At 42.9% G+C, this 144,179-nt stretch overlaps 2 protein-coding genes, 1 long non-coding RNA gene and 2 pseudogenes across 3 annotated transcripts in view; 4 read left to right on the top strand and 1 right to left on the bottom strand.

Moving 5' to 3' along the window:
- The window catches only part of Mtif3 (mitochondrial translational initiation factor 3), a 14,563-nt gene extending 1,635 nt beyond the window's left edge, over positions 1–12,928 (top strand). Inside the window, 4 exon segments of the mRNA XM_021236325.2 lie at positions 8,850–9,310; positions 11,625–11,782; positions 12,679–12,794; positions 12,796–12,928. Of these exon segments, the coding sequence (XP_021091984.2) occupies positions 8,850–9,310; positions 11,625–11,782; positions 12,679–12,794; positions 12,796–12,844 (784 nt within the window). The 3' untranslated portion in view covers positions 12,845–12,928.
- Gtf3a (general transcription factor IIIA) lies at positions 12,876–22,084 on the bottom strand. Its single transcript, XM_004854914.4, has 9 exons — positions 21,677–22,084; positions 20,100–20,200; positions 17,961–18,057; positions 17,490–17,578; positions 16,345–16,418; positions 15,105–15,185; positions 14,346–14,575; positions 13,353–13,412; positions 12,876–13,132 (listed from the first exon to the last, which is right to left on the bottom strand). Exons 1-9 carry the CDS (start codon positions 22,082–22,084, stop codon positions 12,920–12,922), a joined length of 1,353 nt encoding a protein of 450 aa, XP_004854971.2. The 3' UTR covers positions 12,876–12,919.
- Positions 22,085–27,595: 5,511 nt separating this feature from the next.
- Positions 27,596–47,497, top strand: LOC147821745 (uncharacterized). The gene is made up of 3 exons (XR_015446597.1): positions 27,596–27,810; positions 43,875–46,359; positions 47,315–47,497. It is a non-coding gene; the product is annotated as an uncharacterized LOC147821745 (long non-coding RNA).
- Positions 47,498–57,682: 10,185 nt separating this feature from the next.
- LOC110343936 (cholinephosphotransferase 1-like) lies at positions 57,683–63,293 on the top strand (annotated as a pseudogene).
- Positions 63,294–69,075: 5,782 nt separating this feature from the next.
- Positions 69,076–143,816, top strand: LOC101702103 (GPI ethanolamine phosphate transferase 3, catalytic subunit-like; annotated as a pseudogene).
- Positions 143,817–144,179: the final 363 nt, after the last annotated feature.

Genomic DNA, 144,179 nt, shown 5'->3' with positions numbered 1-144,179 from the left:
ATCTTTCATAAATCCTTTGGGAGATAGAAGAGAGAATTCTTAGGGTGATAGGAATTGGCAAAATTAATTTCACAAATACTTAGTTCACTAGAATCTGTGTAACCTTGATCCATCCTTCCTGGAATGAATAGAACCAATATGAGCAAGTATATATCAGCTATATGGCAAAGAAGAGCAATAAATAAATAATAGAAGTTATTTTCATCTCTTAAGTCTGCATAGTTTCAAAAAGGTTGCAAGCAGTTTAACCTGTAACAGGATGGGACTCTACACCTCCTCATCCCTTATGATTAAATATACTAACTCACATGTTTAAATTATGTTCCAAGAACTTTCCTTACAAATAGATAATTAGTATCTCATAAGGAATATAAGGTAATGTATCATAAGTGAAATGCAACTATGGGGCAGTAATCTTTTAATCACTTTTTTTAGGTATGGGAATGTTCATGGTGACTTTAATTTTTAAGAACCAAAAATGGAAAAACCCATATGTTTGTTAATGGGAAAGTAGATTTTAAAACTGCAGTATATTCTTATATCATGAGATTTCTCAGAAATAAAAAGGAACCAGCCACATGTTTATTAATAGGAAGCTAGATTTTAAAACTGCAGTATATTCTTATATTGGGATAGTTCTAAAATAAAAAGGAACTAACTAATGATACAACAGGGATGAATCTTGAAAACATGCTGAGATGCTTTACAACAGAGTCACATACTGATTAATTCCATTTATATGAATTCTTAGACTACAGTGGAAAAAATCACAATTGTGGCTGCCTTAGTTCGGGGATGGAAATTGACTTGGAAGAGGTGTGAGGGGATTTCTGAGTATGCTGATCATGTACATGTTGAAAGATACTTTGGTTACAAAGGTGTACATACTTGTCAAAACTAGTCAGCCAAATGACCTTAAGATTTGTACATCGCATCATAAGTTTTACCTAAAAAAAAAAATTTTTAAATAAGTATTGAACTCTAATTAATGTTATATATGCTGAAGTATTTGAGGATGAAATATACTGATGTGTGCAGCTTACCTTGAAATGAACAAAACTTAAAGGACTGGAAAGAGGAACAAATAGATGACTAGATGAAGCATGTTAATTGTGGAATGTCGGTAATAGGTATTGGGTTTTTTTGTTATAGTCTTTCAACTTTTCTATATGTTTTAACATTTTCATAATAAACCATTGGGGGAAATAATCCCCTAATCCTTTAGACAACTGAAGACTAATATGAAAATATAAACAACACAACCATAAACTCACCTGAAATACACAGATACCACATTTCCCTGAAAATACGACCTAATCGGAAAGTAAGTCTTAGCATGATTTTTTTCTAGATAAGCCCAAAAGTAAGCCCTGGTTAAGATGATCAGCCAGACAGACACCTTTAGTGCATCTATTGCAATGCATGATGGACATATTGAATTATAAAATAATACTATATAATTTTAAATAAGTAATTTATTGACATTAATATTTTAAATGATAATATAAATTATAATTAAGTACTTATAAATACCCAAGCAGGCACCTTTGGAAAGAGATAAATGCCTTATGGAAACAGAAGAATTTGACGCTTAACTACTAAATGATCAATTGGAGTACAGACACAATACACAAATAATGTGTGTGCTTGATAAACAGACTTGGCTGTGTCTAATACACATCTTCAAAATTCAGTACATTGTATGTTGTATCAGACGTACTTAATGCATTCATATGAGATAAAGAAACATTTTCTGAATTTCAGTGCCTGCAATTTTTCATCACTTTTGTGTGGACCATGATTCTTGATTGTCATCATTTTGGGGGGAGGGGGTGGGTAATGGGGATCAAAATCAGGACCTCGCGCTTGCCAGGCAGGCACTGTGCCACTGAGCTACATCCCCGGCCCTGATTGTCATCATTTTTGTTGCCACTCCTGCCTCGTAAGTTTTTAACACTTGATTTAATGGAAATTTTGTGAACCCAGCCTGCAAGAAGTCATGACTTGCGTGAAGAATTCATGGGATAAAATCACTGACACTGTGTTGCCAATGCATAATAAGCAGGCTACATGGACAGGAAGTCCTCTAAAGAGACATCATTTTCATCATTTCTCACTTTATGGCCTAATATTTCAATTTCTTACTAAATGTATGTATCAGACATTAAAATTACTTTGTATCATGTGCCTTTGTAATAACAGTTCACTTTTTTGTACATCCTTCTAGGAGTTAGTGTAGATGATGCCTAAGACACATCCTTATTCCTCTTCTTGGAGTTTCTCACTGATCTAATTTGAAGTAAATAAGGAAAAATGAAAAGATATTATGTGTTGGGCCGGGGATGTAGCTCATTGGCACAGCACCTGCCTGGCAAGCATGAGGCCCTGAGTTCAATTTCTGGTACCAAAAAAAAAAAAAAGATAATACATGTTTCTTCAGTGTGGAGTCAGCTACTGAATTTAAAGCAGACCCACAGCACGCAGCATGATTTCAATAAAGTCTGAGTAATCATCAGATCAGAAATGGACATCATACTATAAAAAAATGCTTTGTAAGTAATTGACTTTGAGATACTTGGCTTTTAGACTATTATGGCCATCTCAGTTTAGTCATGATTGTTCTACATAAGCATCTTTATTTTTATTTAGACAACTGGTCTATCCATCCTACTATTGATCTGATCGAGGGATCAAAGATGATTTATGACTTACTATTTCATGTCAACCTTCGAAAGTAACTATTTTCAAACATGCCAAGTAAACCTCCCCTTGCACCCACTTATGTGTTATTGTTCATTCTCTAAAATGTCTTGCTTTTTCCTATCCTACTGGTCCTTCACAGGAGAGGAGAGAGGAAATGTGTGTGCTGAAAGCATCCCCAGATGATGTCGACAGGCCTCTGGTTTCTGAGAAACATTGCTTTAATATTGACATGTTAACTTTTAACTGTTAATTAGCAAACATGAATGAGTTCTGCTTCAGATTAGTCACTAATCTGAAGTGCCACTAAGGTGGCAAGTCACTTTTAGGCCTTGGTGAAAATTAGATAGAAAAATAAAGGCAATATACGTGACAAAAAATTCAGAATTTTAAGTTTTTGAAGTCCTGGTTTATAAGTCACTTAGACATAGGCTTGAAACTAACGAAGGGAATGTATTTTTTTAAGATGCATAAAACCACAATGCATTCTATTAAATTACAGTGAAATACAGAACTTAGGACTCAGTTAAACATATTGACTTGGCTGGTGAACTTTTTTCTCCTTCTGGGTTGTTGATTCATTGAAAAAAGAATTTTAATTAGAAAAAGTTTAAACATACAAAAAGTTAAAAGACTAATAACTCAACACCCTATAACCAGATTCAGTCAGTGTTGCCATAATTGCACTATCTTTGTATTTCCTGCTGAACCATTTCAAAATGATAGATACTGCTGAGTGTGGTGACCCCAGCCTATAATCCCAGGGCTCAGAAGGCTGAGGCAGGAAGATTGCCATGAGTCTGAGGCCAGCCTGAACTACATAGTGAGACCTTGTCTCCAAAAAAAAATTTTTTAAAAAGGCTAAGTGACAGATGTCATGATATTAAGTATTTCAGCATTTATTTCCTAAAATTTTAATTTTCACATTAAAAAATTAACAGCACTTCTCTAACAGTATCTAATACTTCATCCATATTCACATTTTCCTCCTGCATCCCTAACATGTCTTTTCAACTGTTTTTTTGTTTGTTTGTTTTTCAGTACGGGGATCAAACTCAGGACCTTGCACTTGCAAGGCAGGTGCAGTGACACTGAACTAAATCCCCAGCCCCTTCAACTGCTTTTTTTAAAAAAAACACATTGCATTTTATAATTATGTCTCTCAGTCTTTTTATTTAAGTATAGCCTGACCTTTCTTTCTTATTCGCAGTTATGTTGCCCTTTTTTAAGACCCCAAGACAGTTGTCTTGTCCTCATAGTCTAGACTTGTGAGATGGTGTCCTCTAATTTATTCCTCTCCAAATCTGGCCTGGTACCCCGGGAAATAGAAAGTGAGATCTACAAAAGTGGTGATGGCCAGCTGTCTCCTTGGCAGAGGATCTTTTTATCTTTTCAATCTGGAACTAGTCTGTAGGTGACCCTTTGACAGCAGCGTTCTACCTATTGATTTCTTTTTGCATCTTTATTGCCTGAACAGTGATTTCATGGTGGGGGCAGAATGGTGATTTTCTAATTACATTTCTTCTTCATTTATTAGCTGCCTTTCTCCTCTAAAGAAGAGCTTTTCCTCATCAATAGGGGATGAGTACATTTCTTCTTAGAAAGTTATGATAAGTGCTCGCTTCTTAGTTAATTATCAGTTTACCAGTTTTCAGAGTAAGGGATCAGGGTGTATTTGTCCTGTGCAGTTGTGGCAAATTATCATTCTCCTAGGTTTTTGCATATTCAGTGTGTTGAAATGAATTAGTCTTTTGTCCATAACATTTAAATTATACTACATTTGGCCAGTGGGAGTCCCTTCATGCTGCCAAGCTATAAATCAAATATCAATGCACAAAATTATAATACTGTCAGGGAACTCTGAAAACTAAATATCTGATAATAGAAAGAAAAGGTTCTTAATTGAGATAATGCTGTTGTAATTATTGAGAACATAAAAGAGCCCCTCTTAGAGATATATACTGAAGAATTTCATGATGACCTAGGTTTTACTTTGCAATAGGTAATGGATGGTGGTGGGGTGGAGATGCAGTGAGTTTGGGCATGTGCTGTTTATCACGCTAGCCTTTCTGTGCACGTTTGAAGTCCTTCCTAGTAAAATTCTGAAGTTATAAATTTATGTGATTTGCAATTCAAATCTAACATTACAAGTTTTTTCTTAACTTTGTATTTATATTTTTAGGTACAAAGACCTGTTTCCAAGAAACATGTTTTCAGCTTTGCTTATTCAAAGCCAATATTAAGCTGGCCTTAAAGCTTAATTATAGTGTACTGCTTTGTCTACTGTAGAAGTTAAAATATATTAAAAGCTATTTTGAATCTAAAGTTAAATTTAAATAATGGTAAAGGACTTTGACAAAGCTTAGCTTGAGTATTTCTCTACTCTTTTCCTTTACTCCTCATTTTAGAAAGTATTTTCAGAACTTTAAAAAAATCCTACATCTTTTTTCTTAAATAGTCCATTAAAAGTATAAAAATTATACATGTGAAAAATAGTGATAATTAGAAAGACTAGGGAAAATTACTTTGTCTTTTATATCAAATAACCAGGGTTGTTTTTTTTGTTTGTTTGTTTGTTTGTTTGTTTGGTACTGGGGATTGAACTTGGGTCCTTAGCTTGCGAGGCAGGCGGTGGAACCACTGAGCTAAATCCCCGGCCCAAACCAGGGTTTTCATAAATTTCTTTTTCATCTTTTTCATGTGTCCATTTTTTTTTTCCTTAAATAATGTTTGGGAAAATAGCCTACATTTTGAAATATTTTCTATTTTAATATGTTGATAATTTGTTGAATAGGACACAGTGGCTTTCATCCATGAAGCTAGGAGGGGAAAAGATACTTAACATTTAAATAATTGTATTAGGAATATAATTTTACATGTGACAACTTCTGTGTCCTTGTTGCTTTTGGATACTTTGGGAAGAAGCAAGACTGTGATTTTGATGTGAAATTTGCCGGGTGTATAAATTCTTTACAGTCCTAGCACCTAGCAGTCTGGTACTCAGAGAATAGGGAAATGTGGGGTTTGAGCTGCTACTATTTTGGTGATGATAAATGAGAAAACGGTCTTCGAGCACTTGAGATTTTTGCACTTTTTTTGGTTTGGGGCTGCTGTGTTTGGACCTTCATGTTCATGCTCCAGAGGTCCCTGGTCCCCACTCGATGGTACTGGGAGGTGAGGAAGGCGTAAGAGGCGGGGCCTACTGGGGCTCCGTGGTCATTGAGGGGAGCCCTAAAGGAGTGGTGGAACCCATCTCTTCCTGGCTCTGCTCTGCCATGTGCCCCCTCCATAATACACTACCTTACCCCAGAAGCAAAAGCAGTGTGCCAGAAGATCAGCAGATCATGGACTGAAACCTTCAAATAAAACTATGAACCGAAATAAACCTTTTTTTAAATTTTGGAGACAAGGTCTCACTATGTAGGTCAGGCTAGCCTCAAACTCACAGTGATCCTCCTGCCTCAGCCTCTGGAGTGCTAGGATTACAGGCCTGCACCACCACATCCAGCCTCAAAATAAATCTTAAAACTAACCGTGGTGGCACACGTATGTAATCCCAGCAATCACAGGATTGCTGTGAGTTCGAGGCCAGCCTGGGTTACATAGTTCAAGGCCAGCCTGAACTAATAAATAGCAAGACCCTATCTCAAAAAAACAATAATAGTGGTAATAATAATAAACCTTTATGTCTATTCTCTCAGGTTTTTGTTAACAGTGATAGAAAGCTGACAAACAGGCTTCCTCCATCAACAAATATCTTACTATGTATTCAATAGGAAGTATCTCAGCTCTTTAAAATCCGGTTCACTCCCATGTTGGAGCAGCTACAGCTGGAGTCCCCAACCAGGCAATACTCTGAATTACCTTATTTCATTCACTGTGAAAAAACATCTGGCCACAGAACCCCAGGAAAGCCATTGTCATGAAAAATAGCCAGGTACACACCTGTGATCCCAGCAGTCTGTGAGGCTGAGGCAGGAGGGTTGAAAGTTTGGGCCCAGCCTGGGCAATTTAGTGATGACTTATTGAGACACTGTCTCAAAAATTTTTTAAAAGGGGAGGGGGTGGGGATATAGCTCTGTGTGAAGGCCCTGGATTCAATCCCTAGTGCCACAAAAACATTTTAAAGAATAATGAAAAAAAAAGCAAAAGAAATGTACAGAGTGTAGCTTGCTGGTGTGTGTACGCTAATGGGAAGGGCACATCAGAAGGCACAGGGTCAGGGGCTGGCAGGCACCACCATGCCTCCATAGCTGTGTCCTAGGCCTGTATGTCACTCAACAAGGACGTGCAGAGCCAGGTGCTCAGGTCTCGTGTTGGGAACCACAGCTGTGAACAGAAGGGACAAATCCATTTTCTCATGAAACTTGTGTTCCAGTGAGGGAGGATTATGAGTGTATGTGCAAGTAAGTGTATAATATGACAGTGATAAATGCAGTGGAGTTTTTTTAAAAGGGCAGATAGTAGACGTAAAAATGAGGGAGTGTGAGAGGTCAGGAAAGCCTTCACCACATGGGTCACGTGAGCAGAGACCTAAAGTGAATGAACCACATAGTTAAAGCAACACATTTTTTTCCCCCTATTGGTTCTGGGGATCAAACTGAGGGCCTCTAGCATGCACTGTACACCCATCCTTACACACATTTTGAAAGGATCACTGTGCACTACGTGGTGACCAGTTCCAGGGGCCAAGGCAGGAGCAGGGAGACCAGTAGGACGCTTCCTGTGATCCAGGTGCAGTTTGATGATGGTTTCTGAGCAAGACTCAGCAGTGGTGATGGGGAGATTTGGGTCCTGGATTTACTCTCCAGGCTGAACAGTAGGGCTTGCTGGAGAGCTGCTGACAGAAGAGTCAGGGTGTGTCTGTTGTCTTTGGACTGAGCAACCAGCAGGGTGTGTTGCCATTCTGAAGTCAAGAATTGCATTTTGGAAGTGTTGACTTGGTGACCGCTACTCATCTAAGTGGAGGTGTTGATTAGGCAGTTGACTCTACAAGTTTAGGAGACAGTGGGAACTGGAGCTCTAAATGTGAATGTCAAGTGCTATCAAGCTGGCTAAGGAGGGAAGTGAGAATGTGCATATCCATCACTTTCTGTTCAGTTTGCCATATTGTTTTCATATCACTCATCAACATGAGTGAGTAACAGTAGGGCAGTGGATTGTACAGCCCAGTGAGATCATTACCCCGGCAAGAAGGAATTTCCAGTTTTAAACACCGAGGGTGAATCCCACGCAGGCAGCCCAGGGACTAGCCTTTGAGAAGTGCCACTTAAGCCACCTCCTCCCATCCTCTGTCAGTTTCACAAGTTACCCCTCTAGGTGATTTCTGATTCTTGGATGTTTCTCAGCCTGTCCTAGATAAGATGAATGGGTCGTCTCCTTCAGCCTGTATTTCTAGGCTTTACAATATGTGTGAATGGAAAGAGAAACACGGTATGATAGAGAAGCAATTAAAACCTCTAAGTATCATTTTGAAGTGTTTAAAATTCAATCTTGTACTCTAAAGTAGTATCATAACAGCCTAATACTTAGTTAACATTTGCTAGTAACGCTTGCCTCGTCTGGTTAATGATATTTGTTGATTCTGAGGTTGGTACCTTGATTTATGTCAGGGTATTCCCTTCTGGCAGCCACTGTTCTAGGGACAGCTTCCTCCTTGGAGAGTTATCCTTCTGGTCATAGTGCTCTCATCTTTTACATACCATCACATGTGCCAATGAATTATTCACAGTTAATCACATCGGAGGCTTAGGAATTGGTATATGTGAATCAACAGGCACTTTTTGTATTGCATCCTCATACATAGCCCTCAGGATGACCTTTGCTCTTAGAGTTAGTACTACAAGATCCAGGGGGAAAACAGTCAAATGAGACAGTAAGTATAGGAGAAAAAAAAAGTGGAAAACCAAAACACTGCAAAGCTGGTTCATTCTAATAAGCTTCTTTACTAGGGACAGTAACACCATGCTTTAGTCTGGCCAGGGTTGTCCAGTAGTCTGCCTTCCTGTAAATGGTGTAAATTCCATGTCCTGAGAGGAGTAATTCTGCAATATCTGCAGGTGACAACCTCATGTGTACCCTGCCTTATACTTAGCCAGCCATGGGAATAAATGATTGAATCTTAACAAACTTTCTTATTACTGTCTTAGGATGGCTGCTCTTCTTCTAAAGAAATTAATGCTGCAAACCATAAAGACTGAAAATAAGGGTATTAGAAGATGTTTTGGTAAATACATGGTTCAAAAGACAGTGCCAGCACCATTGTCCCTGGCTGCTTCTGCCCCAAGGCTGACCTCTTTACTTCATGCAAAGTGTTTTAGTGCTGTTGAAGACACCCAGGATGGCAGGAAGAAGAAACCAAATGATAGGACTTTGACTAACACTGGAAGGAAAATCCATGCTCGAATTATTCGAGTCTTTGACGAGAAGGGCAGTGATTTGGGAAACATGCACCGGGCAGATGTGATTCGACTCATGGATGAGCGAGACCTGAGGCTGGTGCAGAGGAGCACCAGTGTGGAGCCCCCAGAGTACCAGCTCATGACGGGCATGCAGATCCACCAGGAGCGCCTAAAACTCAGGGAGCAGGAAAAGGCCAAACCCAAAGCTGGTGGGTATTTTGCTGTCAGCTCCCTGATCCTTTAGTATTACAAACAAGTCATGTAAGTTCCCATGTGTTCCAAGGTTCTTGAACAATGGGAGACTAGAAACTGGAAAACTCAAAATATTCATGGCTTCCTCAGTGTTCCCAGTGTGTTTCCTTCCTTATCCCTTGCTTATTTCCATTCATTTTCTTCATTTGTCTTGATAGTTTCCATTGTCTCTTCAGTTTAACTTGTGTAAAATGAGAAACAAGACAAACCAAAATGATACCAACTCTTCTTCCCTGGTCCTGTGGTGGTGTATCCAGATGTCATGGCAAGCAGAATAGCTGATGGGTGGAATGAAGTAAGATTCAGAAGAGGTGGTTTCAAGTTTCTCAGGGCACTGGAGATCTCAGAGCTGCATCCCCAGTCCTTTATTTTTCTTGTTAAATTGTCCAGGCTGTGCCTCCACCTTCGGTCTTCTGGCCTGAGCCTCCCAGAGTGCTGGAATTATACCCTGGAGGGATTTATAGAGCACCTCTCATGCCCAGGTATTTTGTTACAATGGCTCATTTGCATATTTGGCCGGTCACCTACCTGGGCACTGGTCCGTGAATCCTTGGGGAAGCCATGAATGGATATTAAGTGAAGTTGTCAGTTTCTCATGGCTCCTAAAAAGTGCTGATCATTATAGAAGATTGCTCAGTGGGAAGTGCTGGGACAGGAATCAGGAGACTGGTCCTCACACAGCTGTCATGAAGTTGTATACCTTGAGAAAAGGCACATGATTTGGCTTAGTTTTTGTTTTTTGTGGTACTCGGGATTGAAGCCACAACCTTCACACTGAGCTACATTCTGAGCCCTTTTGTTTTTTTATTTTGAGGCAGAGTCTTGCTGAGTTACCCAGGCTGGGCTCAAAATTGCAATCCTCCTGCCTCAGCCTCCTGGAGGGTGAGATTACAGGTGAGTACCACCAAGGCCAGCTCTTTGGTAATGCCACATACAACAAGGATATTGACAAAAAACAAATATTCAGAAGAGACCAACTAGCTGGGATTAAGGACATCAAACTATGTCACATGTTAAAAAAAAGGGGGACAGACTGGAGAAGTTTGGAGGGCTAATGTGTTGAAAGAATTACTTTGTTCTGATGAGGCTTCAGGACCTACTGATAAGAGCTATGGTAAAGCAAAGCGGTGTTAAAAACTTTTTGCCAGGCATGGTGGCGAGCATCCATAATCCTAGCACTCTGGTAGGCTGAAGCAGGAAAATGGCAAGTTTAAACCCAACCTGGGCAACTTAGTGAGACTGTCTCAAAAAATAAAAACGGCTGGGGATGTAGCTCAGTGTGAAAGCTCTGGATTCAATCCCAGGTACTACCACCAAAAAAAAGGAAAAAAAAAGCCACACACAAAAAAACCTTTTGATTTGGAAATTTAAAAGTATATAGAAGAAAGGTAATATGTAAACACTACCCTCATCCAAAATGACACGTGTTAACATGGTTGAACTTTAAGATCGATAAAATATTAGAGAAAGGATGAAGTCCCTTCCAGTCCTCTCTGCTGTCCCAACCTGCCTTCCCAGCAGTCCCGGCTCACTCTCATGGATTGTGTAGGTCCCATCCCGTCAATGTTGTTAAACTGCCAACACAGATACGTTCATAAACAGTATAGATTGTGTGTAAAAAGATATAAATGGCACACCATTGTTTCAAGATCTATCCATTATACATATAATAGCTGTAGCTAATTTACTGTAATTACCATGTGACATCTCATCCTAAGACTGTATCAAATTTGTTAACCCATTTTCACGACATTGGGCTTGTTCCCAGTTTTTCATTATCATGAATGCTTGTGCATCCTCTAGGTTCTGTGAACCAAATGAGTCGAGTTGCTCTCATCAGCAGTGTGAAAATCTCCTCCTGTACATTCTCACCCACCCTTGGTACTGTCCCACTGATTTTTTTCATGCTAATGATGGGAAACCATTGCTTATTGTTTTAATGTATTTCCTTCAGCTACTCAAGCTTTTTTCCTGAGTTGCCTATTCATGTTCCTTTACTTTTCTTGGATGATTTTTCTTCTTGATTTACAGTTCTCTGTTGTGTACGATGCGAAAACCCTCTTGAACTTTACCCTGGCTTGGCAGGTAAAAAATACCCTTGCTTGGTACTTAACTGACTCTCTCACATTTACAAAAGCAGTTACTGGGTTCTGACACTGAAAGTGAGAGGACCATCAAGGCCCCTGTGCAACCAGAGATGTTCTGAGGTGGGGAATCCAGTCTCAAAGGAGACACCCACGTAGTCCTAGCACCAAATCTGTCTCTAACCAGGACCAACCGTGACAAAGGAACTGACCTTTTCTTCAAATATTGGACAACATGACTTGAACACAAAGAGTAAACAGATTCAGCTTTGGATTGAGAAAAAATACCAGGTTCAAATTACCATAAAGAAGGGGAAAAATGCAGATGAGCCAGAAAATAAAACAGTAAGTAAAACCAAGCCTGAGCACCTGCTTTTTGGTTTTCTGATGCAAAACTACAACAGTAGGAAATCTGGAAAAATTAAAGACAAAGAAAAATGACTTGTAACTGTACTACCCAGGAATGATAAATCACTTCTCAATTTAGTTTTCAAAATGAAGCATACTGTATCAAGGTGCTTCCACTATGGCATATCCTGTTGTATGAAAACACTGACAATGTAAAAGCTATATCCTATTGTACAAATTGTAGAATATCTAACCTTATGAAGAGGAAAACTGAAAACTTCAGATTCATCTTTTAGGCTGTCTCAGGTGTTTATGAGCAGCAGGCTGTTGAACTGTCTGCTAGAGGATGTCAGTTTACAATTCCAGAAGTTCTCTGGCTATGTGTTCTGCTTCTAAGTTGGGTGACTTTATCACCCACCCACCACAGCCAGAAGTGCAATGGTCTTCAACCCTGGCTGTGTTAAGACTCATTCAGGCCTAGAGCACAGCCCAGCTGATTAGGAATTTCTGGAGCCTAAGGTGTCTGTTTTCTTTTTTTTAATCACCTCAAGTGATTCTGCATCAGCATCAGCATTGGGAATTGCACTGAACTGTTTTCAGGATAAAGAAGATACTTTGCCAATACCCCAACCTAGTGCCTGGTACTTGTTTGGGGGAGAGGGCAGTCTAGGGTCAAACACAGCTCCTCACTGCTGTGACAGAGGGCACACTCAAGTTTAGATGGGTTACTGTACAGACTTCAGTCACTTTACCAGACATGTGACTTGATCAGCCTGTCACTTAAATCAGCAGCAATTCCTGGATGCTGTTTTTTGTCCATGTTTGAGCACTGACAACAGAAAGTATCAGAGACACTGATATTTAGTTAATCTTTGACTGTTTCCCTTTTTTAGGAGGAAATATTTCATGAAATACTTCAAACAATGCCTGGAGTAGCCACCTTCTTATCCAGACCACAGGCTGTTAAAGGAGGAAGAGCTTTAATGTGCGTTCTTCGTCATCTGAACAAGAAAGAGAAGGAATATGCAGACTCTCAAATCCAGAAAACAGACACTTTGAACAAAAAAAATGGAAATGGCAGGGAATCAGATGTGGTGCATTCATGATTTTAATAAAGAAAAACAGGCTTCTGAGCTATACTAAGCTCACTGTTCTGTAGTCCTTCTCCAAGGCCAGGTGATGCCTAGCAGAGGGCGAGTGTTTCAACTGCAGAAAGCACCCATCTTCCGCGCAGCTCTCCAACTCCCCATCTGTAGGCAAAGCTGAGTCCTGCTCTTGTTTCTTTTTGGGAGGGATATATCCACTGAGGCGCGAGGCCAAACTCCGTTTTCCACAGGATGGTTTTACCTTTGGAAATAAGGAAGGCAGACAGCCACACTTTAAAATCAAATTTATCTGGATTTTTACAATAGTTGTACATTCTGACAAGGAAACACTCCTTTACAGAGAGCTACTCTTCGACAGAGGGCAGATTCAGGGTAAAGCAGGTGAGCCTATTCCAGACTGCACCAGGCTTTAAACAGCTGAGGTTTTAACATGAAAGCTGGACTAAGCAGTTTCAACTTACTTTGAGCTTTATTTTCTTCTTGTCAGGATCGTGCACAATGGCATGCCTAGTGAGACTTTGCTAGGTGAAAGTAAAGAAAAATACTGTATGTTAAAAACCCCAACACGGGTGTCTATTAACATGCAACCTCCATGAGTTACAGACTGTCAGCCTTCCTTCTGTTAAGTGCTCCTACCCCTCTCTGACCCCAGAACCTAGGAAAGAATTCTTAACTCTTGGACCTAGCAGCTTTCAGTGCCTCCTCCAGGGACCTGTGTTAGGAATTTATACCACCCCAACCACTAGCAGCCGCTTAGTTCTAGCCTAAGGGAAAGGCCTGTTGTAAATGAGCTCTTCCAAGCTGAAGAGGGTGCTTTTAACTGAACCGATCAAAACAGTATTCCTGAACACAGTGGGAAACCTGCCTGGTGTCCCCACTGACTTTGCTGACAAGTACGGCCATCAGCTCCAGGTGTTTCCTATCCTGAGTGAGCTTCACTCAGTTCTCTCTCCAGTCCCTGACAATTCACAGCAAGAACCCATGGAACACCAAGAAGAGAGCCTGCCAAATGCACAGGCCCCTCCACTGCATGTCACCTTCTCCCCTGACCCTGTGAACTGTGCTGAGACCTAGGCCGGAGCCCCTGAATGTCTAGGCCAAATCTCCCAAATGCTCATTCTCCCAGGTCTAAAAGGACGCCCACAGTACCGGCACACCCTCCGAGTAACAAGTGTAGATATCAAAGCCACTGGCCCTACCACCCAGCACTTGTTAAAACAAGAGTTCTGGGCCCACCCAGGGCAGGGCTTCTGACCCAGTAGAGCCTGCGTATCTGCATTTCTAGTGGCTCAGGGTACACTTTAAGAACCACTGGTCCCAGCAGGCCTGTAGGCTGCAGGCATGAGTGAAGAAGCACCCCAGCTGCAGGAAGAATGAGAGACACGCATTGGCCCTGCTCATATAGGAAGCCCCCTGGAGCAGCAGGACTGCATGGGGCAGGTGGGGGCACTTACTTTCATGGCAAACGTTTTGCCACAGCCAGCATGTTCACATACAAATGGGCGCTGTTCCTCATGGAAAGAGAGAATATGGCTCTGGAGATTGAACACAGTTGTGTAGGTTCGACCACAGCCTTCTCTTGGACATCGACACACAGCCCTTTCTGAAGCATGAGTTTTCATGTGCTGCTTAAGGTAATCTTTGCGCTTAAATGTTTTCTGGCATACTTCACACATTATTTCCTCTGGGGAAGCAGACAGACAGATTTAACCCACTATCCAAGTTATTACCACACAGGAAAAATTCAGTGTGTAACAGACTCAATGTCCAAAGCCTTACGACTAGATACACATCAGAAATTTCTGAGGCAACTTTGGCCCTCGTTTTCACTGGGGGTTTGCCAAAGTTCTCCTAAGTTCTTAAATCACTCCCAAACTCTGGCTGTTGAGTTCAAGGAGGAGAGCTTCTCAGTGTGACAACGGAGAACATGAAGTAACTGTTCACAGAGTGTCCTTCCTTGTCCCCCAGTACAGGCACCATTTGCCGGGATTCCCAGAGCATCACTGCTCCCAGAACTCCTAAAGTCTTCCTGCGCTAAGATGCATGCCCGCATGAGCTCAGGCTGGGCCCCACTCTGCTCACCTGTCAGCCGTGGGAAAACAGAAAATGGAAACCCCTTACTTCACCACACTCATTAACTATTTCACTCTGAAAGAGCTACCTCAATTCTGCAGCGGAAAATACTTATACCATGCCTTTCATGCCTGCCTTACCTTTATGGGTTTCTCTCATGTGTTTCAGAAGTTCTGTCCATGTTTTGGCCACAAAAGAACATCCCTTTTGACATATATAGCCTGTTTGAAAAAAAACCCAAAAAACTATTGGTGCATTGCCTGTTCTAGAGTCAACACTGACCATTAATTAGAATGGAATCTTATATGTCTACATAATCTTTGTCCTGTCTCCCAGTAATATTCTGTTCTGTGGGACTCAAGAGGTGAGAATAAGCTAAGAAAGGTTTATGTGATGTGAAACCACATAACTGTCCAGCAAGGTACTTCATGTCAGGGTTTTACCCTAGCAGGCGGGAAGGATGGTGTGTGGCCTGTGGACTCCAGCTGCTTTAAGCCCACCTTCCCCTAGTCTATGTCCCTTTTCCATGCCTGCTGAGGCCTGCCTCTTTCTTCCCTCAGCAAAAGGGTTCCCTGGCCTCTTTTCCCTCAGCAGAGCAACACCAAACCTCAGAATTTACAGCGCCCACTCCTTGGCCACCTCTAGCCTGCATCCAGTTTCATACAGCAGAAAAGGAGTGGGGTATAGGCATTGAAGAAAATAAATCCGCAGACCCCAGAGAAAAATACTGACCAGAAAGGACACTGTAAAGCACCAGAATTGGATTATGTAACTGCCAGGCCGAGTTCCACCCACACTAAACAAACAAATGTGGCTGCCTGGCACTCTTCCTCACTAATCTCTTGTTAAAAATTAAAAATCCTACATTCTAGGACCAGGGACATTGGTGTAGAGATAATAAAATCACCTATGGAAACAAACAATAGATACAAGAGTTGATGGAATCAAGTGTTTTTTGTTATGATACAGTGCCATGTGTCTGAACACTACAAATTATCCAAGCCTTTCGAATGGCCCTTTGGAAAAGAACGGCACAGGTATGAACAGAAGAGGTTAAAGACAACATAAGGCAAAGCCTTGGCAGAAGCACAGACCAATCCTAAGGTAAAGCACAACCAGACACGGGGCCTGAACAGTGTGGCCCTGTGTCTGCACAGCAGTGACAACTGGAAGGACAGACATCCGCACTGCTTCTCTGGACTCGAGAACAAGGCTGAGTGAGCAAACCAGCATCCTTCTTGCCTGTCCCCCAGTATGGCCATGGAATACGCTAGAAAGCACCAAAGCGTCAAAGAAATGCATACAATCGATCAATCGAATTAAACACACCCTATTGTCAGTGTTTTTCAACATGAGATGCACAAGGCCATCCATACTTACCCTTGTGGACCTTCCCATGTCGCTTCAGGCTGCTGGGTGAGGCAAAGTGCTTCCCACATCCTTCCTGGCTACACCTGGGTTAGCAACACATGAAATATTAGCTGGTTCACTTCAGAAAGCTCCACTTAGGGTAAATGGTACTTTCTCCTGATTCTCTTATCAAAATTTTGCTTCTTTCCACAATAAAATCAGCCATAGAAATACAAGATTTAAAAGGTAGGGGCCGGGGATTTAGCTCAGTGGTTCTGCCGCCTGCCTTGTAAGCGCAAGGTCCTGAGTTCGATCCCTGGTATGCCCCCCCAAAATAAATAAATAAGGTAGGCCTAATCACAGGTGAAAATGAAGTTATCTGACCAGCCCTGAGGTTTGAGAAAGAAGGCACTTTACTTTTTTTGCTTATGTGACCAAATTAAACACTGTTTTCATCTTTATACCCTAATAATTACTCTGCTTTCATTGTTACACAAACACTTTAGGAAGTTGTCCACTTGGCATAGGAAACCCGGGGCATTCTGAGCTGTCTCTTGCGTCTCTAACAATGCTGTACAAGGGCTGTGTGATTGAAGAACCACCCCAGCAGAGGCTGGAGCTTCAGGTGAGCAGCAAAAAGCAGCTGCCACTCAGTGCTAAAGCCATCAGAGCACAAAGATAATCTGCAGACCTGCAGGCCAGGACAGCACTGTCACTGCAGTGAATGGAAGGAGAGGGCAGCCTCTGCAAGCCAAGTGCTCTTCACACTCTATTCCAAGGTGTCCAGCCACCCTTGCATGTCCTAAGTCCTTTTCTGACTGCAGGCTGAGCCTGGTTAATTCTGTTAGGTTCTACCGAAGAGTAACTCATCTTTATACTGGCATTTCAGATAACTGAACAGGCTCTACTTGACAGTCGTTCTTCAGCCTTCCCTTTAAGCTTTACCACAACTGTAATAACCTCACAAATTATTCTGAAACATGTTAAGTATTTCTTTTACAGAAACAAAATCAAAATTTAACTTTTCAAACGCCATACAAATGGGCAAAGACAATACACACTATTTGCAGAAGAGGGGAGGTTGGGAAAAGGCTTCAGAACACTTGCACCACCCTCTGTGTCTCGGTCTTCATCACACCAAGCGTTTCAGAACATTAGCCATGCACAGCACCCACCTGAACGGTGGCTCCCTGGTATGCTGGCACTGGTGGATTTTCAGCTGCTGGTGTTTCTTAAAGGCTTTCTTGCAACCTTCAAAACTGCACTGTTTAGTAAAGGTTTATTAGTCTTGAGAAAAAACAAAAATCAACAGTTCATAACAGTTCTCAAGATAAAACTATTTTGGAGATTATGCAGTTGCCACTTTCACCCTTACAGTTACACTAAAATTCTATGTTAGGTCAAGAAGCTTTAAAGATTAATGACATTTCAAAAAGCAAAAAGGTTTGCGTGGGGATAGTTGCCCAATGATATACTTTAATGCACACAAGGTTTGTGAATTAAAACTTTTATAATTAGGAGAGCCAGTGCCAGACTAAATTTAGATGTCTGACAGACAAAGTTGGGATGATGAAAATTTTAGAAATATAAGCAATAAGTGTAAAAAAAATTCATAAAATTTAACCACGTAAAGTCATCATACTTACTACATATTGTTTTTGCTGATTTTCATGTTTGCGTTCAAAATGTTTCTTCAGGTTTGATTTGGTATTGAATTTTTGATCACAGCCATTAGCTGTACAACTGTAAGAAATTGTATAAATCAAAATTAACAAACCAAGGAAAGAAAAGTTTTAAGATGTATTTATCTTCCTACTTTATAAATGCTACTTATTCCAAAGAATAGTAGAAAATAGTCTTCAGTAAATTCCAAAATGTTGTGCTGGGGTTTAGCTCAGGTGAAGAACATGTGCTTAGCATTCATAGCCTTGGGTTTGATTTCCAGCAACACCAAAAAAGAAAGAGACTGAGAGAGAAAAATCCCAAGGTGCTAATTAAGCCATACCATGCAGGGCTCTCAACTTCATATGACCATCAAGTAACACGATGCTTTTTCACCTCTGAAGGCCTCTACTAAACCTCAAATCATGCTTAAGTCTAATTAGTCTCAATGCAGAATTTGATAACCTTAATTTTGCATGAAATTAATTTTGCATAAATTGCCTTTAAAAAAAAGAGACCTCAGAAAACCTGGTTTCCTCAACATTAGAGGCAAACGTATTTGGAGCAGACACTGGCATGAGCCCAGGCCACTCATTTTGGCATCTACTCTTTAAACTGTCTACAACGGAGGCACACCTCTTGCCCTTCCCTCCTCCTTGCCAGGTAGAATGCCAATATGACAGGTGGGGCCCTAGGAGGCACGTAGGACCATGAGATTGATGCTCCAAGATGCTAAGGGCAGAGAGACCACTTAGAAGAAGCCCAGGTCCATGAAGACCCTAAATGCCCCTCTGCACTTCCATATTCAGTCACATAGGACAAAAAGAGCCTACCTTGTTCAAGCCATTTGTTCTATGTTTCCTGTCATTCTTGGCCCTAAATGTCACAATAGCTATCTAACTGAACACGATTTTGGGAACCAAACAGCAGGGGCTGCAGCAGGAAGGACCCTGGCACACTTGGGGTGAGGGAGAAGTGTTTGTTAGTTCAGCATAGCTGGGCTATAGTTTCTTTTTACTAAGAGACAGGGTCTCACTGTGTTGCCCAGACAGGCCTTTAACTCCTGGGCTCAAGTATGCTCTTGCCTCAGCCCCTTCAATAGCCAGGACTATAGGCACTGCCATCATGCCTTGCTTGGACCACAATGTCATGTTCTAGAGTCAAGCTGATGGGGCAAATAAGCAAAAAGGGCCAATTTGCACAAGCCATTTATATGATGCACTAGGGACCTGGAGTTCATATAAACAGAGCTTAAAACCACTGGTTTTAAGGAAAGCCATTTGGGGTGACTTAGGAGAGGGCCAATCTGGGGCACAAAAAGACACTTCAAGCACTGAATGAGTACTGAGGATCTGCAGCAGAACAGCTGCAGGGCAGGTGTGGGTCCAGAAGTAAAAGACCTTATGATGTCTGTGCTGCAGGGGATTAGAAAGATGGAGAGGAAGCCACCTTATTTTCCTGTGGGTCACCAGAGACAGTGGTATCACCTACCCTGCCAAGAACAGGAGGGCAGAAGACCAAAGAGAGAGGTGATCTCAGTCTGTACTACGAGCAAACATTTTTGCTCAAGGGAAATTAAAGAAGCCCCAGAGATAGCCAAGTAGCACTGGCCAATGAGCCAGCAACCTGGAGCTAAAGAGAGGGAGGCCTGGGCACAGCAAGGGGGAAGGGACCATGCTCGGTGTTCCCACAACAGTGGTCCTCACCTTTCCATCTTGTCCTGTGCACACGGACCCAGCCCCATGCTTACACCTCCTACTGCAGCAGCTTATAATGACCAGATTGTCCATAAGGCCCAAGGATTTTCCAAAGAACTGTTTTCCATCTAATGTGCTTCCAAACTGTGTTTTTTCCAGCTTGATTTCTCATTTACTAAATATTTTAAAGGGGGATGAAAGGACACAAACCCCAGAGAAGTTGAAATTAACTCATTCCTGAATTTATTCACAAACGCAGCACTAAAGCCCTCCTCTCTTCCTCAGGCAAACACTATTCTCCTCTTACATATGAACGTGAATGCAGCTTCACATTCCTGACCTTGTGAGTTAACCATCATTCATCTCACCGGGTCTATGTGCCACACACAACCCATTTCAAAGGCCTAAACCCACTTCTCTACTCACACAAATGGCTTTTCTCCAGTGTGAATCAGGATGTGGCGACTCAGATGGTAGTCTCTCACAAAGGCCTTGCCACAGCCTTCATAGTCACAAGCGAAGGGCCTCTGGAAGAAGGGAAAGAAAAGAGCATGTCAATCCTGCCCTAGTTAACAACTCTGGATATTAATTAAAAGCCTAAAATATCTACAGCTACAGACTTCCTCTCTAGAGATGGTGTCCATTCCGCAAGTACAGTGACACCTGCCACACCAAGGCAAGACCCAGTTTTCCTGCATCAAGTTTTACAGCAGAAATGCCACAACCTCTCACGAAGTCACACATCAGATTTTGGTCTATGGATAGCATCTGAAATAAGCAGGTGGCCTTCCCCGATGGCTTTCCACAGCATTGCTAACCTGCCTCTAACCCAGCACCAGGGATCCCCAGCAACCCACTCTTCCACATCACTGCCATTAGCACACCCCATCTGCACAGATCCCCATCTGCACAGATCTCCACCTGCACAGATCTCCACCTGCAAGATTTCGCCATGTAAAGTCAGCCGAGGGCAGGGAAGCAGAAGGCTCTGTTTCACCCTTGTCAAGCCCAGTGTTTGCACTAAAAGAATGCCAGGGTCAGCTACAGGAAAATGTGTCATACCTGAAAATGCTGACAGGCGCTACAGAAAAGCAAGGAAAACAGCTCACAGCCCTAATTGCAACCACAATCTGGGGGTGGGGGAGAGCTCCATTCTGAACCTAACCAGCTTTGGGTATCTGTGGAAAGGGCACCACCATAACATTGAGAAAGGAGGTACCAGGACATCAATCGGACCACTACCAGCAAAGCTGGTGGCCAGGAAGACATATGAGCTGCACTACTGGTGGCAGGGCCACAGAACCTTGTTGTGCTCCAGTCACCAAGCAGGCTCAGTAACTGTCAAACCCGAGAGATTTAGGACAACAAAATGACTTTAAGTGTCCCAATATGCATGAAGAGGCAGTGCCAACATCCAAAAGACAGCAAGCAGGTCTAAAAAGCAAGCTGTATTTTGGACATACAGGCAACAAAGAAACCAGAATTTGGGGGGCTGTGCAGGGGGTGGAATGGGCAAGAGGAAGAAAAGGGAAGCAGAACATAAAGGCTTTCCAATGAGGCCAGTGGCTGGGTGAGATTGCTGAAAGCAAGATGGGGAGCATAAAGCACTGGGCAGAGGAGGAACCAGGGGAAGGGGCTGCTTGCACAGCTCTGTCCGGTACATAGAAAGTTATCCTCGGTTAGTGTAGTGCTTGATAGTGATGAGCTTTGCATCGGCGCACGTGCACGTGTTCACGGATTATTGGGAGGTACTGACCCTCTGAAACTCAAGACCAAAGTATGGGAAAGGGTTGCTTGGAGAGCCTTGAACCTACAGCAAAGACATCGCGGTCCCAGCACGAAGCTCCTAGAACTTCCGGTCCACTTCCTCAGTTCCTTCCCTAACCTAAGCCCAGGATGCTGCCCACGCTGCGAACGCGGCTACGCAGGAGCTCGGGCACAGCCACCCGGCGGCCCCAGGCTCACATCCGGGCGGGCGCCACGCCCCGCGGCGGCCTCGTTACCTCCCCTGTGTGCTTGCACAGGTGCGCATCGAGCTTCCAGGCCTTGCTGTAATTGGCGCTGCAATCGGGGAAGGAGCAGATGAACCTTCTAGGGAGTGATGGGAGCGGCGGGGGCGGGGCTGGATTCTCGCCAGCGGCAACGAACGCTTCTGCGATGGTCAGGGAGGACACCGCCTCTTCGACCGAGCCTGGTGGCTCCAGGGCGGCCGCAGGCCAGGGGCGCAGCCTCGTGCAGAAACACAAACCCCGACCCGGCGTGCTATTGCTTCCAAGCACGCTACACGCGACGCTCGGCACTTCCGGGAATGCGATCTCGCTAGTGGTGTCCCCTCCCCGTTCCCTAGGAGGGTGCCGCGCATGCTCTGAAAGGCTCCGCGGGGCGGGGGAAGGGGGGACTGGGCTGCGCATGCGCCGGGAAACTGGCTGCCTGTGCTTCTGAGTCTGGAACTAAGGACTTCCTGGTAGGACAAGTTCCGAAACACTGCTTCATTGTGAACTGTTTCCCATCCACCGCTGTCCTCTAGGAAATGCTAACCTTGCATAATTTAAACGAGCCAGTTAGTCACATCTTTGCCCGCTTGGATTCGTTTCCTTGCATCTAATCTACATCATTAGGCTGCAAGCCCCTTAAGAGTGAATCCTAATTGTGAGCCCATTAGAGTCACGTGGAGATTTTTGCAAATTGCCAAGTCTATAGCGTAAGTGGACCAATTAAACTACGTGGCAGGGAAGAGTAGAAACAGGCATCATCATGATTTAATAAAATTCCCCAGATGGTTCTAGTGTGCAGGAAGTCATGGGAACCGCGCTGCCCTAAGGCTTCGCAGCTCAAAGTGGTCTGTGGATCAGACGCATCTTTAGAGAGAGTCAGGACTCTCCAGCCTACCTGAATCAGAGATTTACAGGTGATTGGATGCATAGGAAGTTCGGAGAAACACTGTTGAGAGGCTTGAATGAGTATGGGTAGCTGGTTTATGAGGATCACATGTTTCTAGGGTTCTCTGAGTAACAGTAACACAGCGGACCGCCTGATGTTCCACCAGGTATTTTTCGCATCATGCCAAATCACTAGGCTGGTGACACCCTGACTGATGAACAGGTCTCTGCGTTATCACCTGGGAGCATCTGAAAATGATGGTCATGGAGTTGCCACCCACACCATTGAAATGAGTCTCTAACTGGGGATGGAAAACATTTGAGAGTATCCCGATTCTTCTTCTTCTCTTCCCTACTGGCTTCTGCACCTGTCCTGTTTATTCTCTCTCTCAACAGGCTTTCCTGCCCTCAAACCCTCTTGCCTGTGTTTGCCAGTACCTTCTCCCTAAAACATCTGAGACTTTATCAGTATGAGTTTGCAAGACTGGTATTTGCAAAGTATTTTTATTCCTCAGAGCTATTATTCCTGCAGTGTAGGCGACAGTGCCCTCACGTAGGAAATGGGAGTACAGTCCTCAGGCTTTCTCTATGCCTGGATCAAGTCCTGCATCTTCTAGATAAGCCTCACCTCACCACTGCAGCCACCTTTTTGCCTTTTGTGGGCCTTTCTATAGCACTGAGTAGATGGTCCTCAAGTGTGCCGGACTGTCTTTTAACTAGTCAGACTTGTAATTTCCTCTTTCCCTGATATTGATTTAATCTTCATCAGGGCAGGGACTGGAAGATTTTAATCCTCCATGGCAAGGTGATGTGAACACATGAAGGGCTGACCTTGCTGTTTGTTAGTTGAGTGAACATAATCATGAATATATTGTGTGAAATTTAAAAAATTTGTATGTACATATCCTCATCGAGGTGTGTAAAGCACAAAATCCCACTTAAGCTGATCCACGTGAGTAGGGATTTAGTGGAAAGATGCAAGCGGATCTCACCGAACCCACTGCAGAAAGCCCAAGGATACGAGAGTTGTGTGCACGCAGTCTGTTTCTCACTCTGTCGTTACCGCTGTCTGTTGCCTTTCCTGGGCTTCGCTTCTCCTTTGCTCCCCAGGCCTCATGTCCTGTGTGTATGTGTGTGTGTCCTGCTGGCTCTCTGTCCCCTTGTTCCCTTTCCCTCCACTCTTGCTCCCCCCACCTCCCCTGATCCAGGTTGCAGGCTCTTCCAGCCCCAGGCTCCTTCTCACCTCCGCCTGTCTTTCCACTCTTTTCTTTTGAGGCTGAATTTCTTGGCCTGTGGTGGGTTTTCCCAGGGCTTTGGCTTCACCAAAGTAGCCCAGAACCCACATAACCTGGTTTCTCCACGGTCTGTGGCTAATGACCCCTGAAAGTGTTTTGGCTCAGCTGGGATCCAAGCTCTTCCTCAGGTCTGCCTTCAGCCTGGTGGGAATAAAACTGTAGATCATGAGGGCCAAGCCCCAAAGTTATAATAACTATAACACACCTGTTTCAGCTAGTACATTTCATTTACTAGCCACATTTTGCTGTGTGACTTTATTTCTCTCATAAAATTAGGGGCTGGAGATCTTTCCTCACCCCTTGACTCTATGCCAAGCTTCTTGACTGCTTTGGTCATCCAGGATGGAAGCATTAGTGAGTAGATTCCAAACCTAGACCTTCCTGTGCCTCTGCCATTGCCACAAGGATGGCATTTCTACAGGTAGATGAAATATAAGGAGCAAAACAGAGCCATCTCACCTGAGTCCAGCATGGATCATCCAATCTGCAGATCTGACAATAAATGATCATAAGCCACTGAGTTAGAGGGTGATTTGTTACATGGCAATTTTGTAGCAATGACTGATACACCCTCATTGCTGGTACCAACAAACATGCTGAAATCTGTATCATCTTTCAAACAAACAAATCCCTTTTTATGTTTCTGTGATTTCCTGACTCACTGATCACACTCCTTCCCTTCACACCCATATTAACTGGGAAGCCTAATCTATGCTTTTCTTCCTCTTCACCTATTCATATTCTCATAGAAATTTAACACAAATGTAGCAGTAATAGGTCAGAGGACCTCTTTAGATCTATTACTCAGGTTCAACAACCATCATCTTTTGTCCTTCTGGTTTCATCTAACTGCCTGAATTCCCAATCTAACACCCATAGCATTTCCAAAGCTGCTTACTTCTTCTCACCTCTCTCCTGCAGGGTCTTCTTGTTTCTGTGAGCAGCGCTGCCATCCACCAGGTGACTCACCATGGCTTCTTCCCTCCCTCATCCTTTGCATTTACTGACTATTCCATCACTTTTGATTTTACTTCCTCGTTGTCAGTTACATCCAAGGAAGACCTTGGTGGACCTCTCGTTCCCTTTGTCTCTGTGATTCCATCAGGAAAGGAGTGTTTGGGGTGATCCAATCAGTCCACCCTCCAACCCTGCGGAGAGAATTCTTCTCAGAGGCTGCTCTTCCCCCAAACTGCTCCAGATGTCTTCAGATGTCCATAGTCCATCAGGTCTTAGCCTTTCTAACACCATCTCTAAGGCTGTGAGTTTATTATAAGTGTAGCTTTTTGGAAGCCAGATCAGCCTCTTCTCTCAGCAACCGCCAACCAATAGCTTTGGGAGAATTCACTTCAGAAAGAAGTTGCATAGAATGGAAAGCTGAGATCCCTTCTAGTGCTCACATTCTGTGCTTCTTTGATGGGAAAGAGGAGATGGTGGGGCACTGGCTGAACTAGATAAACATGTCTGTCAAGATAAACATGATACTTCCAGGTCTGACTTCCTTGCTTCTGTGATAAGGAAGAAGATCGTAATAATTTGGGGGAGCCAGAGCTTGACAAGATAAATCTGGTACCAAAGAAGAAGAGAGTCATAATAGGACTGAAGGGAGAGTCTTGGAATAGGAAGGCACACTGCAGACACCATTGTCATCAGCCGAGTAGGAAGTCTAGGTTGACCATGGAACTAGAAAGGAGGGAGCAAGTAAAAGTCATTTGAGTACTTAGGCAAAATGGCAGCTCAGTAATGGTGCTGCTCAGAAGCATGGGCTTTGGAGTTTGGCAGATCTCACTTTGAATTCTGCTCCACCGCTTACCGTTTGACCTTGAGCCAGCTACTTCATCCCTCTGAAGTTCATGTTTTCTATACAGTGGAGATAATATCTGTGCTACACAGTTGTGAGAATTACATGAGATATTTAATTCATGTGGGGTGCTTGATGTAAGACCCAGCACATAGTAAATAATTTTTAAACAGCCTTTTTTGTGTGTGTGCATTGGATTATACAAGTTTGAGGCTTCTATCTTAGTAGCACAGTCTCTACCTTATCTTCCTTGAACTGCTTAGCTTGTACATTTTAGTGAAACAAGCTACCATGTTAGTGAGAAGCATTGAAATCGCCCTCTGCTAGTAGCCAATTAGGAGTTGAGGCCTCAGCCAGCAGCCCTTGAGGTACTGGATCCTCCCAATACCATAAAAGCCTAGAATTGATCCTACCCCTTTCAGACCTTTGAGACCCTAAACCTGGCTGACTTCTTCACTGCAGCCTGGGAGAGATTCTGAAGCAGAGAACCCAGCTAAACTGAGCCAAGATTCCTGACCTATAGAAACTGGGAAATAATAATTGTGTGATGGTTTAAGCCACTAAATTTGGGAGAAATTTGTTATGCAGCATAACTGATATGGACAGATTTTTTTTTTACTCCACAAAATAACAGAATAACCTGGTGGTTCTGAACTCACACAAAGGAGAGAGCATTTCAATGGGAGAATTCTGGTAGGAATATGGAGGAGGGGGCTCTGACACAATCTGTCCATTTTACAACTTTCTAAGCAAATATCAGATACACAGTGTGACAAGAATGAATGTAGTTATGGTGATAACTGGACAAAGATCTCTCGACTGTGAACTGTCTAGAAAATCTTCCATGTGTGATCTCATTTCTCACAGTTTCAGTCTTATCTTACAATATTAACTTTTCTCAGATCGGTCTGGCACAGCCAAAGTAGGTAGTGAGGGCCACTGTCCCTGAGGGTCAGCAAGGAACAGGGACATTACCCCTAAATACACTTTAACTTAAAGAAGCAGAACAACATACTGTGTCTTCTTTTATGGGCCACAAAGAGCCCCATATGTGGCAGAAAGAGCTTTGGATTGACCCCAGTTGCCACCAACTACTTGAGTGTGGCTTTGAGTGACTTCCCACTCTGCCTTGCCTCCTCTACGTGACCGAAGAGACCCTGCCTTGAATCTCCCAGAGTTGTTACAAGCATCACATACTGTCTTGGCAAGTTACTAACCTCTCTCCCTCCGTTTCCTCATCAGTCAGTGGAGGAGAACAGTACTCACAGGATATGAGGATTAATCAACACAGGTAAAGCACAGAGCAAACTGCATAGCTGAGGGGAATACTGAGGAAATTTTAGCTCTCAGCACTGTCATTACTGTGATTTACATGAACACCTTTGTAATCATGAAATGCTACTTGTCAGTAAACTGTGACTGGTGAGTGATAGCTTCTCAAGTATTGAGCCAGATAAAATGTTAACAGAATGGATGGTTATGATTACATTGCCCAAGGTCAGCTCAAAGTAACCTGGAAAACAGTGGTTCGGAAAGTTTCCTCCACTGTGCCTCTGGATTGAGGGAAGGCGGCTTGCACCCCTTCCCCAGCCACATTCTTGCCACGTCCCCATCTCTCGGAAACTAATTGTCTAATTGCCCAGTTAGGACACCACGCCCAAGCTGTCACTTGTGCTTTTGACCTTGCTCCCAGCAGTGCTCTGTCAGCAGATTCCTTACCCTCTCTTGGCATCCGTTCTCTCAATGTTCCCCATAACCTCCCTAGGACATTTGCTTATCAGAAATCATCTGGTGGACAGTGTAGTCACGAGGTCCCATTTAGTCTTCTTACTTGTCAGCTCATCACGTGATTCCCGCCTGGCTTCTCTAATTATCCCTTCTCTCTTGGTCAGATCATCACATTTTCCTGCAGCTGTAATTGCCTGGGCAGGGTACAGCCACAGGCCTGTGCTTAATCACTCCCATCCACTTCAAATCCATTTTAGTCTGCAGTTGCAGCCAGATTCTATCTGGTGAGCAAGGCTTAATTGCCCTCTGATTACTCACAGGGTCAGGCGCTTCAGTGTGCACAGATTTTCTACCCACAGTGCATGTAAGATTTTTGTGTTTGCTAATTTCCTCTGATAGCTTTCTCTACTGAGCCACCAGAAATGCCCCTGACAGAGGTGAGTGTGCACCTTTAGCGAGTCTGTGCCCCTTTCTGGGTGGTGTCTTGGCTTACTTTTGGGGGTGGGGCCCCGTCCATCCCTCTGCACCTCTGCTGGTGCCATTTGGATCTAGTCTACTGTGGTTGCAAATGACTGCAGGTACAGGCAGCACCTGGACTCTCCTTCTCCTGTCCTTTCTCCACGCTGATGCTAAGGGTCGGGGTAGTCAGGGATTTCAGTGACATCCCACCACCCTTAGAATAAAGTCTCCAGTCCTTTCTAATAAACTGACCAGGCCTCAGTGGACTTGGCATTACCTCCTGGCTTGATTCCTCACCACTTGCTATTTGTGAACTGAGCTCTCTTCACTGATCACACCTGCCTGTCTCTTGCTTCCTTCTGACCATCCTGTGTACAGTTGACTCTCTGTATGTGAGGCTTCTGCATGTGTGAATTCATCCAAGTCTGGATTGAAAACAATTTGGAAAAAAAATATGTCTGTACTGAACAGGTTCAGAATTTTTTCTTAACCGTTCTCTAAACAATGCCGTATATCAACTATTTGTATAACACATATAGGTACTAAGTATTATAAGTAACCTAGAAATGGTTTAACTTGTAGGTTGTATGCAAATGCTATGTCATTTTTTATAAGGGACTTGCTTACCCTTGGATTTTGGTATCCCCAGAGTCCTGGAACCAGTCCCTTAGAGATACCAAGGGACTACTCTTAATCTCTTTGATTCTGTCCCTCACTACTTTTTGCCCCCGCTCTCCCTCAACCTTTGCAGATACCTGCTCATTTGTCATGTGGCAGCTCAGGGTCAGCACCTCCAAAGATCTTGCCAGGGCCCCTCCTGGTGGCCAGCTGGCTGGCTGTGCTCCATACCGCAGACAACTCCACTTCCCTCCTTGTGCTCTTAGTGCACTTCATTACATATGTTTGTTTAATGAGTCTTCTCTGGCAACATGCAAACTCTGCAGAGCTGCCTCCATGTATCTTACTCACCTGTGTAACCCCAGCACCCAGTCAGGACCTCCCATACAGCACTTAAGTATCTCTTAACTGAATCAATAAATTTCCCACCAGTGCTGTGAAGCAGGAGCAGCAGTGGAGGTTTTTAGGGCATTTCCCTTGGCCAAACACGTATTGGTGCTGGCAACATTTCATATGAAACCTTCATGTTTGGCTTGAACAAGAGCTAATTATTGCTTTCTAGCATGCTGATGGTGTTTTCATTTATTTGTTTATTTATTTTCTCTGCTCTACCTGGCCAGTGCCTCAAGGTCTTTTTTCTGAGCTTGGAGTTTATGCTTTTATTTCCTCTGCTCTGTAGTCATGGCTGTGACTTCCTTTGGACTCATTGGGGTGTATGAACAGTGACCACAAGCTCGTCCAGCCATTCACAAGTCCCACCATACTTTAGTCCAGACACAGAAGTCGCACATCTCTGCAGAAGCCCCTCTTCTCTCTTACTTACGGTTAATGCCAGGTTTTTCTTCCTGCTCAAGAAAAACCCGGCATAGCTCTATACTCTTGTTGGTGAAAAACACCAAGCAGGGCCTGTTGCTTAGCCTTTTATAAATACAGTAGTTGCTGAATGATTGGGCCAATTAATGGGGGTGGGGAATGGAGGAAAGATAAAACTGGCAACTGAATATAGAGATGCTGTACCTGGGAATGCTGTGGTCATGAAGTTCTAATTTTGTTGTTGTTGTTTTGATACTGGGGATCCAGCAGGCGCCGGAACCACTGAACTAAATCCCTGGTCCCCGTTGCTTTTTGAGACAGGGTGTTGCTATGTAGTTCCGGCTAGTCTTGAATTCACTGTGTAGCCCAAGATGGGCTCAAACTCATGGTGATCTTCCTGCCTCAGCTTCCTGAGTTCTGGGATTATAGGTGTGCATCACCATGCCTGGCATGAAGTCCTAAATTCTGCAGGTACAAGTCATCTCTAGGATTCCCTTGAGAGAAGGAAGATGATAGGGCAGGAACGTTTTCAAATTGGGCCTTCTAGTGAAGACAGAGAAGCCTGGGCTCCTAGCCCAGATTACCAGATCCTAGAGGCCTCTAGCTCCTGTGGAGACAGATTTTGAACTTGAAGGAGGTGCTTTCTGTCCCTCTTGGAATTTTCAAACCATTGGCCTCGTTTTACTCCGAAGTCCATATTGAAGGGATTCCCAACCTCTGGGCTGATCTGACCAGAAGAGAAAAGTACAGAGCGCTTTTTGTCCAATCCTTTCTTGCAGGCCTTGGCCGGCCCCCAAGCCTAGAACCATCTCCCTCAGGCAGAAGATGGTGTGGTGAGAAGAGGTGTGAGAAGGATCTCTGTGCTCCTGGGGACACCTGGGCCCTATTTGAGCACTTGGAAGGTGCATCCTAGGAGAACCCTGTTCTCAGCAATAGAATGACTGACACAAACTTGCTGCAGAATCTCAACAGGCCTTGTATTGATATTCATTTACCTGTGAAGAAGAGACACTCGCTGGACCCAGAGGTTCATCTTCTAAAAGTAGAGGTTTGAGCAGATGCAGGAACAGTTGCTGGCTGTCCTGACTGTGCCCATTCCTCCTCTCAGGGAGAAAAGGAATCTAAAAAGAGAAAGGCTTTCATCTGTTTGCAGTAGGAATGGAATGGAACGAGTAGCTCTACTCGGCTTTTCCCTTTCTAGGTCTTCTGGTGTCCTTTTCCCCAGTGGAGATGGAGTTAAAGACCCTGGTTTATATAGATATTTCTTCTGGCAAATGTAGATTAAAAATTCTCCCACCACACACTGAAAGCTCTTCCTCACCCAAACCTATACATCGCTGTAATTAGGGGCCCATCCCCAGAGTTGCCTCCTTGGAAAATATCTACACGCATAAACCAAAAATGTTGCATGCAATTTCATGGATTCTGGCCTGTGGTTAAGAATTCCTGTTCCAGAGGTAAGTATAAATGGATTTTTTTCAAAAGTAATATTTTGGGCAGCTGAGAAGGGAACAAGCACGTTGGAATTTAAGAATTTTCTGTTCTTCTTTGTTGTCATATCGGGAGGGGCCAGAACTGGGGATCAAACCCAGGCCCTTCATACTGAGCTACACTCCCAACCCTTTTTAAAAAAAGATTTTTTTTTTTCTTGAGACAGGGTCTTGCTAAATTTGCTATGTTGCTCAGCCTGGGTTTGATTTTAGAGTCCTCCTGCCTCAGGCTCCCTGAATGCTGGGATTACAGGCATGTACCACCACTGGGCTTGTTGTCACAATCCGAAGTCCTGGAGCAAAGTGACTGTTTCCAGCCCAGTTTATCTCCAGCTCCATGACCTCCTTCAGCATCTCAAGAGGGAAGAGTGGCCCAGGAAAGGTGCACTGTCATCTCTAAGAACATCTTTTCCTGTGGGCTGGCTGGTGACCATAAATCGTGTGCATGAGCATGTGGCTTACTCACTGATTGCTTCACCTCCCGCAGAAACTTACCTCAGTGATGGAAGATATCAATGACAGTGGGGTGAACCAGCACATACAGCTGTCCCTGGATATCCAAGAGGGGGTGGTTGAAGTGCTGCCTTGGATACCAAAATCCACAGATACTCAAGCCCCTTGGAATGGCACAGTATTTGCATAGAACCTACAGACACCCTCCTTCATACTTGAAGTCATAGACCTAATGACCATGTACTTGCATATGTGACATTGTCAGCCCAGCCACACCAGGCATGTAGTGCCTTTGCAGGACTCAGGGGAGGGGTGCACTGGGGAGTTCGGGAGAGAGACTGAGGGCCTGTGAAGTGTGGGAACTACAGCAGGTGTCATTCCATTCACGTGTATTCAGTTATGGGGCTTGGTGTGCCACATGTTCAGATTTAGCTTTTTTGGAACTTTTTAGATGTTTTTTCTAGTATTTTTGATCATTGGTTGGTTGAATTCATGGATGCTGAAGCCCTGGATGTGGAGGGCCACCTGTACGGGCCACAGTAGGTCCTTTCTGCAATTTATGTGTCATACTATACCAGTTCCAAGGTGACACTCAGGAGGATGTAAAGGCACTGAGAAAGTGTGACCAGTGACATCTGAGTGATCAAAAGTGTTGCTGGGCATGGTGGTGCACGCCTGTAATCCCCTACACTCCGAGGCTGAGGCAGGAGCATTGCTCTGAGTCTGAGGCCAGCCTGGACTACATGGCAAGACCCTGTCTCAAAAAACCAAAACAAAAAAAGTGTTTCAAAAACATGATCACTTCTTGTTTACAGCAGGGTTCTTGAAGAAAAACTTTGTGGGACCTTTAACCATGTCAACATAACCATTTTATTAAGCTGCTATTTGGCTTATTTTGCCTAAATAAATAAGAGCATGTAAATCTAGGAGGAAATTTAGAGCCAAATCCTTTGGAGCAGATTAAAGGATGGAGTTTTTCTTTTGCAAAGTTATTTTTGAGCAAAAAAGAATCTTCTGTAGCTGGTTGTACTTGCAAAGAAAGCATCCCTTGAATAGTATATTGTACTAAAATTGACTTTGCTTAAGCACTATTGTTTTCACTAGGAAAAAAATTGTATGTAGGATAGGTTTCTTGGGTGTAGCCTACTCATACCTGTAAGCACCACATGGAAGAAACAGCTGTCTAGATGGAGTGATTTCGGAGATTCAGAGAACTCCACCCCGAAGTGTTGCTCTACTTCCAGCCTGAAGGTACTCAGGGTAATTGAGTACCTGGGCAGATACATATCAGCACCGCCTATGTCAGCACCTGCAGCCACAGACCTGGGGAGGCTGCAATCATTGCTCACCACACTGCATGGACAAATCTGGAAAGAATCTGACCAGAGATGTATTTGGAGAATACTGAATGTATATTTAGAACCTGTAGGTATTTAGTGGTCACTACCCTGATCATCTCAGGTCCTTTTACATTTCTGAGGACCATCATCACACTTCCCTGGAGGAAAACCCCACAGGAGCAGGAGCCTGTCCACCTGTGCACAGGCGTGGAAAGCTGCTGGGGCCATGGAAGGGCAAAGCAGGCAACCTTGCCTGCAGCAGATCCTGGCTGTGCTTCCTGCTCCCTCACCACTTTCCCTGGGAGCACTTCTTAACAAGCCACTTGTACCCCAATCCTGGCTCAGACAAGGCTTCTGGGGAACCTGGGATTGAGTCATTTTATGAGGCGTGTTATGAAAAACAACAAGCCTCAGACTTCCTCCAACTTCTCCAGAAACAACCGTGTTATATTCCACTGAGCTCCCCACTCCTGTGTTGCATGGTGTCTAAATAACATCCCTATGGTGCTGCTTCCTGAGGTTTTAGTTTTAGGCATTTTCTATTGGTTTTCCTCTATGAAATATGAAGATTAAACCCCCACCTCAGCTCCATTGTCTGCCTCCAAAATAACACTAGGTTGCTGTTACACAGAATTTATTACATGCCAAGCATTGTTCTAGGCATGATACATGCATTAATTCATTAATACTCCCCCAAGCCCTATTTAATAGGTTCTGTTATGATTTACAAGTGAAGAAATTGAGTTGCAGAGCAGTTAGGCACATGACCCAGTCACAAGCTGGTAAGTGATGGATATGGGTTGGATGTGGACAATCCAAATTCACAGTCTCTGCTCATGCTTGCTGAGTTACTCTGCTGGGATTATGCCCTCATCTCAGTAGGGTCGGTCTTCAGTACTTATACTAATATGATGATATTGATCTTTTAATTGATCCACAGGGTAGACTGGTATTTCTTTCCATCTTGCAAAACTCTCTCAGAATAAAAATGTGTCTAGTTTTTTTTAATATGGTCTTTTGCATTTTATGGAATTAGTGCTAGTTCAGCTTATCTGAATCTCTGATCAGTAGGCTCAAGTTCATCATATAAATGATCAGCTTTGATTTCTTGGAGACGTTTCTCCCAGAGTATTTCTATTTGAATCTTCCAGTGCCTGCTACAGAGAGTGCATCCCAGGCTCTCCTTTCTTGCCTCCCCTGTATTCTCTCCTCTCTATTCCTATCACCTGGATCTCACATCTTCCTCCTTTTTGTTTTTTCTGTCTTGGTGGAGCACTGTGTGTGTGTGTGTGTGTGTGTGTGTGTGTGTGTATGATGTGTGTACACTTGTGCATGTGCAGTGTACCTAGGGATCTCACTGCTTTTTTTTTTTTTGGTACCAGGGATCAAACTTGGGTCCTTATGCTTGTGAGGCAGACAGTGGAACCATTGAGCTAAATCCCCAGCCCCTTACTGCTTCTTAAATGACTCAATCACTTTCTCTATTTGTGGCACCTCCACTTTCCTAGAGGCAAAACTCAATCAGTGCTGGAGTTAAATTCCCTGGAACTGGGTCTGATCGCCACACTCCTTTTGGCTGTGTGGACTTGGGCAAGTTTTTTAGCTTTTCTGTACCTGTTTCCCCATCTATGAAATGAGAATAACAACAGTACCAAGTTATCATGATGAGTAAATGATACACATGCAACAGCTCACGTTGAGCTTCTTACTAAAGATGATGGCTGAACAAGAATATTCTGCTTCCTTCTGAAGCTCCAAGTAAGTGACATAAGGACCTTTTAAAAAATCTTGTTATCCAGGCAGGATAAAGACAAAGAAACAAAGAAGAGACAGGATTGTAGCAGTAAAACTGTTGATGCTAGAAAACTTGGATGATACATTGTGGCAATACGGATGGAACTTGAGGATGTCCTGACAAGTAGAATTAGCCAGGCACAGAAAGACAGGTATTGCTTGATCTCATTCATATGTAAAAGCTAAAAACATTAGTCTCATGGAAGTAGAGAAAAGAACAGTGGTATTAGAAGCTGGAAAGGATGACAGGGAGAAGGGAGAGTGGGAAGTTCCATAATCGAACCAAAATACATTCAGGTAGAATAAGTTCTACTGCTGTACAGCACAGTAGGGTGACTGTGGTCTACAAAAATTAGTTATACATTTCAGAATAACTAGAGAAGAGCCCAGAGGTTTCCAACCCATAGAAAGGATAAAAGTTTGAGGAGATCAAAGTAGAAATTGCCCTTATTTGATCATTAAACATTGAATACATGTACCAAACTGTCACACTGCATTCCATAAATGTGTAAAAATATGATATGTCCATTTAAAAAAACTGATAGCACCTGGTACTGGCTGGGAATGGCAGATGAAGGGATGTACTAACTTATTCCTAACCAAAAGCAAGGTTTGAATGATACAGGTTTGGGAAAATTGGAAAATGGATTATCTAAATATAAATGGCCAAAAGGAATATGTTGCATATTAAAATTATATGAAACTTGAGTATCATTCTGGGTAGGGAATAATTCTAGGCAGTGTGCCCCAAATGGAGGCCAACTCAGTCTTGAGTGGACACTGGGTCAGCAAGTGGTTTTCTGGGAACTCCTGTGGTTACTGCAGCCCATGATAAAGCACAGTCAGAATCTGCAAGTACAGTCACATGGGTGGCTCTAAGCCCTGGGGAGACAGCCGTGAACAAAGCCTGTCAGATGCCTGCCAAAGGAGCAGAATCCAGACCTTGTTTTAACCTTAGATGAAAGGCAGGCAAGGGCACAGGGTGCTTGGGGAAGGGAGTAGGCAGGATAGGGTTTTGCTGAGTAAGGATGAGAAGCTGAAGTCACTGGTTGGAATCCACCGTCCTCTTTTGGTGACGTCACTGCCCAGAGCTTGTGTTTTTTTACAAACATAAATTTGCCCTGTAGCCTTTTCGGAGAAGAACCATACAGAGCCATCTTGTGGTGAGAAAAAACCACACAGATTCCGACCTGAATACTTCGTTGGATTCATCTGACATTGGCAGGTGTAAATAGATCTGCGTGCTGTTATATTCTTGATTCTTTCCATATGGTCAGGCAGTATTTTAAAGTGATCAGCAAATGTTGATGGCAATCTATACTTGTCCCACTAACACATTTACCACAGGTAATTAAGTTAACTACCTGATAAAAATGTAATTGGATGCTGTAATGCTAGCTATTGTCTGAAAAGACTTTGACTGACAGTTACTTGTGTAGGCTTCTTAGTTATCTTTATAGGCACAGAGTCAAATCCAAATTTGATCATTATTTGTGATTGGATTAAAGTAAACGGCCAAATTGGGTAATCATGATCTGGGAAGATTTTATTATTTGCCTCAATGATAGGGTTTGGATTTTTATATTGTTAGAACATAATAAGAAATTAGTCTGATTGCTCACTGATGCTGCCAAATGCTGTGCAGCAGTCACTCCCTCCATGTCAAGAATGAACCTAATTCATCTGCGACGATTCCAGGAGGCCACAGAATATCAGTCTGTGTGCTGCAGGTCCTGTTGCCTCTCCTGGAAGTGTCCATCATTTTTCACAAGCCTTTTATTGCATTGCAAACAGAATTAACACATGCTGGGCTCCATGAGACCATGGAGAACATGCCTACCAGATTCTGGGAACAGACATTCAGGGGGTGAATTGCAAAGCAGCTGCTGCCTGAACACCAGTGTCCCCTGCAGGTCCAGGGCTGTTAAAATCGGCTTGAACAGTGAAAAGATTTGCCAGGTTTCATCAGCTATGACTGGTGATGTGAGTTTGTGCCTTTCCTACATGCAAACTCCAACCCTGAAATAAGCAGTCTCCTGTATAAACTCCATGGACGTATGCACCTTGAGCACTTGTTATAGAAGATGCTATTCAAAAGTGGGACAACTTAAGGTTTTCCTTACTCTCTGCCTAGCAGGTGTGTCCACTGATTTCAGCAACTTCCCAGCAGCTTTCACAAGGTTGGGAGAAAAAAGCCTTGCCGAGGCCGTGTCCCTGACACCAAGTCTCAAGACCGGAAGCAATGGAACCTTAAAGGTTCAGTGTGGTGTTGACATTTCCAGGCACAAAATAACAGCCTCAAACCCATGGCTTTGGCCATGCACTTTGATTTGGCTAAAACAGAATTCAGACCAGTTTTTAAAATTAATCTTTCCCATGTCCAGAGGACAGATTGGAATGTGTTTCCTTCTCCACACCTGCTCAGCCCCCACCCCAGCAGCAATCTGATCTTTGCCCAGCAGACACAGAGGCGCCTTCCCAGCCTCAGCCTGGAGCCCACAGGGGCCTCTGAGCCTGCTGACTTCCTGTAGGCTGCGCTGACCTGCCCATGTGTTAGCTCCTGGCAATGCCTGTCCCATCCTGGTTTCACGTTTGCCATGTCACACCTGCACTTTCCCAGTGAGACGAGAAGTGCCGTGGTTGCAGGCGTAGCTCAAGTTACAGGACCTACATGCTCACTGCGGGCCTGCCCTGTGCCAGAGAACAGATAATGGACCAACACATCACATTCTACATGTAGAATCTGTGAATGATCGCAGGTCACCCAGGAGTTTGGGGGTCAGAGGCAGAAATGAGACCATGATCTTTGATGATGTGAGTGGTACGCATGCTCAGATACCACATTTGCTGATGGGTACGGGCTCTAGGAAGTCTATGTGCTCTGACATCTTAGAAATTCAACAGTTCTCACAAAATATGCAGCATCTGTCCCAGTGGGGGGCTTGGCTAAGGTGGCCTTTGGCTTTGAATGGCTCTCTCCTGCTGCTGGCTACACCCTGTGATGCTCACCTCAGTGCACGTAGCACCGGCAGCAGGAGGAAGTCAAGGAGCCCGTTTGTGCTGCCAATTTCAAATTACCCCTTGCAAATACAGTTCCCTTTATAGAGCAAACAGGATCACCCAGTTCACTTACAGAGCAAGAAAGAACTTTATCCATCATTAATGTTTTACTACCTTTCTCAAAAAGCGTCACCTTTAACCCCTAGATCAACTCTTAAACCAAGGCTAAGGAGCGAGAGCTCCCAGGTCAGTTCCGGGTGCTGGTGCTGTCCCCGTGCCAATGCTGTTTCCATCTGGAGAAACAAACAGATAGATAAGCTCTTTAAAGCACATGATGAAGCAGACCCACAATCTCCAAAGCAGAGATAGCCAGCCACTTGGCCCTCATTTAGGATGACATATGGCTGTCTGCCCAAGCGCCACCTGGCCGGGGACCAAGCTGGGCCCCTGTAGCCTGGGCAGTAAAAGAAGCTCTTCCTTCCATGGCTTGGAGAACAGTGGGCCAGCAGGTAGATCAAACTAACTAAAAATCTAGTGGTCGGAGCCAGGAATTTAGCTCAGTGATGCCGCATCTGCCTCGAAAACGCAAGGTCCTGAGTTCAACCCCTGGTACTGGAAAAACAATTCAGTGGTCAACTGAGTCCCAGCAGAAACTGACCAAATGATGCCTTGAAGGACATGGTGCTTCCACAGATACACCAGGCTGACTGCTAGGAACTACCAAGAAAGATCCTAGGATTGCACTGACTAAAATTTTAGTCAAACATGGTAATGGCTAGAAATGGCCTTGGAGAAGCCAAGCCAGGAGGACAGTGGAGACCTCAGTAATGTGGTAGCAGTCTCAAAAGCCTCTACCACCTACCCTGACACCCAGCCCACCTCCAGCTAAGCAGGGAATTATCTCATGTGTAAATGACAGGCCTCTCTAACACTTTCATTTTTATAGATGACTAATGCCTAATTATTTGTGACCTAAGAAGTGAATCATTAGGAGCCAGTACAATTTATTATTCCTGCACTAGAATTAGCACAGGACTAGAATTTACTGAAGGTTTGACTTCGGATCCTTTCCAAAAGCCTGGCTGCCTCTGTGGCCAACAATGTGGCGTGGTTGGAATCCCTGTAATGTGGAGGAAGAATGTTTTATTATCAGTGATGTCTTGAGTTGGTTGCACTTTACAACTACTGTTCTTCTTGTTTTTAAGCTTAACTTGCTGTCGGTTTCATGTCTCTATTCACAACGTAGTTTGTCACAGGTGTTTCGGTTAGTGTGCAGTGGTGTGTTTTGGCATCAGTCTACACTGTTCGAGTGAGTACTCCTTAGCTCATAAAAGGATGCAGTTCACATATGAACCATCCATGCCTCTATTACCAAATCAGACATGTGCATAATTATGGCACACGTATGTGAGGAGCTTCCTTTCTATGCTACATGGAAACTGACAGAAGTAGGTAAGCCATGAGGTTTTTGGCTTGTCAAAGTGGGATGCTGTCTAAAAAGTTTTGCAAGCCACCATTCTAAAAGTCTAGAAATACATTGCACCAATGTATGCAGTGGTGCGGTAGTAGATATTTAGTAACCAGCCCTCAAGTGTAAAAATGTGAGTGTATAAGAGTAAGAAAAAAAGAGACAAAAATGAAGTGACTTCAGTCACTACTCAGCAAAGTGAGTGACTTTTTTTTGCTTAATCAGATGTTTTAAAAAACTTGAAGAACATGTTTTTAATTATTCACATTTTGACAACTGTACACATCACATACTTAAGTTTAACTAGCATTATTAGAATATTCCCTCATTTTTGTAAGTCTAAGCAATCAATAAAGCAGTTTGTCTTGATTGGTGGTATTTGACAATTTCTCTGCTATAAACACCCATATTGCAATCTTGGCCAATTTTAATCTACTGGCATGACATCATGAATGTGGAGTTTGGGAAAGATGACCAATAACTTACTTAAATTGTATTGCCATTTAAATTAAATGTATTACATACAACAGCCTGAGTAACTGCAACAACATAGATCATAGTAAAATGTAGTAAAAAAAAAAAAAAAGAGGAAGTGATTAGCTTTCAGTATTATTAACTTTGGTTTTATAATATTTATTTAATTATAGCATTATATGACTTGATTGTAAATAATGGTCATGTTTAATAACTGACTGAAGGTTCTAGAAGATTCCTGAAGATTCTTGCCAGCCAGTACTCACTGGTACACCAGTAAGCGGGACTAATTGTTCTTTGCTTCCTGTTTCAGATGCCCTCAGTTTATAATCTGGCCAGGATCTAAGCAGGGGCGCAACCTCTCTTGAGTCAGCCCCTCCCTTTGTCAGAGTCACTGCCCTGCTCCCCCCTCCAAAACAGAGCTTTGCGCATTCTGTCTGCCCTAGACAGGCCAGGGCAGGTCTGCACTTCTGCCAGTGCCGGAAGCCCAGCCCCACCATAAAGAGGAAGTGCTAGAAGCAGTTTGAGAATTAGGAAGAGAGTGCCAGCCAGTAACTAAAGCTAGTGAGGCCATAAAAATCTGCCCCAGGTTATGTCCTGGGAAACAAGGTGCTGCCTTTAAACGTGTGTCATTTTCTCTCCCTGAGAAACGTAACTGCAAACTTTAATTGTAGGCAGGTCATAAAACTCAAATTCCAGTATCAAAGGGCATTTATTTCCAAGGACATGTATATATGACTTATACAGTTTGTAATACTTCACCAATGACTAGAAAGTTCCTTCCCCCCCCCCCCCCGTGAATAACTATATTAGTCCTTTTGTTGGTCAAGTGTGGATTTTTAGATTTTTAAGGGGTTTTTTTCCCCCATGATACCAGATTCCTGATGATAACAGGTCTTTGTGTCTTTCAAAAAGGATCTGTTTGTTTAAAGATATAGCAGAAATGCTTCCTACACCTCCCACTTCTGCTTTGTTGGTCACAGGAACTGGGGTCCCAGAGGTGAGTGAGTTCTGTCCGCTCACCCTTCACTGGGGAAGGTTATAGGCCTGGTCCCCCTCCCGTCTCCTGCCACATTGTGCTGCTCCAGTGAAGAAACATCACAGACTTTGAAACTGTTCTCTTCTCAGAAGAGCTCTCAATAGCTGTCTCCTTGAGAGAAAAAGTGATTTTAAAAAGTTACTGATTTGGAAGCCACCTTGGAGTTTTGAATCCTAAAATCTGGCCTAAGATAACTACAGGAAACATATATTTAAGTACACATCTTCTGTTCGTGGCAGATATTTAAGAATAGTTGAATAACAATAAGAAACTGTCAATTCTACTTGACCTAAGAACCCTAAACTGCAACTTCCTTTCCATGAGTCAAGGGAAGTGGCCACCTTGAGATGCAACAAACTGGTCTCCAAAAGGGACCTGGAGAAGTGAGAATGCAGATGGCATTTGCTAAAATGACACTGTCACCTGGAGTTCGAATGACTCTAATCTGAATAGCATTTGTGTTCATGCAAATAGACTCTTCTTTGTGCCCAGATGGTGCATCAACCTAACAGCTTTAAGGACAAGATCTTTTGACCAGGAATGGATTTTGGCATTTGAAGGAGGAAGAATTTCTCCCTGAGTTTCACTGGTGAATTTCAAATGTCCTCTCCATGTAAACCTCACTCTCAACTTGGTTCACATTGGGAATGACTAGGATACGGCAAATGACTATAGTGCCTGATTTTGCAATTTGCCTACATCTCACACTCTCCCACGGATTCATCTGGGATCTGCTCCCTCTGGACCCCCATCGCTGTGTATTTTATGGCTATCCTAACAAAGCGGTTGCTTCTCTCCTGTCTCTGGGGAGGTTGTGAGCCCAGTAAGACAAGGCTTGTGAACATACTTTATCTGGAACGTTCTGCTTTAGTTCTTGCTTCAATTTCTCTTAGCCCCAGCCCAGGTGGGAAAAAGTTCTACAACCAGCCAGGAATATGAAACTGGTTGTTTCAACCAGAGACTCATCTGTTATCTTATGCAGGTACCTAGTGTTGGACAACAATCAGCAGGTTTGTCTTAACTATGGACTTTAGCTCAGTGATCTCCTAAATAAAGACCTGTAGGGTTTTTCACCATCCTGATCCAATATGTAAAATACTTGTCATTAGCATCAAAATCTTTATTAAGGGCCCGGGGATTTAGCTCAGTGGTTCTGGCGCCTGCCTTGCAAGCACAAGGTCCCGAGTTTGATCCCTGGCACCAAAAAAAAAAAATCTTTATTAAGATCTTTGGGTAAGGATAGTGAGAGATGATCCCTTCCTGGAATGGTCTTGAGTAAAATGATGGGCTCAGTCACAGACTTTTGGTGAGACCAGCTATGTGTCTAGAAGAATATCATTCATTCAACAAGTTATTGGCTAAATAATGCCTAATCCAAAGGTGAAAACAATCCTCTGAATGTCTGCTCAAAAGAATTAGATAAATGACAAAAATAGTTAAAATAAAATTCTTATTTAAATAGTTTCCTCTAACCAGGTGCTGTGGTACATGCCGGTAACGCTACATATTCAGGAGGCTGAGGCAGGAGAACTGAGTTCTTTAACCTGAGCAACATAACAGTTCTTGTCTATAAATAAATAAAAAATGTTTAATAGCAAAACATTTACTGGTACATTTTAGGCATACCTAATGCCAACACGCATCATAAGGGATCTGCACCTGTACGTGGTACCTCCCACCTCTTTTTTCCCCTTCTCCCTTTCCCTCAAGCCCTCTCCCCTCCCTATATACAAAAGCTTTGTTTCTATTTTTTTCTATTTTTGATTTTTTTCTTGTCCCTTCCTTTCTCCCTCCCTCCTCCCTTATCCCCCTCCCCATAAATCAATAAAATTTTTTAAAAACACAAAGTAGTCTTATCCATATTTTGATCAGATTTCATGTCTGAAGATGAAATTATGTGTTGTGTCAACAAGAGCCTAAATTAAAAGCTCAGGGGAAAACTTTTAATAGAAACTGGAAATTTCTCTAACTTTTGCCCAAACCAGAAAATCTAGGATTTTCGAATGAAAACATTTCCAAGGACATCAGTAATAGCCATAGCTAAGTGTGATTTGATTCCAGCTGATGGGTTCCTATTTTCAAAGATAATCACTCTGATTACTAGGCCCAGCACACAAAAATTCAATAAGGATGTTGATGCTAATGACAAGTGTTTTACATATTTGGACCAGTATGGTGAAAAAACTTATAGGTCTTTATCAGGCAGGAGATCACTGAGCTAAAGTCCAAAGGAAAACAATTCGTTTCAGTGAGTTTACAAGATGCACTGTAAGGGTCTCACGTTGTCTGTGTCTGTGGGTATATACTAGGCCTTGTGCTTAGTACGATCTCATATACTTGAACTTTATAAAAAAATTAGTAAGGAAGTGTGTTATCCCCAGGTAATAGATGAACAAATGAGCATGTGAAAGTTTTTAAAATGTTGAATTAATATAGAAGAAATAATTACCAAAAGTTACATAATTGTGTGGTTGAGCTGGAATCATGGCCCAAGTCTCTAGGCTCCCTGTTCACTGAACTGTCTTTTCTGCCACCTATAGAAGCTTGGGCAACTCCCAAGTGGGCCCTAAGAACCTCCACAGGCTGGCAGGGGCGGGAAAGAAACATGGCCCTGTAACTGTCCCTTCTGTCATATCCTTTGTCGGAATCCTGGGATTCGGAGTCCAGGAGCATTGTAAGATTTGACTTGAGAGGGTAGGTGGATTCCTCTAACTCTTTGATAAGGGAACTTTACAAAAGATTGGTTCTTTTTAGAAATGACATTGCTAATTGTAGATGGAGAATTTTACTACTCTGATGGTTTAGGATCATTTGCAAATATTTACATACACATGTAACTAATAAGGAGGGGAGAGAAGGAAGGGAGCGAGAAGAGGAGAGAGAAGAGAGAGGAAGAAATGCTTTGTGAAGTGAGGAGGAGCAACAGGGAACAAAGTGAGAAAATAAATAGCATTTACTGGTTTCCAGACATTGGAGGGGTACCGCAGGGGCACCAACTCTTTTATACTTTCAAAATACACATTAATTCTCTCTAATATATTTTATGTTAATCATCACCAAATGAGATGATACTGGCAAAGTTCTTATAACAGTAAATTTTAACTCAAATTTTAACACAATATTAACTAACATTAACAACTACAGCTAGCATCAATAATTGCAACTACTACTAAAAGTAGTAGTCATGATTCCATTGGGTGTCTGTGATTGGCACTTTCTGTTATGGGCCCGTGCCTGGACTATAAATGGTACAAGGACTTTAACTGTCTTGGCCTTCATAATGCTTACAGTCTCCTGGAGAGACATGATTTGAGCAGAGAGGCATGGAAGGAGACAGTAGCGCCTGGCGGGCAAGATCCATCGGGTGGATCTCTTCCCGGTCCCAGGTGCAGCAAGGTCACAGTAGTGACTTGAAATCAACCACAGTGGAAATGTTTATACTGTAGGAATGGCCAACACCACAGATGAAGGCTAATTTTTCCCGTAAAAGTCTGCTTGTTGACATTGACCATTACTTTCAGAGGTGAGAAAATGTTTGAACTTGTCTTTGTAGGTGGAGAATGATTACTCAGATGTTTGGGACTCATCTGCTCAGGTACTCCATCCTCTTTGCCATTTTTCTGTCCATCTTGGAACGCTTCTCACCTCCTGGCTCTGAAGAAGCAAATAAACCATAGAGGCCAATCTTTCCAGTGACCAGCACTCCCTTTCCCATCCCTGCCAAGTCCAAGCTAAAGTGTCCATCTCTAATCCTGCCTGCTGGCATCAAATCAAATGAATAAAAGTGGTAATGGACTGTTCTGAGGTCTGACTAAAAAAAAAAAAAAAAAAAAGCTGATACAAGTCCAGCATTGTGGGCAGGAAAATTTTCCCTATGCTGGATATTTTCCTGTTCAACATAAGTTATCAAAATTAATAAAATCATAATGGTCCTTCAGGGTAACTGGATGTATTGTTTTCCAGTAAAAGAAAAAGACTGGGAGTCTATACTCCGTTAATTTCATTTTCTTCTTGCTATAATTGTATAAACTGCCTTTAAAACAATTATTGAACATTTAAGGAGTTATAGAAAGACATTCATTATCCAAATAAGACACTACTGCTTTTTGTAAGTACATGCAAAGTCTTGCATATAAATACAAGGACAGGATGCCACAGTTATAGCCATGAAATGTTTATCATATATCCTTTGACCGAGGATTTTGAGCCAGCTGGAGTGTCTGGTAAGATTACTAAAATGTTCTCGGTAACTCCCTACATTTGACTTTGGCACCTTTTTAAAAGTCAAAAGAGGCATTTGCAAGGAGCCATAAAAAGCCATTACATAAGCAGAACAATTGCGGCTTCTTAGCATCTGGGGAAGGCAACACATCTGTCTTCTGTCTATTTCTTCCCTGAATGTCTCCCTGAATCAACTTTTATGGGGCTGGAGGAGGCAGCAGGGTGTTGTAAATATCCCATTCTACTTGAATCCGAGAGTTAATAATGCCCCCTGCGACTATAAACACAAGATGCTGCATTCAGGGGAGAGGTGCATGCAAGGAAGCAGAGATCTTTGTGACAGTGGTCTCAGGGTGGGCCACAGGCCAGCTAATCACATTACCGTGAGAGCCAAGAGGTGGCTGCAGACAGTGAAATAAAGAGGAAGGGAAAGCAAAACTAATCGCATTGAAAGGAAACCTCCGATGGACACTGCCTGTACACAGCTTCTTAAAATCTCTGTTTTTCCAGGACTGCATCACCTGGGCAGCCTCCAGGTCCTGGGGCATTTTTCAGAGTTTCATCTACTCCTTCCAAATGCTGGAGCCACCTGAGTGCAAACAGACTTACTCTTAAAAAAAAAAAGACATCACTCCTCTCCCACAAAGACCCTCCTGCAAATGCTGTTTTCCTTCATGATGCTACTTTCAGTTAGCTATTCCTTAACTTTCTCAGAGCGATCTATTCCTGCAAAGACTTCAGGGAAAGTCCCACCTCGAGTGTATTCTGCAACTTTGAGGAAGAAATTGGAACGAAATCTGAGGAAATTCACTAGATGGGCAGTTTTCAAAGAGGTTCAAAGATTGTTGGAGAACCAGAGGATCCCCACAGTTCTTCTTTTCCTAACTGGGCATCATTCCAACCCAGACAACCTAGTCCCACTAACGTAAGGAGGTGTGAAAACCCAGCTGTTAAAGAGACTGACAAACTAGAAAGCAAAGACATTAAAAGAGATTTGCAAAATTAAAAAGCAATGCTACTCTTTACCATTTTGTTGTTTTGGAAAACATTTTTTAATAAAAATGTGTGTGAACATATAAAGGATTTATTAGCATTTTAAGTGAATTAATAAATATTTTTCAATTCCTCCATTTTGTTTCTAAGATGGCAAATACAAGTAGATGAAACCAAAACAAAAGTTCTTTAGAGGTCTCATTAACTTTTAGGAGAGTAAAGAATTGCTGAAAACAAAATGTTTCCAAACAGCTCCTTTAGAAAGATGTGAAAACGTCCCATTGTAAACATTATTAATTGCTCTAGGCCAGTGGTGGTGAACCTATGGCACGTGTCCCATAGCGGGCATGCAGAGCCCTCTCTGTTGGCACGTGACCCGAATTGCTCCAGCATCGCCTCAGTAATCGAGCGTAGGATAACAGCACAAAAGCAGCCAAATGCAGACTTTTACCTTTCAATAAAAAGCTGTTTGTATCATTGAAAGTTTTTCTCTTAGGACTAAAGTTGTTAATGTATGAATTGTTTTTTCTAAACTAAAACCTCAGTATTCAGGTTTAATTGCAGTGTTGGCACTTTGTGATAAGTAAGTGGGTTTGGGGTTGCAATTTGGGCACTTGTCTCTGAAAGGTTCACTGTCACTGCTCTAGACCTTAATTTTGAAGACCAGGGACTGATTTGCACCTTTGGACAATGATAAGAATCTTCCTCACACTGCTCATCAGACCTTCTAAGGCCGAATTCTTAAATTAGTCTTTGATCAAAGAGACATGATATTCCAAGAATGAACTGAAATCCAGTGAGTCCAAAAAGGGCAAGTAGTCAAGGTAAGTCATTTACCTTACAGAAAGGCCCTTTTCTCGGTAGCCACTTCCTACCGGCCTCGGCCCCTCCTGAACCCCCCACCCCCAATTACTAGTCTGTTCTCCATATCTAGAGTGTGGTCACTTCAGGAATATTATGTGAGCGCAGTCCTGTGGCATGCAGCCTTTTGGGATTAGCTTCTTTCACTCAGCGTCAGTCACTGGAGGCTCATCCTAATTGTTGCATGTATCAGCAGCTTATTCTTCTTTATTCCTGAGTAGTATTCCATGGTCCACAGTCTCAGAAAAATCAAGATATGTTAAGTACATGTCCCTATTCCCTAAGATGAATGTAAATATTGCAAATATATACTAATAAAAATTTTTTAAGAAAAAAAAGAAGTACCATATTTTCCCACGTTATGCTGATTGCAGTTTTCTGCCATTACCCATGAAGCTGCTGTAAACATTCATCTGGTGTTTTTATGTGAACATAAGTCTATTAATATTCAAGAGTGTGGCTTCTAGGTCATACAGCAACTGGAGTTTAGCTTTTTAAGAAACTGCCAGGATGTTTTCCATAGCGGTTCTACTACCTCACATTTCCACTAGCAATGTATGAGTGACCCGGTTTCTCTGCTTCCCCACTAACAACAAATGTTTTTCTATTTTAGGTAATTTTTGTATAAGATATGAGAATCAGTTTCTTTTTCTTCCCCTGATGGTGTCCAATTGATCTAATACTGTTTTGTTTTTTAATTGTGGTGCTGAGGATCAAACTCAGACCTTAGTACCTGCTAGGCTTATGCTCAGCCATGAGCTACGTCCTTCCACTCAAACACCTTTAAAAAAAATAGGGATCCTTCTTTCATTGAATGGCATTGTACCTTTTTCCAAATCCTATTGAGCATATTTGTATGTGTCTATTCCTGGGTTCTCTATTTTGTTCTATTAATCTAGGTGTTTATTCCTCCACCAGTACAACGGTCCCCCTTACCTGTGGGTGCTGTGCTCCAAGACCCCTCATGGATGCCTGAAACGGAGTGAACCTCTGTATATGCTGTGTTTTTCCTATATGTACATACATACACGCCTATGATAAACTTGAATTTATAAAATAGGCACAGTAAGAAAATAACAATATTAATGCAAAAACAACACTTGTGACAATATATTATAATAAAAGTCATTTAAAATGTCAATTAAATTGTTTGTTTCTGGAATTTTCCATTTAATATTTTCAGACCACAGTTGGCTTTGAGTAATTGAATCTGCAAAAAGTGAAACCAAAGGAAAGGGCCAACTACTATATACCATAAGCTCGCGATTACTGTAGCTGAAGAGTAAGTCAAATCAGGTAGACTGCAACAGATGACGTTTTGAATATTGTCTACTTAAACTCGGTGCCTAGTCTTGATTTATGGTTGGTATATTAATTGAAGCATCTGCATTTTCTTGTCATTTTGCTTATTATCACAGTTCCCATTTTTTATTGCAGTTCACACTTTCCACCTGGTTATGCCACTCGACTTTATGCAGATTCTTTCCACTATGCGCACCAGTTTCCCTGCCCATCAAAGGGGAGCAAGCAGCTTGCTTGGTGAAGTCTGTGCAGACCTTGCGGCCTGTGAGCCTGCCTGCAGTGCCGCCTGGAGCAGCTAGCAGGGCACCAGGCAGGTGATAAAGTGCAACCGCTTCCAGAGTCATTCTGCCACTTATGCTGGTCATGTGTGGAGTTGTCTCTTGTATTTCTGTACCTTGTTCCCATTTCTCAGACTCACCACAGATACATGATAAGCAAATCTTTTGTAAGGATAGATGTTGCAGAGGCTAGATGCTGTGTTAATAAATGTAAAATCTAGGAATGCACCCCAAATGAGTTTTCAACCAGCTGAAAGCTGGAGTAATCTGATTCTTGAAAGGGCTCTCTTACCTGCCTGGAACAGGGCAAAGATGTGGTTCCTGCAATACCAGTGATGTCATTTTACCTCATTACTGAGGAGCATCCCCTCCGCCTGGCCTCAATACATGTGCCCAACTATAAAAGGGGAATTTTATTTTATTTTATTTTGTGCTAGGCAAGTACTCTACCATTGAGCCACATCCCCAGCCCAGAAATTTTATTCTAAGTACAAAAAAAGGCATTGTGGTGGAGAGGGTGGTGGGTATGCTTTTTATTTTTAACCATCTCAGTCTCTCCCCATGGGTAATATTATTTTCTTCATTTTATGCTTTCCTTTTACAAGTAATTTCTTAGCCTGGATACACAGATGTATATTTCCAAACTGGTAATTCAGCAAAAAGCACTGCCATGAGCACATTTAGATATTTTGCTTCCCTGACCTCTCATTTCTCTAATCTTTTATGTAAGCGTGAGCTATGTGGCTCAGCAGTTGGGTAACTTTACAGACAATTATGTCCACAGTGGCTGCTTTACAAGTGATATATTTTCATTTATGGGCAATATAAGGGAAAATATGCTTCTCATAATTTTTTAAAAGTGCTTTATTAACTTTTAAAATTGTAATCTTTTATATTGGAAAATATAGAACATGTTCAGAAAAATTCATATAAACAAGTGTTCAGTTCAATCAATAATTTGCATTACGTACCTGTGCAGTTAACAACCAGGCCAATAATTAGGACATTTCCAGGCCCCAGATGTTTTTGTTTTCCATTTCCATTCAGTCCCCCACGCCACCACAGCCACTATCCTGTCCCGTGATGATAATGTCCATCACAGCTAACTAAAGCAGTCAATAATTCCTATTTTCCCCTGTGACTACTGTAGCTTTATTTTAACATCTCTGTATACATCCTTCAGCAACACAGTTTCTAAATAATATATATGTATGTATTCTTTTGCTTTTTTCACCAACATTGCTTTTGTAATACTCATTTGTGTTACTGGTTGTACCCATGGTTTACTCATCTTAATTGCTGTGTGATTAGCCAAGACATCAATATTCAACAATGGATGGATCCATGTAGCTGCTAATGAACATTTGCATAGTTTCCACTATTTGGCTGTTGTGAACAATCTTGTTAACATGCTTTTGTACTTGGGTTCAGATGTACATGAGCACACATTTCCATGAAGTCTATCTCAAGAACTGGATTTCTGGGTCATAACATCTATATTTTTGCCTTCAGTCAATACAGAGGGTTTTTTTTTTTTTCAAAATTACTGTTATCCATTAATATTTAACAGGGAATACATTGGCCCTGTGTTGAATTTAAAAGAAATCAAAGGGTATGTATTTGTTTCCCTTCTTCCCTAATCCCAGCTACCCAGTTCCATCTGTATTCCCCCCCCCACACACACACACAATCTCTTATGGCTCGGGCCTGGTTAGTACTTGGATAGGGGGAGACACAATCTCTTACATTTTTAAAAGGCCTGGGGAAGTGCTAACTTCTGATAAGCAAAGACTTCAACCTCCCAGTCCCCGAACTGTGAAATCAATAGAGGGTATCAAGCTGCAGGATGGAGTGTAAGTTTTAAACATTGAACAAAATTCACCTAAGTGCTACAGTATGGAAAGGGCAAAGTAAGAGATCTGTTCTCTACAACCTATAATACTTATTTCTAGAACAAAAACAAAAACAAAAAACCCACATTGCTTAAATAGAAAAGAAACTCCATAAAAATGCCATTTGTGATATCTTAATTATTTAGTCCTTTGAAACACTTGAGAAATTTCAGGAATTAACAGAAGCAAACACTAAGCAAGGTGCTAGGTTAACAGTTATAGTATAAAAAATTTAAACCCAGTTTTTTAGGAACTTACCTGGCTTATAAATCTGAGCACACCTATATTGGACCTTAAATCCTATGAAACGATATAGCTCAGTTCCAGGTAAATGTTTAATGGAGAAAATTATCTGCAGATTCCTCTGGGCCCAAGCCAAGTTAGTGCTCAGAGCCACTACAAGTATTATTCTTTCTGCTCCACCCTTTCTGACTACCAATGGTATGCAAAGCATCCCCTCCTTGCTCAATCTGATAGGAAAAGCCTTATGTTGATCCATATTTGAAGATCTTAAGAACTTGAATCCCTTTCCTCTTGTTTAAATGTTTTATTACGGGAAATTTTAAACATATTCAAAATAAGTAGAATGATGACATGAGTCTCAGGTGCCCACTTACAGCTTCAATAATGGTCCATTTAGGCCCAATCCTGTGTTATCAATATCTTCCTCCTCAGCTCCCCACCCCCGGGATTATTTGGAAGCCAATGTAAATCATGATTTAGTCTGTGACCGCTTCACTGTATGTCTTATAGAACACACAAAATGATGCATCCTTAATTCCATCAAATACACGGTCAGTATGGACTGACTTTGATAAAACCCTTTTTAAAAATAATTCTTGTTTTTGTTCGTTTGAATGAAGCTCCAAATGAAATCCAAGATCCATATATTGCAATAGGGCAAATCCTTCTGAAAATATTTAGTGTAGAGATTTTTTTTTTGGTACCGGGGATCAAACTCAGGACCTTGTGCTTGTGAGACAGGCAGTGGCCCCACTGGGCTACATCCCTGGCCCTAGTATAGAGATTTTTACACAACCAAGAGAAAAGAACACAACAGGGAGAAGGAATAGTCTTACCACATATTAGAAGGTATTATAAAGCTTCTAGAATTAAAGCAGTTTAATACTGGCTCAAGAACAGACCAGACAGAAGAGTGGAATAAAAATTCATGAATGGGGCTGGGGATTTAGCTCAGTGGTTCCGGCACCTGCCTCAAAAGCGTAAGGTCTCAAGTTTGATCCCCGGTACCAAAAGAAAAAAAAAAAAATCCATGAATGTCCCAATTGCATGGGTGAACTTAGTAAAGTGTAAAGAAGACATCTCAAGTCTATTAGCCAGAAATGGGGACACTCCCCATGTTTCAAAACCAGAAGTGATAAGGGATTGATATATCTGCTTATATAAAACAACAGCAAGATACTTTTTACATGGCATTAAAGTGTAAGAAGACAAAAGACGATTAAGGGAAAATGTTTTCACTCATATCATAGAAGGTTTTACTACCTTTGGGGAAACAGGTGAGAAATTAGAACAATGCTCACAGGAAATGAACAGCAATTAGCTCTTAATTCTGTTAGAAGCTTCCCAACCCCATTCATATGGAGAGAAACCCAAAGCAAAATCACACCGAGATGCTTTCTGTTTGGAACACTGAGTAAAAATCCAATACTCTGAGAACCTCCAATGCAGGTAGGGCTGTGAGCAATCGGACTTTTCATGGAGTTATGACGGGAGGGGAATCAGGCAGTGTCTAGAAAAATCATATATGTGTTTACCCTTAGACTCTGTAATTTCCCTTCTATATAGATCTATCCTGAAGGTACACTGGCCAAAAGATGAAAAATATATGCATTGCATGTAATAGTAAAAATGTTAAAATGATCCAAATGCTCATCAGTAGGGGACTGGTTGAATAAAAGAGCTGTCATGCAGCACAGCTGTGCAAATGAACGTGGAGGGTTTCTCTGCACTAATAAGGAGGGCTCTCTAGAATGGACTGTTACTGCAAGAGCAAGTGGAGAAAAGGGTTTACTAGATGCCACTGCTTACTTAAGAAAACAAGGGGACACTCTAAAAGCATAAATTTTATGGTAAGAAAATTATATCTCAATCAAGCTCTCATAAGGTATCTATAAGCATTTAAAATGGAAGAACAAGTCATATTTTTTTTTCTGGTACCAGGGATTGAACTCAGGTTGTTGTGCTTGTGAGGCAGGCACAGCACTACTGAGCTAAATCCCTGGCCCACAAATCATTTTTAAAATGCTTACTACTAGAAGGAGGGAGAAAATGAGCTGAGGGATACAAATATTAAAGGTGGATTTTTTTCCAAATATCAAGTTTTTGAACACGCGCACGTGTGTGTGTGTGTGTGTGTGTGTGTTTGCTGAGCATCAAACCCAGGGCCTCACCGTAACAGACAAGTGCTCAAGTGCTCTCCCACTGAGCCACACTGCCAGCTCTGAGCCAAGCTCTACAGGGTTTATTTTGAAGCTAGAAAATGTTTTACAAAATTGTAAGATTTTTTTTTAATTGCTTAAAAACTGGATGGAAGGGGAACCTCATAGAGTAAATAACACTCCGAGGACTCAGATTATCATTTAGCATCTCCTCACTAAAAATTTCACCAGAAATCTTTGGAGAAATGGTCCATTGCCAGTCTAGGACAGAAAATGTACTATATTTCTCATAGCAGGAAGCCTGTTTCATTGGCCAAAGAAAGGACAAGTTAGACATTTTTATTAAAGATGAAAACTACAACGGATTAAACCAGATCACATATGTTTGAGTCCCGAGTCCACAGTAATCCCAGTACTTCCACAGCAGTAACAGCTCATCCGGTGTCTCTGGATGATGTTAAGGATCTGAATCTATTCATTTTTAAACCGGCATATCAAGGGAGAGAATAAAGAACATGTCCCTCATTTTCTATGTGGTCTTGACCTCAGGGAAACCAGAATTGATAAGGAAAGTTTTGTTTTATAGCATCCCAGGGAATAGATGGAGAAGGAATTAAAGATTCAGATTATCACCCTTTGGCAATCCCCCCAAAATTAATAGACCTAGACAATGACCTCAGTGTCAAGAAACTATACACAGAGAAAGACAGGCAATAAGCAATGAAAGTGAAATAGGAAGCAATCTCTTGTGTGCCCACACAAGCACCTACCTAGTCAAGCTCTGGATCTGAAAATACAAGAGACAGGAGACATTGCGAGAAGATACCCTAAGAATTCCATCAGTAAAACTCAGCTTTTAGGAAACTAAAAGAGAAATAACTCCATTTCCAAAAAGAGTTGGGAAGAACTTATAGATGAAAAGATACTCAAGACCAATCCACTGTATAGACCTAATGGGGCTGCTAATTCAAACAAGAAAATTTTAAAAATTAAGAGGTGATCAGAGAAATATGAACATGGCTTGGATATTTGAAGCATACTGAAGAATTATTGTTCAGTTTTTAGAAGAGATAATACTGTGGTCCTATTTATTTAGAACCTTTGTCATTTAGGAATATTGCTGAAATATTTACAATGATAAGGTATCTGGGATTCGCTTCAAAATAATCTGGGTGGGAGCAAGGTGGATATAAGAGATGATGAAACAAACTTAGTCCCTGAGCTGAAAGCTGCGGAAGGTGGGAATGGGTCCATGGGTCTCAGTACACTATTAGAGTATTGCTTAAGACTGTTCTAGTCTCTCAGGACTCCAGCAAGGTGGACAGTGGTAAGAGCTCTGTGGAAGTGGAGTTTGGAGGGAATGTCAGGATGGTCCCAGCACTTCTTCTTGGAGTGGAAACAGGAGGTTCTCTGGGTCCCCAGGACCACGCCTAGGGCTTAGCACAGTGGGAACCATATGCAGATACATGCATGTTGAATCAAGGGCTGACCAGGCAGTGTGAGGTGTTGGGGGTGTGGAGAATGGGAAGGCAGGAAGGGAGAGCATCTTCCCAGAGGAGATAACAGATCTCTAAGTAACTGGATAGCAATCTCAACTCTGCTGCTGAGAAGACTCATTTAGATACCGAAGCAGATTATAGGTCCGGCAGATAGGTCAAACCTGCCTAGGGGCCAGGGATTTAGCTCAGTGGTTTCGTCACCTGCTGCTCAAGCTCAAGGACCTGAGTTTGATCCCCGGAACCAAAAAAAACAACAACAAAACCTGCCTGAAGAATAAAGATGAACCCAAAAGCTCCGAGTTTTGCTTTTACCTGCTAGAAACTGCACTTTCTTTCTCTCTCTGCTCCCCACCCTCCTCCCTCTAACTCTTCTCCTCCCCGTTTCTCCTTCCCTTTCCCATCCTCTCTTCTCCGCTTCCCTCTTCCTCTTCTCTCCCTCTTTCATCTCTCTCTCTGCTTTCTTCCCTCCCTCCTCCCCTCCCATCCCCCCTTTTCCCTTTATTTGTCCACCCCCCAACACACACACACACACACACACACACTCACACCCCTGCTTCAGAGGCGCCCCCAGGAATGTCCCTCCTGGACCTCAGGCCTGTGTGCAGGAAGGGTTCTGTTTGAACTCTGGCACCTATGTAGCCTCTCTCTGCAACTCTGCCTTTTTCTCGCTGTGATTTTGTTTCTCCTTTGAAGACTTTACTGACGACTCAAAATGGAGAGACACAAACGTGACTCTTCTGCCCACAAGTCCGCACAGGATTTAACGAAGGTCCCGTCTCAGCTCTAGCATCTGCGAATTCTTCTCAGGAGACTGTAGCTCTATCTCCAATGAGCCCAGTGCACACAGGCTCCTTTCCTTTCTATCCTTTTTCTTTCCTCACTTTCCCTTAGGAGGAAACTAGAATGTGCACATTACAAATCTCCAGGAAAGCAGACAGCAGAGTTGCTCTGAAGTGCTTCAAAGAATGTAAGTGCCAGACCATGGCTCTGGGTGCCCCAGACCCTGTCCTTCTGTGGCCTCCCTTGTCTCCCATGTGGCCATATGACCAGCAGGGAGCAAGTCAGGCTGGAAGGGGCACAAAATAAGTGGGAAATGGTGCCCAGTGCTCCTCTGTCTTCACACTCTCCCCCAGCTCCTTAGAGGCGCTCATCCTGGTGCAACCAGTAGAGAAGACAGCTAACCAGCTCCACATGACTTAGAACCTAATATGGACCCAGCCAATCATGGTGCAAAGTTTCAGCAAAATGAAAAAAGAAGCCTGTAAACATACCCAGCCTCCTTCAAGCTCCCCAGGTCCCCCCCCGCAGTGCTACTGTTCCCCCACCTGCTTCCAGAACTATGAGGCACAGCTAACCTGCAGACTGCTGAGCCCTCACTGCAACAAACACCACCAAACTGTGGCTTAGGGACAAGGCATGGGAGGTCATGTGACATCCCCAGATCACACAGCTAGAAAGTGGCTGTGCCGGGACATGACCCCTCTGCGTGTTCCACAATTGGTACTCCTAATCTTCTGCTCCTCCTATGACTGGTTTAGGGCTTTCACTATGCTGTCCAAACCCCATTCCCCACTTCCCAGTCTTGCTGTGAGTGGTCTTCTTCTTCCCCAGCAGGGCTCTTCCCAGGCTGGCTCCCATTGTCCACATCCAGGGCACAGAGCTCTTAGAGCACCCAATCTCGTCTTACCCACCCAGCCCTTCCTCCCCTCACAGTGTTCCTGCACCTTGCCTGGCCTTCCAGACCTCTAGCTCTCCAAATCCCCACTGTAGTTCTCTGCTTATTATAGCACTTGACGCAATCCTGTTACATGTCTGATCAAGCCCGGGTGTGTGTCCGTGATGTTTAAAGTGCACTGACCTGAGGGGCTGGGCTGGCTCTGCTGACTCAGTTCCCAGGGAGCTGAGTGATGCAGGCTCTGTAGGTGTAGGAAGGGTCCGATTCCAGAAGGACCCAGGCAAAGTTTCTTTGTTTTTTTTCTTTTTTTGGTTTTGGTTTTGAACCAGGGATTGAACTCAGGACCTTGCGCTTGTGAGGCAGGTGTGGCGCCACTGAGCTACATCCCGGGCCCAAACTTTCTCTGTCTTTGAAGATAATGTCTTATGCTTACTACTCACATACACACTGCATTCCCCTCTGTGCCGTTAACCTGAAATTGAAGCTGGGGATGGGGCCGGTGGTAGAGCACTTGCCTGGCGTGTACAAGGCCTCAACTCTATCCCTAGCACTGCAAAACAAAAACAAAACTCTCTGAAATTAATCCATGTGACATAATGAAAAGGACTGAATGTACCCCCCATTTGGCAGGTGATTTCTCAAGGCCCTGGCACAGCCCCCGCCAAGCACATGCTGGGTTTCATTGCAAAGCTCACACACTTCCCCTTCACCGTGGCGTCCTCTCACGGAGCACTGGTGTTTCAGTCCAAGGGGCATGATCTCCACGCTTCCTTAAGATCCCTTGAGCTGGGTGAGCTGACCTCTGGCAGTCTCCATCGATGGCTGTGTCCTTCTCCACGAGCCTTTATCTAGAGCCACCTGGTGCCATGGCTCAGTGCTGTAGCGGAAGGACAAATGCTCTCGCCTCACAGTTGTGATGGGAAGACTGGCAGGAACTATGCCAGTGTGGGGAGCAAGGCACTGGCATCAGAAGGGAAGCCCTTTGGAGTGGGAGGTGCCTGGGAAGGGCTGGTATCCAGGGTGGCATCTTCCCAGGGACCATTGGGAGAGGACAGCTATCAGGCCCTGGCAGAGACCAGAGGCCAGTGCTTCTTATGCCAGGACCCCACAAATGCTGTATGCTACCAAATGCTTGAGGTGGGAGAAAGGCTTCCTAAAACTGGATAGAATGTCATTCCTGCCACTGTCACTGATAGGGCCACTTTGTTAGAGATTCTTTTTTGTAGTTATTGGCTAAGTGGGAACTCAGGGATTATAAGTAGCCAATCTTAGGAATAATACAGTCCTAAGGTCACCAGAGTGGCTGAGCTTGGGTCAGAATATGTTTGAAATCAAATTATAGAATATGGCATTTAAAAGATGGAATGGGCATCCCTGCTTGTTTTCTGACTGTTCTCTTGCTGAAGAAACATCCTGGGCATTACAGAGCGAAGCTCACCATTTTAGCTGACAAGATGCAGTCAAGAGTCCCATGCAGGTGCTGGGGATTTAGCTCAGTGGTTTCACCGCCTGCTGCACAAGCGCAAGGACTCGAGTTCGATCCCCGGAACCAAAAAAAAAATAGAGTCCCATACGGGGATATCCAGAAAGGACTTTTCCAACTGCACTTTGTGTTTAAGAGGTCCCACTTTAACAAAAGCTCAAGAGCCACACGAAGGTTTTTTTAAGAGCAAAAGAGATGCAGTATATTTTCCAGGTATCTCTGATTACTCATTTTCCTCATTAGGATATGATCTTACTGTGATTAAAAAAAAAGGTTTGGCAACCTTTCTTATGGATCACAAATGAGAAACTGTGTCATGGTGACATTAGCACAGTATACAAACAGCAAGTTTTATTTGGTATTGTCCTTCCCAAAGGTGTTACATTACATGGACATATATCTTCTTGGGGGACATTAATCATTTTTTGGGGGGGTACCGGGGATTGAACTCAGGTCCTTGTGCTTGTGCAGCAGGTGGCGAAACCACTGAGCTAAATCCCCGGCCCCCACATTAATCATTTTTAAAATGTGAGAATAATGCACGTACATATTCTGAAATATTGTTGACAGCCATCCCCAAATTGCCCTGCTTTGGAGGAGGGACTGAGTCCTGTATCTCTGTAGCCCCCTGCCCGGGTTGCCTGCCCTAAAATATCTGTGCATCAAATTTACTGAACCAAACTATAACTACAGGATGCTTGTGTCTTCAGCACTGGTAAGCAGAGCTGGGGAAGAAGATGATGGAAACTGGGAGGATGGTGCCCAGGCTGAGGTCCATTGCCTCCAGTGTCACCACCACCCTGCAGCTGCCTTCCCCTCAGCACCCACAGCCGTGTGAGGCTCTCCTGAAGAATGCTGTCCCTTAGGGGAAAATATCCCTCTCACACCTCCCCAGCCCAATAAGCAGGACCTAAGAGGTATTTCTTGGCACAGGGGCGGGGCAGGGGGGACTGTTTTCAACCCTCCTATTAGTGTATTTCCTTTAAGTTCATTCTAAAGGAATTTGTAGAATAGAGAACTGATGGTAAAATCTCCCGCCCCCCCGCCCCCGGCAAAGGCTCCCTAGAAAGCCCTGGCACTCTGCCCTCCTGCCACCCCCTCACTGGAGTGAGTGGGGGAGGGCGCTGAATTCGCATCTGTGATGTTAGGCCCCCACCCAGCTCTCCGAGGAACCATTCTCAGGGCGGGCCAGGCCCACTCGGGCCACCCCTCCCCACAGATCCTGGCTAACCACATCGCCCAAAGCACCTGGGTCTCCTTGCTGTAAACACTTTTATTTTCCCTGGGGTTTATGGCGCCTTGGGAAGGATGGCAACTTGTTTAAATCCCTCTAAACAAAGGGCTCTGGTGATTACAGACCTGCTGCTGGTTTTATGGTGGTCTTTCTTTGTCTAATTTTCTCCCACTCTCTTCCTGCCTCCCCATCCCCTCCCCACCCCCCAATTTCCCCCACCCCCTCCAGCCAGGTACCCAGGCCTTTTAAGAGAAACTGTTGGGGGGGGCGCTTCCGCCTCAAACATCTGGTTCCCCTCAGCTATAGGTTGGCTGTTCTGACAGGACATAGAGGAAGAAGATGGTAGGAATCTGAATGACCCTCAGGTCAGGTTTCACCGTGTCCCACCACCTTGAGCAAAGGAGGCTGGGAATGTCCTCAGGGGGTTCACCTGCTCAGTGTCTCTGCTATTCTCCTCAGAGGGGCCAGCCCTGCCACACTGGTTTTAAAGCAGGACACCTCAGTCCTATTCTGTGCCTTCAGTCATCCTAGCAAGCCCACATTACGCCCAGCTATTGCCCACAGGACAGCCATTCCAGACTCCTCACCTGCCATCTTGCTTCTGCCCACTGGCGGACCCTGCCTGATGGAGGGAAACCCCAATTCTGCTGCAGACCCCAAGGCTGCTCCCTAGTCTCCAAGCTGGCATCCTGCTGCTTTCCTTTGCCAGTACTACTTCTCACTCTTGACTTTCTCTAGAAGTGCGGGAAGGGTCAGAGGCCCTGAGGCACCCTGAGGGGCTTGAGAACAGAATTCTCCAGGGTTTGTTGGGGCTAGCTCACCACTCAGTAGTGTAGACTGTGTCTGCTCTGGATAACATCGCCAGCTCTGTGAGACACTGGCCGTGGCCATGAAGTCTCCTTGGGGACTCTACTCACAGCTCCCTGTAGACCCGGGAAGGGAGAAAGAATGACCAGAAAAAGGGAGTTTCCCCCTGGGGATGATTCTGTGGCAGAGGTGTTTGCACAGCGACTATAGTGAAAGCCTTTGAAAGAAAGGACCAGGCAGAGGTTTGGGAGTGTGGAGAGTGTCAGACCCTGTGTTTTCCAGGCAGGTTAATGTGGAGAGAAAGAAGATTGTCTCACTCATGTCCTGGTCACACAATTGTATACAAATGTCCTTAGCTCACCATAGAACCAGCTCCAGGGAGCAGAGCAAGGAAGGAAGAGACAGTGAGCAGGAGTCACAGGAGCTACTTCAGTGCTGGTTCCCTACTGGCAGTGTCTGGTCATCTCTCCATGTCACCACCCCACACGGAACAAGTAGGAAAACAGATCAGTGCAGATCAGAACCTGACACACAGTGGCCATGTCTAAAAATAAATCAGAACATGATTTTCTCCTCAGTTTCCAGTCTGTGAGGCCAAAGGCATGACACAGTCGCCAGAGGGAACACCATGACTCCTTGTATCCAGCCATGCGTGACAGAAACATGGGTGCAGGAAACCCTTCTTCCCACCTCCCTGAATGCTGGGCCTGGAGTTAGAAGCCGGCCTGACCTCCACCCAGCCCAGCCACGCAGCTGAGCCACCAGCCACTGGGAATTCCAGAGACACCGCTCCAGCCTGGGGAAACCATCACGGGCACAGTGCCTCTGTCCTCACACCTGTCTCCCTGCAACTCATCCTAACAATCTAGTGTTTCTGTAATGTTTTTAAATTTCAGTTTACAAGTGCCCTTTTGTCTCATGTAATGCTAGTAAATGCTAAGGAGTATTTTTGTCTTATTTTTTCAGAAGAATGCGGAACTTTAAAAAGTGAAATGACTTACTTTCAAACTGAACTACAGATTCAATATAATCCAAATAAAATGCCAAAAATTTATGTTTTACAAATTGACAATGCTCTACATGGAAATACAAAGGCCCTGGGACAGTAGGATATTACTCAAGAACAAAACTGGAGTTTCTATGCCACCAGATACTAAGGTTTATTATAAACATGCAATAATTAGGATGATGAGGTCTTTACGAAAAAACAGAAAAAGTAAATGGAATAAATAAGCAGTTCAGAAATAAACTCCACATAATAGATTGATTTTAGAAAACTGCTTCTGGCATAAGGGAAACGGAAAAGGAGGGTTTCTATAGTCAGCACTAAAGCTATTTGTTTTCCATATTAAAAAAGAAGAAATCTGCCAGGGATTTAGCTCAGTGGTTTCACCGCCTGCTTCACAAGCACAAGGACCCAAGTTCAATCCCCAGTACCAAAAAAAGAAAAGAAGAAATCTCAGAGAAATCTTCTTATACCACACAACAAAAGTCAGTTGTAAATTGATTCATGGTGTAAATATGAAAAAAAAACCCAGTAAAGTTTCTAGGAGACTATAGGAAAATACCTTCCTATGAAGCATAGAAAACTTTTCTTAAATAGGAGGCCAAAATGACTAACCATAATGAAAATAGATACATTGAATTATGTTAACATTAAGAACTTCTGCTTGCCGAGTGTGGAGTGTGTGTCTGTAATCCCAGCTACCGGTAAGCCTGAGGTGGGAGGATTGCCAGTTTGAGGCCAGCCTGAGAAACTTATTGAGACACTGTCTCAAAATAAAAAATAAAAAGAGCTGGGAGTATAACTCAGTAGCAGAGTGCTTGCCTAGCATCTGCAAGGCCATGCGTTCCAGCACCACACACACACAAATATAATGACTTCTATTTGTCAAGAACAGAATGGAAGAGCAAGGGTAGGCAGGGTACAGAGTTCAAGGCAGTATTTGTAGTACAACAGATAGAGACTTGTATCCGCTACATATAAAGAACTCCCACAGATCAGTCAGAAAAAGGCCACGCACGTTGCTGCTAGTGTTGGATGGTGTTGCAATGAACACAGGTGTTTTGGGGATCCTGCCAAGGGGAAGTTAATAGGGATATGTTTCATCTGGGTATCTGTGTGTCTTGCCTTTACTTCTGTTCACAGCTAAGTTATCGCCACCTGTTCTTGTACAAGAGGGACTTCCGGAAATGTGTTTGCTGCCTACTGCAGTATATAATATTTCCAGCAGTACAGCACAAGACAGGACAGTATTCTAGTCACTAGGGATGGAAAATTTTCAGTTGGGAAGTTGGTTCCCAACAAGACCGAGGCAAAATAATTATCTCAAGAGAATTGTGCAGCCATGTTTGTAGCAGCACTGTTTGCAAGAGCCAAGAATTAGAAGCAGCCCAACTATCCATAAATGAGTGACAACATAAATCTCAGACAAGGGACTGTTCGTCTTAAGAAGGAAGAAAAGTCTGGCACATACTACAACGCAAATAAACACGGAAGACATTATAGTTAGTGGAATAAGTTACAAAATGACAAATGCTATCTGGTTCGGCTTATATGAGGTTCTTAGACTGGTCAGATTCACAGAGACAAACAATGGGGAGTTATTGTTTTAATTGAAACAGTTTCAATTTGAGATGATGAAAAATTTTCTAGAATGGATGGCAGTGTTGGTTATGCACCAATGTTAATGTATTTAATACCACAGAATTGTGCATTTAAAAATGGTTCAAATGGTAAATTTTATGTTATGTATAGTCTATCATAATTTTTAATGTAGAAAAAAGATAGCTATATTAGATAGTTAATAAATTTATATATGCTATTTTATTGGATTTTGAGATATTTATTTTTGCTAATGTTTAAAATTTTATAACTTTTGTGATTTCTTTTCTCATCTAAATATTCATTTCTATGGCTTATGAGTTTCAATGTCACTTATTTATATAAAACTTAATTTCCTTATCTGAAAATGAGGTAAATAATATATAACTTATAGAGTTAGTGCACTGTGACACACATCTGTAATCCTATCTATTCAGCAGGCTGATGCAGGAGGATTTCAAGTTTGTTGCCAGCCTCAGCAACTCAGTGAGACCCTGTCTCTAAATTATAAAGGGCTGGAGGTATTGCTCAGTGGTAGAGTCCTTGCCTAGCCTGTGCAGACCCCTAGGTTCAATCCCTAGTCAAGGAAGGAAGGAAGGAAGGAAGGAAGGAAGGAAGGAAGGAAAGAAAGAAAGAAAGAAAGAAAGAAAGAAAGAAAGAAAGAAAGAAAGAAAGAAAGAAAGAAAGAGTGAGTTACGGATACTGCTCAGTGTGACATCCCTTGGTTCAGTCACCAGTACCACCAAAAGAAAAAGAGAGCAACTGTCCTACAGCAGTCTGTGCTCTGCCCTGATTTCTAGGCACTGTCCTTGGTGACCCTCTCCTGCACTCTAGGGCTCTTCATCTACCAGACCCTGGATGCCACTGACAGGAAACAGGCCAGAAGAACAAACTCCTGCTGCTCTTTGGGGGAGCTTTTTGACCATTAGTAAGACTCTTGGTGCTGAAGGCCATGGGAGCCTCCATCACCATGTACTTAGGAACGAACCCCATCTGGCTGCTTTTCCTCTCTTTCATTGGGATGTTCACGTTCTATTGCATTCATTGGCAAACTTACATTTCAGGCATGTTATGATTTTGAAAAGTGGACAAAACTGAGACCCAGGTGGCCTTAGTGATCATCTTCACCTTGTCTGTATTCAGACAAGCAACAGTGTGGGACTATACAGACACCAATGTTGTGTCACCTGGACTCCCCCAGGACATAGGACTGATTATTATACTGGCAATAATGATCTAAAACAAGTTAGCCATGAATGTATTTGAGAAGCATCTTGTCTTATACCCTAATGTTTGTGTGTGCCTTTGCTAAAGTTGCACAAAAACTAGTGACAGCTCACATGAACAAAAGTGAGCTGTATCTTCAAGACACCCTCTTCATTGGACCAGGTCTTTTGTTTTTAGACCAGTACTTTAACAATTTTGTAGATGAATATGTTGTTCTGTGGGTAGCAATAGTCATTCATTTGTCATGATGATGTACTTCAGGGCTTGGTGTCTGCAAATCTCAAGGCACCTTCATCTATGTATCTTTAAGATTTCCTGTCACCAAGCACCTGAACAGGTCACAAGCATATTAGCTAATAGCCCAAGGAAGAGAGGAGAAGCAGTTAGAGGAGCCTATGAATGAAAGATGCCCCCTCTGTGGGAGGCTAGAGTGCTATCAGATAATAAGGTTTAAGATCTTTCTCCAAAGAGTTACCAGAGTAACATGGATTAAAGAGACTTGTGAACACTTGTCATCTCTTGCTGCTGCTGTTTTGTGAAAGAAGGGATAGTAAACATTTGTTTAATTCTTAGTTAACTGTTACATATATGTCAGCAAGTAAAATCTTTCTGTGCTTATATTAAAAAAGAAATAATTCAATAAATTAATATATATGATAAATATAAGATGTAAAATACTGCATATACAACAAAAAAATGACAGATTTGAAATTTTAAAGAGATGCATGACTTATTGCCAAGTGCTCTTTTGTGTCAAAATAAAGGGAAAAGAGCTATAAAATAAAAGCAAATGCAAAAAATAAAGGTTCTATCAAGCTGATGGGTAAGTCCTCTCATGTGAGTCTTAAATTATCCAAATCCATCAGCAGTGGGTTCTCAGTGTATTGCTTCCTGCAACTGAATCACATATCTTTGCAGGACCCAGCTGAGCTTGGATTTAAAATATTTAGTAAAAGTGTGGGATTCGCTCCATTATGCCGGTCAGCAGGGCTGACAGCCACGGGAGATTTCAACACAGTGGGGTAGATGGGAAGACTAAAAAGTCTGTTGATCCACAAAGGCTTAATGCCAGATCATACATTAGATGAGGGAAAAGGCCAAGAGAGAGTTTTATGGAGAAGGCAATGGGGGGAGAGTGGAGGGAATTTACAGGTTCCAGCGAGGGAAGTGGGGATAAAAGACTCCAAGCAGGACAAAGTGGAGCCCCCTGGTGGGCAGAAGTGATAGGGCGGCCAGGGCTGCCCAAACTCATTAGCAGTTTTCAAAATGAATACATCTTGAGCATCCCTTAAGGAAAAGTGGGACTGGAAGTGTTTCAGATTCCAGGGTGTCTCAGATTTTTTAATATTTCCACAGACTTTACTGTTTGAGCATCCCTAACCTGAAATGTTCCAAAATCTGAAATTTGCAAGTATCTTTTGAAGGTTCAGATCTTTCTTCTTAAAATGGTTTTCTTTTATTGTTTGTATCAAAATTTTATTGTCATTGATACCAACATTTTTCCATGTTAGGCCAATGTAAAAACTAAAAATAGACGGTGCTTGAGGCCCTGAATTTGATTGGGAGCACCACAAAAGCAAAATAAATAAGCAAACAAAAACAGAATCAAGACCGCCAAAGATTATTTTTGAACACTTTTCTTTAGTAAGTCTATGTTTTAAAACAAACTCATGAGAGACATGTTTTTAACGCAACACTCTCAGATTTGTATGCAATTAAAACTCTATGTTCTAAGTTTATCTGAGGGAAATAGATCAATTTTCAAGCTAATCAAGGAAATGCAAGAGACAAGTGGATGGCAATAGTGATTTAACCCAAATCATTATAGTCAATGCGGCTTCAACACCAAACAAGTAGCTATGGTTATTTCCATCAGAAAAGATATTGCTGTGTTGCCCTAACTTTGGGCAGACGGCGACTTGCACGGCACTTTCACCCAAGTGTTCTGACCCAGATAAGGGGAAGGTAGTGTCAAATTCCTGGAGCTGAGGTGGCCTGGCACTGACTCTCCCTGAGCAGAGGAACCTGCTAGGTATCGGCAGATGTGAGGAAGCCAGTACAGCGTCTCCCACCCCTTTCCGCAGGTTTCAAACCCGTAGCTTCAACCAACCTTGGATAGAAAATATTTAGGGAAATAAATTGCATTGTATTGAACGTGTACAGATTTTTCCTTGTCATTATTCTGTAAACAAAACACTATGACAACTATTTACATAGCATTTACATTGTATCAGGCATTGCAAGTAATCAAAATATGGTTTAAAGTATGTTGGAACGTGTGCATAGGCCCTTTAAGGTTTACATAAGGTACCTGGTTTGGAGGGACTTCGGGTGCGGGAAGGGTGGGGGATGGGGATACTAATCCCCGGCACCCTCAAGGCCAGGAGGGATCGCAGAACCCTCTTGTGGGGTGGCTTCGTGGCTACACAGCGCCACCTACTGCTCGTTCCTAGATAAAGAAATCCTGGAGCAAAGTCAGGAAACCACTGAGCTAAATCCCCAGCCCAAGAAACAGCTTACTCCTGACGTTAAGAAAACTAGCAAAGTAGATGGGCTGCGCTATTTGTGTGTGTGTGCACCTTATGGGTTATAATGACACCTCGTGGGACTGGCTGTGTCTATAAATACCGACCAAACGGAAGCCACCAAATTAAACGGGAGGCTCATGGCCGAAGTTGACTCCACCAGTGTGGGTCTGGGGCAGAATAAGGACAATGCCCCGATTGTCAATCATGAGGCAGGGCATGTGCTGCTGTATGGGCCGAGAGCTGACCATCAGGAATGGGAGGTAGGAACTGACCCTCTCTTCACCTCTGCCAGGAAATGACACTTGCAAGGCACCATTGTGTCTAGGGCTGGGCTTGGGGATGGGGCATGACAAGTCGATTACTCATTGTCTAGCACTCCTTTCCCAAGAAGAATCGCTGAGAATATTTTGGAATCTCCCCCCTCTCCTGGCCCTTGTTGGCAAACTGGGGCTCTGTAGGGCGCTCCTCAGAGCAGGTGTGGAGGCTCAGTAGCCCAGAGAAGGTGGCGGTTGGTCTGGCAAAGGTGGAGTCTACAGATGCAGCTCACAAGCACCACGAGCCTGAAAAGGACCACAATCTTTCTGTGTGCCTTACTTTAGTGTGCTGCTGATTAAAGCTCCATGTCTGCAGAGGTGCTGTTACTCATCCTCTCTGGAGCAGGAACTGCATCACCCGGTGCCAGCTATGCTGTCTGCCATAGCCCAGTGAAGTTGCTGACAAGCATTTGATGCTGCCAGTTCCCTGTCTGGAAAGGTCCCCCGTAACACCCCAGCACCAACACCACCTGGTAACTTGCTGCTTTTAGCCAGTGGAATACAAATTCAGAAGGTTCTTGCTTATGATGGTTCACCTTAAGATGCTTCAACATTATGATGGCATGGACACAACAGACTTTCAGTGGAAAGCACACTCGGGATTTTGAGTCTGGATCTTCTCCCAGGCTAGCCATATGCTGTCCAATCCCCTCTCACAATGTTCCCAGCTCCCAGCCCCATGGCCATGGGGGAAAACAGCCAATGCTCGACATTGCGCTGTGCTGCTAAGCAGTGAGTTGGAGGGGTTAGATGCATTCAATGCATTTTTTTTTTTTTTTTTTTTTGTTACTGGGGATTGAACTTGGGTCCTTGTGCTTACACAGCAGGCGGTGAAACCACTGAGCTAAATCCCTGGCCCTTCAATGCATTTTTGACTTAACAATATTTTCAACTTACGATAGCTTTACCATAACATAACCCATCGTAAGTCAAGGAACATATATCAGTGTTAATGTTTAGTGAGGGTCGATTTTATACTAGACTTTGTTCCAAGTATCTTATTTTTTTAGCATATTTAACCCCTCCAGACACCTATCCCTATTTTGCAGGTGAGAAAGCTGAGCTGCAGAAAGATGAAGCCAGGCTGCCAGTCTCCTCATACTTCCTACAGAGAACACGAGGAAGGCCTGGCAGAGGAAGGGGCCTTGACTGTCATTCAGTGGGTATGTTATTGTTTTTTCTGCTTCACTTAGACAGTTTCGCACACTCTGCTGGGAGTGCTTTATTTCTGCATGAAAACCAAGGGCAGCCATCTACTGAGGAAAAGCCATGGTGCCTTCCACATGCCTGCTGCTCCCGAGCCTCAGTGCTCCCAAGGGCTTGTTCAAGGCAGTCTGTTTGCTGACCACATGCGGTGCAAACAAGGGCCCGGCTGGGGACGTCAGGTGACAGCTGCTCAGTGTCTAGGGAAGCTTGAGTGTGGATTGCAAAGTAAACGGACTCTAATTTGGACAAATACTGCTGTGGCCTGGGACGTGGGACAGATAAAGCTGCAAGGAAGTGTTGACATGGTCAACTTCATGGGTTTAAGGAAGGAAACAGAGAGTGCCTCGGGAATTTAAGAGCTGTTCTCTTCTCAGCCCCAAGCCCACCACTGTCAAGAACTCGTATGTGCTGGCATCAGAGAGGAAACCAGGCTGTAGCCACTGGACACACTGGTATTAAAGGGGATGCCGTAGCTAAAAGGGGAGGGAAGGCTACTTGAAAGGAGCCAGCATTTGATTGAAGCATTGATGACATATTTTCACCGGTTTAACAACTTTGTAGGTTAGCAGAGATCTGAACCTCACCAAAGTAAGCTGGTGAAAAGAAGCAACATAAAAAATAAGAACCAAGATATATTATGTAAAGGTACAAATTCCCAATAATGAATGTCAGCATACTGTATACCTAAAATATACCAATAAAATTAATGTATACAAAAAAAGAAGCAACATAAGCAGAAATTGGTTCGGGAGAGTGAAGGAGGGAGGGAAGAAGGGCCTTTGTCCAGTTCAGTGCTTCTCAGACTTTCACAGGAGAAAGGCTTATCATTCTGAGTTTGGGCCTTCACTGACCATGCCCAGCCATGTACCTAACCTTGCTGGACATCAATTTCTTTATCTATACAGTGAACCTCTATCACCTCATAAATTGTTGTGGAGACTGAGTAGTATTCTGCAAGAAAAAGGCAGAGCATAGTATCCAATTGCTGTGGTTTGGCTCAAAATAATTCCCACACTCCCACAGGCCCAGAGGCAGGGTTTTAGAAGAAGACTGGATCGTGGCGATGCTTCTCCTGAGTGTGTTAGGAGGAAAGCTTGGTCAGAAGAGGCAGAAGAGACTTTCCAGGGTGTGACCTGGAAGGGTGTATCTCCCTCCCCAGCTCTTCCCTTCTCTCTCCACTTCCAGACTGCCTGACATGGGCAGCTGTCCTCCATCAGACCCATTTTCCACCATGCCATTTTCCCTTGGAGCTGGCCAACCATGGACTGCAGTGTGAGCTGTACCTCAGCACCTGGGAATGCCTGGAAGGTTGTACCCCATGGCTGTCCTTTCTGGGTCCAAAAGCCTGGCCCCCACCACACAGTGGGACAACTTACACATGTCCCATGACTCTCCAGGGTCACCTGGCAGAGGCTGAATGTTAGCCAAAGCCAAACTTCTGCTCAGCTTCTTCCTTTTCTAACTCCCTCACTCCTGGGCACGCTGCCTCCATCAGTCACTTGCACAAGGATCCCTCTCAGCCTCTGCCCTCAGGCAGCCTGAGCACAAGACAGGTGTCTGTCCTACCAGGCTCCAGGAAGCAAGCAGGGATCAGTGGTCCCTGCCCTCCAGGAGCTTTTGTTATCTAGGAGGAGAGCAGCATCCAGGGGACCACTATTCATAATGAGGCATTCCACGCAGGGAACAGGGTAGCATGAAAGCTCTCACAATGGGTCCCAAATGCAGGAATCCTCACCTAAGCCAGGAATTACTGAGAGAGGTGAAGGTATACCAGACAGAGAGAGGGTCAGTGGCCCAGCTCAGAGAAGGCAGCATGAGTTTGTGCATGTGAAGGGACCCTGCTAGAGGCCCCATGACCTCTAGTGCAAGGGAAGAGTCTGCTGGATCCAAACCCATCCAGAATCGTTTCCTTCCATGTGCTGTAAGGTGACCCCGCAAGAGACTCACCATGGCAAAGTGGCCCACACTCTCTTGTGGATGCAGTGACCTCCACACTGAATTTGTACTTCTCCATGGATGGCTTTGTCTCCTCTCTGACTCACTGTCACCCTGGAAGTTAAGACTGAGGACAATCACTGTCCCAGCCTATGGGAATCTGGGTGAGGGGTCTACTCAACCCTCCTTCCTGCCACAGCAGAAGGATGAGGCTACGGACCCCACACAATGAGCACTGTAAGATTCCACTCACACGAGGTGAGGTCCAGAGTGGTCAGAGGCAGCCGATAGGATGGCGGGGGCCGGGGGCTGGGAGTTCCTGTTTCATGGGCAAAGCTTCCGCTTAGAAGGCAGGAAAAGCTCCAGAGATGGATGGTGGTGGGCACACAGGAGAGTGAATGTACTCTTAATGCCCCGGAAAAATGGTGAAGATGGTGAATTCGATGGTATGTGCATGTTACTACAATATAAAAAAGGCTGAGGCTGCTGTCCAAATTGAAGTTCAGGCAGGGAGTGTTGTGTTTTACAGTGGAAGACTAAGAAGCCATCTGAGATAAAATCTTCAAAGGGCCTGGGGCTGGATATAAGGCTCAGAGGTAAAGCACATGCTTAGCACGCATAAGGTCCTGGGTTTCATCTCCAGCACTGTTTGGAATAAAAAGAAGGAAAGAAAATAAAAATGTTGCTTAGCACTGAAAGCTGATGACAAGGCAGTCACCACCTTCACCCGTCTGTCAGTGGAGCCATGGGCTCGACTGGCCACTGTGCTCGTCTCTTCACTGACCAGGACAGGAATATTTACTAAGGTGACTCTTCCCAAGTTCTTGACAATAGAAAAGATTCCTCTGCCTCGAAGCCCTTTTGAGCATCTCCTGCTCCTCACTGACCTTTATAGAGCAGAGTTGAAAGTGATCAGAAAAACACTAGTAGGAAGACACTCACTGAGCCTTATTGGTAAGAGCCAGAATAGAAATGGCTGCTTTCATGTCTACATCTGCCTTCTCTTGACACCCTGTGAGCTCCGTCAGGCACAGCTGTTTCCTACTTGCCTCAGTTTGCCTAGTGCCCAGCACAGGGCCCAGTATGAGAGGGCCGTTCGGGAATGCTCTGGAAGGAGGAAGAGAAGGGAGGGGTGGCTGTTCCTGCCCCCAGCTCGACCCCTTCTTGTTCAGATACAGGGAAGTTTGCCTGAGCCTGAGAGGTCACATCCAAAGTCACTTGCTGTTGTCAGTCAGCCGTGACCCAGGCCGGGGTCACAGCCAGACCTCCCGGTTCCGAACACAAGACTGCTCCCCCCGCCTTCTCCAAAACCTTAGCAGTCGCTGTGGCGTCTGATGACTTGAGTCCATTCTAATTAATACCCACCTAGAATAATTGGACTTTTGTGTTTCTCTTGTTTGTTTCTTTGATACCCCATGTTTGCCCAGCTAAAGTAAACTTTTCAAAGATAGGAAGCAGGGTAGGAGGCCTTGTTTTTAAACACTGATAAGTACAGGAGAATGCCTATGTCCCCATAGGGCTCGTTTAACTAACAAATTGCAGTTTCATGAGTCTACTGTATTTCTCACAATTGCCTTGTGTTGGGATCAAAAGAAAAACAAATAATTATGAGACCGCCAAGTTCTGGCCCTGTGACATTATCCATTTAAGCTTCATGGAAATCTGCAGGTGACGTTGTCTACGTCATTGCAGATGAAGCGGTCATGCCCAGGACTTAGCAACTGGTCCAAGGTTGCTGATGTTTAGGCAGCACAATGGCACTCAGCAGGCCCTCAAAAAAAGTTTGTTAAATGAATAAATGAACTCATATATATTTGTCTACACTATCTATACTCTTGCTCCTTTATTCTATTATTTGGAACTTTTGTTTTTTAGTAGTGGGGATCAAACCCAGGGCTTCATGCATGCTAGGAAGCAAGCACTCTACCACTGAACTACACTCCAGCCTTTGTCATTTTTGTAAGGTGCTAGGGCGACCTTAGAAATTATGCTCAGTCCCAACCACTAGGGTGCCAGTGTACTCAGTCGGAGAGAAAAGCACCTGAAAAGGGAAAATAATAAGCAAGGTTATTCTTGCTTTATTAATTGGGTTTTATTAATCCGTCAAGCCGATGAAGGAGAGGAGATGAGGAGGGGGTTGAACAATTTACCAGGTAATTTTTGTTTCAAATAGGGAAACAATGAAGACTCAGAGGAGAATCACGTTGCCAACTAGTCAGCTTTGGTCATGACAGATAGGGACCAAAAACAATTTTTTTAAGGTTGCTCTGCAACAGTTGCCCTGGTTCTCCTCAGTTTCTCCCACCAACACGACAGAGTCTGAGCCAAAAAAGAGCTCAGTGAAGACCCAGAAGCCTCTGCAGGGAGAGACCCCCTGGCAGCAGCACTGCTATCATTGACAGTGCCTGAGAGGACTCGACTGCACTTCTGAAACCTGCAGCAGCCCCTGCCTTCCTGTAAGCCAGCCAGCGACAATCAGGAGCTGCCTGGAGGAGCTGGGACAGGTGTCCCTCTCAGGGTTCAGCTGTTTATATCCCTGGCCTCAGAAAGTCTTGGAAAGGTTACTTCCACTGAAGGAGACGGTGCACTTGGTGGCACAAGCCTCCAGCCTGGTGACACAGTTTGGCAGTGATCAGCTACCCTGCTGTCACACTGGGATCTGTTTACAAAGTGAGGCTGGTGGGGCCAGGGTTTTAGCTCAGTGGTTCCGGCACCTGCCTTGCAAACGCAAGGTCCCAAGTTCAATCCCTGGTACCAAAAACACAGTGAGGCTGGGAGTGATGGAGTCAATAGTTTCATTTTGTCCTCATTGGATGGGGTGTGTGCTTTCTTTTCCACTCTGGATGTTGTCAAACTGTGTAGCAAAACGTTGTGCAAATATGATTAGTCAGCTCCAGGCCATTAATAATATGCTAGATAGAGTCGGCTCCATTCCAATTGATTTTTGGATTTTTGAAAATATCAAATATCCCCAAGAGGAGATCAAAGTCCCAGAAGAGTTGACACCAAAGAGTGAGATCTTGACCACCGCTGGGGCTGCCCCACGGATTCAGGAGATGGAGCAGCATGGTCCACCACCACTTGCCTCTTCGGGTGAATGAACCAGAGGTCCTGCAGCAGCCCTGAAAGGGAGGAGGGTGTCATAAGAAAACCTTATGTAGCTTCTGTGAGATCCTTGCAGACTGATGGAGGACAGAGCGGGGGACTCAGGCATAGCCAGAATGTGAAGAGAAGCAAACCTCACACACCTAAAACCCTCCGCCATCTTGTCCTTCCAAACATTTTTAGTTCAAATATCCCGAGACATGTCACACAAAGTAAGGTACAGGGGGACATATGAGAGATGGCCAGTGCTAGAAACTCAAACTTTGGGGACAGAAAATGGATTTGTATCCCAGCCCCTTGGGCTATAACAATGAGCAAGGTCGTCTCTCGGATGTCCTATTGCAGTAACTGTGAATTAAGGATTCATCATCACAAATTTCTTATTTCAGAAAAAGTATTTTCTCTGGACTGTGTCTACCTAAGAATTCAAATTCTAAACCCAGAGCCTAGATCCCTACAGCATTTCAGCTTCCTAAGCAGACCTACCCTCAGAAATTCTCCTGTCAGCCAGGCATGGTGGTGTATGCTTAGAATCTCAGCTACAAAAAAGGCTGAGGCAGGGGGATCACAAATTCTAGGCCAACCCGGGCAACTTAGCAACTTGGCGAGACCCCTCCTCCAAATGAAAAATAAAAACAGGACAAGGGTAGACTGCTTGGCGGACATATGCAAGACCCACATTTTTTGGGAAAAAAATTCCATACCACTTATCCAAAGATGACACACTCACCCATGGCCCATGCCATGCTTCCTTGCCAACATGTCGAGCCAAACAGGCCAACTGCTCCACCACTTCACGGGGACCATCAGCCAAGGCTCTGGGGAGGATGCCACTGGGGCTGCCTGTCCACGGGCCGCTCTGTGCCCGTGTCCTCCTTCACTGCGTGTACCTTGGGCACCCACCACCCAAAGACACTGGGATTGGGAGGGTCTGTCACTCTGTTCTCTTCCCTCTAAAGCATTCTGTGGCACTGTTACGATGACAGGGGAGTAAGAAGCCCTCGTGTGCTGTTGTGTGTCATAGTGTGACTATAGATAAAGATAACATACTGCACATTTCAAAAAGCGACAAGAAAGGAGTCTGAATGATTTCACCATAAAGAAATAATACACGTTTGAGGAGACAGATAAATTTAATCTGATTTAAACATCACACAAGGTATACATGTATCAAAACATCACATGGTACCCATTGATAACTTTTGTTTTTATGTATCCACTTAAAAAAACACTATGGTGTAACAACTCTGAACTTTAAAAAAGTACATGTTTGAATACATTAAAGTTTTTGAAAAGCAAAACAAAAATAAAATTTGCCTTCAGTCATTTTCGTTATTCTACTTAGTATTTTACACTTTTTTAAAATGCTGTTTTTCCTGTGTCTCTGAACCTACCTACGGTATTATTGGACTCAAAACTGCTCTGACATAAAGGAGGGAAAGGCTCAGGACAGTTTGGATAAATACAAGCATGAATCATTTCCCTCTTCCTCCTCCTCCTTGGAATGGTTCATCTTGGAATGGCAAGCTCTCCCCAGAACTGTGCCAAGGTAGATTCTCTTTAAGGACCAAGACTAGGATGGGGCTGGATCTCAGTGGTACAGCGTTTGCCTAGCTTGGGCCAGGACCTGGGTTCCATCCCCAACACCAAAAGGGGAAGAAAAGAACTGAGACAACCATTGTTGCCCTAAGGGGCCCATTTTCACTTTTTTTCCAATAACTGCAACGTTTTTATACTTACCGATTAACTCAAAGCACGACTGCAAAAACCCCAGGACCTACAGAGGATCAGGAGAGAAGGGAGGCTGAGAGGGGAAGGCCGGAGTGGCCCTGAGAAAGGCCCCCGGGGAGGGCCAGGCCCTGTGCTCTGCTGGAGCCCCTCCCACGTTGAGTTTGTTCCCACTGCGCCTACACCCCTCATGGTTGCCTTGAAGTTTACAAAAGTCCTGTCAGTTAGCCACAAACAGTTTAGATTTAATACATCTTGTGATTTTGTCCTGTAAAAAACCCCCAAAACTACAAGGGAGATAGTTGCTGTATTTTTCAACTTCATTCATAATAAAAATAGAAATGAAGATAAGGGAAAAATTAGAAAATGTTAAATTCCAGAGTAAAGGCAGAGTGCTACTCAACAGTTCCACTCTTTTTCTTTCAAGGAGAAAATGGACTCAAATGAGCGAGGATGGAGCCGCTGTGCTGCCACTGGGCAGGGCACGGTGTGCATTTTTCACCCTACTCCGCTGTATCTTTCCACCCTGGAAGGCGAGGGAATGGGGGATTCGTTGGGACCTGGAGAAGGTCACTGGCGGCCAGTTCTCTGCACTCTGCATCCTGCTGTCTGGCATTGTTACCACTTAGCTTTGACAAACCCTAGGATGATGACAAACAGGTGGCCCGGCCGTGGAAGTAATCAGGAAAACAAACCATGGTGGCTCATTTGGGATCCTTTTCTGTGGGGGACGTTAGCAGACAAATAAGTCCAAGAATAATAGGAAATGGCATGTTAGACCAACCATGGATGGGAAAGCAAGGGTCATAGCAACAGGAATTGCTCTGTTCATAGGTGGTGAACGAGAGAACCCGAACCGAAACCTCAGATCCTCACTCCCCCTATCCAAGGCTACGGAGAGAAGTGTCGTCTGTTGGGTATTTTCTGTGTTCAGGCACTTTGCCCATTTCCTCATCCAATCTCCACAGCAGGGGAACCATTATCCCCACATGCAGAATCAGAGACCCCGGACTCAAAGTGGGTAGAAAATTTGTCCAGTGTCTGTTGATAGGAAGAAGGAGGTGGTTATAAATGTTGTACCTTCCTGTTCTATTGTCCCCCCAACCTAAACATTGTAATGCCGCCGTTCAGGAGTTCGGATATGTCTTTGGGTACATCTAGAGCATCCATTTGTCCACAGACTGAGTCAGTGACTCTGCTATCCCCTTCTGCAAGGCAACAACAGTCTCAGCATCCAGCCTCCCTGATGCCTCTCGAAGTACACTGAGCTGGGAAATAACCTTCCAGCAGGCTCGCAGTGGCCTTGTCCACCAGGAGGGAGAAGAAACCTTCTTCTTTCTAGATAAGGATTTTCTGTTAACCTCAGCACCCGTGGCTATGTGTTCAACTTTCATTGCTGTGCCTTTGAGAGTTGTGGACAATCATGGTGTATAATTAAAGCCAGTTAGTTTTAAGCTAACTCCAGAAACATTCTAAGCCAGCAGCACAGGCTCAGGAAGGGAGCCAGGTACTAGGGAATGTTTTCAGGCCCATGGAAATGCTCCCCCACACCCATTTCTTATCAGAGTGAGGGGCTCCATTTTGCTCTTACCCACATGACAGACAGCAGGGACCCATCCAGGGTACCCTTGGAAACCTACCCTGGCAACCTGCCATGGCCTATGCCTGCATCGAGGACGCATGGCAAGGCCACACAGTGGCGGCTGGCTCCGGGGGAGGATGTCACTAAGTGCACTGCCACTCTGTCATATGCGTAAGGTCACGGGGCCAGAAGGCTCAGCCCCCAGAGCGCCGCCTGCCCCGCTCCTGCCCACCCTCCTAAGCCCAAGTGTGGTGACATAAGGCTCACCTTGCATGTGGAAACGAGGTCACGTGTGCGACAGTATGGCTCAGGGCTCGAGGAACAGGGGAAGCCTGGGCAGGTATTAAGGTGTTGAAGAATTTATGAGATGATCCAAGATACGCTCACTGGGGCCAAGTAAGGAGGGCTGGCCTGACTTCCTCATGCTCGTCTCAGAGAGAAGTCCATGAGGCTGTGCCCACCAGGCTCCACTTAACTCTCCCCAGGACATAGGGTCAGTGAGTGACTTGTATGTACTAGAACTTACCCAAGGCAGGACAGGATGGCCATCATGAAGGCTTAGCCACTCCAAGGCAGGGAGCAAAGCCAGCTTCACACAATCCCAGTCATCTTTGCCATGAGAGGGAGGCAGAAGCCATTCTTCAAAGACATCTTGGGCACATGGATGGCCATCTGCCTCTTCAAAGGGGTGTCCAAGTCCCCAGAGAGCAGCAGAGAAAGGAAGGAAGAGAGAGGGCAGTCTGACCTAAGAGGTCTCGCACAATAGATGTACAGGCCCTGTGATGCTCTGGGGAAAGTCAGCAACCAGCGTCCTCTGGATTCTGGTCACCAAGGAAGGGGTGACAAATGACATACGTTCCTCAAAGTGAAACAGACCACAAAACTAAAAGATGAATCAAAGAGCCAGAGATGAGCTGGCTAGACAAGGCTAGATTTGTTTCTTAAGTTGCAGAATATGAATGCCCAGAAGAGACGAATCCTCCCTGCTTTGTACTGGATCAGCACCGCCTCCCCGCGCCCCCCCCCGCCCCATCCCCACCCCACCCCCCCGCCCCATCCTCACCAAACCCTTCCCCGTCAGCAGGTTCACCTGCCTGGCTGGCGCTTCATGGTTTGGGGACTGGCGCCATCTGCTGTCAGGTTGTCCCTCTTGCTAGGTAAATGACCTTTCTTTTTAAAAGTTCTGCAATTCGCATAGCCACAACAATAAAGCTTTTATCCACTGTCTGCATCTACCTTTGGGCATTTTTAGTCTTCAAAAACAGTAAAAATTACCCAGTAGTCCATATCAAAATTCTCTTCCTCCCCTCACTCCACACAGGGACGTGGAGGGCAGGACACACACACACACACACACACACACACACACACACACACACGCCTTTATATCAGAGGCCAGGAAGGACCAGCAATGGCCGCTTATTCGGAAAACATTAGTGGACAAGGTAAAGTGGAGATCGAGCTTTGTTGGCAATCCACTCGGTGAGTTAAATACCGAGGTGAGCGTGCTCTTTGGGGTCATGCCGTTCCATGTCCTCACTGGTCACACTACTTGCTGCAAAATGGCTCTGTAAAGAAGGACACACACAGATGCATATTCCCCACAGACTTGGTTCCCAAGCCAGCACGAGGTGGGACCAGCTGCTGGGCTGGCCCAGGAGCCCAGTGTTTAAAGAGTAGATTAACTGATAGAATCAGTTGATTCACTGATACATTCGCTGAGTACCTCCATGGCCCAGGCACTAGACGCTGCCAACAAAGCAGAGAAAAGATCAGAAATGTAAACGCAGAATGTAAATAGTGTGCAAATTGTAGTTGGGAGACAGACAACAAATAAGTAAAGATACTTTCTTATGAGTGTAGCTGTTATAAGGGAGGTGAACCAAGCTGTGATGATTCTGTAGTGAGAAGGCCCGTGTGGGGTCTCCCAGTTGACCCTGAAAGGCAGAAAAGCTCTAGGGGAACCCTGGGGAGGGGCGAGGTGTGAAACGGAATTTCAACACAATCTTTTCTCTGTCAGAAAACAATGCTTTGGCCAAGATGAACATATTGTGTGGACAGAAATGAACAGGAACTTTCTAGTGGTGATGGTTTCCTACAGAGGAAGTGAATTAGCTATTGTGTTCAGTTTTGAAATTCTAGATTACTTTTTAAAAATAAGAGGACCGTGACACGGGCTACAGCAAGGGAGATGGCAAGGCCACTAGGTGGCGCCGTAGTCCCAAAAATGGGTTGGACCCCAAACAGGCAGAACCGGTGCCGGGAGTCCTTGGTCCTCTTTCCCTAGAGGGAAGGGTAGTCTCTTAAACCTCTCCACCTGAGGTCCTAACAAAGGCTTGCTTTCCCTTTTTCAAGAACATGAGCTCTGTATTACACCTCCTTCGCACTGTGTTATATCTCTCCTCCAGGCCCACAGCACCCAGGGTCCCCTCCGCCCTCCCCAGGAGCCCGAGGCTGTGGAAGTAAACGGAAAGTTGGATGCGCTCTGCCCTTCTCGTTCCCGCTGGAAGACTTGCAGGAATGTGTTTGTTGGGAATAGGGATTAAAGAGCCCTGATAATTGGGCACAAACTCTGGGGTGGAAGAAGACTTTTTGTCATTTAGGAGACTGAGTAGAAGACTCAGCCGGAGTTCCAGTACTGAACAACTTGCCCAGCATAGTGACAAGTGCTTTGCATCCATTTTAACTCCTCCATAAGGAAGGTGCTGCTGCAGTCCAAGCGAGGAATCTGAGGCTCGGGAGGTACATGTTCATTTACTATAAAGAGGGCTTTTAAAGCAATTAGGGAAGATTGAAAATCAATCTGGGAAGCCCTTGATCAGAGCTGTGAATAGGGAGATTCTTATGATTGTGGGCAGGTAGATTAGATAATATTCACAGTCTCTTCCAAATACCAAAATCTCCAATTCTGTTTTGTGCTTTAGGGTCTGAGGGTGATGGAAAGACAGTAGGAATGTGTAGCTTTAGACTTCAATCCTGAAGAACACAAGACCATGCTTGGGGAAGGACAGTCATGAAGAACTAGTTTGGACAAGGAAGATGAATCTGGTTTAGGATTAAGTTGTTTTTTTGTTTTTTCATTTTGTTTGGTATAGCAAGAGGAAGATTTGTTGTTTCCTAAGGTATTTTAGGAAGTCTTCATGGGGGGAGGGGGGATACATACGTCAGGTGAGACAAAATACCAGACACCCAAAGTTAAAGGGGAAAGGGTTTATTTAGCTCACAGTTTGTAGAGGTTTCAGTTCATAATTGGCTGGATCCAAGGCAGGGTGGCACAGCAGAGGGGCAACAAACAGTTCATGGCAGTGGAAGACAACAAAAGCAACAAGGGACCTTAACAGTGCCTTTCTGCCCCTTTAGCATTCTATCTAGGCTACTGGGATTAGGGAAGTGGCAAACCACTCAGTGAATGATATAGTAATCACACACCCTTAATCCCAGCATCACGAACTCTAGATCCAGCCACCTCTGAAAAAGCACCATCTAAGACTGCATGAGGCTTTGGGGGGACATTTAGACACAGCCATAACAGAAGTCCAGCCTGGACAAAGGCCCAGAGTGAAGACCAAATCTAGGATAGGTCCTAGGACAGCCCAGCTGGGTCCTCAAATGGAGAGCAGGTCAGCATTCTGCTGTCACAGATGTCTTCCTGTCACCCACTGGGCTACCTCCTCCTCCTCCTTGGTGCCAGGGGCCCCCAGGCTTTGAGTTTCTGGCCTTGGCTGGAGTTTTCACTCCTGCACTGGTTAAAGGAGAGGCTTCCTGAAGGGCCGAGCCAGAAAGCTGCTGACAGTGGGTGGGGCATACCCAGGGCACCAACCAATGCATTGGGATTTATCCTAAACTGCCAAGGGGATAGAGCAGGAGAGGAACATGGAGGAAGCCAGGTTTTAGGAAGAATAGCTGTGGGTAGGTAGATACAGGCTTGATCCGAGACTGGAAGCAGGAGCTTGCCGGAAGGATTGCTGGATTGGCCGAAGGGTTGGATTTCCTGTCTGTGCCATTTATACCAGCTGCTCCCTCCACCCTCTGTCTCCACACTCTTGCCCTTGGCTCCAGCTGAAGGCTCCTGCAAAGTCCTTAGGAGCCCTTCGAGCCCAGCCCAGCTCCCACCCATGGAACTGTGTTCAATACTGTTATCAAATTACAACAAGCCTGTCTCTGTGCTAGACAGTCAGCACTTTGAGGACAGGGATTGTATTTTACTCTCCTAGGGTTCAGCAATGCGGCACAAACAGTGACAAGTGAGGAGAAGGGGCTGGATGCATGGGTGGATGAATGAATATATTCAGAGGTAGCATTTCCAAGTAGAGTGACATGAGCACAATAAGGAGCAGAGCAGAAAACAAAAGATGTGTTCCTGTTCCCTATACACCTATCCTCAAAAGCACATGGAGACCTTGTTTTTTCCAGGATCCTTTGGGACCCTGGAGGATTCGCAGAATGCTGAAGCTGCCACGTCCTCAGCAGCTGGTAACAGCCACTCCTCTTCGTGAGAAAAATCTCCTGCTGCACAGTAACTGAACTGGCCCTTTTTTATTTATTTTAATTTTTATTTTATTTTTTGGTACCGGGGACCGAATTCGGGACCTTGTGTTCGTGAGGCAGGTGGTAGAACCACTGAGCTAAATCCCCGGCCCTGAACTGGCCCTTTTAAAAATCAATTTTATGCCACTGCCTGGGCTACAGGCATGGGAGCTTTCTTCCTCTGGATGAGTGATTTTTTTTTTCAAGACACAAATATAAATCACTACTTCTACATCATATCGGCTATGCTTCTGATCTAAGTCATCATGTAGGCACTGGGTCACTCCCATGGTTGTGTAATGGGTTTGTCACACATCTGGACATCTGTCTGTGATATTGATCTACATTTACTGGTGTCTCTGCTGAGTCCAAGGGACATGGTTGGAGCCCTGGAAATTGCAGTCAACATCTGCTTTATTTCCTTCTCTGGGAAGAAGCATAAAGTGAAAGAAGAAAACTTCAGAATTGGATGTGGCCTTTACTGGCATAGATCTATAACAGTTTCCCTGAATTGTGCTCTCCCCTCCCCAATTATCTAGCTTTGAAGCCTCCCTGCTCAGAAGAGGCCAGAAAGTAGAATGGTCAAGCACTTTTACCTCAGCTCTGCTAATCTTCATTGTGCGGCTTTGGGGAGATGACTTAGCCACGGCATTCCCATCTGTCAGACTAAGGGACTTCCAGTACTTGCACGGACACAGTATGACCATGCACTTTGGAGGGTACTTCGCAGGGAAGCACTTAATGAGGAGCTGTTCTCATCTCCTTCTGAACCACCCTGTCTGGTCCCTCCTCTGATGTGTGGTCTCTTTCACGGCTGAGACAGGCTGTTCTGGTTATTGTAGGATAGCAACTAAAAAGTGCTGTAAATCTCACACACCCACACACACACACACACACACACACACACAAATCTCAGTCTTCCCAGAACACAGCCTCTTCAGGGAAATACAATGAAGTCTGAAGGTGATCTGTGAAGTGGTCTCTCTCACTTGGCCAAGCGTGGATCCCGGGGTTCCAGTTTTCTTGCAGTGACTCCAGCTTTATTCCACCAATCCGCAGTTCCCCAGGGACACAGAAGACTCGCGGTGACAGTGTCCCCAAAGTCTGGACGTGTGCCTCCCAGATATGCATCTTCCATGAGGAATATCCCATTCTATCCTCCAACCCCACAGGTGAGTGTTTCCAGGCTGGGCTCTAAGGTGCAGACAGAGCACACAGCAGGGAAACACAGGTCTCTGAACTCTGTTGATGTTTGCTGAGTGTTTCCAAGTGGAGGCCTAGTCTTTACCTAACACCCTCCCTGGGAAGAGAATAATTATTCCCCCAAACATAAGTTAGCTTGTGTGTCTATCCTCTGTGTATTGTTTTTCCCATTAAGTTTATTGGTACATTTCCGGTATAAAATACAGTTACATTCATCATTGGGATCTTGTACCATTACATGAGTATCTTGGTTCTTATTTTTTTCCCCTTCCCTTGCCCTCCCTTCACCCCCTCCACCCTTCCCTATTTGCAAAGACCTTGTTTCCATGTTTTTTCCTCTTCTCATATTTTTTTCTTTCTCTTTTTTCCCTTCCCCTAGCCCTCCCAATTCCCCTGCTCTTTTAGACCTTTTCTTCCTGTTACACAATATCAGTTATACATTTTTTAAATTACAATATCAAGATCTAGGAGACATTACCACAGATTTTACAGAATTTAAAAGGATATAGAAAACATATTACAAAAATCTGTTTTGAAATAAATTTGACAACTTCTAAGAAGTACCTTGGAAGACAAATTAATGAAATTAACTCTGGAGGAAATATAAAATTTGAATAGCACCTATTAAAGAAAGTATATTCCTAGCTTGAAAACCTACCTATATGACAACAGCAGGCTCATAAACATTTTAACTGATAAATTATATCAAACAATTAAAACAGAAAAAAGAAGGAACACTTCTCCCCTCATTTCAGGAACTCAACATTGTGCTAATCCTAAAACTGGATAAAGATAATAGAAGAAAAAAGTATGAACATAGGTAGAAATTTGTTTAACAAAACAAACTATTGGAAGTCAGATCTGGCAGTATGTAGAAAGTGGTTTTGTTATAGGGATGGCAGTGTTGGTTCAGCGTTGGAAGATCCACCCCCAAAAGTCATCATTTTAACAGAGGAAAGGAAAAAGCCATATGATCCTGTCACTAGTTGGAGAAAAAGTATTGGACTAAATTCTATAGTTGTTCATGGTAAAGCTATCAGGAGACTAGAAGTAGAACAGAACCTTCTCAACAGATTAAAGACATGTACTCCATACTTCCAGTGAGAATGCCTTATACAAATGGAGAAAATACAATGCTTTCTCCCTAAGGTGGGGAACAAGGGCAGATATGCTTACTCTTTATCTGTCCATTAAACTTTGAAACCTAGACCCCACCAAAATAGTCTGGCAATAAAATGACACAACTAGGATAGGATTGGCACAGCAGAAGCAAAATCTTTATATGTAGATGAAATGATCTTCTACAGAGAAAATACTAAGAAATCTCTAGGAGCCCCTAGAACTTGTATTTGAGTTTAGCAGGATTAGAAAACACAAGGTATATATAAAAATTCAGGTCTGTGTATACTTGCTATAAATGAAGAATTGGATATTGAAAATTAAAAGTTATGTAGGAGTACAAAGGACCTAGAAAAGTTAAAAACAAAAACAAAAACATTGTTGGAAGATGTTTAGTACCTAATTTTAAGACTTCTTCTAAAGCTACAGTAATCAAGGCAGTGTTGGTGTAAGGAAAGATATATAGATCATTTTAATAAAACAGAGAATCTAGAAATAGAACCACAGATATATGGTCCACTGAGTTTTGAAAGATTATTTAACATTAGCATTTTATAGAATATAAACTCAATTCAAGAGCCGAGGAAGAGATAGTGTTTTCAGCAAATGGCACTAGAACACCTGATATCCATATATAAAAAATTAACCTCAACTCTTTTTTTCCATACATGAAAATAACTTGAAGGGATCTATGAACCTAAATAAGAAAGGCTAAAAGTATAAAACTTTAAGAAGAAATTATAAGGGAAAATATTTATGAATTCAGGGTAGGCAAGAACTACCTAGGATAAAAAAACATGATGTATAAAAGAAAAAAATTGATAAATGAGATTCCATCAAAATTTAGAACTTTAAATGACATCATTAAAATGAAAAGTAGTCCTTAAACAGACCATATTTCCAATGCATATAACCTATGAGCAGAATATATAAAGAATTCTTAGAGCTCATTGATAGACAACCTAATTAAAATGTAGACATAAGAAGATGATAAATAGCCAGTATAGTACAAGGAATGGTGTGCAGCTCTAGAATCAGAAAAATACTAATCAGTACAATAATAAGATTGAATTATACACTCATTAGGGAGATGAAGTTCAAAGTTTTAAAAGCCTTGTCCTGACTTTTTCTTTTTGTTGGATTCTTCCCCTTTGCGTTTAATTTGTCACGCCCAATGAATTCATTCTGCTGGGCTTTCTGGGGTTGTGATCCTCTTTGTCTTTTCCTAGGGTATTGTCTAAAATTTTTTGGAGTTCCGGTTTGGTATTCATAAAGTTCCTGAGGTGCTCTTTGTCGTGAAAGTATCTTATTTCTCCATCAATTTTGAAAGATAGTTTTGCAGGGTACATCAATCTGGGTTGGAGGCTGTTTTTCTTTAGGGCTTGAAATACATCACTCCAAGCTCTTCTTGCCTTGAGGGTTTGCATTGAGAAGTCTGCTGTGATTCTGATGGGCTTCCCTTTGTATGTGATTTGTTTCTTTTCTCTCACTGCTTGTAGAATTTTGTTCATCTGTTTGATTTCTGGAATCCCAACTATTATATGCCTATGTGTAGATTTTTTTTGATCAAGGCTATTTGGAGTCCTATATGCCTCACTTATCTGTATGTCAAGTTCTTTTCCCCTCCTTGGGAAGTTTTCTGCCATCACTTCTGTGAAGAGTTTTTTTATGTCATCTGCACTCTCTCCTCTTTCTTCATTGACTCCAATCAATCTTATGTTATTCTTCTTTGCATCGTCTAGCAGCTGCTGGATTGATTCCTCCTGTTCCCTTAAAATTTTAAAGCAATTTTTCTTTTCCTCCTCACTAATTGCAATCTTATCTTCTATATGTGAAATTCTATCCTCACATTGGTTCATTCTGCTGTGCAGACTTTCGATGGAGTTTTTAATCTCTTGGAAATCTGTTTGTATCTGTTTTATGGATTCCGTTTGTTTCCTATGTTGGGATTCCATCATATTCCTCAGATCCTCTACTTTTTTGTCTGTGTCCTCTCTAGATTTATTAATCATGTCTTGCACCATGAGCAAAATCTTTGCTGTTATCTGAGTAATTACTTCTGATTTCATTTTTCCTAGATCCTCTTTTGTTGCCAGTTCAGAGAGTCCAGGTGGTTGAGTATCAGATTGTTCCATCTCGTTTCCCTTTGGGGTTGCTGTAGGTGATCCAGAAGTCTGTTTCTGAGACTTGTTTACGTGTCTTCTCATTTCCACGGGAGGGGGTGCTTCTAGCGCCCACGCGGCTCACGTTCTCTGCCCTAGGAGCTTGAGATGGAGCGGGGGAGCTTCCTTCCAGGTGCTGGGACCGGCTGAGCTTCCCTCTGTGTATTTTTAAAAACTAAGATATGTGATAGTTCTCTGTTACAGTGCTGGATGCTTAGCAATCCATTAGGATTTATTCCACTTGGCATAATCTATTAAATTGGATTTTTACCTCTTTGCCTCCTGATGAGCATTTATTTTATTGCTTGTGTTTGTAATACCTGAAGTTTTGCATTTATACCTCAGGTTGCTCCTTTGCCTCCCTGTCTTCATACACTTGGGCTCATAGTTCAAACTTTCCTTGGCAAGTCCGTGGATGCTCTATGTTGCTTACAGAATGGACACTGTACCAGGGCAATGCTATAGCATCTGCAGAGGCAACACAAACCTCATAGATCTGCTGAGGTTGTGCTTCTTTGCTAAGATGCAGCCTCACCTGGTGTGGTCGCCTCCATCCCCAAGGTGTAGCTGGGCAGAGGAGGAGCGTGGGCTCTGGCATTGGGTAGTGGGAGTGTGAGGCTCACCTGTTCACCCACCAGCCTTGGGACCAGGATGGGCAACCTCCACTCCTCAGCCTCTACTTCCTCATCAGCAAATTGGGGGTAATGAAGAGCACCTACCTTGCAAGGTGGTTTTACAAATTACACATAATTATATTTGACCTGTGTTTCCCCAGGCCATGCCTAGGGTTCTTATTTTAATCTCCCCAAGTGGTAACCTCAGACATTTTTCTGCCTTTTCTCTACTGCTCAGTGTGGCTTTTCCTCTGCGGGTTCTCTTCCAGCTACTGGCCTCTTCCTGGCAAGGCCTTTCTTTTCTGATACCTTCATGTTCTGTATCCCTATTGTGTCCTGCTCTTTGGCATGTCCTCCTCTTCTGCCTTAGCCTTCTTGAGTGGGATAGGACAACAAGGCTATGGATATTGACCCAAAGACTTCAGGATCGACCAATCTGAACTGAAAATCTAAGGAATCAGCAACATGGAGAACCAAGGTGTGAGCTTCCAGGGCTGCTGCAGCTGCTGGCTCCTTGGAGCCCTATCAAAGCCATCCCCTGAGATCTTGGGGACCGGTTCTCCCCATTCCCATTGGCTCATTCATTGTGCCATCACCTAATAGAGTCCCAGATGACCAGGCAGATGACAAAAGTAACAGATTCTAGTAGTAGTTCTCAGAATGTCAGCATCCTCCCCCAGCCTAGCCCATTTATTCACTTATCCAACCCATGTATATCCATTTTCTACTACAGTGTCCCATGGTACCACAGGGGATGGGTTCCAGGATCTCTTTACAGATATCCAAGTCCATGGATGCTCAATATCCTCACATACAATGGCATAGTATCTACACTGAACCCATGCACATCCTCTTGTACACTTTAAAACATCTCTAGATGACATATAATATCTAATACAGTGTAAATGCTATATAAATAGTGGTTACATTGTTTAGTGGCTGATGACAAAAAAGCTTGTACATATTCAGTACAGACAACCTCATAGGCCTAACTCTATAGCACATCAGCAACACTGTAACTTTTTTCTGATACTTTTTAGCCTCAGTTGTTAGATTCACAGATGTAGAACCCTTGGATACAGAGATTTCATGTTGAGTAGCGTTGAACTCAGTACTGAGGATCCAATGGAGAGCAGAATAAAGGCAGATTCAGCCTCGGGGACCTCAAGACCAGCAGAGAGCAAGGGGTCACAGTGCTCTTAGGGTGCTGGGGGCTCCCTAAATTAAAGCTGGCTTCCCATTGGCTCTGGACCAGATAGCAACATGAGCTGCAGCTCTCTTACCTCTAGGAAGCATTTTCTTCAAGGCCTCCCACGAACAGACACCCAAGGTGTTCCAGTGGTCTTCCAGGCCAGCGCAGGGTGGCCTAGAGTGGACTCCTGGCCTCCAACTGGGGGGATGGATACATGTGGAAAGTGGCTGGCCATGAGCAAGGCAGTGAGGGGAGCTCTGCTTTGCTCATGAGCCTGTAGCCAAAGATAAGGGACTGTACAGTCAGATCACCATCTTTTGCTAACTTCTGCACTGGCTTAGAAGAGATGAAGATGAAGCCAGAAGGAGAGAAACCAAGTGGCAAGGACCAGGAGACTGGCCTACCCCAAAGCACAAGCAAGACACACTTCTGTGGTGGCACTGGGGCTCCCAGAAAGGATTATAGACCCTCCTTCACCCACTCCTCAAAACTGTAAGAAGTTGATAATGGTAATTTCTTCCAATTTTATTTTTGATAGAATAGCAGTAACTTGCTTTGGCTACAGAAAGAAGCTATTCCTTCTCTTACCTCGGTTGCCTCTTTGTTCCCATCCCCCAATGCAGTCCTTTTCCTGTACTCACTCAGAAGTACAGCAAAGTAAATAGGAGTAAATGGGCTAGAAATCCTTGCTGAAAAGGCAACTCTTGAGACTCCAGCTTTGAACAAAGGGAAATTTGCATCTCTTCAGTTTCTCCGAATTATTCATTTCTTTTCTCTCTTCCTCATCTTGAAGATAATTACTACGTGAGTAGTCTTTCCCTTGACAAGAACTTGAAACAGCACAGCTGCCAGCAATGACTCAGCTTTATTTTTCAGACTTTTCAGTGTCAATGAATTCTGACCAAATGTTCCTGGGTGTGATGGCTCGGCCTCAAATGGAGGACCACAGAGGGAGAAGGAGCTGAAGACCGCATTGAGTAATGTTGCTTCATTAGGATTTTTTGTGTGTGCAGCTTATAAATTTAGTATTTATTATCCACTTAGGGTACATTTGCTTTTAAGTGGAACTATAAACATCCAGAGTCAATAATGATGACCTCCCTTGCATTTTCAGTTTATAGTTTACAATTTGGTTTCACCTGCATTGTCTACACTGAGAAGAAAAGTGACTAAATCAAGTGGCAAAGCCAAGATTAGAATTTGATTCCTTAGAAGGCCACTCTCAACTTGCCACTGGATGGAAATTACAGACTCGCCATTGATCTTCATGTTGTCATGTTAATGTTGTGATGACGTTATCATTTTTAAAAACTACAACTTCAGTACTGGTCATTCCTAATTACTGTCTCTAATTCAGACCTGTCTTCTTCTGGGTTGTTTCTCCATAACAACTCCTAGTAACCTCAAACTCAATCAGTTCAAAGCTAAAGTAGGATTGCCCACTGCACACAGGAAGGTCTGTGCACACCCTACTGAGGTCCTGAGTCACACAGAAGACACCGAATCACCCCACTGCAGACAGGCAGCCACCTGGTTCCACACTACAAAGACGTAGAGGACACCAGACCACCAGACCAAGGTACTGAGTCCCACTGTTCCCGGCCCAGAGGTAGGGGCTTCTGAGCCGTCGTCCCACTGCTCCTGGTCCAGAGGACGGGGCTTCCCAGTCACCATCCTTCCCACTGCTCCCAGCCCAGAGGAAAGGGCTTTTGGGCTACCTTCTGTCTGGCTACTCCTTGCCCAGAGGAAGGGGCTTCCAGGCCACCATCCTTCCCACTGCTCCCAGCCCACAGGAAAGGGCTTTTGGGTCACCATCCCTACCGCTGCTCGCTGCCCCTGGCCCACCTCACCCAGCTCAGAGGAGGTAATCCGTGCAGGTGCTAACAACCCCCTGGCCCAGTCGAAATGAGAAAACATGTAAATAAGTCTCAAAACCAGACTTCCAGATCACCTACAGCAACGCCAAAGGAAAATGAGATGGAACACTCTGATACTCAACCACCTGGACCCACTGAACTGGCAACAAAAGGGAATCTGGAAAAAATGAAATCAGAAATAATTTCTCAGATAACAGGAGAAATTGTGCCCCTAGTGCAAGACATGATTAATAAATCTAGAGAGGAGCTCAGGAACATGATGGAATCCCAACATAAGAAACAAATGGAATCCATAAAACAGATGCAAATAGATTTCCAGGACATGAAAAACTCCATTGAAAGTCCACACAGCAGAATGAGCCAATGTGAGGACAGAATTTCAGATATAGAAGATAAGATTGCAATTAGTGACCAGGAAAAGAAAAATTGCTTCAAAATTCTAAGGGAACATGAGAAATCAATCCAGCAGCTGCTAGATGATGCAAAAAAGAATAACATAAGACTGATTGGGCTCAATGAAGAAACAGGAGAGAGTGCAGATGACATAAAAAATCTCTTCATAGAAATAATGGCAGAAAACTTCCCAAGGAGGGGAAAAAAGCTTGACATACAGATAAGTGAGGCATATAGAACTCCAAATAGCCTTGATCAAAAAAAATCTACACATAGGCATATAATTGTTAAGATTCCAGAAACACAACAGAAGAACAAAGTTCTCCAAGCAGTCAGAGAAAAGAAACAAATCACATACAAAGGAAAGCCCATCAGAATCACAGCAGACTTCTCAAAACAAACCCTCAAGGCAAGACAAGCTTGGAGTGACATATTCCAAGCCCTAAAAGAAAACAGCCTCCAACCCAGATTGATGTACCCTGCAAAACTATCTTTCAAAATGGATGGAGAAATAAGATATTTTCATGACAAAGAGCACCTTAGGAACTTCGTGAATACCAAACATGCACTCCAAAGAATTTTACACAATATCCTAGGAACAGACATTGAGGATCACAACCCCAGGAAGTAAAGTAGAATGAACCCATCTGGCATGACAAGAAATTAAATGTAAAGGGGGAGAACCCAACAAAAAGAAAAAGTCATGGCAATGACAAGTCAATACATTTCAGTTATAACCATCAACATTAATGTTCTCAATTCACCAATCAAAAGAAATAGACTGGCAGAATGGGTCAAGAAGCAAAATCCAACAATATGCTGCATACAAGAAACACACTGAATTCAAAAGGAAACTCATAGACTGAAAGTTAAAGGGTGGAAAACAATACTCCATGCCACAGGAACCCCCAAAAAAGCAGGAGTAGCTATCCTCTTGGCAGATCAAGTAGATTTCAAACCAACGCTGATTAAGAAAGATGAAGAAGGACACTACATCCTTGTAAAGGGAAGAATCTAAGAGGAAGAGATGACAATCATAAATATCTATGCACCAACCACTAGTGCACCCAACTATATAAAACAAATACTAATGGACATGAAAAGTCATATATGCACTAATACAATTGTAGTGGGGGATCTCAACACCCCACTGTCACAAACGGATAGATCAACTAGACTAAAAATAAGTAATGAAATACTAGAACTCAATCGAAGTCTTGAACAAATGAACTTAACAGATGTTTACAGAGTCTTCCACCCCACAAAATCAGAATACACATTCTTCTCAGCTGCACATGGGTCATTCTCCAAAATAGACCACATACTCACACATAGAACATATTTAAGTAAGTGCAAAGGAATTGAAGTTATCCCCTGTATATTATCAGACCATAGTGTGATGAAATTGGAGATCCATAGCAAAAGAAACTCAAAAAATTTCATAAACACATGGAAATTGAACAACACACTTCTGAATAACCAATGAGTCACAGAGGAAAGTAAAGAAGAAATCAGACAGTTCCTTCAATTAAATGACAATGACAATACAACATATCGGAATCTATGGGACACAATGAAAGCAGTCTTAGGAGGGAAATTCATAGCAGTGAATATGCATATTAGGAAAACAGGATGAGCCCAATTAAACAACCTGATGCTGAACCTCAAGCTTCTAGAAAAAGAAGAGCAGGACAACCCCAAAGCTCATACAAGGGAGGAAATTATAAAGATCAGAGGAGGAAACTATAAAGATCAGAGGAGAAATCAATGCAATGGAGACTAAGAGAATGACACAAACAATCAATGAAGCCAAGAGTTGGTTCTTCGAAAGAATCAACAAAATTGACAAACCTTTAGCCAACTTTGTCAGAAAAAGGAAAGAAAAGGCCCAAATCCATGCAATTAGGAATGAAAAGGGTGAAATTACAACAGACCCAGCAGAAATCCAGAGGATCATCAATACCTACTTCCAGAACCTATACACCAATAAGATGGACAACACAGAAGAAATGGACAGATTCCTAGATACATATGAATTATCAAAGTTGAACAAAGAAGACCTAAAAATTCTGAACAAGCCAATATCAACCAATGAAATTGAAAATGTAATTAAAAACTTATCAACTAAGAAAAGCCCAGGCCCTGATGGCTTCACAGCTGAATTCTACGAGACATTTAGAGAGGAACTGCTGCCATTACTATTTAAACTCTTCAATGAAATTGAAAGGGAAGCAATACTCCCAAATTCATTCCTGGAAGCAAGCATCAACCTTGATCCCCAAAGCAGAGAAAGACCCAACTGAAAAAGAGAACTATAGGCCAATCTCACTAATGAACATAGATGCAAAAATCCTTAATAAGATACTGGCAAACAGAATGCAGAAGATCATCAAGAAGATCATACACCCTGATCAAGTGGGATTCATCCCAGGGATGCAGGGATGGTTCAATATATGAAAATCAATCAATGTAATACACTATATCAATAGAGCCAAGGACAAAAACCATATGATTATCTCCATAGACACAGAAAAAGCATTTGACAAAATCCAACATGCATTTATGATAAAAACCCTACAAAAAATTGGGATAGATGATCTCTACCTCAAACTGATAGAAGCCATCTATGAAAAACCAACAGCCAATATCATACTAAATGGTCAAAAACTGAAATCCTTCACACTCAAATCAGGAACAAGACAAGGATGTCCACTATCACCACTCTTGTTCAATATAGTTCTGGAAACATTAGCCACAGCAATTAGACAAGAGAAAGAAATAAAAGGAATAAAGATAGGTAATGAAGAAGTCAAATTGTCATTATTTGCAGATGACATGATACTCTATATAGAAGACCCCAAAACTCCACCAAAGTCTTCTAGACTTAATAACCAAATTCAGTCAAGTAGCTGGTTACAAGGTCAACACACAAAAATCAATAGCCTTCCTCTACACCAATGACAGACTCACTGAGAGAGAAATAGAGCAAATAATTCCTTTCACAATAGCATCCAAAAAACTGAAATACCTAGGAATCGTCCTAACAAAAGAAATCAAAGACCTCTTCTCTGAAAACTATGGCACTCTGAAAAGAGAGATTGAAGATGATATCAGAAAATGGACAGACATCCCCTGCTCCTGGGTAGGAAGGATTAATATAGTGAAAATGGCCATACTTCCAAAACTGCTATATAGATTTAATGCAATTCCAATTGAGATCCCAGCAGCATACTTCATAGACCTCCAGAAAACAATCCAAAAATTCATTTGGAACAAGAAGAGACCCAGAATAGCAAAAACAATTCTAGGTAACAGAGACATGGCAGGGGGTATCACAATCCCCAACCTGCAACTCTACTACAAAGCTACTGTGATAAAAACAGCATGGTACTGGCAAAGAAACAGACTTGAGGACCAGTGGAACAGATTAGAAGATGCAGAAACAATGCCAGACACACTCAGCCATCTCATCTCTGACAAAGGAGCCAAACACCCTCACTGGAGGAAAGATAGCCTCTTTAATAAATGGTGCTGGAAAAATTGGGCTTCAACTTACCAAAGATTCAAACTAGACCTGTATCTCTCACTATGCACTAAACTAAAATCAAAATGGATTAAAGATCTAAATATTAAAAAAGAAGCTCTGAACCAGTTGGAACAGAGGTTAGGTAGAACTCTTGAAGACATCAGTGTAGGAAAAGATTTTATGAACAAAACCTCATTTGCCCGTGAACTAGCAAAACAATCAGCAAATGGGATCTCTTCTTATTAAAAGGCTTCTGCACAGCAAGAGAAACCACCAGCAGTGTGAAGAGACAAACCACAATGTGGGAAAAAATCTTCACCTGCTCTTCCTCAGACAAAGGTCTACTATCTCCAATCTATAAAGAACTTAAAAAGATCAGACCTCCCAAATTTAAAGACCCAATCAAAAAATGGGCAGCTGAAATGAACAGACATTTCTCAGATAAAGAAGTAGAAATAGCAAATAAATACATGAAAAAATGTTCAACATCACTGGTCATCCGAGAGATGCAAATGAAAACAATGCTGAGATTCCACCTCACTCCAGAAAGAATGGCTGCTATCATGAAATCAACCAATAACCAATGCTGGCGGGGCTGTGGGGAAAGAGGAACCCTGCTCCACTGCTGGTGGGAGTGTAGACTGGTGCAACCACTGTGGAAATCAGTATGGAGATAACTCAAAGAACTAGGACTGGAAGTCCCATTTGACCCCACTATTCCACTGCTGGGGATCTTCCCCAGAGAATTAAAAGAATCATACCACAGGGATATATGTGTTCCCATGTTCATAGCAGCACAGTTTATAATAGCTAAAACTTGGAAACAGCCCAAATGCCCATCAACTGGAGACTGGATAAAGAAAATGTGGGGTTTTTTATAAAATGGAGTACTACTCAGCCATCAAAAATGAGAAATTAGAGACATTTATAGCTAAGTGGATGCACATTGAGGCGATACTCTTAAGTGAAATAAATAGGACACACATGAATAAATTCCGAATAGTTTCTCTGGTGTGAGAAACTGAAAGTGTAAATAAGGACTAAATGTATAAGAGGTAATGTGAAATAGGAAGAAAAGAGGCAAAGGGGAAGGAAGTGGGAGGACTAGGGGAAAGGCTAGAAGGGAATGGGATTAATATGAGAAAATGGAAAAATAGGAACAAAATCTTTGTAAATAGGGAGGACTGGAGGGGTTGAAGGGAGGGCTGGGCAAGGGTGAAAAATAAGAACCAAGAGAGACTATGTAAAGGTGCAAATTTCCAATGATGAATGTCATTATATTGTATACCTAAAATGTACCAATGATTAGAATGAATAATCGATAATGTAAAATAGGAAGAAAAGGTCCAAAGGGGTAGGGGTAGTGGGAGGGGCAGGGGAAAGGAAAGAAGGGAAGGAAAAAATGATGAGAAATGGAAAAAATGGAAATAAAGTCTTTATAAATAGGGAAGAGTGGAGGGCGTGAAGGGAGTGCTAGGAATGGGGAAAAAGTAAGAACCAAGATGCATTATGTAAAGGTACAATTCCCAATGAGAAATGTAATCGTGTTGTATACCTACAATGTACCAATAAAAGAATTTAATACAAAAAAAAAAAAGCTAAAGTAGGATTCCCCCCCCCACACACACACTAACACCTTGTCCTTCTACTTGGCTCCAGGTTACAGACCTAGAGGTTATCCTGAGCAACAAGCTCTCCCTCATTACTCCAGAAAAGAAAAAGCTGGAACACTAGTCCTTTCTTGGGGCATAAGCTGTGCTCCCAAAACTCCACCCCAAACCACTGCAGTGTGGAGTTAAAGGAACATTAAAAGACTGACCCACAGTGTTCCTGTCTCACTTCCATCCCTGGAAGTATTTATGTCCCAAGAGTTTGAAGTGGAGAGTAGGATGACTAGCCAATTCTAGTGGGCATACTCTACTGTGAAGCATGATGGCATCAGGAGACAGTGCCACACACACTCTGGGGAATTAATCAGTGGAGCAGTAAGGGGTAACTACAAGGCAGTTGATAAGGGATGGTCAGCAAAGAATAGGTGTGTTGTGTGTGCTTAACAGGTCCATGTTGGCCACCAGCATAAAAGTCAAAGGGATTCAAAGGAAATGTGTCATTCATCATGGAAAATTGTCCAGGACAATGGGAGGTCTTGAGAGCTGTGTCACCATGCTGCTGGGGACAGGTGCTGATGGACACAGATGTCTCAGTGGGATGGGGCAGGTGGTGTGCAGGGAAAGATGGAAGAGAAATGAGGTGGGGAGAGAATAGAAGCTGCCAGAGCAAGAAGGTCTGGCCCCAGAGTAATCTGGTAATCTGAGTGCCCACTCTTTGCCTGGCCCATTGATTTTTGTTTGTCCCTTGCAGTACTGAGTACTCTACCCCAGACCGCTAGAAACACCTGTGCAACTGTGACCATCCCCAATCCAGACTTCGCTTCTGGGCCAAATGCCTTCTGCCTTCCTTAGCTCCACATTTGATTACATTGCAATGGTTAAATCCTCACCTATTGGCCTCCTAAGTGACCATCATCCTTGCAAGGGATGCTGTGTCTACTGATCCTAGTAATTGCTTTTCTTATTAGCTTTCCCCTCCAAGAGTGATGTGTTTGGGGAAATGTATGGGATCAAAAGTGCACATGTAATGCACACAGTAAAGCAGTCCCTCAGGTCTGAGCTGACATGATCTCCAAGCCGACTTCCTTTTGATATCTGCTGTCTTCATTACAAAAAAGGAAAGCTGCTTGGATTTGCTTGAGAGGAGCAGAATTCGAGGCTGGAGCCTATCTGAATCCTTAGGAGGAGGATGCTTAATCAACTTAGGAAGCCTAGCAAGACAAGGCAGATGGAATGAATCAGCCCTTGAGACTCACTCCACCCTCCTCCCAGTGAACCCTCCGACCAGCATAGGCTGGAACCCACAGACTGTGGTTCCTGGCTCACCTGCCGCCGAGGTAGCAAGAGTGACCTAGGTTTGGACAGGCGGTATAAATGCTGATGGAGGCCAACCTGAGCTGCCTTGCCTGCCCTGCCCATTGGCACTGGGCTTTCTTGCAGTAGTAGAAGCCGAGGTGCCAATGTGCATGGCGTGCACTATGGCACATGCAATGTGATTACAGAAGCAGTTGCTGTTTATGGCAACTTCTTTAAAAATTATGTATATTTTAAATTTTAATTGACACAAAATAATTAGTAGCTATTTTGGAGGTGATTTCAGTACCTGTATGCAACGTGTGATGACTAGATCAAGGTAAATGGCACATTCATCACCTTAAGCATTTTTCATTGCTTTGTGCTGGGGGCATTCAAAATCCTCTCTGCTAGCTGCTTTGAAATATACAATTACCTGTTGTCAACCACAGTTACCTTACTGTGCTATATATAACATTAGAAGTTATTCCTCCTTTCTAACTGCACCCAGTAACTCTCCTTTCTCCATCTCCCTACCTTTTCTAGCTTCTGGCAACCACTATTCCATTCTCTATATCTGTGATGTCAACAACTTTAGCTTCCAAATATGAGAGAACATGTGGTATTTGTCTTTCTAGGCCTGGCTTACTTCACTTAGCATAATGTCCTCCAGTTCCATGCATGTTGCCTGGCAACCTCTTGATTGAGGTCCAGACATATTACTCTGAAGCTGGAAGCTGTCTTCTCTTTGAAAACTGGAAGGCCAGCCCTAGGTGTCACTTAACTAATAACCCATTTCTTCAGTCATTGCAGTGATTTCCAAAACAAGTTAATATCCCCTTCTGCCGGAACTTGTGATAATTTAGCCACCCAAATAGAGAGACTGCCTTTTCTATCAGACCCAGTGCTAAAAAAAACCCTCTTACATGAGGAGATTGCCTTGTTTTATTATGTGCTCCCACCCCACCTCCACCCCTGGGCTAATTAGATTTGGTGTGGAAGTGCATTGCATTGGTAAAACACCTGGCAGCCTCCAGGGATGGATGGATGGATGGACGGACGGGTGGGGTGGGTGAATGGTAGATGGGTGGATGGAGTGCGTTGTGGTAATCCCTTAAAGGGGGCACAGGGAAGACCATATTCTATGGTTTGTCCCCCTATACTCACACTGAATTTTGAGCTCCTATTTTGCCATGCATGAGGCTGGGTGTCAGTGGGCATGTGATTAATAAAGTTCTGGCTAAAGATCAGTCCAGCCAAGCCAAGCTGTGAAGCAAAAGGAAGACAAGGCATTCTCATCTCTTAGGAGCAGGACTTCTGAGCACCCTTGCTCTCTCTTGCCGAGGGAATGCCTCAAAGAGTGGCTTCTCTATCTGCTTCCTTGCTTAGCATCGGCAGCACTCAGGATTGTCTAGGCCACTCTTGGGGCACAGGAGCTCAGGCTCTTCCTTCCCAGTGATGGGTGGTGGTGGTAGGGTGATGGGTGAGGTCTGGTAGAGCTTGAGGGGTTGGAATGAAGCAGGGAACTGGAGTAAGGAAGAGGAAAAGTGGCCCAGGCATGCACCAGATGGTTCAGATTAGACTTAGAAAAGTCCCTTCCTCCATTATTGCCAAGTCTAAGGAGGTTCCAACTCAGGAGAGCAGCAAGAAGTCAACACGTTGGGAAGAAGAGGAAAGAGCAGGGAAGTATCAGGTGGCCTATTCTTCTATGACCAGTTTTATCCAATATACACTGTCCCCAGGTCCCATCTCTGAATTCTGAAGGGCCAATGACAGGGCCTGACAGGCAGCCATTCATTCATTCACTGTTTAACTAATGTTTATTAAATGCTTGACATGTATCAACCCTGTGCTAGAAAGACTCTTCTGCAGTGGAGACAGAGAAGACAATACATAAGCCTTAATGTGACCAATAGTTTTATTTTTTATTTTTATTTTTCTTTATTAAGTTCTTTTATTGGTACATTGTAGGTGTACAACACAATTACATTTCTCATTGGGAATTGTACCTTTACATAATGCATCTTGGTTCTTACTTTTTCCCCATTCCTAGCCCTCCCTTCACCCCCTCCACCCTTCCCTATTTACAAAGACTTTATTTCCATTTTTTCCATTTCTCATCATTTTTCCTTTCCCTTCTTTCCTTTCCCCTGCCCCTCCCACTACCCCTTTGGACCTTTTCTTCCTATTTTACATTATCGATTATTCATTCTAATCATTGGTACATTTTAGGTATACAATATAATGACATTCATCATTGGAAATTTGCACCTTTACATAATCTCTCTTGGTTCTCATTTTTCACCCTTGCCCAGCCCTCCCTTCAACCCCTCCAGTCCTATTTACAAAGATTTTGTTCCTATTTTTCCATTTTCTCATATTAATCCCATTCCCTTCTAACCTTTCCCCTAGCCCTCCCACTTCCTTCCCCTTTGCCCTTTGTCTTCCTGTTTCACATTACCTCTTATACATTTAGTCCTTATTTACACTTTCAGTTTCTCACACCAGAGAAACTATTCGGAATTTATTCATGTGTGTCCTATTTATTTCACTTAAGAGTATCGCCTCAATGTGCATCCACTTAGCTATAAATGTCTCTAATTTCTCATTTTTGATGGCTGAGTAGTACTCCATTTTATAAAAAACCCCACATTTTCTTTATCCAGTCTCCAATTGATGGGCATTTGGGCTGTTTCCAAGTTTTAGCTATTACAAACTGTGCTGCCATGAACATGGGCGCACATAGACCACTGTGGTATGATTCTTTTAATTCTTTGGGGAAGATCCCCAGCAGTGGAATAGTGGGGTCAAATGGGACTTCCAGTCCTAGTTCTTTGAGGTGTCTCCATACTGATTTCCACAGTGCTTGCACTAGTCTACACTCCCACCAGCAGTGGAGCAGGGTTCCTCTTTCCCCACAGCCCTGCCAGCATTGGTTATTGGTTGATTTCATGATAGCAGCCATTCTTTCTGGAGTGAGGTGGAATCTCAGCCTTGTTTTCATTTGCATCTCTCGGATGACCAGTGATGTTGAACATTTTTTCATGTATTTATTTGCTATTTCTACTTCTTTATCTGAGAAATGTCTGTTCATTTCAGCTGCCCATTTTTTGATTGGGTCTTTAAATTTGGGAGGTCTGATCTTTTTAAGTTCTTTATAGATTGGAGATAGTAGACCTTTGTCTGAGGAAGAGCAGGTGAAGATTTTTTCCCACATTGTGGTTTGTCTCTTCACACTGCTGGTGGTTTCTCTTGCTGTGCAGAAGCCTTTTAATAAGAAGAGATCCCATTTGTTGATTGTTTGTGCTAGTTCACGGGCAACTGAGGTTTTGTTCATAAAATCTTTTCCTACACCGATGTGACCAATAGTTTTAAATATGAACCCGATTGCTAGGGAAGCAGAGAAGCAACACGGGGCCCGGGTGCCTGTGTGAACCAAACACAACCTTGTGGAGGAGGAATTCTGAGCTGGGTTCTAAAATGTGAGTTTAAAATGATGCACAAAGTGAGGTGTAACAAAAAAGATCATCGAGATACCTAGGTTTTTGTCCTGAACCAATGACCAGAGGTAGGTTGAGGAAAGTCAAGCCTCTTAGGTACAGACTTCAAGGTGACTCGCTCTCAGGGTCCTGAAAGGGAGGGGGAGGGGCTCCTGAAACCCTGTTCTGGCACTGCTCTTGTTCCTGTCCCCCAAGCCCAAGCCCAGGTCTCTGTCCAACCAGGCCAGGTCAGCATCACTTGACGTCTCTGGCTGCTGCCTCCTTACCTCTAGGGCCCTGGTCTGCGTGGTGTGAGGACACCGCTCCCACACAGACTCTGGGATGGCCCTCTGGGCACCTTCTCCACTAGTGGACACCATAAAGCGCAGGTGTGTGCCTGAAGAGCTCAGGAAGCTGTGCACCAGGCCCCAGGGCAGGAATAAGGATCCTGTTTTCTCCACCTTTCCTGTTTGCTTGCAGCTTTTGCTGCCTCTGGCTCCCACTTAGTACGGGAAACTAAAGTTATTGCATTTGCCATTTTACAGTGAAGGAATTAGATTTCTAATAAGGTTTAAATGGGAAATGAGCTCCGTAAGTACCAGGTTCAGCAGTTCTGAATTATAACTGAGGGAAAAGGAGCTTAAAAAATTATTAAATTCTGTACTTTGGTAAAGAAAGATGAACCACGAGAGAAAGGTTATCCAGTGACTCAGCCTGCAAAATTACCGGTGTGTCAGGGACTTTCTGCCCCCTCCTGTCAAGAAGAAAAGGAAGTTACTACGTGGAGCATTGTTAGCAGCCAGACATTTTCCAAAGGCAGCTGCCCACTGGCTCTGCAGAGCTGGATTCCTATGTCTGACCACCCACTCTACTCCTTTTCCCACAAGTAGCCCAAACTCAACTTACCCTAAACAATAACATATTATTACAAACAGTGCACAAGAGACTACCCAGACACAGGCTTTGTGTGAGCAATATGAGTAATTTTATTCTGCCTGGGTGCAGGCAGGCTGAGATAGTGAATGACAGTAGCTGGCAGGAGGAGAAGTTAAGTTTTAAAGAGTGTGGGGTAGGGTTGGAATCTTAAGGAATCTGGGTAGAACACTTAGAGTCAAAGTTTCTAGGATAGCCAGTGCAGGTATGCAGATAATACTGGACTTCTCAGTGCTGGGGAGATTGTACGTCCAGTCTTAAATTTTCTTTATGGCCATGTGCTCTGCTTTTTCTGAGGGCAGCATGGCCCTTTAGTGGTTTCCTGTTGTTTGTTGAAGGCTGGATGTTTGCAGTTAGGGTCTTGCTCAGGTCAGGCATGATACACATCATCCCTTCCAACCCATTCCCTGGCCACCCCACCCACCCTCAACCATCCACGTCTCTGGAGGAAACCCAAGCAGCATTAGCTGTTCCAGACAGTCCTTGTATCACTAAGTACAATCTCAGAGGCCAAGCCCTTGCGTTCTCCTGCTGGGGTTTTAGGAGGTCATCCTGGTCTTGCCATTCTCTCAGCAGGCCACACCTCCCAACTGCTTTCCCTCTCTAGGCAAGCTCTGTCCAGGCAGCCCGCTATATTGGCACTTTTGGTTTTTTCCTTCCTTTCCTTGTAGTCCTGGGAACTGAACCCAGCTCACACTGAGCTGTATCCCAGACACTCTCCTTTTTAAAATTTTGAGTCAAGGTTTTACTAAGTCATTAACTTTCCCGAACTAGTATTGAACTTGTGACCCTTCTGCTTCAGCCTCCCAGAGTGCTGGGATTCTAGGCATGTGCCACCATGGGGGTGTGTGTGATGATGTGTGTGTATGGTGTGAGAATGTTGTGTTTTGTGCTGACATGAGTATAGATGGTGTGTGGTGTGAGTGTGGGTGGTGTGTCCCATAAAGAGGTGTGTGATATGCATGTGGTAGATATGTGGTAGGTTGTATCAGGATTCACTAGTGGAATAGATTTATAATATAGCTATATATCTGTGTCTGTATCTATATGATATATAAAGGATTTACAAAGTATGTTTACAATGATCACCTGCAGAGTCAATGGTGGAAGAGTGCATAAGGGCCATCTGCAGGCTGGAGATACAAAGGATCCGGCCAAAAGTCAAAACCCTGGATCTCATTGCTGAGTGAGTCCTGCATGAGTCTGTATTGGGAAGCCAAAGGATCTGCATGGAAAAGCTGAAGAAACTGCTCTGGAGGCCTGGAGACAGATGTCCAGAGATGATGAGGAAGACTGGAGCTCCTCCAAAGAAACAGAAACAAGACTTCCTTCTTTCCCTTTTTATTCCATCCAGGCTACAAGCCCATTGCTTTGCACCACTCACATACAGAGTTGGTCTTTCCTTTTCAGGAAGTCCATCGTCCAGACTATGCTACACCCAGATGACACCACAGCTAACTATCCCATGTGTATCTGTATGTGCAGAGTGTAGTGTGTTTGCAAAGAATAGGCCTCAAGATTGTGACCAGAGTGAGTGGTGAACAACTTTGGCTGCTTCTGGACCAGAGCTCTCTCCTAGTTCAAGTATCTCCTTCCAAAATCCAGGGGCACTCAGATGGTCCTAAAGACCGCCAGGAGGGAGTGCATCAAGGGTACAGGGAGAAATACTGAGCCCCTGAGCTGACAAATCTGCCTATAGGTTCTGGGAGATGCCTGTGGCCTGTGACTCTGCAGTGTCAATTCAGAGCCGGTCAGCGACTCCAGGAAGCTGAGCCTGCAGGCTCCAGCCCTTCAGGAAACGGCATTGTTCAGAAGAGGTGCAGGGCAGGTCTCACATCTGAAGGCTTCAGTCTACTGTTGATCAGCCCAGAGCTCCAAGAACAGAAGAAAAAGAAACTGGGCCATCACTGCTGGCACAGGGGCATTGTGTCGGGTTCCTGGGGAAAAGAGACTGGCCTCAGTGTAGCCGAGTGACCTGTCAGCATTTTCTCGGGGCTAATTATAAGTCAGAAACCAGAACACTGCCAATTTGGGAATCTCCCCAGAGGATAGCAAAAAGCTGACAAGGGCTGGCTTTCAGTTTAACACTGGTCAAGCCATCCACCGTCTAGATTCCCCAGCTAGAAATTAAGCATATCAAGTTATGTGTTTAAAAATGGGCCACAGTAATATTTTGTTTTTGTTAGTTTGGGGGGAGGGTTTGGTTTGTTTAGTGCTAGGGATGGAACCCCTGGGGGTGCATGCTAGGCAAGCACTCTACCATGAGCCATACTCCCAGCCCCTTAAAATATTTTGAAAGGGGCTTATAGAGTAACAGAACCTCAGCAACCTGAAGAGATCCTTTGATTTGTCCCCTTACCTCCAGATAAACACATGCCTATGTAGTTCTGCACGGCTAAGGGGATATTATTCCCCATTTATAGTGTTTTGTAGCTGATTTCACACATGTGTGAGCCTATTTTATCAGCTTATCAAGGAATTCTTCCCCAAATTATCTCAGTTTACACATGACAGCCCCCCAAAGGGGCCCCCCGAGAGCATTCCTGCTTGCTGGACCTCTGGAGCTGCCTGGTGATCCACAGCCTGTTGCTGCCCCACGAAAGGCCACACCTCCAAGGTAGGAGGATGACGTCTCCTCTGGAGAGAAGAGACAATCCTAAGATCTCCAGCAAGAAAGAACAGTGAGGGACATCATGGCCACACGGTGGGCTGGCTCTCAAGTTCACTCTGGCTCTCGGAGCTATAGTCCTTCAAGTCTAGACCTTAAAAGGTCTAATCATGCTTACCCTGCAGGGATAGGAATCATGAAAGGGTTGTCATGAGCTGGTCCAAAGAATCATCCACAGGAGGGACCACAAAACGGCACAAGACAGTGTATGTCAGAAGCCAGTCATCAGTTGCCTGTCACTCGAGGTGCTTTATTGTCCCTAGGTCTCTACTCCAGCCCCCACGCTGAGCATCCCCTCATCCTTCTCTTAGGAGGGATACTTTGATGGACATTTTGAACAGTGCCACATGATAGCTTTTCTTTGGGGAAGAGCGCAAGCTCCAAAAGAAATTTTTCTGTTCTCCCTATTCATCTTTCTGACCCAAATGCTTCCTGCTCCTGTCTAACCTCTTCCCTTATTCAGAAAATGTTTATTGATCAGCTGCAGCATTCTGAGTGCTATGAATCCATCCGGCAGCCAGACATGCCAGGTACCGGTTGTCGTCGTGGCATTTGCAGCCCACAGAGCTCTGACTTGAGTTCCAGCTCCTGCTCTCCCTGCATGGTGCTCTGCCCTCTCGCTGGGACAGGAGCCTGCTTGCCAGAAGGAAGCATCTCCTGCCTGGCCATTCCCCTATTGCTTACCAGCACCAGGCCTTTCTAAATATATATGTGCCCTCTCCCTGGGAGTTTGAACCCGGCTCTGCAGAGGATCTGTGCTCAGCTGGCAGGAGACATTGGAAGGTGTGTGGTCCAGAGGAACCAGAGGGCCAGGAACTCTGTGTCAAAGCTGGGTTACTCCTGTACCAGGGATTACCTGTTTCAAGACTGGCTTGACTCAAAATGGTCAGAACTGATAAGGGAAGTCCACTCACTGATGTAAATTAGCCAGATGCCCACTCTCAAGCCCACTTACAACTCAGTCCCAGCACTGAGTCACAGTTATTTCCCACTCCAATGAAATAAGAAATCCTGATGAAATAAATCCTCCATATCAGGAAAAAGCAGGTAGTAAAAGGAAGTTCCTTGGTAATAGCCCTGGACTTCCGGCTCTGCTAACCCTTCTCCAGCCTAACCAATCGTTGTCACAGGGAAGCCAGCACCACCAGCTCTCACTCTGGCAGGGACGTGAGGGGGAAACAGATCACATGGGCTAAAACAGCACCCAGTATTTCAGAGGTGAAGCAGGTCACTGACAGCAGCTCCGTCACATGGGCTGTTTGTTGGGTTCTTTCTCTCCTCTCTGCCTTTTGACTTGACCACCACTGCTTAGCATGTTTTCTAGAAAGGTGGAAGAAGACATTTTTGTTTTCTATTTTCTATGAAGTATTTAGAATAAGATGAAACATTAAACTTCCCTAAAGTGGAGGTTTTGAATGTCCTCCAAGGTACAGCTCTGGACAGACAGAAAACACTGGCCAGGCAGATGGCTCAGGAACTCCAGGCCGATACACAATATCATGTGGTGTATGCTGGGTGGATCCCAGCAAACCCTCCAGAGGCTGCCGCAGACATTCAATGTCATAATGTGATTATTTACCAGAAGAGATAAAATGCCTGGGAGTTCAACTGCCTGAAGAGAAATGCTGATTGTTTTTCCTTACTCTCATCTGTTTCTTAGAAACAGAGTTCTCTTTTTTTTCTCTTTTGTCTTTTGAGACAAGGTCTCCCTAAGTCACTAAATTGGCTGGACTTGGACTTGCAATTCTCTTGTCTGTCTCCATAGTGCTGGGATGACAGGAGTGCACCATGGCACCCCGCTGAAATTCTTTTTTAAAAATAATAATGCATTACTAAGCCTCTAGAAGCTTATGTTTTAGAACAAGCATATCCAGCGAGGTAAGCCTGATAAACTACCGTGTTTAATTCTGACTAGTTAGTGTCAAGATACAGGGCCAGCTGAAGCATCAGTTTCTCTGGTGACCCTTCATCACAACAGCTGCTCTGTGTATCTGCTGTTAGCTCCAGGGTAACCCCCCTTACATCAGGTTCTGCACCAGATCCTTTCCGCAGGACGTGCAAGGCACTGGGGACTGTGTGTGACAGGGCCTCTTTGGTTCTTATGTCAGAGGAAGCAAACATACAATGTGACCCTGAAACAGCTGCATTCCAGCCTGGACCATCTGCCTGCTGGCTTCACTGCACGGCTAGGTGTCCACAGCAGCGTGATGATCTCATGAAATTGCATCCCCAGTTTCATTTCCCCTTAGACATCCCTTGCTCATCAGCCAGTGACGAAGGAGAGGCTGTTGCGCCTCCAGTCCCCCATTCGGCTTAGTCACCCCTAGTGATGTGTGTGTGTGCAGCCCACCTCCTCTCAGAAGGCAACAAGACAGGAATATGAAATTTACTGCTGCAGCCTCCCTCATTACCTCACCCCTCCGGGTTCCTTTATGCTTTCTCAGCCTAATGAATTGTTCTTAATTCTTTTTCTCCTACGCAAAAATGTTCACAATCATGTTCCTCTCATAGTTTCCAATAAAAGCTATGCTTATTTTCCAGAATGACATTTCTCTCATTGTTTTCTGTCATCCCTGAGTGTTTAAGTCAGAAGCACTTCTATGTTGCAGACCAAAAGGGTTCTGGTTTTCATGGAAATCAGAGGCTAAGTTCTTGCCTAGATCATAAAGGGATTCTGAACTATAGTTTTAATTTTGCTTGCTTAACTATTTGTGGTGCTTGGTTACTGCTTTAAAGAGTTTTTATATCACAGGGCCCATGCCCGTAATCCTAGCTATCTGAGAGGCTGAGGCAGGAGGATTGCAAGTTCCAGGCCAGCCCAGGGTGCTTCACAAGACCTTGTCTAGAAATAAAATAGACAAAGGGTCAGGGATGTAGCTCAGTGGTAGAGCACCTCTGAGTTCAACCCTCAGTGCCATAAGTAAACACGTAAAGCTTTAACATCAATTAAAACAAGAGTAACCAGAAATAGCTCAGTTGCTTCACTGGGGAGGAGCACCTAAGGAAACGAGAATATGCTTACACCAAAGAGCCAATACCAATAAATATCTTCAAAAAGCATAGATACCAATGGTGCTAAATACTTCTAAAAATAAAAGTAGATAACCTGATCTTACTTTTGTAGGCATACAGGTAGAAGAATATCAAATGTATTTAAACTTCATAGAAACAAGACTGCCTACTGGTATGTCAAGAAATTCTTTGTGGGATCTGGTGCTTTGTTTTATTTCTATATTTCTGGAGCTATCTCAATCAGAATGTATTACTTAGATGATATATGTAAATATATATAGGTACGTATGTGTGTGTGTGTAAAGAGAACACTAAGTTCTAATTTTATTACATTTCCATGTTTGTGTGTGACACTTGCACCATTTACACAATAGCCTCATCATTTCTTGAGGCTGAAAAATTGTGACTAACCCTTGGCTCACAGGGTCTCGAGGGTTGTGGCTTTCTTTACTGCAATGAATCTCAACCTCAAATGCACACTGGAATCGTTTGGGAGCTTTCAGGTCTCCATGCCCAGGGCAAACCCTGAATGAACCAAGGTTAGAACTTCCGAAGGCAAGGCCATTGTCTGTACAGTAGTTTTTAAGCAGCTTATTTTAATTCATAATTCGATCTAGAAGCATCTTTTTATTTTTTAAACTTCTCAAGGGGAGGGTCTATGTCTGCTTTGTCTTTTTGCCTCTGAGCCTCTAAGTGAGTGATTAATATTAGTATAACGAGATCTGGGCCTTTGTGTATCCTCAAAGGATGGGAAAAGTCCTAACTACAACTGAGCAATATGTTAGAACTGTCAAAAGCACATGGATTAGTAGTGTCCATCAACATGTTTCCATTGACATCTCTCATAGGTGAGTTAAATTTCTGGATGAGCATCTTTGTGTGTACACACACACACACACACACACACACACACACACACAGGTGCTGAGCCCCTCCTCTGTCCCTGAGAATTTACTTAGCTTTAGCCACTCTGCCCCTGGGCTTTCTGGGTCAGGTGCTAACCCTCCAGAGAAAAATAAAGGGCCTCCAATGAGCAATGCCTTCACTGATGTCAAAAGAAGACTGTAAGGTGAATTTTTAGGTCAGCAGTGAGCAGAAGGCCATCGTAAAGGGACCCCTCACCCCCTCACTACCGGGTCCCAGAGTTGATGGCCTTATTCCTGAGACACTTCCAAACTGCAACTGACCTGTGTTTGAGACTCATTCACAAGATCTCATGGAAAGAGAAAAGAAATTTGCAGTTCTTGAGTTATATTTTGGATTTTCTCTAGACGAGGATGAGGCCCAGGCTGCTTCCTTTTCCCTACATAGAGAATGTTTCTGGCTCCGATGCCATCATTTAAAGCAGTATCTTTAAATTTCACTGATTCTTGGTCCTACCAACCCTGTGACAAATGCCCAGGGCTCATTATTATTGGCCAATACCTGGAATTATCCTCTGCTGGCTATGGCTTTCCGAGCAGCCCAAGTGGTTGCATAATTCTTTAGCTGTGGCTCTCTCAATGGCAAGATTTCAGGGGCAAAATGTCTAGTGTATAAGTGGATTATAATCCTGTTATAAACGTGCTGACATAAAATGAGATAATTTCTAAAATAATCCATGTAACACTCAATTTACCTTGTGCCTGTCTTTAATTGTTTTAGGCTTGTTCCATTTTCAAACCATTTTAGAGAACTATTTTTTTTTTAATCTCTTCAGGCCATAACATGACAATGTTTTGTGAAACAGAATCATTTACTAAACCTCTGAAATGAATGGTCTCAGGGGTTTCAAAAATCAAGAAGCTCTCTAATTATTTGGAATGGTATCTTCCTTTTATATCATGTAGGAGCATATATATTTTCTGAGTTTATCATTCCAAGTATAGAGAAATAATAGTACCAATTCCCAACGTTTTGGAGAAAAATGCACTGAATCAGCTATGTTAATTGTGATGTATAAATCAGATTATGTCCTCTGTAATAGTATAAAAGTTGGTAATTTTTCATCAAGAGAGACAGTGAAATTAAGGAAAAATTATAATCCATTGACATCTGTCCTCTTGGGCAAACATTTTCAGAGCCTATCTCTCCTGGACTAGCATCTGCTCACTGGATGCATAAATGGTTTTCTTCACATCAACTCTTGCACAGATTTGTATCATTAATGTGCATGTTTCCTGCATTGCTCATTCATTTGACAATTCATTCATGGTTAGAACTTTACTGAAGTTTGTGCTAAGACAAAAGCCTCCTTTTGTCCCTGGTTCCATCAGAAGCTCTACCTCCCCAGTGGGTTATGCCCATAGGAGTCCGTCCCACTACCCCCTCCCCTGCCTCCACTGCTTCCTGGCTTCAGAACTCCAGGGAGGCTTGAGAAGGACTCAGCATCAGTGTTCCAAGGCAAGAGAGACCCTGTGCCCAACAATGGATTAAGACCACAGTCAGCAACACAAATGAAGGCTTTTTTTACCCTTTGCTTTTATAGTATACGCCACACTACATGTACTGAAGCCATTTGTTCTGGCTTCTATCTAGATGTCCCTCCAAGGAGGGGGTTTGGGGAGGTGACTGGATTCTGGGGCCCCTATACTCCTGGGTGGAGTAATCATCTTTCTCTATTTCTTGTCTGACATGAGATGAGAAGCTATTCCTCTACCATGCCCCATACCATGTTGTCCTGCCTAGGAGCCAGGTAGCTATTGACTGAAACCTGAACCAAAATAAAACTCTCCTCCTTTAAATTGAGGGTGTTGGTTATTTTGTCTCAGAGGAAAGTGTCTAAGATAACACTACTCAATAAGCATCAGGCAGACCCAGATTGACCATTGCTCAGTCACACTGGGCTGGACATGTCACATACTGCTACTTTGATTCGTACTCATCACTGTTTTATCTTCAGCGCGAAGAACTAAAGCTCTGAGGGGTTAGATACATTTCCTAAAGTTACTCAGCAAATAAGTACCAGAGCCAATATTCAACCCAGATCTATCTGATTCAAAGTCCAAGTCCTCCCCCTCTATTCCCTCAGTTCACCAAAGAGAGAACTGCAGCAAATGCAGGTCAGACTTCGATGTATACAAATGGAGACTTAAGAAACTGGAAGCCTGAGAAAACCAGTTTGATTTATAAAACTTTTCATGAAACTACTTTCAATGCTTTTCTGTCTATCCAAAAATAAAATTAAATCACAGAGGGTTTTTTAAAAAATTTGTTCAATAGTTTATACCGAACTACAATTTCCTTTTCTCACTCAAATTGTCTCTGTCATTAAAAATAAAGGATCAGCATTTCCTATTTTTACAGGAGCTGCAGATCCTCCCTAGTTCATGAAAGCAAGCTGCTGTTTGCCAAAGAATGCCAGCTAATAAAAATAGAAGAGATGATAAAGTTATGAAACCACCACTTGGCAACCTTCTATGAAATAACTGATTCAAGGCAAGCAATATCAGTGCAAGTTACAACCACTGGGTAAAAGGGAAGACAGGATCTTTGCTTGTTACCGAAGTACAGTAGTCCCCATTACCCAGGCAGAATTTGTTCCAAAGCAACCCTCAGATGCCTGAAATCAAGGACATCTGAAACTGCAGACAGTACCTATATGTATACTGGGTTTTTTTCCATATAGATGCATAGCTATGATAAAGTTCAATTTATAAGCTAGGCACAGTATGAGATTAACAACAATAATAAAATAGAACAATTATAACAATAAGGTAATAAACATTATTAAAGCATGTGAAGGGCTAGGGGTGTGGCTCAGTGGCAGAGCGCTTGTCTAGCACATGCAAGGCCCTCGGTTTGATCCCCAGCATCAAAAAGAAAAAGGAAAAGAAAAGAAAGTAAAAAGTTTATGATTGTTTATTTAATATATTTAGCCCACAGCTGTCTGTGGGTAAATAAAGCTTTGGAAAGCAAAACCTTGGAAAAGGGAGGACTATTTTTCCCCCCAGAGATGACTTGTTCTTTCTAAGGGAACAATATACCTTTACAAAAGCCCTGATGGTGAACAGGTCTCCTGAAAAAGCAAACTATAATGGCACACCCTGGTACCATGCACCTTCAGACATGGTGGAACAGGAAACATTTGTATCACCTATGAAGTCTTTTTTCCACATACATTAACTTGCAAAATTTAACCAAGGCTTCAGACCTTGGCTTTCCAAGTATGGAAAATACAACAGCTGGAGTATCAAGTTAATGACACTACAAGGAAACTATTTGACATGTGGAATATTCTGGAAGACAAACTGATCAGTCTTCAAAAACTCAATATGATAACGGAAAGCAATCAATAACTGCTTGAGACAGGAGCAGAGGAAGAAGGATTGCAGAGAAGACAGCTGGGAACTTTCAGGATGCTGGAAATCTGTATCTTCATGGGGATGATGATTACATGAATGTATGCATTTGTCAGAACTCATTAACAGTAGCCTTAAAATGACTGCATTTTATTACATTCATATTATACTGCAACACAGTAAACTTCTAAAACAAAAAGCTAATGTCACACATAAAATAGTAAGGCAACTGTTACATATTCCAACATGACTAGAAGTGGTGCACATGCTTGTAATCAGAGATACTCAGGAGGCTGAGGCAGGAGCACTGCATGTTCAAGACCAGCCTAGGTAACTGAGAAGGGTCTCTGTCTCAAAATAAAAAAATAAAATAAAAAGGGCTAGGGCTGTAGGTCAGTGTTAGAGTGCCCCTGGGTTCAATCCCTATATAGAGGAAAAAACTAAATTAAACTAAAGAGTCATAATAACCAAACACAAGAAACTTGATTAGGCCTAGGATAAAAGAAAAATGAACCAATAAGGAAGACACTCTAGGGACAGCTGGGTAATTCAAATGTGGACTGGACACACTGAATACACTGAAGAATTTTTAAACTTTTCTTTGTTACATAGGACTATGTTCTTATTAGGAGATGCTTGTTAAAACAGGGCTGGGGATTTAGTTCAGTAGTGCCACCGCCTGCCTCAAAAGCACAAGGTCCCGAGTTCAATCCCAGGTACCATAAAAAAAAATAAATTTAGAAGTGCCATGGTGTCTACAGCTTCACCGCTATACCTTGAGACATATGAATATGTAGAAAGATAAAACAAATAGTGCAAAAGGTAACAATTGTTGAATTGTTTTTATTTGTTTCACCTGCTTTTCAATGATTCTGTACTGTGAAGTTTCTTTTCAAGGACTCTGTTTTTAGAGCAGTTTCAAGTTCACAGCAAAATCAAAAGAAAGGTATAGAGATTCACCATATAGCTCCTTGCCCTCACACCTGAATAGCTTCCTGCATCATTGACATACCCCACCAGAGTGAGACATGTTTTACAATTGCCCAACCTACACTGAGACATCATGATTACCCAGAGTCTACAGTTTACAAGTTTACATTACGATTCATTGTCATTGTTGAACATTGTGTGGATTCAGACAGATGTGTAATGGCACATATTTGTAATGCTACAGATGTGTAATGGCACATACATCACACAGAGTTGTTTCATTGCCCTAAAACCCCTCTGTGCTCTGATCATTCATTCATTTCTGCCTCCTCTCATTAACCCCTGGTCAACCACTGATCTCTTTACTGTCTCCAAAGTTTTTCTTTTTCCAGAATGTCATACAATTACAACTGTATAGTATGTAGTCCTTTTAGATTGGCTTCTTTCTTTTAGTAGTAGGCATTTAAACTTTCTCCATGACTTCTTGTGACTTGATAGCTCATCTTTTCTTTTTAGTGCTGAATAATAAATATATCAATGTCTGGATGTACCGTATTTTATCCACTCACCTACTGAAGGACATCTGAGTTGATGTCACATTTTGGCAATTACGAATAAAGCTACTGTAAGCCCTCCTGTGTGGGTATTTGTGTGGACTACATTTTCAGTTCCTTGGGACAGACACGAAGGTGCACAATTGCTGGACTGCATGGTGAGAGCATGTTTAGGTTGTAGGAAACTTCCGAACTGTCTTCCAAAGGGGCTGCACCATTCTTGATTCTTAACAGCAGTGAGAGTTCTGTTACCAGCACTTGGTGGCTTCAGTGTTCTGGAGTTTGGCCATTTCATACATGTGTAATGGTGCCTCACTGTTTGAATTTGCATTTTCCTGATAACAGATTATGTGGGAGATCTTCTCATATGTTTGTTTGTCACTTGTATATCTTCTTTGGTGAGCAGTCTACTAAGGCCTTTGCTTCATTTTTCAATTGGGTTGTTGCTTTTCTTATTATACAGCCTTTGCATACTTTGGGTGACAATCCTTTACCAGATCATGCTTTGCCAAAATTTTATTGCAATCTGTTTTTTCTTTTTTATTTGTTTGAATTTTTGAAATGTTAGTTTGGAAAATGTGGACATTTAGGTATGCTATTTTTAGGATTATGTCCCTAATGGTTTGGGGCCAACCTTGAGAAATTCTAGCCTCTTAAAGAGATGGTTTTTTTGTTGTTGTTACCAGGGATCAAACTCAGGACCTCGCACTTGCACAGCAGGCGTGGTGCCACTGAGCTAAATCCCCAGCCCAAGGAGATGTCTTTTATATCAAGGAACCATTCATTCTGTGGCTTCTTCTGAAGGAGAACGGACTCTAGTGCATCCCTAGGGAGCTTTTTCTGAGGAGCTCTGTGACTTGGAAGGATGCTGGGCTCCTCCAAGGGTCTTTTGCTGCTATTGGATCAGAATATTGTGGAGAAAATATGGGTGAATTGTGCATTAGGTGAACAACTACCTCAATAAAACTAAAAGTACAGACAAATTCATTCCTGGAATTTCTCCACTAGAGAGGAGAAGACAGAAAAAAACATAGGCTAAGAAGTTTTAGCAGGTATTATACAGAGCTGAACAGGCACATGTAATATGTACTTGAAGGTCAAGTTCTTTTCAAATTCCAAAGAAACTTGTTGATGTTGTTACTAGGATTCTCAGTGTGGAAGTTGGTTCAGTTTTAATATAGGACTGTCTGAGATATCACTTTTGCTAAGTCAGTGATCCCCGCTCAAATCTTCCTCCTCCCAGAAGGGCCAGTCCAATGGCTTCTCCCACACAAAGTCTTCCCAAGCTAATGCAAAACAGGGTGACTACTTCACCTTCCAGACTCTGCTGCTCTTGGCATCTCTTTGTCCCTGTTGGGTCCTTAATCACTGTTGTGGTTTCAATATGCCTTCCCAACATTCATGCATTGAAATTTGGTCACCACTGCAACAGTATTGAGAGGGTGGGAAATGCAATTAACATTCATATGTCGATGGAATGTGGAGGTGGGGCTTTGGAAGGTAGTGAGAGTTAGACGAGGTCTCGAGGAAAGCAGCAGCTTTGTAAGAGTTCTGAGCTTGCACTTGCTCTTTCTCGCCATGTGATGTCCTCTGCCATATTGTGACACAGCAAGAAGGTCTTCAAGAAACAAAACCCCTCAGCTTTGGATTTCTCAGCCCCCAGAACTGTAAAAAATAAATTTCTTTTCTTGTGGTTCTGCCACCTGCCTTGAAAGGGCAAGGTCCTGAGTTCAATCCCCGGTATAAAAAAAAAAAGACAGTGTTAAATTTCTTTTAGTTATTAAACTACCTAGTCTGTGAAATTGTGCTATAGCAGCAGAAAATGGACGAAGGCAATCACCTGCTAGATTATTTTTGCATTCTTGCCTCCTTTTCCCTTAAAGCCAGGTTTGACTTTGATTGGGATGCCCAGTCCTGAGTCCCTGGCACCCCTGCCTGCTTCTACCTGTACACATCCATAAGTGCTTGTGGGCAGATACCACGGCTAAGCTCCTTTGGGATAGCAAAGAAGCATATGGCTCTTCTGTTTTTCCCTAGCTGGCTGGAGAGGAGTGTGCCTTGGCCAGTGGCTATGTCCCCCACCCCTTCCCTTTGGGCCCTCCAGCCCCCAAGCAGCTGGAACAACTTGCTTTGGGGTCCTCCCTGGTTATCTAGTGGCCCATCTTCTCCATTCTGCTCCACCATGAACATCATTGACTGTCAGTGCTGTTCCCCCACCACCATCACCATCACCACTGTTGCTGCCTCTTTGAGGAAGGAGGGGTCTGGCTAAGCTCAGGGAACACATTATTAACATCTCCAACCCCCACAGTTGGCCTTCTAGAAGATTCCCTGGTTTCAGCCCAGTGTCCTCAGTGGATCGCTGCCGTGACAGCTGAGGCTGACCTGGAGTGCTGCACCAATCACAGAGCTGTACTTGGACCAACCACAGGCCTGCAGCTGCCATGTAAGCCGCACTCCCCCAACACCTTTCAGGTTTGTCTAGGAGGGCCCTCTCCAGTGTATGGACCATCCTCTACTGCAGCACAGGCCTTGTTAAAATAAAAACTCACTTTGGTGGTTCCATAAACCTACTCGTGATTTATTTCCCAGGTAGTGTGGGTGCCAAAAGTCCTGTAAATCTACTCAGGACTATCTACTTGGGACTATGCTGACTATGGACAGAACGTTCGACTCAAAAGAAAGATCTATAAACACTCAGGGCTGTCATCCCTGAAGAGCTCTGGAAACCAGCAGCCAGCAAAGATGAGCAGGGACCAGCACCAAGTATAGTCGACCCATGGTGTCTGGCCGTAGTTGGCATCAGACAATGGCATGAGCAGCAGCCAGCTGTGCCAACTGTCAGCACCTAGTGATACGGAAAGGTTTTAGATAACTTAATAGATTGAGTATTAAGGTAGTTGTAGAAACAAAATAAGTAATGTGTTTTTTTAAGATTTGCTTTTCCCATAACTCCTTGTTTAAGGTGATGATTATCTGACTCTAACCAGTAACTTCATTAACCTAACAAAGTTACCATGCCAGGGTGAATTTACAATGTATATGTGCCTATCTTGTGTCTGTGACTTGTAGATAGGAACTGCAATTGTATTTACACATAAAAGACCAGTAGGGATGAGATAATGGCTAAAAAGGATATAAAAAGGGAACCGCTGAACAAAGGGGGCACAGATACTGACCAGACTGGTTTCTGGCGTTCCTGCCTGCTTGCAAGAAGAAATTTTATTATTTTATCCGAATTCTGTGTCTCTGTGTATTTCTTTCTGCAATTTCTGCAACATTAGCATTATCTGGTGATATCAGGACTGGTAACAGAGCTGCACCCAACTGATTGGCAACACTTTGTTACCCTTTGTCCTGCACACAGTCTGGTCTATAAAGATGTGACAGGTGAATAATTGCCTCTTCCTTGTAGTCTGGAGCACAGTTCAAGACAGGAAGGAGTTGCTCCATGAATGCTTCCTTGCTGAAATGGAGCAAGTTACTTAGAATCAGGAGACTTCGGTGATAGAGTCTCCTGAACTGTCACTTCGGATAAAGTCCTTTATTCTCTGTGACTTGGTCTATAAGCACAAACACAGTCTGTTTATCTCTTGTTTAATTTGTCAAGCCACTTTTTTTTTCAGTTTTTCTAGGTCCAAAATATTTTCCTCCAGGTTGGCAGTCAGGGAGAAGAGTCCATCAAGCCGTTTCCCCACTGCATGTCTCACTCTTCCTACAAACTCACACTTAGTAGATGCTGCCCATTTCATCAGGCACAATGAGCGTCTTAAGGGGGAAGAATCCTTCTGACCATAAACACACATCTAGCGTCTCTGAAGTTCTGGTCCCTGTGAAAACACTGAAAGGTTAGGCTGGTTGCCATGGTGGTGGGAGCTACACATCTCTACTCCCTCCAACCTGGGCCATGGGGCACCTGGTCCCTCTCCACATGTCAGGGTAGGGCTCATTCATGGTGGCTCCTTTCTTCAGACTGTTTTCTTAGAAAGAACCTCAAATTTGAGGGCACAAACTATATGTTAGGCTCAATTAATTACGTACCCAGCAAGACACACTGGCCAACATTGAAAATTACTACTTGGCCCACAGGAAGAAGAACACAAGGCATAACATCACTTAGCAGGCTTGGGGACATTTAAAAAAACATAATGGAAAATTTATGGAACATTCAGAGCACTTCCTCTCTCAGTGGCATAAAATGTTGACTTTATTCATTATTACAAATACTTCCTTGGAATAATTATTTTACAGGCATTTCAAAGACACTATTGAATAGGGTCTGGGTTTATCTTTTCCTTGTTGCCCAGCCCTTCACTCTCCTGTGTCCTTTCCTTTCCGGTCACTGCCCACCAAGGCCTGCACACACCTGTGCTCCCACATCAGACTTTGCTCTTTCCTCTCCCACCCGTCACCAGTCAGACCGTAGATGCATTCACGCTCCTCGTCATCTTGCTTGTTTGTAAGCCTCTTCTTTCTCCTCCCAGGCTAAGCACAAGTGTATCCACCACACTCATAACCACCCTCTTCAGGCCTCTTGCCTTCACCCTTGCACACCACACAGAGCCCCGCTCGTGCGTTCACACACTCAGGACTCTTCACTTAGCTCCTCATTTCTTCCTTAAAACAGTGTCTTCTCTTAGCTTTCATTCTCCTGACTTTCCTTTTTCTTCAGGTTACTATTTGTATTAGTACATGTTTTCAGTACGTAATGATTACATCCATCATGGGAAGTTGGTACATGTCCATGACACATCTTAATTCTCTTTATGTCCCCCTCCCCTCTCCCTGTCTCCCCCTCCTTTCATCTCTTGGTCTCCTTTCTACTGCAACAGATCTATCTCCTTGCTTCCTGTTATCTATCTTTGTCTTTTCCCCTTAATTCTTTATGCTTTGCATTTCTCATATAAGAGAAACCATGAGATATTTAAGCATGTGTGTCTGATTTATTTGACTTAACATTATGCTCTCCAGGTGCATCCCTTTTCATACAAATGACTCCAAATTTATATAACAGAGTAGTACTGTTACATATAAATACCATAGTTTCTTCCCAGCATGGTGGCACATGCCTATAATCCCAGCACTTGGGGGGCTGAGGCCAGCCTGGACTATTAGTGAGTTCAAGGCCAGCCTGAACAACATACTGAGATCCTGTCTCAAAAACCCAAACAAAACAAAAACAAAAAACATATATTCTTTATCCAGTCATCTGTGGAGATATACATATATATATATATATATGTATATGTATGGAGATATATATGTGTATATGTATATATGCTACTTCTAAAATTTAGCTCTTCTGAGTTATGTTGCTATAAACATGTATGTGTATGTATTATCATAATAGGATGTCTGTAACTTTTTGGGGAACATACCTAGAAGAATAACTGGGTTGAATGGAATTTCTATTTTTAGTTTTTTGAAAAATCTCTGTACTAATTTCCATAGGGATTGTACTACTTTCCAATCCCATTAACAATATAAAAGCATTTTTCCCCCACAGCCTCATCAGCATTTGTTGCTATTTAATTTCTTGATGGCCATCCTCTCTAGTGAGACCTGGAATCTCAGTGTTGTCTTAATTTGCATTTCTCTAAATTCTCCTGGTTTTCCTCCTACCTCATTGACCTATCTTGAGGTACTTGAGTGTATTGCCCACAGATGACCACACCAATGTATGATCTCATATTGTCTTATGGAAGTTTACTGCTTATCAAGAATGTAACTATTTCCCCTTCCCTTACACCTGGTTGGGCTTATGTCTGCTCTGACCAGTACAGTATCATAGAAGTGATGCTGTGGGGTTTTGGAGGCTAGGTCATAAAAAGGATACAGCGTCTCCTGGGTTGGCTCATTGTCTCCCTCTTCCCTCTCTTCCCCATCCTGCAGTTCTTTCTCTTCTTCTCTAACTTCTTCTCCTTCTTCTTCCTCTTCTTCTACTTTTTTCCCTTCCTCCACTTTCTCTTCTTTCCCCTCCTCTACTTCTTCTTCCTCTCTTTCCTCTCCTACCCTCTTCTCTCTCTTTCTGTCTCTTTCTCTCTCCCTATCTCTCTCTCTTTCCTTTCCCACACTTTCCTACCCTTAGAATCCAATCACCTTATTGGAAAATAGCTGGAGCTTATGGAAAGGCTCCAACTGGTGACCCTGGCTAAAGTGTCAGCCAACAGCCAGCATCCATCACCAAACATGAGTCAACAGACCTTCAAACGATTCCATCCATTGGCCTCCCAGTCATCCTGCTGAGGCCCCAGGCATCACTGAGCAGAGGTAAGCTTACTATGCCCAGTCCAAATTCCTGACCCATAGAATCTGTGAGCAAAATAAATGGCTGTTTATGGCACTCAATTCTGGGGAAGTCAGTTATGCTGCCAAACATCTCCTTTGGTTTTTTACCTTGCTCTAGTTGTCATATAAATATTGAAATATGTCAGCCAGGTTTACCAAATAAATAACAGGATGCTCAACTAAATTCAAGTTTAAGATAAACAACAAGTGTCCCCTCACACACAGGAGGTGAGCTGTTCCCAGGGCCCAGGAGGAGGCTTCCAGGCCGCCATACCACCCTCTTCAGCACACAGGAGGTGAACCACATGAGCGCCAGCAACAACCCCTGCCCCCGTCAAAATGAGAAGACACATAAACAAGTTTAAAAACCAGGCTTCCAGATCACCTAAAGCTACCCCAAAAGGAAAATGAGATGGAACAATCTGAAACTCAACCACCTGGACTCCCCTGAAATGGCAACAAAAGAGGATCTGGAAAAAATAAAATCAGAAGTAATTTCTCAGATAACAGCAGAGATTGTGCCCATGGTGCAAGACATGACTAATAAATCTAGAGAAGACACAGATTAAAAAAAATAGAGGAACTGAGGAATATGATTGAATCCCAACATAGGAAACAAATGGAATCCATAAAACAGATGCAAATAGATTTCCAGGAGATGAACAACTCCATTGAAAGTTTATGCAGCAGAATGAGCCAATGTGAGGACAGAATTTCAGACATAGAAATAAGATTGCAATTAGTGACCAGGGAAAGAAAAGTTGCTTTAAAATAGCAAGAGACCATGAGAAATCAATCCAGCAGCTGCTAGACGATGCAAAGAAGAATAACAGAAGACTGATCAGAGTCAATGAAGAAACAAGAGAGAGTGGAGATGACGTAAAAGAACTGTTCACAGAAGTGATGGCAGAAAACTTCCCAAGCAGGGGAAAAGAACTTAACACACAGATAAGTGAGACATATAGGACTCCAACTAGCCTTGACCAAAAAAAATCTACACATAGGCATATAATTGTCAAGATTCCAGAAACCCAAGAGAAGAACAAAATTCTACAAGCAGTTCGAGAAAAGAAACAAATCACATACAAAGGAAAGCCCATCAGAATCACAGCAGACTTCTCAATGCAAACCCTCAAGGCTAGAAGAGCTTGGAGTGATGTATTTCAAGCCCTAAAAGAAAATAGTCTCCAACCCAGACTGATGTACCCTGCAAAACTACCTTTCATGACAAAGAGCACCTTAGGAACTTCATAAATACAAAACCAGCACTCCAAAAAATTTTAGACAATATCCTAGGAAAAGACAACGAGAATCAAAACCCCAGGAAGCCCAGAAGAATTAATCTGTTGGGCACGACGAGAAATTAAATGCAAAGGGGGAGAATCCAACAAAAAGAAAAAGTCATGACAATGGTAAGTCAATATATATCTGTACTGGCTATTTATCATCTTCTTGTGTCTACTTTTTAATTGGGTTGTCTATTAATGAGCTATAAGAGTTCTTTATATAATCTGGTCTTAGGTTATATGTATTATAAATATGGTCTGTTTAAGGACTACTTTTCATATTCTTAATGATGTCACTTAAAGTTCTAAATTTTGATGGAATCTCATTTATCAATTTCTTTCTTTTATACATCATGTTTTTTGTATCCTAGGAAATTCTTGCCTACCCTAAATTCATGAACATTTTCCCTTATAATTTCTTCCTTTTATAGTTTTAGTCTTTCATATTTAGATTCATAGATCCTTTCAAGTTATCTTTATGTATGGAAATAAAGGGTTGAGGTTAATTTTTTACATACGGATATCAGGTGTTCTAGTACCATTTGCTGAAAACACTATGTTTTCCTCTACTCTTGAATTGAATTTATGTTCTATAAAACGTTAATGTTAAATAATCTTTCAAAACTCAGTGGACCATATATGTGTAGTTCTATTTCTAGATTCTCTGTTTTATTCCAGTGATCTATATGCCTTTCCTTACGCCAACACTGCCTTGATTACTGTAGCTTTAGAAGAAGTCTTAACATTAGGTAATAAATGTCTTCTAACACTGTTTTTTTTTCTTTTTACTTTTCTAGGTCCTTTGTGCTTCTACATAACTTTCAAATTTCAATATCCAGTTCTTCATTACAGCAAGTATACATAGACCTGAATTTTTATACATACCTTGTGTTTTGTAATCCTGCTAAATTCAAATACAAGTTCTAGGGGCTCCTAGAGATTTCTTAGTATTTTCTCTGTAGATGATCATTTCATCTACATATAAAGATTTTACCTCTACCTTGCCAATTGTTTGCTAATTGTTTCTTTTTATTGGCAGACTATTTTGGTTTGGGCCTATGTTTCAAAGTTTAATGGACAGATGAAGAGTAGACATATCTGCCCTGCTTCCCCACCTTAGGGAGAAAGCATTGTATCTTTTCCATTCATATAAGGCATTCTCACTGGAAGTATGGAGTACATGTCTTTAATCGGTTGAGAAGGTTCTGTTCTACTTCTAGTCTCCTGATAGCTTTTACCATGAACAGCTGTAGAATTTAGTCCAGTACTTTTTCTGCAACTACTGATAGGATCATATGGCTTTTTCCTTTCCTCTGTTAAAATGATGACTTATGGGGGTTGGATCTTCCAACGCTGAACCAACACTGCCATCCCTATAACAAAACCACTTTCTACATATTTCCAGATCTGACTTCTAATAGTTTGTTTTGTTGAACAAATTTTTATCTATGTTCATACTTTTTTCTTCTATTATCTTTATCCAGTTTAGTATTAGCACAATGTTGATTTCCTAAAATGAGAAGAGAAGTGTTCTTTTTTTTTCTGCTTTAAATGTTTGATATAATTCATCAGTTAAAATGTATATGAGCCTGTTATTGTCATATAGGTAGGTTTTCAAGCTAGGAATATACTTTCTTTAATAGGTGCTATTCAAATTTTATATTTCCCCCAGAGTCAGTTTCATTAATTTGTTTTCCAAGGTACTTCTTAGAAGTTGTCAAGTTTATTTCAAAATGATTTTTGTAATATGCTTTCTATATCCTTTTAAATTCTGTAAAATCTGTGATAATGTCTTCTAGATCTTGATATTGTAATTTTAAAAATGTATAATTGATATTGTGTAATAGGAAGAAAAAGTTTAAAGGAGTGGGGGAAATGGGAAGGGTAGGGGAAAGGAAAGAAGGGAAAAGAAAAAATACAAGAAAAGAAAAAAAATGGAAACAAAGATTTTGCAAATATGGAAGGGTGGAGGGGGTGAAGGGAGGGAAGGGGAAGGGGAAAAAAATAAGAACCAAGATACTCATGTAAAGGTACAAGATCCCAATGATGAATGTAACTGTATTTCATACCTAAAATTTACCAATAAACTTAATGAAAAAAAAAAGATAAACAGCAAGTGATTTGTATGCATACTCATATCTCAAATACTGTCCCAAAGCACACTCTTAAATAGTATTTACTGGGCCAGGGTGGTAGTGCATACCTATAGTCACTGCACTGGGAAGGCTGAGGCAGGAGGCTTGCCCAGTCTGAAGCTAACCTGGACTACCTAGTGAGTTCAAGGCCAGTCTTGCCTACATAACAAGATTCTGCCTCAATGAAACAAAACAATCCAGGCATAGTAGCACATACTTATACTTCCAGCACTGTGGTGGCTGAGGCAGGAGGATCACAAGTTTAAGCCCAGGCCAGGAATTTAGCCATGTAGCAATAATACCCTGTCTCAAAATAAAAAAGGGCTTGGGATGTACCTCACTGCAAAGGCCCTGTGTCCAATCTGCAGCTCTGGAAAAAAAGGTATATATTGCTTATCTGAGGCTCATATTCAACTAGACATTGACTATTTTTATTTGTTAGTTATAACAATTCTAACCTTGAGACTTCACTCCAAACCTCTTTTCTATCTATAGTCACTCCTTAAGTGTTTTCAGTTTAATCTATATCCTTGCAATTCTCAGGTTTACATCTACCATTCTTCACTAACCTCCAAACCAAAATATCTAACTGCTGATCTGAAAATTCTGCTTTTATAGCTCATAATCATCTCAAATGTAAACTGAGTTGTTGATTTGTATCATGCACCTTGACCCATCCACCCAATCTGCAGCTCCTTTAACTTCTGCATTTCAGTAAAGGACACCAATACTTTTCCAGAGGAACCTACATGGAGTCAACCTCAATCTCTCCTTACATGGATTCTGTACCCAATCAATCAACAAGTCCTGTTGGCTCAACTGCCAAAATACATTTCTACCCTGTCCATGTCTTGGCAGTTTTCTACATCTCCCTGGATCAGGCCTTTCTCTCAATTGAGTAAGTATACCACTCACCTAGAGGCTTCTCTCTCTGCCTCACTCTAACTCTGTAATAATGCATTCTGCATACAGCAGCCAGATGACCTTTTGTGGGAGTTTTTAGGGTGCTGAAGATTGAACCTAGGGTCTCAAGCATGTACTCCACTAGTGAATAACAACTCCACCCCCCACGGCAGCCACAATGATCTTTGTAAAGGCAGATCATGTAACTTACCTGTGAGAAACTCTCCACTTGTTCCTTTCTGCACTAAAAATAAAATGCAAATCCTTCTGGGACCTTCAAGACCCTTTCTGAGATGTTTCTTATACCATTCTTTCAGCAGGTCATTAGCCTTCTTAGTGTTTCACACACAGGACAAGCTTCTTCTACCCTTGGACTATGGAATGCTCTCTAGGAAAAACTACAAATGAATGAATGGCTCACATTTGCCATTTCTAGCTCAAATCTCATGTCAGTTTCTCAGTTAGGCCTTGCCATTTTAGATCTAAACCATAACATTCAGCCTCTGACCCCCAAAAGACTCTTGTACATCTCTTTATGCAAAATGCACTTCGTCAGTTTTTAAGAGTCACCAAACCCTTAACATTCCCAGCACTGATGAAAAGTCCAAGTCCAAGGTTTCCCCTGAGACTCAAGGCAAACCCTCAGCTGTGAGCCCTGGAAAAATCAAAAACAGAATTCAACACTTCCAAAATACAATAGCACTGGGTAAACATTCCTATTCCAAAAGGGATAAATAGGAAGAAATTGGACCAAAGCAAGAGCAAAACCAAGCAGAACAGACATTAAATCTCATAGATTCGTGTCCCGCACCTGGAGTAAGTTGTGGTAAAATATGAAGTCTGAAGGGTTAGAGTGAGTGGTCCCACTCCTACAGCACTGTCAGTTGCAGCCCTCTTTGCCTCTCTCTTGGGGTGGCTCTGCTCACTGCTAATGGCCTTCCTCAGCAGACATTCCATGTTCCTGGCTTGTTCAATTTCTTGGGGTCTCCATTCAACTTCTGGCTTAACTTTCACAGCTTCATGCACTCTAAGGGACACATTTTCTGGCTTCCCAGGCCTTCTTCTGAAATCTGGGGGGAAGCCTTCCTGACCCCATAATGGTTGCATTTTGCATGCCTATAAAACCAGGACCACATGGATGATGCCAAGGTCTATTGCCAGCTTAAACAGGAACGGGCCCCCCTTGGATTGTATCAGCAAAGTCCTCTGAGTGCCTGGATGGCTAAACTCCAAGAAACTCTTGCCTAGTTGGCCCTGAATGAGCTGGGCTCCCTAGAGACTCTCTTCTTAAAACAAAATATTTCACTTTTATACCTTGGAACCTGCAAAGGGTAGGGTCTTACTGATTCCTGAGATGCTTTCATGGCATCTTTCCTGTCATCCTGATGCAAAGTACTTCGCTCTCTTTTATTTTGTTTTTATTTTTTTATTTTTTTTGGTACCAGAGATCGAACTCAGGATCTTGAGTTTAGGAAGCAGGCAGCGGAACCACTGAGCTAAATCCCCGGCCCAGTACTTGCCTTCTTTTTAATGCTAATCTTTTCAGCAACCATGCTCTGTCTCTCTCTCTCTTTTTTTTTTTTTGGTACCAGGGATTGAACTCAGGTCCTTGTGCTTGCACAGCAAGTGGCAAAACCACTGAGCTAAATCCTCAGCCCCAACCATGCTCTCTTTTACTCCAACCTTGCAGGTGAGAACGTTTTTAATGGTTTTTTTTTTTTGCTTCTAATTCTCACTGTAAATCTGACTAAAAGCTGCCAGCAATAACCACACCACAGCCTGAATGCTGGGCTGCTTTGAAATTTCCTCTGCCAAATTAATTAGTCTGCTGCCCTTAATCTCAGTCTCCTACAAAGTCTCAGAACATGGGCAAGACAATTTTCTCCTGTAACATAACACACATAGTCTTGAGTTCAACTGCCAATGAAGTCTTGTTCCCAATAGAAATCTCTTGAGCTTGCCCTTATCATCTGCATTTCTATCAGCATTCTGGTCTGAGCTCTGACCAAAATATCCCATCAAGCTCAGCTTACAGCCTTCTAGAATTTCTGTAGCCAGCATCTCTAAATCTTGCCAAAATTTTCCCATCAACCATTTCCAAAGGCTTCTAAACCACAAGGTCAGGTATAGTTGTGGCAACAACCCCACTTTTTGGTACCAAAATCTGTCTTAGTCACTTTCTTCATGGCTGAGACATACTACCCAAAACCCACAATTTAAGTAGAAGAAGTTTATCTTGGCTCACAATTTTAGAAGTTTCAGTCTATTATGGTCAGCAGGCTCCAAGGCAGAAAACACATGGTGAAAGGGCCAGCCAGAGGAAAGCTGCTCACATCGTGGCAGCCAGGAAGCAGAAATAGAAAGGAGAAACTGATGAGGGAGGTAGACTTCCAGGTCAGACTCCTTATGGCCTGCATTTTCCAACCTGGCCCCACCTCCTAACAGTACGTCAACTCTAGTGTACCCATGATCCAATCACCTTCCAAACTCATGAGGCTTTGGGGGGCAGTTTGTTTGTTTATTCTGAGACAGGGTCTCATTATGTAGTTCAGGCTGGCCTTGAACTCACTATGTAGCCCAGATGGGCGTCAAACTTGTGGCAATCCTCCTGCCTCAGCCTCCCAAATGCTGGGATTACAGGCATGCACCACCATACAAGGATGGGGCCATTTTAGATTTAAACCATAATAGTGATCTTTTCTCTCAGCAGCTTGAAAATACCATTCAGGCACCTGCAGAGATCTATTGCTGAGAAATCTGCTGTCAGTCAAAATATTATTGCTTTTAACTAGTCTTTCTAGTGATTTTGAAAGTCTTTTTTCTATATTTTGATATTCCACTGCTATAATGTGCTATGTCTAAATGTGGAATTATTTGCATCTCTTCTGCTTAACACTTGATGTGTTTCTTTTATCTAAACATACATCTTGTTTTGCTTTTCTTTTTATCACGGTAACTATATCCTACATTAAATAGTACATCAATTATATACAGACAGACTTAAGAATAATAAAAGAAAACACTTTTGTATCCACCAGGCAGTTTAAAAATCAGAATTTCAAGCCTTTATATGTTCTTTCTTGAGTCCATCTTTTCCTCTTTTAGAAGTATCCACATATCTGAACTTTATGTCAATCATTTCTTTGCTTTTTTGCTTCATTTTATTTTGTCTTTGTGGTACTTGGGATTGAACCCAGGTCCTCACCCATGGTAAGCAGGTACTCTTCCACTGAGCTGCATCCCCAGCATCTCCTTACTTTTCTTAGTCTACCACAATTTTATACATTTTTACATGAAATAATGTATTTTAAATATATTTTATATTTATTATACTTCATATACTTCTTTATATTACTTTATACTACTATGACTTAATTTTGACACACACAGCAGTAGTTCATTTATTTTAAACTACTGAGTAGCATTCCTTGATTTAAATATACCAAAAAATAAATATTTATGGAGTGAATAGGCAAGTGAATAAACACATCCATCCTCACTTGGAGCCTCATTTCTGACAATTGAATTTTGCTCTGGGAATCAATTCTCCCAATATGAACTGCCTCCAACTATCAGCTCTAACACTACACCCCTCCATCAGGTCTCAATCCTGGTTTTCAACTGGAGCCTGACCCAGTTCTTCTCCACTACTAAACCCTGGGGAATTATTCCATTCTGGAGCTAACACACCATTCTTTGATAAAATGCCTGTGATTAATGAAGCTAATTAGTCAAAACATTTTAGAAGGCAAAAATACTTGAAAGGGACCATTTAGATGCCCTACTAGTGTGGAACACCCCGGCAGGTGAGCATCCATGTGTTTGAGGACAGCAGATGTGAAGGAGCCCACTGCTCCATGAAAACAGTTTTTGACTTTGAAAGTTGTTTCTTCCACCAAGCTGAAACTCATTCCCTATAACTTCCATGTATGGATTGTTATTCTGGTTTCTGGTGAGACACACAAGAAATACTCAAATGCCTCCAAAGTATCAGCAGGTGCCCTTTGTCCCACTTCCTGTCTCCCAATTCCCTCCCTCCAAGTTCCTCTCTTCCTCCCAGCTCATTATTCTTCATTTCTTTTGTCATTTTTTATTTAATATGATGTTAGATTCCTTTAATCAGCTCAACACTATTTCCTGGCATCACTCCCACTTTAGCAACATGCTTCACAGAATGACCTTAGACAGTAACTCCCTGCCTTCGGAGGAGGCCCAGAACCTTCATCATTTATATTCTATATGGATGCCTGCTTGATTTGGTAGGATGTTTCATACGCGAGAAACAGTAGAAAGCAGAGTAACCACTCTATTTTCAAGCCATGGTCATCCTGCACTGGATATACATCTTTGGGGAAGGAATAGTCACAAAGATGCTATGTTGAGTAGCTATCAAGCTTCTTGCTGTAGGCAATCAAAATGGACTAAAGCTCAAACATTAAAAGGTAAAAACAATCTGCTGGAATATAAAATAGGGAAAACTCTTGAAGAGATAGGCATAGGCAAAGACTTTCCAAGCAGAAGTCCAATTACACAAGAAAGTAATATCAAGAATCAACAGGGCCGGGGATTTAGCTCAGTGATTCCGGTGCCTGCCTCAAAAGCACAAGGTCCTGAGTTTGATCCCCGGTACCAAAAAAAAAAAAAAAAAAAAAGAATCAACAAATGGGATTATATCAATTCAAAAAGCTTCTTCATAGCAAAGAAAACAACCAAGAAAGTAAAGTGACAGCCTAAATAATAGGGAAAAAATTTTCCAGGTAACCCTCAGACAGAGGACAATTATCTAGAATATATAAAGGACTCAAAATTATCATATGCCTAAAATAAAAGACCCAATCAAAAAATAGGTAACTCAAATAACTACGTACTTCTCAGAAGAAGTACAAATGGCCAATAAATACCATTAAAAAAATGTTCATCATCTCTGGCCATTAGAGAAATGCAAATTAAAACATCTTTCTCCAGGAAAAAAATGGCTATCAACAAGAAATCAAATAATAATGAGGCAGGAAGACAGGGCATGGCAAAGCTAGTTGGGGGAGTAAGCATAACCAGATTCCTGGACACACACACCAAATAAATCTCAGGACTCCATATGTGGAAGCTCTCACAGGTTCTTATAATGTGTGGAGGAAATAAAAGGACACAGATGCCATGAACACCCCACTACCATGGCTCTCCTCCTGGTGCCTGCTCTGTATTTCCCGGGGTGTACTTTTATTTTGATTTTCCCCTTCTTTTATTCAATCCAAATTCACTTTCCAGAGTTAGTTTCTCTCTTATCCTTCACTTTTACTTTTTAAAATAAACTTTGTCACTTTTTGCTTGTCTTGTTCAGTTCTTTGTTTGAGATGAGAAGATCCTGGAAACTAAGAAGCGAACACTCCAAAAACCTAGTAACAATAATACTGGCAAGGCTGTAGGAGAAAAGGAACCTTTCTGCATTTTTGCTGGGAATGGATAAAGGCAATGCAGTATTTATACACAACAGAGTAGAGAGTTCTGCCATAAAGAAGGATAAACTTGAATCACCTGTAGAAAATGGATCCACCTTGAGACCATTATCTTAAATGAAACAAATCAGACACACAAACTTAAATACTATATAGTTTCTCTCATAAGAGAAATCCAAAGTATAAATAACATAAATAGCAAAATAAAAGAAAGCAAGGAGATAGGTGGGTTTTTTTTCAAAATGGGATAGAGACAGAGACGGAGGAAGGGGGAAGGAAGGTAGGGCAATGAAACATAAAGAGAAATAAGGTGTGTTATGTATGTGTACCAACTCCCTGTGAGGCATGTAATCACTGTGTACTGCAAACATGTACTAACAATTTTTTTAAAAAGAAAAGGAAAAAATGGTATCTTGCCTCTTATTTTGTGCTATCCACCAAAAAATGCATATAGATAGCAGATGTAAATGTGATAAGAAAAACATTAAAACACATTTGAGAACTCCTGCATAGCCTTTTTTCTTCTTTTACTTCATAGTATTGAAGGAAGCAAACATTTCTTAAATAGAGAACAAAACAGTAATAATAAACAAAAATAATGAATTAGATTAATTAAAATGAGTAATTCTGTCCATCAAAAGACATTAACAGAGTGAAAAGAAAACCTATATTTGGAAAAGTTTTTGTAACATATGATCAACAAAGAACTTCTGTTCTGAATATAAAAAGAACTACAAATGAATACAAAAAAAGAATATTCAAGAAAAAAATTTAAAAGACTAACAGAAACTTCAAAAGAGAGGGTATCTAAATAGCCAGTAAACATAAAAATTACTCAAATTCATTAGCCAATAGGGAAATACAAACTAAAATGATACTCTCATGCCAAAGACACGAAAACAGCCTGAAACAAAAACACTGAATACTATGAAGATGCAAGGCTACAATAACTCTCACATACCTCTGGTGGGGATGTAAATTTGCAAAACCATTTTAGAAAACTAAATGTAAACTAAACTAAAGCTGAACACATGCACACTCTACAACCCACCAATTCTCTTACCAGTTATAGACACAACAGAAACAAAAATTTACTATGTTCAATAAAATTCCCCATCAAAATCCCAGAAAGTCATTTCCTGGATATCAACAAATTAATCCTAAAGTTTATATTAAGAGGCAAAAGACCCAGAACAGCCAAAATATTGAAGGAAAAGAACAGTCAGAGGACTTCCTCCATCCAACCTCAAAACTTACTGTAAAGCTACAGTAATCAAGACAGTGTAGAAGTGGGAAAAAAATAGAAAAATAGGTGAACAGAATGCAATGATAGCCCACAAATAGACAACTTATCCTTGAAAATGGAACAAAAGCAATATAATGGCACAAAGATAGTCTTTTTGACTATGGTACTGGAACAATTGGACTTCCACATGCAAAAAAATTAATCTGTGGATACAAAATCAACATTAAAATATCAATAGCTTGGGCCGGGGATTTAGCTCAGTGGTTTCACCACCTACTGTGCAAGTGCAAGGACCCCAGTTCGATCCCCGGTACCAAAAAAACCATAAAAACAAAAAATCAATAGCTTTTCTATAAACCAATAATGAACTAGCTAAGAAAGAAATCAGAAAAATAATTCCATTCACAACAGCTTAGAAAATACCTAGGAATCCACCTAACCAAGAGGGAAAAGACCTCTACAATGAAAATTACAGAATAGTACTGCAGAAAGAAATAGGGAAGGCTCTGGAAGTTAGAATGACTTCTCAGGTTAATGGATCAGCAGAATTAATGTTAATGTGACCATATTACCAAAAGCAATCTACAGATTCAATGCAATCCTCATTAAAATTCTAAAGATATTCTTCATAGAACTAGAAAAACAATCCCAAAATTCATATGGAGATGCAAAGGGAGAACCAAAGCAAGCCTAAACAAAAGAAGCAAGAATGGAGGCATCACAATACTTGATTTCAAATTATACTAGAAAGCCTGAATAACACAACCAGCATGGTCCCAGCACAAAAGTGGATACATAGGCCAATGAAATAGAACAAAGGACACAGAAACAAACCAGTACACAGTTTGTAATAGTTAAATCTTGGAAATAGCCCAAATGCCCATCAACTGATGAATGGATAAAGATGTGTTTTTTTACACCATGAAGTACTACTCTGCCATAAAGAAGGATGTGCTTCAGGCATTTATAGCTAACTGGATGGACCTCGAGACTGCACTCTTAAGTGAAATAAATCAGACCCATGTGTTTAAATGCCACATTGTTTCTCTGATGTGAGAAACCAAAAATGAAAATAAGGACTAAAATATATCAGAGATATTGGGAAATGGGAAGAAAATGTTCAAATGGGAAGGGGAACAAGAGAGGAGGGAAGGAGAAAGAAAGGAAGGGACAGGTGAAAAAAAAGTGGAAATAGAAGGAAAAACTGGAAACCAAGCTTTTGTACATAGGGAGAGGAGGGGGCCTGCAGGAAGGGAGGGAGGGGAAAAAAGAGGTGGGAGGTACCACGTACAGGCGCAGATTCCCTCTGATGAGTGCTATCATTATGTATGCATAAAATGTACCAGTAAATGTTTTGGTATTTAAAAAAAGAGAAACAAACCAGTGCAACTACAGCTACCTGATCCTTAGCAAAGGAGTAAAAAAACATATGTTGGAAGAAAGATAGCCTCTTCAACAAATGGTACTGGGAAAATTGGATAGCCATATGTAGACGATTAAAACTAAATCTGCACCTTACCCTGTACTAAAATCAATTCAAAATGGATCGATGACTTGGGCATAAGTCCTGAAACTTTGAAACTTCTAGAATAAAACATGGAATAAATGCTGGCAAGGATGCAGGCCTATCTCAGGGAGTGGAGTAGCAAGGTCATTCGGCACATCTAGACAATGGAGTATTATCCAGCAATAAAAATAAATGGCCCATCAACCTACACAAGGCAAATCTGAAAAGGTTACACACCACGTGATTCCAGTTACCTGATGCTCTAGAAAATGGAAAGTTACGAAGACAGTGGGAAAAAACCGTTGGTTTCCAGGAGATATGAGTGAGAGAAGGATGAACAGGTGAAGCCTGCAGACTTGTAGGGGAATGACCCTATTCTGAGGATTCTGTAATGGAGTGTGCATGTCACACACTTGTCAAAACCCATAGAATGTACATCCAGAGTGAACCCTAATGTCAATTAGGCCTTTGGATGATAATTACGTGTAAATGTGGCTCATTAGTCATAGCCTGAGTGCCTTTCTGTGCTAAATGTTGATAATTTGGGGAAGCTGTTCATGTGCAGGGCCAGGGAATATACAGGATCTCTGTTTTCTGCTCAGTTTCTCTGTGAACCTAAAACTGTTCTGAAAAAGTCTTTTTAAATTTAATTTTTAAGTAAACAAGACTATGAAATTTTACTTGTTTTAATCACCAAGGACAGACATATCCTTATCCCAAGACTTGGAGAATCATCTTAACGTGGTGTTATCCTCACGTAAATAAACCTCCAAAAGAGTATGAGATGCAGCAATGGGAAAAGACAGATCAATGTGCTTACAGTGAACACTGAATGATTTGTGACAACATGGAGTGGTAGGGAGAAAATTGTGTTAAGGGAAGTCTTGGACACCATGACTGCTTTGACAGCTCGTACTATTGCTATGTGATCTTGCAGCTCAGTTCTCTTTCATTTCAAAAGTTCCTTCCATTTTGTCTTTCCCCCTTTTCTCTGCAGGGTGTTTAACAGAGTTTCAATTTTAACAAAGAGTTCTCTTAAGTGATTCAAAGAAAATGCTACTTGTGCCACTTTGAGACTCCATCCTGCTGTCATCATTCAGGGAGAAGCCTGTGCTCAGCAAGCTCCAAAGTGGAACCTGCACCCCCAGCAGAGTAGCCCAGGAATCTCCCAGCTTAGTGCTTCCAAAGCCCAGACATTTAAAGGCTTCCGAAAGATTCTGTATATACTTCCAACATCATAGCCAGCAGTATGTATGTTTTATATTTATAAAGGGGAAAGGATTGGGGAACACAAAGCTCTTTTGTAGAAACTGGGATATTTTGCAATTGGTTATCTTTCATCTTTAACCTAAGGTAAGAGTCCCTCAGGCTGGGAAGAAGGGGAAGAGACCCAGGGCACAGGCCATGCCTGATACACGTGGGGCGGGTGTGCGGATGGCAGCTGGACCCTGGAAGGAAGATGGCAGGTCCCCAACCCCCACCCCAGCCTTTCAGGAAGGTGGCATCCCAGCCTGGCCAGGAGATACAGAGCCCAGCATCTGCACTGAAGACCTTTTCCACAGTACCAGTGCAGACAGGTTATTGGGCATCAGAAGAGCCCACTCCCAATTCCCTTTACTTTTCCCTCACTTGTTGGCAAAATAACACAATGCCTAGCACACAGTAAATATTCATTCAGTACATTTCCGATCAAGAAACATTGTGCAACAGTGAGTGGCTTTTTATAGTGAAGGCCTTTAAATGACTTTAAATTTCTTTCTCTTACCACATTCATAAACACAAAAATATCCTTAAGAAATACAAACTGATCCACTTGCTAATCTCCTCTGGGCCACTGCAGTTTTCAAATCTTGGACTTTGGCAGAAATGCTCTTCCGAGAGATTCTGGACCTTTCCTTGTGAGAGAACATTGTATTTATGCAGATGTATAAGGGTTTTAAAACAATGTGTTTTCTTCACAGACCTAGAAATTCAGCCTTAATTCTCTGTTATCTGGTTCATATAGTCAAAGGAGCACCTCACTACATGGTTAGTAAGATGGAGTGGGATGGAGGAGCAGGTCCCCCACTTACTGGGAAGCCTAGCTTGAGCCCTCTGCAACCCAACATCACAGGTCTGGGCCCAGCCTGTCTGTCTGGATATTTCAGCTGCTCCTGCAGGCTCTAGACAAGCTCTTAGGGGAAAGTTACAGCAAAGGACAGCCCGATCAACAGGCTGAAGGAAGAAAGATATAACACCCACATCATAAACTGGCTCTGAGCAGTGTCCCTGGGACTTCCATCCCCCCTTATTTCCTGTCATCTCCTCACCAGTTTCTCTGCCCTTTGGTACTGCATAGTCACCTAAAGTCATTAGAGAAGCATCTACTGCCCCAGAAGGTCACCACATGTGTCTTCAGACAGAAACTGAATCAGCCCTACCTGTGTGTCCCCCACTGTACACTGAGAGGGCTTGGTAGTCACTCCCTGACAGGGAAGGTCCCCAGCCAGCCCTAAGGAACTGGAACCCTGTGGCCCACTGTTTATTCTAGAGACATCATTAGCAGATTCGCTCTTTAGAGACCTCTGATTCCCCCTAGGCAGAACACAAGTGGATTGTATCCTGACACTACCTCCTCAGATGCTGCCTGCCAACAGGCAAACTCTTCCCTTATTGGAAGAAAACACACTTATATCACTAAGCTATTAGAGCCATGGGGGTAATAAAACATAAATGCAAGTGTTGTGGAGAATTTCTACAAAGGTTAATTAATGAAAACTAGGTCATCTTCAATGATCCTTCTGCCTTTTGGATCAAAGGTAGCTGCAGAGAACAGGCTCGAAGGTCTCAAATGACTGGAGTTACCATTCCAGGCCAAAGTAGCCCACTGTGAACTTTCTCAAAAATTAAAAGACTTTATTTTTTTTAATTCTAAAATGATTTACAGAAAAATTGGAGTGTACAGAAAGTTCTCATATAACACTTTCACCCCAAAATTACCCCTATGATTAGTATCTTGCAATAATATTGTACTTCTGTTACGATCAATGAGCCAATAATGATATAGTAAGTAAAGCAGTTGACATTAGGTTCACTGTGTTGTACATTCTACTGGTTTTAACAAATGTACAATATGTATTCACCATTAGAACATCTTACAGAACTAAAATTCCTTTTATCTCACATATTCATCCCTCTCCACATGCTGTGAGTTGGGCTAAGGAAACCATTGATATTTTTACTTTCTATATAGTTTTTCCTTAGACACCTGTGTGCAGTTTTTGTGTGGACACATGCTTTCCACCCCGGACTTCTTTTTATGTGAGAGAAAACTTTTATCTTGTTTAGGTCACTTTTATTTTGGAATCTTTACATATTGTAGCCAAAATTACTCTTTTTTTCTTTTTGCAGGACTGAGGATTGAACTCAGGGTGTACTGAACCACACCCATGCCTGCATACTTTTTTTTTTTTTTTGAGATAGGGTCTTGCAGAGTTGCTCACACTGGCCTTGAACTTGGCATCCTCCTACCTCAGTCTCCTGAGATTACAGGCCTGTGCCACCACACCTGGCTACAAAATTACTCCTACTTATCATCCGTCCATGCAAGAAATACTGAGGTAGGCCCTTGAGCCTCTGTGCCCTGACAGCTGTGTCCTCTTGGTGTGGCTGGGGTCCCTGCTGGGTGAGGTGGAGTTCATTGGTGAAAGCTGAAAGGCACATTAATTACCCGTTAATTATGAGGGCAATTGTGGGAAGAAGACTCCCAAGAATCCCATGATGAAACCACAAGGCTCTGCTTGCCTGAGGGTTTGGGAACTTTACTGTGCCAAACTGCAACCAGGACAAATCACTCACTTCTAAAAAAAATTCACTGGTTTTCTCCAAATCCACATTTCTCTCCTCAAAGAAGAGTCAGGAGAAAGGAAGGCCTGGGTGCAGAGGCCTTGGGTGAATTTTCCTTGCTGGATAAGAACTAGAGGTGGGGTTAATCTGAATAGTATCTGTGACTCATCTCCCATGCACTTTGCATGCTATCGGCTGGGCTAAGGATGTTTCTTCTGCTGTTTTAAAGTTGATCTTTGCGACTGTGTCAGCTTCTCTCTACCTGCAAGTTAGGGATGTCAGCACCTGCTTCTTTGCTTCCTTCTGGTGGCTTGCTCACATGGAAGGCATTCCTTCTTCTCTCCTTCTTGGCCCCATCCTCATAGTTCCCAATGGTTCCTGTCACTAGGGGAGGTATCCTTGGCTTCCTGGCCCAGGCAAGCGGTTACCCTGTATTGAGATCCTTCTATGAACTAGAGTCTCTGATTTCCTCTCCAACTCATATCTCTGAACCCTCCAGACCCTGGACACCTCCTGAGGCTACGTTCTTTCAAGCATGCAGAGTAAGTGGTAGAGCTGGACATCCAAGCCAGATGTGTGCCCCAGGGTCCACATCCCTAATTTCAAGATGAGCTGGTCCCCAGTGACCAGAAGCACAGAGGGAGGGAGCCACAGAGAGGCAGACACATCCTGGTTCAGTTACATCTGCTTGGTCCTGTGACAGTGCTCCTCAACATGTGTTCCAGTTGCCAGCAACAGCAAAACCACCAGAGGTGCTTGTGAGGCCGGAGTAATGAATCAGAATGCTGGGGCTGGGACTCATGGAGAAAACCAAGAATTTCAGGAAAGTGCCAATGAGGAACATTTGAAATAGCTATTTCTCCCAGACCTTAATGGAAATGTAAACTAGTAGTTTGTTGATTTAGAGAAGTCAAAATACTCACATGGTGCTTTAAGCATTGATGGTGCCAGGGCTCCCAATTTCCACAGTCCCTGTAGGCTGAGCAGTGTTTCCCCATATCTGACCCCCATGATCAGAAAAGAATAATTCACTGTCCCTGACAATTTCTGTCCCTCATCTTTCCATCCAAGGAACTTCATTCTCAATTACTCTTCTGATTATATCTCCCCTGCTTTGGTGGGGCCTTGTAGTTTTTATTTTGAGATAAGGTTTTGCTAAGTCACTAAATTGCCCCAGCTGGGCTACAAAGATGCAACTTTCAAATTTATATAAGAAATTTGTCTGCCCTTCATGAAGGAGACCCATTTGCCTACTACTGCTGGTACTCAAAGCAAACTGAGAAGATATTTTGAAAGACTTATGTGTACATAAATATTGGGTCTGTTAATATCATTTTTCTCCTGGGAATACAGGTGGTGGTATACTTCTATAATCCCTGCTACTCAGGAGACCAAGGCTGAGGCAGGAAGTTCACAAGTTTGAGGCCAGCCTCAGTGACTCAGTGAGACTGTCTCAAAATTACAAAAAAAAAGGTTTGAGGTGTAGTTCAGTGGAACAGAGCTTGCCTAGCATGTGCAAAATTCTAGATTCAACCCCCAGTAGTTCAAGGGAAATATGGGGGAAGGGGCTTTCATATAAACCAAAATGAAACAGACAAGACATTCTTCTCCATCTTCTTACGGGCAACTATATAGTGCTCAGCTCTGGATGCCATACAATGAGAGAGATGCATTCTAAGAGAGTGCCCCCAGCCTCCTTCCAGTACAGTTCAGGGAGTGTTGGGAGAGGGGGAATGCAGGTAAACATGATTGCACAAGCATACACGATACACCTACACACACCCCATGAACACCTTGGGGCAGCTGCTTCTGTGGCATGAGGGGATGCCTGTGATTTTCAACCCTGCAGGCTAAAAATCTTTTTTCTCCTAAAATTTATAGCCTTTCTTGCAATCAGATATTACTTAGCAAGGAAATTTCCACCACACTAATTACAATCCATTTTTCTTTTCCAGTCTGTTTGTAATCTATTGTGTGTATTTTTGCTATTTTCTCCAATGATGATTAGCCCCATTGAAATTTTTCCTTTGTAAAACGAAATAGCCAAAAGAGGAAATTATGCTTCACAATTAGAACAAAGGCATTGAATGTTTTTCCCTGAAAGACAGACAGTCATATAATAAATACTCATTTAATTGTCAAAAACTCAAACTGCTCTTATTTCCCCCCAGAGATTAGTACTTGTAAAACCCTGTAATGGAGATTCTTTTGAAATATTTATCATCCCAAAAGATGACAACGCAGAAGTAGGAAAAAACTAAAATTAGCATAATATCTCAGTCTTCCCACTTTCAGGCCTAGGATAGTCAACTCTGTGTGATCTTGGCAAGGCAGCCTGACTTTCAGCTTCTTCTTCATCCATTGTGAGTCATCAAATCCTTCCTTCCAAAACTTTCATGAGGAGTTAGGAATTTTTAAAGATAAGCAGAGTTCTTAGGTCTATAATAAGTGCTCATAGTTCTTGGAAAAGACTTATTTAAAGCTTACCAATCACCTCTGAAGTTTAGTGATCAAAACCACTGTGATAATTATCCCTGTATTCACTATTGTTTTGCTCTTCTAAGTGCTTTTGTCATAAGTAGTAACAAATATCCTTTGGAAATTCCCAAATACTTCTGTATAATAATAGAAAGTCACACAACACAGGATTGTGTTTCTCATTTAAAACTTAAAAATTCAGGACTTCAGGGAACATGGCAGAGGGGTAAGCAGCAACAAATCAACCTCTCCAAGATTTGGAATCCGGACACTGGAAAATAACAACATGGGGAAGAAAAAGAGGGAAGTGGATCTCCAGGACCCAGGAAGGATCAGAAGGGAAAATTGGAGCCCACAGAGAAAGTGAACAAATGGACCTCAACATAGAAAAATGAGGGGGAAAACTGCACTTTCTCTACAGCTCCCAGCTCATGGCATGAAAAAAGATGATCAAATCTACAGAGACACAGTAAAGGTGGGTGGCTCCAGAGGCCTCCAGGGAGAAACACACCAGTGGGACAGAGCAGTGGATGCTGTATGTTGCAACAGCTGGTGAGTGACTTCGTTCTAAGCAACTGCTGTGTTCCTGGAAAGGGTGCTTGGTTGGACGCCATTTTACAGTGGGATCAACTGAACCCCTGACTTGGAGCAGCCGTGGGTTGCCTTCATCTCAGGGCTCCCAGGGTTGAAATCCCACAGTGATGGGTAAAGGACAACCTCTGGAGATGTCCAGAGTCAAGGAACCATAGTCAGGCTGCCAAGAGACTGAATCTGAATGATGTAGGCCCCAACCCCATAGCTAGAGGCTATGATCAGCCTAAACTTCTATAGATTTGAAAGTAACAGAATGGCACCCTGCCCTAATCCTACTGCAGGTTTGCTGGGATTATTCAGCATAGATCTGGGCTCTAATTGCCTCCTTTGTCTACCAGCAAGAGCAGAGTCACACCCTGAACTAGACACAGTCACAAAACTGTAGATCCCAGAAAATAATCACAGGCTTGAAGTCATAGAGAAATTTCCCTTTTTCTCCCCTTTGCTTTAGGTTTTGTTGTTGTTTTTTAATTTTTTTGTGTGACTATGAATATTGTTTTTAGTTTTGGGGATTTTTTTAATTGTTGCTTTTGTTTTGTCCTTCTTTCTTTCCCTCTTTTCTTCTTCATCAGTTTCCTAAGACTTAAATAATCTTCCTTTGTCCTTCAGGCTTGCTTCTAATCTCTTTCTCTTACTTTTCTATTTTTTCCTTTTAACTCATTTAAAATTTCTCCCCTTAGAGTAAAATCACTTTACTGAGTGGATATTTACTGTGTATAATTTTCTGATTTGTCTTATATCTTATTATATAACTGTGAATCATATAGTTATGGTTAAAGGTGGCAAATTAATAGTTATCACAGTTCATAATTTCCTAGTCTGTGCTTGATGTTCTAATGTTCTTACTGATTGTACTACATTAGCCAAGGTGACATTGCTGTTGTGATAATTACTCTTCCTTGTATTGCAAAACCTAGATTGCCTGGGAGTCATAAACAACTTTATAGTCTACTACCAAAGAATTGAGTGCTAGGCCAAACAGGCAGCAACCCTTCATCTCTAGTAAACTGAACAGGCAGGATGTTGGGACAGACTCAAAACCCAAAAGCCAGCTATGCTTAGAAGACATCTCTGAAAAGTAGTCATTTTCTAAAGAGATATTGAGAATACTAATGAAGCTACCTACAATAAGCAATTTATAAGCCTCAACACAGAAAACGAATTTAAAAATAGAAAATGAGAAAACACAGAAGTAAAATGCACCCATAACCCCCAACTTGCCCAAGGCAAATCAAAAGGGCACTGAGGGGGAAGAAATAAAAAATCTCTCAGCTGAATTTTATGGAATGGTAGCAGCAGAAGTAACAAAACAGATCAATAAGTCTCTGGACAAAAACAAAACAAAGATAGAGACATGATAACCATAATAAAGGAAATGATTAGTGAATCTAAAGTAGATACAGATTTTTTAAAAAGAGAAATTTAGGAAAGACATGGAAACCATAAATGCCCAACATAGAAAGGAACGGAATTCTTTAAAACAGACTCAAATAGAAATCAAGAAGATTATAAATTCTACTGAAAGTATATGCAGCAGAGCCAACTAATGAAAAGATAGAATACCAGACCCAAAAGGCATGGTTGTGGTTGGAGATCATCAAATGAAAGACCTCTTAAAAATACCAAGGAACCACAAAAAATCAATTCAACAGCTTCTAAATGATGCAAAGAAGACTAATATAAGATTAGTTGGAACCAATGAAGAGTCAAAAGATAACACAAAGGGCATAAAAACTTGTTCACAGAAATAACTGCAAAAGCTGGGTGTGATGGTGCATGCCCGTAGTCCCAGCACTTGGGAGGCTGAGACAGGAGGATTGCTGTGAATTTGAGGCCAGCCTATGCTACATAGTGAATTCAAGGCCAGTCTGAACTACATAGTGAGACCCTGTCTAAAAAAATAAAAAAATTAAAACAAAAATAAAAAAATAAAAGTTGTTAGAGAAAAGAAACAAATCACCTATAAAGGAATCAGAGTCATAGCAGACTTCTCAAAGCAAACCTTTAAGTCATGGGGAGCTTGGAGCAAAGTATTTTAAGCCCTAAAGGAAAACAACCTCCAAACCTGAATGATGTACTCTGCAAAACCATCTTTCATAATTGATGGAAAAATAATATGATAAAGAACACCTGAAGAAATTCATGACCACCAAACCAGCATTCCAAAGAGTTCTGATGGATTCAGTTCTAAGAATCCCAGTGGAATGAATCCACCAGCCAAGGCCAACAATTAAACAGAAGGGAAAGAAAGGGAACCAATAGGAAAATAATATAACAAGGGTAAGGCAATACATATCAGTTATAACCATCAATGTGAATAGTCTCAATCCACCAATCAAAGAAATAGATTAGCAGAATGGTCAAGAAACAAAAATCCAACAATATGCTGCATATAACAAATACATTTGGCTGGGCATGGTGAGGCAGGAGGATTGCCATGAGTTCAAGGCCAGCTTTGGTTATGTAGTGAGTTTAAGGTCAGTCTGAACTACATAGTGAGACTCTGCCTCAAAACACAAAAATAAAAACAGAGCAAAACAAAACAAAAAACTCTTTTAATTCAAAAAGAAACTCATAGACTGAAAGTCAAAGATGGAAAACAATACTCCTTGTGACAGGAACCCAGAAAAAAGCAAAGTGGATTTCAAGCCTAGACCAATAAAAAGAGACAATGAAGGCTACTGAGAAGCGAATATTTCAAGAGGAAGAGATAACATTCATCAATATCTATGCACCAAATACTCAACTACATAAAACAAACACTAATGGATGTGAAAAATCAGAGAAGCACTAATACATTTGTAATGGAGCACCTCAATACCCCACTGTCACAAACAGACTGATTAACTAGAAAAAAATCAACAAAGAAATATGAGCTCAGCCAAATCTTTGAACAAATAGACTTAGTAGACATCTACAGTCTTCCATCCCACAACAACAGAATATACATTCTTCTCACCAGCACACAAGACTTTCTCCAAAACAGATCACTACTAGCTCATAGAACATGTTTACATAAATGCAAAGGAATTAAAATTATCCCGTGTATATTATCAGATCATACTACAGTGATATAGGAAATTAATGACAAAACAAACCACAAAAACTACATTAACACATGGAAATTAAATAACACCCTCCTGAACACCAATGAGCCACAGATTAAATTAAGGAAGAAATTAGATGATTTTTACAATGAAACTATAATGCCAATATGACACACAGGAACCTATGGAATGCATTGAAAGTAGTTCTTTGAGGAAAATATATAGCAGTGAATTAGCACATCAGAAAAACAGAACAAGCTCAAATAAATAACTTAATGTTAGAACCTCTGCTTCTAGAAAAAGCAGAGCAAGTTAAACCCAAAGTACATATGAGGAGGAAATTATAAAGATCAGAGCAGAAATTAATGCAATTGAGACTAAGAAAACAATACAAAAAATGAATTGAAGAGTTGTTTCTTTGAAAGATTAAATAAAATAGACAGAACCTTAGCCAAACTTATCAAAAAAAAGGAAAGAAAAGACCCAAATCCATGCAATTGGGAATGCAAAGGGCTAAATCATAGATCCTGAAGAAATCCAAAAGATCAATACCTGCTTCAAGAACCTGTACTCTAATAAGATTGAAAACACAGAAGAAACAGACAGATTCCAAGATATGTATGAATTATCAAAGCTGAATCAAGAAGATATAAAAATTTTAAATTACCCAGTATAACTCAATGAAATTGAAAAGGAAATAATAACAATAAAAACTACCAACAAAGTAAAGCACAGGTCCTGACAAATATACTGCTGAATTCTACAAGAACTTTAGAGAAGATCTAATGCCACTACTCTTCAAACTCTTTAATAAAATTGAAAAGGAAGCAATACTCTCAAATTCATTCCTGGAAGGAGGCATTACCCCGATATTAAAACCAGAGAAGGATCCAACCAAAAAACACAACTATATGCCAATCTCCTTAATGAGCATATATGCAAAAATCCTGAATAAGATATTAGTAAACAGAATGCAGAAATCAAGATGATTACACACCATGACCAAGTAGGATTCATCCCAGGGATGCAGGGATGGTTCAACATACATAAATCAATAAATGCAATACATGAATTAACCAAACCAAGGACAAAAGCCACATGATCATCTCAATAGATGCAGAAAAAGCATTTGAGCAAGTCCAACACCAGTTCATGATAAAAGCCCTACAAAAAATTGGAATAGAAGATCTTTATTTCAATCTGATAAAAGCCATCTACGACCAACCAACAGCCAACATCATTCTAAATCGTCAAAAACTAAAAATTTTCACCCAAAATCAGGAACAAGACAAGGATGCCCACTATCACCACTCCTGTTCTATATAGTTCTGCAAATATTAGCTAGATCAATTAGACAAGAGAAAGAAATAAAAGAAATAAGGATAAGAAAGGAAGAAGTTAAATTATCATTATTGGTAGATGACGTGATATTATATATAGAATATCCCAAAAACTCCACCTAGGGCCAGGGATTTAGCTCAGTGGTTCCGCCACCTGCCTCAAAAGTGCAAGGTCCCAAGTTTGATCCCCAGTACCAAAAAAAAAAGAGATTCCTGGATTTAAAAACCAAATTCAGCACTTTCAGGTGCCGATCCAAAAAGGCGTGTAGTCTTCATGGGAGATGACACCTGGAAAGACCTTTTCTCTGGAGCTTTTTCCAAAGCTTTCTTCTTCTCATCCTTCAATGTCAAAGACCTACACAGTGGACAATGGCATCCTAGAACACCTGTATCCCACGAGTGACCATGGGGCCAGAGCACTTAACTCCCCAACTGAGACTGGGAACCAGAGAGATCTGCTTTTGTCTACAGATTCGGAGCTTTTCATGGGTGTAACTGCCTAGGCTTGTGTACCTGGACTAGAGGAATGGCCAAGCCTAGCTGGGGTTGAGGAGCGGGCCTTAGTCTCCCGTGCTCAGGGTTCCCCCCTTCATAGTGGACAGTGGTGAATGGGATGTGCTGATTGCTCACTTCCTGGGTGTGGGTCATTGTGCCCACGAGCATGGCCCTCACCACCCTGAAATGGCCAAGAAACTTAGCCAGATGGACCAGGTGATCCAGGGACTTGCGGAGCAGCTGGAAAATGACACCCTGCTGGTGGTGGCTGGGGACCATAGGATAACTGTGAATGGGAACCATGTAGGAGACAGTGAGGTAGAGGTCTCAGCCTCACTCTTTCTATACAGCCCTATACCCCTCTTCCCCAGGGCCCCACTAAAGGAGCCAGAAGTGATTGCTCAAGTCAGCCCTGTTCCCACACTGGCCCTGCTGCTGAGCCTCCCCATCCCGTTTGGGAACATCTGGAGGTTATAGCTGAACTGTTCTCAGGAGGCAAGAGCTCCTGGCCTGCCTCCTCTGCACTAGCCCAAGCCTCAGCACTCCATCTCAATGCCCCACAGGTATCCCGATTTCTTCACGCCTACTCAGCTGCTACTCAGGACCTTCAAGTTAAGGAGCTTCAGCGACTGCAGAACCTCTTCTCCAAGGACTGCTGACTACCACCGGCTTCTCCAGAGCACCGTTGGGGCTGAGGCAACACTGCAGACTGTAATTACGGAGCTGCAGCAGTTCCTGCGGGGAGCTTGGGCCATACACCTTGAGTCTTGGGTCCATTTGTCTCTGGTCGGCATGGCAGGGGGTGCTGCTCTCTAGGCTGCTACCTGCTTTCTCTGCCTGCTTGCATCCCAGTGGGCAACTTCCCCAGCCTTTCCTTTCTGCCCTCTACTGCTGATACCTGTGGCCGGGGCCCTTGTTGGGGCCACTCTGTGCTAGATTATTGACAACTACCAGCCTGAAGCTAGATCTAGTGGTTCTAGGGGCTGTGGCTGCAGCAGGTTCACTCCTGCCTTTTCTGTGGAAAGCCTGGGGTAGCTGGAGGTCTAAAATCTTGGCAACCCTGCTTCCCATCCCCAGGCTTGTCCTTTTACTCTTGCTCATTTGCTTGGCTACCTTCTTCTCTGATAGTTTTGTTGTAGCTGAGGCTAGGGCTACCCCCTTCCTTTTAGGCTCACCCATCTTGCTCCTTGTTGTCCAGCGGCACTGGGAAGGCCAGCTGCTGGTACCTAAGCTGCTCAAAGTACCCCGCCTTGGCTCTTCTACCCAAACAGGCTCCCTACGGCACAGTGGTGCATATGACCTGAGGCTTAGCGTTGGGTTGCTTTTATGTATAAGGCTAGCTGGGCTTTTTCATCGCTGCCCTGAAGAGACACCTGCTTGCCACTCCTCTCCCTGGCTGAGTCCTCTGGCATCCATGGTGGGTGGTCGGGCCAAGAATTTGTGGTTTGGAGCTTGTGTAGGGGCACTGGTAGCCCTGTTGGTTGCTGTGTGCCTGTGGCTTCACCACTACAGTAATCTCAAGAGCCCTGAGCCCCCTATGCTCTTTGTGCACTGAGAGCTGCCTCTAATGGCATTGGGCACTGCTGCCTACTGGGCACTGGTATCAGGGGCAGATGAAGCACCCCCACGTCTCCAGGCCCTGGTTGCTGGGGCATTAGTTATGCTTCCTTGGGCTGTGGTGGAGCTATCTGCTGCAGGCCTCATGCTGCCACTCTGGAAACCTGTGACAGTGCTGGTGAAGGCTGGCACAGGTGCCCCAAGGACCAGGACTGTCCTCACTCCCTTCTTGGACTGCCCCACTTCTCAGGCTGATCTAGGTTATGTGGTCCCTCAAATCTACTGATACATGCAAGAGGAGTTCTGGGGACTGCTAGAGAGGACCAAATCTCAGGGTCCCTTGACTGTGGCTGCCTATCAGCTAGGAAGCATCAACTCAGCTGCTATGGTCATGGCCCTCACCCTGTTGGCCTTCCCACTTCTGCTATTACATGTGGAGTGCATCAGCCTTGTGTTCCTGCTTCTGTTTCTGCAGAGCTTCCTTTTCCTGCATCTGCTTGCTGCAGGGATACCCATCACCACCCCTGGCCACCAGCCCATCTTTCCAGCTATACATTGGCACACAGCCTTCCTTCTGGGATTTCCAGAAGGTTATGGCTCCTCAGCTTGGCTCCCTGCTTTGTTAGTAGGAGCCAACACATTTGCCTCCCACCTTCTCTTTGCAGTAGGTTGCCCACTGCTCCTGCTTTGGCCCTTCCTGTGTGAGAGTCAAGGGCCAAGGAAGAGGCAGCAGCCCTAGGAAGTGAAGCTGAGGCCAGGGTCAGGCCTGAGGAGGAGGAGGAAGAGGAGCCACTGATGGAGATGCAGCGGAGATGCGGCTCTGGGATGCACCTCACTACTTCAGTGCAGCACTCCTGTAGCTGGGTCTCAGGAACCTTTTTGTCCTTGGAGTTCAGATTCTGGCTTGAGCCTTGGCAGCTTCCATCCTCTGTGGACATCTCATGGTCTGGAAGGTGTCTGCCCCCAAGTTCATTTTTGAGGCCATAGGCTTCTTTGTGAGTAGTGTGGGACTTCTCCTGGGCATAGCTTTCGCAAGTGGATGGTGCTGTGAGCTCCTGGTCTCAAAAACTAGTTCTGGGACAACAGAGGTAGCCTAGTCTGTGGATGTCGGCCCCTGGCTACAGAGACAGCTGGAGAAGAACCTGGCCTGGACTGTACAGGTGCTGGATGATCTGCAAGAGAAGTTGAGCCTCTACTGCCTTGCAGCCCAGGGGCTGCTGGCTGTGGGACTTTGTTATTCTAGAATTCAGTATCACAATGGAGCCTGATCCCTCTCTGCTGATTTGGATGCATCTGATGGATAAAGCGGGTGTTCTCCAAAGTGGAATAGAATAATAATGTAACTATGTATGTCTAAGATGTGGGGGAGTACCCACTGACCTATAAGGGCTGGGAGTGTCAGTCTCCCCTCCCATAAGCACATATTGGACCGACCATCTCAGGCAGGCCTGGATA

This window comes from Heterocephalus glaber, unplaced genomic scaffold (assembly GCF_053883595.1).
Source record: "Heterocephalus glaber isolate CG9 unplaced genomic scaffold, H.glaber_assembly_v1.0 deba00001719, whole genome shotgun sequence".
NCBI lineage: Eukaryota > Metazoa > Chordata > Mammalia > Rodentia > Bathyergidae > Heterocephalus > Heterocephalus glaber.
Note: the sequence above shows the minus strand (reverse complement) of the source record. Positions and strands in the feature narration are given on the sequence as shown.

Bases quoted from the DNA above. Each gene is read 5' to 3' on its own strand.
- Gtf3a (XM_004854914.4), bottom strand. From the start codon at position 22,084: ATGCGCAGCCCAGTCCCCCCTTCCCCCGCCCCGCGGAGCCTTTCAGAG. The intron at 16,419-17,489 runs GTGGGTGCTGTG...TTGCTAACCCAG, and splicing joins ACCAGGGAGCCACCGTTCAG to GTGTAGCCAGGAAGGATGTG. The intron at 15,186-16,344 runs GTAAGTATGGAT...TTTTTCAAACAG, and splicing joins ACATGGGAAGGTCCACAAGG to GCTATATATGTCAAAAGGGA.